Here is a 144,179-nt window from a genome sequence, read left to right as displayed (position 1 = left end):
GGCGAGCAAGTACGCCTACCTGCTGATCTACTGACCAACAAACCTGCAATCCTACCATCTGAGAAGCACAGAACGATTTTGGTAGACGATTAAAAGAATATCGCGGATCAATATGCATCCTCCGCAACATCGTGACAACAAAGCACTTTTCGTACACAAGGATCTGGCCACATCAATGCACATCTGGCTATGGGACTTCAAGGGCGGCTGCTACAAACCATGACATTTGGGGGCCACACAGACTTCAGGCTACGGACCACACTGTAGCGCCTACAGACCCTCCACCTATTGCTCCAATGATCACATGGGCCGGAAAAACTGTTCGCCACCAGTATCCCATCTGGGGCATCAAACTTCAAAAAGGTGGGCTAGTGTAGCGGCAAGTGATGTCGATCGGTGTACATAGATGACAGTGATATGTTTCAGTGTGTTTTGTCTTTCTGTATGTACGTCTTTCTGCTATTATTCTGGTGCTCGCTCTCGATATGTTTAGGTGCCAACTCGTCATGTTTGTAGTTTGTGCTTTAGCGTAAATACATTAAGATATCTTGCAAGTGTGAAACTTATTCTTTCTCACCATCAGTTCTGTTCACTTAAGGTAGATAGCTAAAGATCTTAGTCTGTAGGTGACATTTAGCAACAGCAGTTGTGACTGATGATTAGTGGTTTTGTCATTTCGTTGTTATTCTCGTAGTAATCACAGTGGAAGCTCTGTAACAAATGTGTCTGAATGCCAAACACAGAATCGCAATTTGGGCGGGGAGGTCTTCGTGCAAGGTCTTACTATAGCTATATTACAGCATGTTAAGCAATATTTCAAGGACGAATTGGAGCTGATACCCAGGCAGATTATGCAAATCAATTGATTGCTTTTGCAAAAGATTTTAAATGGGCTGCAATTAATGCTCAGCTAATGGTACCATCTGTTGGTGCACCATTCGGATTTTTCATGCAAAACATTCAAAAAACACATTTTTCTGGGAGGTTTCGGAAATGCGCCGATTTTGTTTTAAACTTGTAGGAATTAGTTCAAACTTTGCACAAAGTAGATAAATGAATGAAGTGAAAACAAATTTTTTGGTCTGTTGCCGACCTACGATGGTTTTGAAGTCGAGCTACATGAAGCACATAAAATTCTTCCTTACGTGAACTGAATGCATGAAAACGTTTTAAAATGAATCAAATAAATAAAAAATGCATTCTTACAATAAAATTGAAAACTTGCTTTCAAAAGCCTAGCTTCAATCGGATTTCTCGTGCAAAAAACACATTTTTGTGAGGTTTTTGCGTGTGCCACTTCTATGTTTCAGACTTCTGCGAATCGGTTAAAATTTTGTAAGAAAGTGGACAAATACATGTAATTAATAGTCATTCTGTTGATATGTGAAAGCTTCATTCATTGCTATGATATCAACAACATTCTTCAAAAGGCAATAAAAAAAAATTGTACAGGTTCAGTCACCATCCAAGTCAATAAAAATCTACATCAGTCGACAAGCTATGGCGATCTAATGTCAAAATTATGATGGAGTATAACTTGGGAACCAGAATGAAACAAAAGGAACTGGCTTTTCGACTTATCTGGCAGCTTCAAAGACATTTAAATCAAAACATCTTGACATATTCGCGCTTTTTTACGAGTAACCTGACTTTTCCAGTCTAGTGAACTCTTTTAGTTACAAGGTGTTGGCACACCTGCACCTTGCAGTTTATAAGCTAAAGTCACTGATCTTACGACCAAAATCCATAAGATTTTCCAGGCATAGTGAAAAATATATAACATCATATGGCTGAAGAACATACACGTAATAGATAAAAAAGTTTTTCTGGCAATGCATTTACTGGTGTGGTGATGCTAAAAAAATTTCTGATTCCTGGTTGGAGGAACTGATTTTTTTTTTCCCGAGAGTACCATAGTTTCTCCTCCAGCCCCGACGCCCTGATACATGTATGATGAATGATGTATGAACAAATAGACATATATATATATATATATATATATATATATATATATATATGCTTCGAGAGAGTGGGAGAGTGGGATGCATCTAGAATAGGAATAGGAAGTATCCAAGAGTGGGGATGCATCTACAATAGGAAGTAATGCGGAGTGGAGATTAGTTGATCCAAAATATTAATGACACATTGTGTTATACTGACGCCATGACAGATGTGATATTGGATGACATGATGGCATGTGTCATGTTATACGATATCACGTCATGTATCATGTTACTTTATTTAAGATAATGCATTATATTACATGACAATGGTTTCTAATACTAAGAAGTAAAAAGGCGCGCATATGCCAAGACATTCAGATTTAAATATCTATGAGGCTGCCAGATAAGTCGAAAATCTAGTTCTCTTCTTTTACATCGCAGTCTCTGCGTAGGACATTAGTCTTTTTTTGGTGGTTGGTTTGGTGTACAAAGGGACTGAACTACAGGGTCATCAGCCCTTTAATATTTTTTTGTTGTGATTGGAGCATTTTTCATTCTGGTAGCTACGTGCACAGTTTTGAAAGCGACATTTTATAAATGTTTTTCAATATTAAATCTAGTAGCATCACTTACATCTGTTGATAAAATTTGAGGGCTATAATTACGAATTTAACTACAGGTATTATTGTGAATGTTTTATAAGGCATTGTCTGCCATGACAACAGAATCCTCTCACGTTATTTATGTCCTTTCGAAACTCTTCCGAAATTTCGCCTCAAGAGCTATATAAAATTCCATCATTCATTAGTAGGACCAGCATTTACAGATTCGTAACCGAATACAGTCCGTTTCACTGTCAGCGATGGTTCTGCACGATAAGTTGTTACAGACGTCTAGTTACTACTTTTCAGAATGCTTTGCGAGTAGATTGATGTACAGTACGTTTATGATGAAAAGTTGTGTGCGTTTGTTCCAGATGAGGCCAGGCAGACCAAGATATTCTTCAGCGCCGCCACCTACCAAGCGACTGTTGTTGGCAGGCAAAGTGTTTTACACTGCATGCAGACTGTTCGGAGTCGCGCCTTTCACAATCGACTTCAGGACTGCCTCACTGAGAAGGAAAGCAGCTGACTGCATCATCACTGCTTGCGCTTGCACACTGCAGCTAGCTTGTGCGTCTTTCGATACCTATGTGAGTTTGCAAATTATGACAGAACATAACACAGCTAACATACTGAATTGTGCAAATATTGTACAGTGTCACATTTTATGTTTACTTTCCATGTGTTCTGGGATCTCTAACGTAAGAGGATTCAACAGAATACTACAGATCATATCTTGGTTTGACGGTACACTAATCGCCTGTTCTGGTTCAACCATAAAGGCAGCGAGTAAGGTTATCAAGGTACAGTTATTTTCAGTATTTCTCTGGAACACTGGAATGATTATAAACACTCTTGCAGAAGATATTTCATCAAGTCTCAAGCTACAAGCGTATTTATTCATGAACAGTATCACAGTCAACCTGCTGATGCTTTTCAGGTTTGTAAACCTGCAGCTAATTCTAAGAAACAAGCTTTTTTTATTTAACAACTGTCTGTTGAAAATACACATCAACACGGTGAACAACAGAAAACGAACTTTGTGTTCAAGGTTACCTAATGGACTCTCCCTTTGCACTAAGTCGTCCATAAGATCCTTAAGGCGTCTGTATGAAGGACTCTGCACGTTATCGACTCTGATTACCTCAGTTCACAGTACATTTATCTTGTTGCTGCTGACCGTTAACTCCTTAATAGTAATTCAGCACTTCTACGTGCTAATCACAAAGGATAATTTTTTCGGTCTTAAAGATGACATTGTACAAAGACAGATGTTCATGAGTCTGATGCTGCCAGTCATCTTACTGTCGCTCACGGTGCTGCCGCCACACTGGGTGGCTGCCGAGGCGACGCGCACGCCGCGGCTGGTGCAGCGGCTGCTGCTGGAAACACGCAGTGCGGGCGCCACCGACCAGAGGGAGCTGCGCCTGCTGGCGCTGGAGGCGGCGTCCGCGCAGCCCACAGCCACGCTGCACAGCGTCATCACTTTGCGCCTGCCCCTGCTCGCCGCCTGCCTGTCTGTGGCCGTCACCTACACGGCAGTGCTGCTCACTCTCAGGTATTCTGGTGCCGTCACCCTGTGCTAACGTTACACTGAATAACCATTTGACTTTATTGAAATCAAAGATGGATTGTGAGCACTCGACCTACTGTATATCTAATCGACTGCTTCGGACGGCAAGTTCTGATAGTTCAGTACCATTCTTTTCAAATGTATTTACTTCAGCACCTTTGTTTTTGTGATTCAATTTTAGTATTTGGTTTCTCCTTTCAGCAGTACCACCATTTATTGTAAAATGTATTATCCTTGAAGAATGAGGTTTACCAAGATCGCTAGTAATTCTTTTTATTACTGTTACCGGTTTCAGCATATCTAGGCTATTATCATCAGATGATAACAGTACAAATATGTCAAAAGCGGTAATAGTAATAAAAAGAATTGCTAGCGATCTTGGCAAACTCGATTTTTCAAAAATAATATAACCTTCAGGTCGGCCCAGCATTTGACGCAGTGCCAAACATACATTTATTGTAAATTAGAACTACCTCTTATTCACAGAGGCGCAACAGATTTTGTGGGGGACCTATTCAGTAAACTAATCTCCCAAAGCCCCATTTCAGGTCACTGCTCCATCTACTTTTGGAAGGGTTCTTTGAAAAGCATTCTGGATCATTCAATGAATAAACAACGTCGAAATGCATCGAAACAGGTAATTCATAGTCTCCAAAAACAAAGGTTAAAACATCTATACAAATGCGTCAACGACTTACAAAATACTGTCCCCTGGAAACTCCAAGTCCAGATGTACAATTTATAATTAATAAGCAGAATGAGAGTTTTGCTCTGCAGTGGAGTGTACACTGGTATGAAACTTACTGGCAGATTAAAACTGTGTACTGCATTGACACTCGAACTCTGAACCTTTGTCTTTTGTGGGCAAGTGCTTTACCAACTTTCTTTTTTTTTCATTTTGTTCGGTATTGTTCATTGCGATTGGTCTGGGTGGACGCCACATTACCTATTCAATTTGATGGTTGATTCCTTCAGTCAGTCTTTTTTTTTTTATTACAGAGGACCACCGGCTCTCTGAATGAACACGCTGAGCTACCGGGCTGGTGACAACTGAGCTACCCAAGCACGACTCACGACCCATCCTCACACCTCTACTTCCAACAGTTCCCGTCTCGTACCTTCCAAACTCCTTTCTTCCAGGAGAGCTAGTTCTGAAAGTTTTGCAGGAGAGCTTCTGTGAAGTTTAGAAAGTAGGAGACGAGGTACTGCTGTAAGTAGAGCTGTGAGGACGGATCGTGACTCGTGCTTACGTAGCTCAGTTGGTAGACCACTTGCTCACGAAAGGCAAAGGTCCCGAGTTCGAGTCTCAGCCTGGCACACAGTTTTAATCTGCAAGGAAGTTTTGTAATTAAAAAGCAATATATAGATTGTTAGATACACAGATAGATATTCCTGACAACAACAACCTCCTATGTAGTCCCCACCCACAGATCCAAATCGTGGGACTATTTTACCTGTCGAATACTCTGCCTGACCAAAAAAGTGAGGCATCCAGAAGATACAGTCGGATGTCAATCCAACTTCATAAATGTACAGATCACTGGGAGATATGTAAATGATTAGAGTTACAGTTCTCTATGAGAGATAGAACAGTCACCAGAGTGCATTAGGTTGTCACCAGGCTTTCTAGGTTATGTAAGTACATTAACAGCTTCAGATGTTCAGCGTTCACTGAGGATGATACGTAGATGCCATGTACTTGCATGAAACACCATTACCATCATCTGATAGACTGTGTGTCTCCATTTGGCTGGCTAATCTAATAGCACAGTACCTCAATTCATGTAGGACCCAGATGTGTCAGTGGCCCAGCGTTGGACTGCACTAAAACGTGAGGGCAGGCAAAGTGGTCATCAACAATCCAGTCCACCACAACTCACTGTCACAAGGGAGGATCGCCATATTTTGCACCAAGCACATCATAACCACTTCACATTTGCACCTCCCATACGAAAACTAGTAATGGACGCCCTGCAGCGTTCTGAGTCATCTTACGCCATTGGTCAGAGTTTGCAGCAGCCTTACTTCGGAACTATTATCCATGCCTAGGCTGCCATTAACACCACAATGCAAACAGCTGTGTTTGTAGTAGTGCTGTTACCAGGAAGCAAGGACTGCTGATGAATGGCTTCACACTGTGTTCGTGATGAATCACAGTTCTGCTGTACCCTGGATGATCATTGCCAGCGAGTATTGTGGCGACCTTGGGAGAGGTCTCATTCTTACAATGTTTTGGAGAGGTACAGCAGTGTTGCTCTAGGCATTATCGTATGAGCAGCCATCAATTATGGCTTCTAGTCACGAATGGTAATAACTCAGGGAGCTCTAATGGCACGGAGATACCTCACAGATATCATGCGTCCCCATGGGTTACCTATCATGGGAGAGTATAGTTCGGCCATTTTTCATCAGGTCATGCTTGTCCACACATGTCACATATCTCTGTGATGTTGTGGTACTTCCATGGTCAGCAAGATCCCCAGATAGGTCCCTGATAGAATACGTGAGGGACCATCTCAGACATCACCTTCTAACCAGTACTGCTATCTAGATTATGAAGGAACAATTACAATAGTTGTGGGCTTAGTTGCCTCAGTATTCGATACAACAAATTCATGACATCCCTCTCAACTATAATAACAATGTCGTGCGACAAGGATCTCCCATCGGGTAGACCGCTCGCCTGGTGCAAGTCTTTCGATTTGATGCCACGTCGGCGACTTGCGCGTCGATGGGTATGAAATGATGATGATGAGGACTACAAAACACCCAGTCCTTGAGCGGAGAAAATCTGCGACCTAGCCGGGAATTGAACCTGGGCCCTTAGGATTGACAGTCTGTCGCCCTGACCACTCAGCTACTGGGAACGGACATCCCTGTCAACTGAATCACTGCTTGGATAGAGGTCAGGCTACAATGTCATACTGATAAGTCACTCAAAGAGACAAATTCTTTGTAAATTTTACTTGGTATTGTTACCACTCAAATAACATCACTTACCCCTCATCCAATGAAGTTTCATTTCGTTTTCCCTTCCACTTTTGCGTGCTTCACTTTTTAAGGCCATTTACAACACTCAGAATTTGGATGTGACATTTTGGTCGAGAGTTTTTTTCCAGTGTGGTTTTAGCTCTTCTGTCTCCACATCAGCCCACTTAAATCAATGTAATATGAACATGATTTGTATGCAAACATTTCTTGCAATCTCTGAGGGTCCCTAAATTCTACTTTGACCCACTGATAACACTGAAGACTGGCCCTCTGTGTCACAGGAAACTGGGTGGATGATCATTTGATTAATAAAACACTTCATAATTCTGACTTTAGAATTACGCCTGAGATGAAGGTTGGCAGTTGTGGGTAGTTCTGGAGAGTTCTGAGTGGAGCCAGTTACTACTAATGACATGTGCATCACTTTCAGATGATTCCATTTGAGTATATTGTATGGTGACAAAACTGATGACAACACAATGCTGTAGTCCAATATTTTTTTTTTATTTTGCATTGAATGACAAAAGACAAGCATTATGCAAAGTATTTGTTTGTTTTACAATCAACTCAAATCACTTCAGACCTCTGCTATTGACATGTAAATCTGTATAAAAGAAATCGAGATAAGCATAACTGAAACCATGGGGATTGTGGAATTGAGAAATTTGTTGATGTGAGCCGGCTTTTTATGCCAAAACAACGAAACATGGTGTCTCACTCTGTTGCTTGTGTACCCAGTTCTGTGCACACTGATGTAATCCCTGTTTTCATTGTCGATCTTGATGACAATATTATACATCTCACATAGCCATTTTCACAAGATCCTAGTGGAAGTTAATTGCCATTTACCCCTGACCTACAGGTGATATGTCACTGTGTAACTATTCTGTGTTTGACTGTGAGGAGTGCTTGTGTATCGTAGTATTTTGTTTGTGTTGCTGTGCATATATGCACAAATGAAAGGAACAGACATGGTGGAATCTAGTGCCAAGTCACACTATTCATAGACTTCCCTAAAAATTTATTAAATATTTTAATATCTCCAATGAAAAGATGGTTGCTTGGTTGGTTTGCAGATTAAAGGGACTAAACTGTTTGATTCTCAGTCCCTTGAAAAGATGGAATTTCCAGAGTACTGATAACCACCCTCACTCTACAACATTCTGTACAAAGACGCTTAGAAACTATAAGGGTAGACATTAAGTTTCAAAAATGTTTTAAAAATCAAGTGGAGTCGATGAAACTAGCAAATGGCTTTCATTCTTTTGTATATATTCACATTTCAATATGACACATTTTATCCCAATGATGGAGGACTTGCTGGGGACATCGGTTGTACAAAGCTGCATCTTGACACAGTTCAGATAATGATCCACATCGAAAATTGCCTCATCATCATTTAAACAATCGGTTCTTCTTCTGAGGAAGGAGGAAGATGTCACTAGTTGCCACATCAGGAGGATGCTGGAGGGTGGAATCGAAATTTTATAACTATGTGAAGCAGCATTTGTGGCTGTGTTCTTTGCAGAACGACCTACAGCGTTATCATCAAGGCAAAACATCCCCTGGATAGCTTTCCACGACAGTTCGTCTTCGCACCCTCCCATAACCTCGCCAGGAGATTTCGGTAGTATGTTGCTGTGATGGTTTTCCCCATATGAGCATAATCCGTTTGCACGACACCATGCCACTTCCGAAAACCTCTTATCGCCTTGCTCGGTGATAGTTGGGTCTTTGTAGTTTTTGGCAGTGGCAAATCTACATAAACAGTACATATACATATAGCCTAGTCCACAGTTCAAGCGTCTGCAGTTAGTCGACATTGCTGAAAAATCCGTCAGGAAATTTAAAAATTCGAAATGGGACTGGTAAGAAATTAAAAATGCAAGATTGCAGCGATGGGAAATTGAAAAATAATACAAGGTAGCGATGGTAGGAAATTCTAAGATATTGAAATGGGAAATTTAAATAAAATCTAAGGCGCCAAAACCAGTACTTTTGTATTTTATAGTCCCCTCTATCTTATGTTACAATCTGAGATGTTGCCAAGTTCAAAATGTTTGTGTCAAATATTGCACCTGTCTCCTCACGCCATAATATCTAACCTTCACCTGCATTGCATTAAATGGCGCTATGTTCAAAGATACTTTAAATACTTTTAATCTTAGTGGTAGTCATAAGTTCCTATGGACCCAAACTGCTGAGGTCATCGATCCCCAGGCTTACACACTACTTAATCTAATTTAAAGTAACTTACACTAAGAATAACATAGACACCCATGCCTGAGGGAGGACTCGAACCTCCAACGGGGGAAGCCACTCAAACCATGACAAGGTACCTCAAATCATGCGGTTACCCCATGTAGCTTCAGTAAATCGAAAAATTATGGAAGCTTCACCTGAATTACATTCAAAAGCTTCATGTTCAAAAAATGATATTGCCAACACTACAGTATTTCGAAATATTGCATAAGCTTTATGAGAATTGGCGCTATTCATCACACACACACACACACACACACACACACACACACACACACACACACACCTGAATTTTATGCTACAAAATTATCTTTGTGACTTGTGTCATCTATGAACAGAGGCAGGGTTCATATAAAGTGTGTAAATTAGCGTCATGTTCAAAGGCAAAAACTAAGTATTTCCCCATTTAAATTGTTCTCTGAAAAACATGATGCTTGTCAAGTGTCACAATGTTACTTCAAATTTAGCTGTCTGCAAAAATAGAACAACACAAAAATGCAATTTTTATGTCAAGTGTCACAATTTCAAGGCCTAAATGAGGCAATATATAAAAATTAACCTGACCAAACTTATAACTACATGGACGTGTGTTGGCTACAACAATATGTTAAGCAGACAAGCACCCAAACAAATAGATATTCTGAATTACTGCCAGTTACCGGAAGAGTGCTACTAATGTCCGATATTTAAAGCATGACTGTGGACTCTAACTTAATTGTTATAACGTAAATCCCACATTTAAATTGTGCTATATCTATACACAACACATGTAACATGCTAAGCAGTAAGTTGTCATTTCATCCTTGACGACCAAAATGAAAGTACACACAAAGACAAACCTGAACAAACACCGTTTTGTGGGGAAGAGTATAACAATATATACAGTCAATGTCTATGTCAAGTGTCACAGAGTTCTATTCACATTTAAAATACTCATCAAAATATGTAAAGATTGCAACTTACAGCATTTCCTTATCTCAAATGCATGTCAGTTGTAGAAGATTTTCATTAATTCTTCACTTCACCAAGCACAAGTGCAATGGGAAAGAAGACAATGCTTCATATTCAACACTATAAAATTATAATAAATGGTACTAAATATTGCTTTTAGTGTCATTTTTACTCGAGATTACGTACAAAACAAATTATCAATCAAAGGTGCAACATTTACCAGTCGGAACTATGGTGCCAAGGCTGCCTAAAACGTCTCCAGACTGTATTTCCATAATCATCTAATAAATAAAACCAAAATCTAATCTTAATGCTCCAGAATACGAGTTGTAAAAACACACAATATAGCCAAAGACAAAATAATTGCCCAACCATCATTTTATGAGGAAAGGAAGAATTTCGACTTGATCTTTATTGCATTGTAACAAGTAAACTGCATATTTTCGTAATATGCGAGGAGACTTCCATGATGCTTGTAATAAAATGTAAACTTGGCCTAAGACAATGATAAAACAAGGTTCTGCATACAGGGATAAAACATTAATACCTCTTTGCACCACAGATCTCTGCTCAAGAACAAAATTCGATCTTTCCATCAAATATAATTATTTCTCAAAATACATAAGATTTCAAGCATAAAACTCACATGGCACCACCATCGTAAATTAACTCTTCTGTAACGTTAAAAAAATAAATGTGCCTCATTTGTTGGCACTTCCTATAAAAACTCTTCTGTAACATTAAACAAAATTAATGTGCCTCATTTGTTGGCACTTCCAATAAAACTTAATGTTTAGGGTAAACTTATGATGACTGTAATTCGGATATTGTACCACACTTTGTGAGGCGCTTGGGACCACCAAATTAAACATTTCCACATCTAAATCGGCAGTATTATTTACGAACCTACACACAGCTCATTTATTGACACAACTGAAATTAACTGCAGATTATTCGATGAGTGTTGTGCAAACTTCGTACCACATATTAAATGTATCAAATTATATAACACTTGGTTCTATAACATAACAAAACACAATGAGTACTAATGCTGATCTAACTACACTCCTGGAAATTGAAATAAGAACACCGTGAATTCATTGTCCCAGGAAGGGGAAACTTTATTGACACATTCCTGGGGTCAGATACATCACATGATCACACTGACAGAACCACAGGCACATAGACACAGGCAACAGAGCATGCACAATGTCGGCACTAGTACAGTGTATATCCACCTTTCGCAGCAATGCAGGCTGCTATTCTCCCATGGAGACGATCGTAGAGATGCTGGATGTAGTCCTGTGGAACGGCTTGCCATGCCATTTCCACCTGGCGCCTCAGTTGGACCAGCGTTCGTGCCGGACGTGCAGACCGCGTGAGACGACGCTTCATCCAGTCCCAAACATGCTCAATGGGGGACAGATCCGGAGATCTTGCTGGCCATGGTAGTTGACTTACACCTTCTAGAGCACGTTGGGTGGCACGGGATACGTGCGGACGTGCATTGTCCTGTTGGAACAGCACGTTCCCTTGCCGGTCTAGGAATGGTAGAACGATGGGTTCGATGACGGTTTGGATGTACCGTGCACTATTCAGTGTCCCCTCGACGATCACCAGTGGTGTACGGCCAGTGTAGGAGATCGCTCCCCACACCATGATGCCGGGTGTTGGCCCTGTGTGCCTCGGTCGTATGCAGTCCTGATTGTGGCGCTCACCTGCACCGCGCCAAACACGCATACGACCATCATTGGCACCAAGGCAGAAACGACTCTCATCGCTGAAGACGACACGTCTCCATTCGTCCCTCCATTCACGCCTGTCGCGACACCACTGGAGGCGGGCTGCACGATGTTGGGGCGTGAGCGGAAGACGGCCTAACGGTGTGTGGGACCGTAGCCCAGCTTCATGGAGACGGTTGCGAATGGTCCTCGCCGATACCCCTGGAGCAACAGTGTCCCTAATTTGCTGGGAAGTGGCGGTGCGGTCCCCTACGGCACTGCGTAGGATCCTACGGTCTTGGCGTGCATCCGTGCGTCGCTGCGGTCCGGTCCCAGGTCGACGGGCACGTGCACCTTCCGCCGACCACTGGCGACAACATCGATGTACTGTGGAGACCTCACGCCCCACGTGTTGAGCAATTCGGCGGTACGTCCACCCGGCCTCCCACATGCCCACTATACGCCCTTGCTCAAAGTCCGTCAACTGCACATACGGTTCACGTCCATGCTGTCGCGGCATGCTACCAGTGTTAAAGACTGCGATGGAGCTCCGTATGCCACGGCAAACTGGCTGACACTGACGGCGGCGGTGCACAAATGCTGCGCAGCTAGCGCCATTCGACGGCCAACACCGCGATTCCTGGTGTGTGCGCTGTGCCGTGCGTGTGATCATTGCTTGTACAGCCCTCTCGCAGTGTCCGGAGCAAGTATGGTGGGTCTGACACACTGGTGTCAATGTGTTCTTTTTTCCATTTCCAGGAGTGTATAATTTGTACTGTAGTTCTTATAAGTAAAGATACCAGGATTAATTGTTACCTTGTCCACTTGTGGGGCATATTACGAGAACTGTATCAGGAGGGAAATAGTTGATAAAAGATTTTTTTTAAATTGAGATATTTGGCTGTACCGAACTTCTTCCACAGCTGGTTTTGAGATTATTATTCTTACCTGCTGTGTTTGCAAGTTATATATAGCCTCCGAGTCCGCTGTTGGACAGCGATAAATTAGGTGATGTGTGACTGTGTAAAATCGCAGTATAATGCCATGACATACATCGCAAAAATACAGCAATAAATCTTTGTTCATTGTAAAAGTAAGTAAGACTCCATATACTAAAATGAGCAAAATGAAATGAAATAAATGTTGTGTGGCGAGGGCCTCAGCAGGTAGACCTGATCGCCTGGTGCAAGTCTTTTGAGGTGACGCCACTTCGTCGACTTGCTCGTTGAAGAGGATGAAATGATGACGATGGAGACGATGGAGACGACACAATCTCCCAGTCCCTGAGCGGAGAAAATCTCCAACCCAGCTGGGAATAAAACCTGGACCCCCTGGCATGACAAGCTGACTCAGCTATAGTGGCGGACATGAGCCAAATAATGATTCATTAATAGTACATGGTTGGCACGTAGTCACCACATTACTGAACTTATGCTTCACAGGAGAAAGAAAAGTCTGAAATAGAAATTACTGGCACAGAAACAATCATGGTTATTGGATGGGTAAATAGGATAACAATAAACTCAATATCTACCAAAATAATGACAATTATTAGCACTTAGCTTCAAAACAATAAGAACTATGTCTTACTTTGATGGATGCCAACTTACAGAAAAACTGAAGATGAAGAAGGCTTATTACAACAATTTCTTTAAAAAATGATGAATATAATGCACCAAAGATCACATATATCACTCTAACAAGAAACATGTAGAAGGTGTTCTGTAACCCCCCCACCCCACCCCAAGACACGTGTAAAAGTTGTTCTACAAACAGCCCCCCTTAAATAGCTAGGACAAAGATTACATCATCTGGAAGGGAGTTATTCACATGACACAGAAAAATATGACAGTATTTACATTATGATAAATACAATGGAGTATACATTATGTTGGCCAAGAAATCATTAATAATCATTGGTAATTAAGAATTCAATTCTTTGAGTAAGTGCACATGCAATGTGTTTCTGTCAATCACTTAGTTAAACAAGGTGGTCACTTTGTGTTCATTTAATGGTCTACAAATAAAGTTTCTTTTTATCACCAGACATAAAAGAGTAGGCGAATTTGGATCTATGGTTGACTTTCAAGAATATTTTACAATAATGTAATGTTGATAGCACTTAACTATACACAATTTCACAGTTGGTTTGTATTGTTTATGTTTTCACCTGTTAGGATCATGGTATGTAGGGAACAAGTGGATTTCCTTCATTGGTGGTGCACTGACTAATGTTCTATATATTGGAGTGCAACATGTCAGGATCAGACAGCTGTTGTGAAGAGTGATGACCACAAGAGAAGGAATGGCACAGGCTACATCATTTGGCTGTGTCAAGATCCGTCTTGGTAGCCAGTCTTTGAACTGAAGGTCATCGGCCGGCACAGCAGATAGGAACCATCAGTTTGGCTTGTCTGACACCTCATGGTCACCCTCGTTGACTCAGCTGTTTGGCATGCATTAAATGAGCATATGGTACCACAGCATTACCGCAATGTAAGGCAAGACCCATACATAACACAGTAAAGGTCTGATAACATTTATGTAAACAGGAGTGATTACACATTAACATATTATTATATACATGGTGAATCCGTATTTAATTGTGGGAGGTATTTAAGTGTATTATGACTTAAGAATGACTTTTTGTTTTTGTTTAACATTGTCACATAGGTTACGAAGGATCTCATCCATGTCAGATCGGAATTTTATTAACAAACTGGTATGCACAATTTAAGCGTCTTTGCTACATTTTCTTACATGGGTTGGTTCAAAATGTAAATCAATAACGAAAGTGTTCTGCATAAAGGCACCCACAGCCTGAGCTGATATCACAGTTAGTGGGGCTTTAAGCTCACCTCTCTCCCTCCCACTGTCAGAACACAGATGCCTGATGTTTGATGCTTGTGCAGACTTCTGTTGTGAATGTTCGTGAGAGTGTTTGAAATGACCTGCAGATCTCATGCAATACAGTACGCATCATTCCTACATCACACCAGTAGTAAATCACAAGTTGCTGAGCATATTACAAGGTAAGCGCTGTGCAGCCACAGTGCATACTACAATTCTTCTACCATAATGGTGTGTTCCAACACTGTACTACTGCAGCCGTATCGTCAGACTTCACATAACACATGTCCATCACAATTTCTGCAGACATTATTTTCGCTATAACATTAGCTCCTTGAAATTGCATTTTAATACAACACAGTTAATCGGTACATATTTTAGTTCATGCTCTGGCAAATTCTCCCACATGGATACCCAGATTTTCTATTCCAATATTTCTAGGCAGGCATATTCACAAATTGATTAGATACATATCTTTTAATAAGAATACTTTCTTTTGACTGATTTCTGTATTTAAAATCATTTCTTAAATCCCTCCAGTGAATCTCGCCTGCTTGTAAAATTCATCTTCAGAAAAGTGTTACATCTACTCAAGACAGAACAATAAGATCTGTGATGGGTCAAAATTCAATCTCTGCATAGAGTGTCACCGTAACACAGAATAAAATACGAAAAATGAGAGAAACGTAACAAAACAAATGATCAAAACTGAGCAGAAGCTATACTCATATGCTCATGAGAAATCAAAGCACATTACACAAAGCTTGCTGAATCTCTCATCCTAATATGCACAGAGCTTTTACATGAGTGGTGCTGATAACATTATGCACAGATACACTTCTTTCTTGACCTTAGGTTGAAGTAGTGATCACGCGTAACTATGCTACTCTTATATCTACTATACATATACATATATATAAACCAGTAAATATTTTCATAATCTACACATCTTTGTGCCTGGTAAAGAGCTTCTCCCCTAGTTTGAATTTAGAATTCTTGGTTTGGATTCAACTAAATAAAAATCTGTTGCTTTAGGCCTCCTCTTGCCTTGACTACTTAAAGATTACTTTCATCCATGTAATAGTGTCCTTCCCTGTAGAGCAAACTTTCTGTAAATGTCATGAATTAATTGTTTACAAACTACCTTCGAAGTTATATTTAGAGATAAATCCAAATAAAAAATTTAAGACTCATTAGTTATGAAACTATTTCTTTAAGACCCAGTGAGAATATAATCCCTTGAGTTTTTCACTTTAAGGTAAGCTGAAAGATAGCTCCCTGGATGTGGTATTTGTAAAATCCTGAAAGGTCTGGTATACAGAAGTTGCCACTTGCAGTTCCTCTTGTGCAGAAGTGATGGTTTGGGGTACGTTCTTAAAAGAATGTAATCTCCTCCTTGGTAAGTCTGCATTTGATGTAATTTCTTGTCATAGTGTAACTTACATAATCATGACTGTTATGTGATGGCCATTTACAGTTTCCTACCTTTTCCTTCCAGAAACATTCTCTCAGGATACTCATAGTAGCAGATCCATCTATTCATTTCATTCCCTCTATTTACTAATCAGATTAGCTGGAGAAGACCATGTGTTATACAAAAGAAAAAGTTCGTCACTTGCTGCTCAAATATCTCTTTTATTTCAATATGAATTACGCTTACTTTGACCATGGGATGAAATGGAATGTGTATTGTAGCAATTAGTCTTATGTGGGCGAAAATTCATATGATATTGCCAAGTATTTATGATACCACAATTTTTACTAGAATCGTGTACATACTTCAACGACAAATTGTGCAATTCATCACATTACGATCAGTCAGCAGTGGTAGATTCCTTTACTGTAGTCATTATTTGAGTCTCTAGATCATCAAATTGAATACTTTGGGCAAACATGTCACAGGTGGGCAAAGTTTTTATTTTAATTAACTTAACTTTTATCCCTTTTTGGCACTTACCATGGTTTACTTTTGTCTGTGCCAGATCTATTGTAGTTGTTTGACTATCAGTGTTCAAATACCATTCACCCATTGAGAAGTCTGTTGCAGAGTCCTTCTCATGTAATAACAAATTCGACAATTAGGCCACTTATGATCAAGAACAAGCATTGTATCATTCCATTCCCTAATCTTACTTGTATTTGTTCCTGGATTCTGATGTTCCACAGTTTAATCCCTGTAGCTCCCAGAATTCGATAGTTCTGAACAGTGTATATGGTACTCTTGTTACTTCTCCTATTTTCACTGGACTCACAGTTGGGAGTACAATGGTTCAAACCATTATACAGCCATCCTGATTTAAGTTTTCCCTGATTTCTCTGCATCACTTCAGACAAATGGGTTGGTTCCTTTGAAATGGTATAGCCGACTTCCTTCCCCATCTTTCCTTAATCTGATGGGACCAATGACCTTGCTGTTTGGTCCCCTCCTTCAAATCGACCAACCAGCCTATCTCCTATTTTATTATACAAACTGGTAGACATGACTGGGTAAGGTGCCCTATTTGCAAATAGCTAAGGAAGCCTAAGGATACAGGTGTTGAAAATCAGCTGAAAACTTTCAAAAATTGGCTGATATAGGTAACATAAATGGATTTTGGTTATATGTAACCGTTTATAGTTAAAGTCACCCAAATTTATTTTATAATTTGTGTCAAACAAACATGTACATTTTGCAGTGTGTACTAGAATCGTGTTTCCTAATTTTGATTAGGGTTATTCCATAAGAAAAATTCAAGAGTGGATACCTATAGGTACAATGTTTTATTACAAGAAACTAACGTTGAGCTAATTCCAATTTGATTGTAATAACGATAGACTTGCAACTATGCTGAGGCTATCATTTGCAGTTTTCACATTTGTACATCTTCTAGCTATGTATCTCTTTATTTCTAATGGCTTCCACAGCTTTCTTCATATTTTTCTCTGCCCAACGTTTTCTTTTCTTCTGGGGCATCTAATGAAAAGTAATAATAAGTGAAATCTGTAAAGGGGTTCGATTTCCATTTGGTCAAAATAAGCTACCCTAGCACCTGTACCGATAGGAAAGATGACTGGACTACTGAAACATGTAATGAATAATGTACTACCCACAGGTTCCATTAAATATGATACATCGCTAAGAAAATAGCTAAAATATCGAATATCTTACCATGCAGCTGTGATGCTTGCACTGTGCCCACAAAATACACTCCTGGAAATGGAAAAAAGAACACATTGACACCAGTGTGTCAGACCCACCATACTTGCTCCGGATACTGCGAGAGGGCTGTACAAGCAATGATCACACGCACGGCACAGCGCACACACCAGGAACCGCGGTGTTGGCCGTCGAATGGCGCTAGCTGCGCAGCATTTGTGCACCGCCGCCGTCAGTGTCAGCCAGTTTGCCGTGGCATACGGAGCTCCATCGCAGTCTTTAACACTGGTAGCATGCCGCGACAGCGTGGACGTGAACCGTATGTGCAGTTGACGGACTTTGAGCGAGGGCGTATAGTGGGCATGCGGGAGGCCGGGTGGACGTACCGCCGAATTGCTCAACACGTGGGGCGTGAGGTCTCCACAGTACATCGATGTTGTCGCCAGTGGTCGGCGGAAGGTGCACGTGCCCGTCGACCTGGGACCGGACCGCAGCGACGCACGGATGCACACCAAGACCGTAGGAACCTACGCAGTGCCGTAGGGGACCGCACCGCCACTTCCCAGCAAATTAGGGACACTGTTGCTCCTGGGGTATCGGCGAGGACCATTCGCAACCGTCTCCATGAAGCTGGGCTACGGTCCCGCACACCGTTAGGCCGTCTTCCGCTCACGCCCCAACATCGTGCAGCCCGCCTCCAGTGGTGTCGCGACAGGCGTGAATGGAGGGACGAATGGAGATGTGTCGTCTTCAGCGATGAGAGTCGTTTCTGCCTTGGTGCCAATGATGGTTGTATGCGTGTTTGGCGCCGTGCAGGTGAGCGCCACAATCAGGACTGCATACGACCGAGGCACACAGGGCCAACACCCGGCATCATGGTGTGGGGAGCGATCTCCTACACTGGCCGTACACCACTGGTGATCGTCGAGGGGACACTGAATAGTGCACGGTACATCCAAACCGTCATCGAACCCATTGTTCTACCATTCCTAGACCGGCAAGGGAACTTGCTGTTCCAACAGGACAATGCACGTCCGCATGTATCCCATGCCACCCAACGTGCTCTAGAAGGTGTAAGTCAACTACCCTGGCCAGCAAGATCTCCGGATCTGTCCCTCATTGAGCATGTTTGGGACTGGATGAAGCGTCGTCTCACGCGGTCTGCACGTCCAGCACGAACGCTGGTCCAACTGAGGCGCCAGGTGGAAATGGCATGGCAAGCCGTTCCACAGGACTACATCCAGCATCTCTACGATCGTCTCCATGGGAGAATAGCAGCCTGCATTGCTGCGAAAGGTGGATATACACTGTACTAGTGCCGACATTGTGCATGCTCTGTTGCCTGTGTCTATGTGCCTGTGGTTCTGTCAGTGTGATCATGTGATGTATCTGACCCCAGGTATGTGTCAATAAAGTTTCCCCTTCCTGGGACAATGAATTCACGGTGTTCTTATTTCATTTTCCAGGAGTGTATTACATTCAAATACAAGATATGGAGAAAAAATCAACAGTGAGCCCAGAATGCAACAGATACACTCGGGAGTTATCAGGGCACTAAACTGGTGGAAGCTGCCACGTTTGGCAGCACTGTCCAGGGGCGAATATCCAGCTATCCAGTATTAGGGCACTATCTGAAAATAGGTCACTTACCCTACTTATCACTGCACCCATATCAATCACAGTGTCAGTTTGTATATCTCCTACAAGAGCATGTACATTAGCATCTACAATTTCCTTGTTTCATTTACGATTCATGACACTTAAACTGGTTGAAGGTCAATTGTTCCCTCATATCGTTTTCATTGTAATGTAGCATCTTAACTGTTTCTTTTATATTGTTCCCAGAGTAACCGTGGTTTAGTATTTGTAGTTACTCTTAATATATTATTTATGATGTCGTGTGGCACTGCTCACTGGTCGTTTACATTGATAGTACAATTTAGTACAAAATTTCATGTAAGCTTGGATTGTTCATGTTTTGATTAGTGTTTGCATCATGACCAGAATAATGTCTCAGTAAAGCATGATATTAACTGGTTAGGTTTTGTTACTACCTCTGTTCAGTCAATTGGATTTGGTGGGCCACATTCTACATGCCTAATATGGTGTGCAGGTAGCGTCATTGGCTGTGTTGTTGAATTGACATTGTCACTACTAGCACACCATTACTGTACTGTGTTTTGCACAATGGATGGGAATGCTCCAAATCACTCTTGTTGCTGTGCATGTTAACTCTTACATTCTTCATAAACCTGAACTGTTCCTTTGTCAGACATCGAGTAATACTGACTGCATAAACAAACTTTATGTACTTGGATGGTGGACATATCTGATCTGTTTTCTGTGTGAAAGTTTCAGTGAGTAATGCAGAATATACATTTTTGTTTTCTGCATTAGTTACAGGTAGAAGCACATTCGGTACTGTCTTTCTTACTCAGATGGCTCTTGGTGTGCACTACTGATTTGTTTTGTATCACTAACATGTGGTTCCTACAAAATTTTGCTTAACACACTTCTAGACTGATTCACTTCAGGCTTAATAAGTTTATATGAAGTGTCATACTGAGCTGAAATTCCAGCATCACTTCTTAACATTTCATATTTAGTGTAAGTTTCAATATCTTCTATGGTCTTTAACTGCTTAATGTCAGAGTTTACAAACTTCCCTAAACTGCTGCCTTGTAACAATAGCTCATTTCCTGATTTCTGAACTGGGTGTGGCTGTTCAGAATCTAAATGTTCATTCACAAATTTATCCTTCCCGAAAAGCCACACTAAATAATCTTTACCAGGTTGTGTAGGTATGCATATAATTGCAATTAAAAATTAGCCTACTGTTTGGTAGTGAATTTTTCACCTTAAGGCTTACTTTATGTACAGACTCTTCAATATTTTTTATAATTTTGAGACAATCGTTTCATTTTGTAAGACAAATGTGTATTCACATTCTCCAAGGCAGCTACTTCAGTACTCATTTCATTTTGTCAGACCAACAGCTCATTTTGTTGTAGTGTCAAATTTCCTAGATCAGTTGTGAGAGTATTATCTCTCATGTTCATTTTGATATGTCTGTAGATAAATCAGCTATTTGTGTAGAAACTTCGTTACAAATCTCATCATGTTTTGCGGAAATTTCACCCAGTAACTTAGTGGACAGTTCATCAAATATGGGTGACAAATCAGCTGACAACTTACAAGAAATTTCACTACATAAAATGGACATTTCATTTTTAGTACACATTTCACTACATAAGGTAGTCATTTCAGTTGTAGTAAACTTTTCACTAAGCAAGGAAGATACTTCATTATTTAAAGTGGACATATTGCTTTTAGTATTGAATATATCATGATGTAGTTAAGATGATAAATGTCTGAAAAATCCTCTTAACTGGTAAATTGTGCAGTACTTTTCCCTTGTACTCGCCTATTTGTTCAAACAGCTACAGGAATTACTATACTAGCAACTGTAGGCTTAGCTATAGGTTTGTCAGCATTGCCTTAAGCTTGCAATTCTTTTTGCTCACTGAAATTTACATAAAATATCTTTCTTTTCTTCCTGGTCTTGATGATGGGAGCCAGTTGTATTTTACCCCATAGTCCTTATAATTTAAGATGTCAGGATTAATCGTTAGTCTGTTCACTAACAGGACACATATGATGAAATATATATCGCAATGTACAGCAATAAATCTTTGTTCATTTTAAAAGTAAAAACGACTCCAGGTTATAAAATGAGCCAAATACTGATTCATATAATAGTGCACGGATGGCAAGTGAATGCCGCACTACCGAACTTATGCTTCACACTCAAAGATAAGTCTTAAACAGAAGTCACTGGCATACAAACAATCGTGATTGTTGAATAGGTAAACAGAATAACGAAAAACTTAATATCGGCAAAAATTATGATAATTATTACCATTTGGCTTAAGTACAATAATAACTATTACTTAGACTGATGGATGACAGCGACAAAAACAGTAAAGATGAAGAAGACTTATTACACTAATTTGTTTAAGGAAATGACAAATACAGTTAATCTAAGTATCATATTTATCACTCTTAGCAGAAAAATGTAGAAGGTATTCTACATAACTCACACAGCATAAAATGCACTTGCTGATGAAAATATTTTGATCTATATACCTAAGTAGTCAAAGCTATTCCCACATCTATATTTGTCAAAAACTTGTCCTAGTTCACTAATATCAAAATAAGTGAAACATTATAACGATAGCCCATATTATGATGTCAACTTTATGTTGCACTATAAAGTGTTTGTCGTCTTCTGTTGCTAATGCTAAATCACACTGTCACACAGCGGTAACTATGTGACTCTTTGATGGAATAGCATGCTTAACAGTATTAATAAACATTTGCACTGCTAAGAAACGCTGGTTGCTATGCTTTCAAAGTCAGACAAACATTATAGTGACACCGAGGCAGAGCATCTTGCAGTACAAGCGTTTACCATCTTCTGCTGTTACAAGGTGGAGACTACATGATAGTTCACCCCTCCATACATGAGTGTGTAACGAAAAATTATAACCTGTCTCATACATCACCCTATTACAGCAAATTTTTTTATCAAAAAGCATGCTTCTTGTTACAGCAAAAATCTAAAATATTTCCCCATTCATCGACATTATAATACAATCCATTATTTAATGTCCTATACTACAAAGAATTCTAATACCATCTCATACTTAAGACAATGTTTAAACAAGTCTGTATGAGAAGGTTCATCGTTTTTCCCATAAATCGTACTTACTTGGCAAAGTTGGTCTCAGTGCCTGGGCTGTTTCCTTTGTTTCTGTGCAACCTAATGAAAAGATTTTGTCCAGTGTCCATTTAAATGACAAGTCGCTGGAACGTTATGCTGCTGTTAACCATTTTCTTTTTATGTTTCAGTGTTCTGGAAACAGATTTTATAATTACATAAACAGCACTTCAACAAATGTACATTATGCGACTTGTGTGCACCACACAAAGATCGCAGTCAGTTTAAGAGCAACTGTACCAAAGTCTAAATATGCGAAGCCCACTGTGATGCTATCGAATTTAATTCTAACACAAATCTAACGCACTTGGCGCAGGTTTTTGTGTTGCCTTAATAGGAATCTTGTTTTGTGTATTTACTTCAGTTCTTATAGGGAATTAGCAACTTTTTAGCTCAACAGATTAAAAAATAATAAAAAGGCTTTATTAAAGTTATTTGTTCACTGCCTTGTAACACATTGCACCAGTCAAAATGCAGCTTCACTGTGAATACTGTTCTCAAGCACTGGATGAGTTGGTTGACGTTCTTAAGCAGCTGGAAATCGCCATGACTACTGTCAAACGATTGGCAGTTGCTGCGAATCAGTGTGTTGGAAGAGCTTCTGAGAGTCGTGTACCTGTGATACCTGTACCGGAAATACCTCAAGTACTATTCTCTCCTGTGGATTATGCCTCCTCCGCAAAAAGTACAGGGTCTGTCATTACCCATCCACCTGACTGCAAGTGTCGTGTCATTGGTAGACCTACACGTTCTTTACAGGATAGATGTGGACCAGGAAGGACTCAGGGCGCAGTGTCAATCTCATAGACCAACATGTTTCAGGTGCTGTCTTTCACTGAAACTGAAACTGAGCCAGTGGGACTCAATTCACCTGTTTTGGGGAAACTTTTTTTGTCAGGTGTCAGGCGTAGGTAAACGCAAAAGGGCAGGTGTCTATCAATCGTCAGCAGTTCAAACATATAGTGAATGAAGGGAAATAGCAGCGATGGATAGGAAAGGAAACCGGATGCACTCAGCGTGTATGCCTGGGGCCTCATTCAATATGTTGAAGAGGCTATTCCGGCAGCCATTGAGGAAGCAGGGTGCAACCAGCTGCAGATTATGGTGCATGTTGAACAAACAGTGCCTGTCGTCTGGGGTCCTAGGTCAATCTTGGGTCATTCTACTGGCAGAGAGGGTTGAGAAGAGCACCCTTTGCATGGAGTTTCTATGAAGTTCACAATTTGCAGCATTGTCCACGGAACTAATCGTGGCCGTGTGGTTCTGAGTCGAGTGGAAGGGCTGAATCAGAAACTTATAAGATACTGTGACAAGCTAGGCTATGACTTCCTGGACTTGCGCCATAGGGTTGAGAACTGTACGATTCCCCTAAATAACGCAGGTGTGCACTACACATCAGACGCTGCTTCTTAGGTAGCTACTTATGTGTGGGGTGCTCACAAGGGCTTTTTAGAGTAGGTGACTCTCCATCCAGTCTAGACATCGACAGATGTAGGAAACCCAGAAGTATATCTACATCTACATCTACATCTACATCCATACTCCGCAAGCCACCTGACGGTGTGTGGCGGAGGGTACCTTCAGTACCTCTATCGGTTCTCCCTTCTATTCTAGTCTCGTATTGTTCGTGGAAAGAAGGATTGTCGGTATGCCTCTGTGTGGGCTCTAATCTCTCTGATTTTATACTCATGGTCTCTTCGCGAGATATACATAGGAGGGAGCAATATACTGCTTGACTCTTCGGTGAAGGTATGTTCTCGAAACTTTGACAAAAGCCCGTACCGAGCTACTGAGCGTCTCTCCTGCAGAGTCTTCCACTGGAGTTTATCTATCATCTCCGTGACGCTTTCGCGATTACTAAATGATCCTGTAACGAAGCGCGCTGCTCTCCGTTGGATCTTCTCTATGTCTTGTATCAACCCTAACTGGTACGGATCCCACACTGCTGAGCAGTATTCAAGCAGTGGGTGAACAAGCGTACTGTAACCTACTTCCTTTGTTTTCGGATTGCATTTCCTTAGGATTCTTCCAATGAATCTCAGTCTGGCATCTGCTTTACCGACAATCAACATTATATGATCATTCCATTTTAAATCACTCCTAATGCGTACTCCCAGATAATTTATGGTATTAACTGCTTCCAGTTGCTGACCTGCTATTTTGTAGCTAAATGATAAAGGATCTATCTTTCTGTGTATTCGCAGCACATTACACTTGTCTACATTGAGATTCAATTGCCATTCCCTGCACCATGCGTCAATTCGCTGCAGATCCTCCTGCATTTCAGTACAATTTTCCATTGTTACAACCTCTCGATACACCACAGCATCATCTGCAAAAAGCCTCAGTGAACTTCCAATGTCATCCACCAGGTCATTTATGTATATTGTGAATAGCAACGGTCCTATGACACTCCCCTGCGGCACACCTGAAATCACTCTTACTTCGGAAGACTTCTCTCCATTGAGAATAACATGCTGCGTCCTGTTATCTAGGAACTCTTCAATCCAATCACACAATTGGTCTGATAGTCCATATGCTCTTACTTTGTTCATTAAACGACTGTGGGGAACTGTATCGAACGCCTTGCGGAAGTCAAGAAACACGGCATCTACCTGTGAACCCGTGTCTATGGCCCTCTGAGTCTCGTGGACGAATAGCGCGAGCTGGGTTTCACATGACCGTCTTTTTCGAAACCCATGCTGATTCCTACAGAGTAGATTTCTAGTCTCCAGAAAAGTCATTATACTCGAACACAATACGTGTTCCAAAATTCTACAACTGATCGACGTTAGAGATATAGGTCTATAGTTCTGCACATCTGTTCGACGTCCCTTCTTGAAAACGGGGATGACCTGTGCCCTTTTCCAATCTTTTGGAACGCTACGCTCTTCTAGAGACCTACGGTACACCGCTGCAAGAAGGGGGGCAAGTTCCTTCACGTACTCTGTGTAAAATTGAACTGGTATCCCATCAGGTCCAGAGGCCTTTCCTCTTTTGAGCGATTTTAATTGTTTCTCTATCCCTCTGTCGTCTATTTCGATATCTACCATTTTGTCATTTGTGCGACAATCTAGAGAAGGAACTACAGTGCAATCTTCCTCTGTGAAACAACTTTGGAAAAAGACATTTAGTATTTCGGCCTTTAGTCTGTCATCCTCTGTTTCAGTACCATTTTGGTCACAGAGTGTCTGGACATTTTGTTTTGCTCCACCTACCGCTTTGACATAAGACCAAAATTTCTTAGGATTTTCTGCCAAGTCAGTACACAGAACTTTACTTTCGAATTCATTGAACGCCTCTCGCATAGCCCTCCTTCGCTTCGCGTAATTTTTGTTTGTCTGCAAGGCTTTGGCTATGTTTATGTTTGCTGTGAAGTTCCCTTTGCTTCCGCAGCAGTTTTCTAACTCGGTTGTTGTACCACGGTGGCTCTTTTCCATCTCTTACGATCTTGCTTGGCACATACTCATCTAACGCATAATGTACGACGGTTTTGAACTTTGTCCACTGATCCTCAACACTATCTGTACTTAAGACAAAACTTTTGTGTTGAGCCAACAGATACTCTGAAATCTGCTTTTTGTCACTTTTTCTAAACAGAAAAATCTTCCTCCCCTTTTTAATATTCCTATTTACGGCTGAAATCATCGATGCCGTAACCGCTTTATGATCGCTGATTCCCTGTTCTGCGTTAACTTTTTCAAATAGTTCGGGTCTGTTTGTCACCAGAAGGTCTAATATGTTATCGCCACGAGTCGGTTCTCTGTTTAACTGCTCAAGGTAGTTTTCAGATAAAGCACTTAAAAAAATTTCACTGGATTCTTTGTCCCTGCCACCCGTTATGAACGTTTGTGTCTCCCAGTCTATATCCGGCAAATTAAAATCTCCACCCAGAACTATAACATGGTGGGGAAATCTACTCGAAATATTTTCCAAATTATCCTTCAGGTGCTCAGCCACAACAGCTGCTGAGCCAGGGGGCCTATAGAGACATCCAATTACCATGTCTGAGCCTGCTTTAACCGCGACCTTCACCCAAATCATTTCACATTTCGGATCTCCGTCAATTTCCTTCGATACAAGATCGAAAGAAATGCTCCCCAAAGATGAGAGTATTAAACTCCTAATGGTAAACTGCCAAAGCATTTGTAAGAAAATGCCAGAGTTTGAAGCAGTCATGAAAAGTGGTGAAGCTCACATAATACTAGGTACAGAAAGCTGGTTGAAACTTGAAATTTATTGCAGCAAGGTTTTTGGGGAAAATTTAAGTGTTTATCTACGTGACAGGAAAATGGAAAATGGAGATGGTGTATAGTCACAGTAGAAAAAAAACTCAAATCCACTGAGATAGAAATCAATGTTGCATTTGAGACTGTTTGGGCAAGGCTCAGTATCAGCGGTGGACATAAAATGATAATTGGGTCCTTCTATCGCCCACCAGACTCACCTCCTGGCACAACCAAAAACCTTAGAGAAAACCTCAGTTCATTTGTATCATACTGTAATCATCGGTGGAGACTTTAGTCATCCAACAGTCAATTGGGAAAATTAAAGTTTCGTTAGTGGTGGCGCCAAAAGACATCCTGTGAAACTTTACTAAATGCCTTCTCTGAAAACTACCTGGAACAGATAGTTAGGAACCCCACACATGATGGAAATATATTCCATTTAAAGGCAAGAAATAGGCCTGACCTCTCTGAGGATGTCCACATCGAAATTGGTACTAGTGACCATGACATGGTTGTGGCAACAATGATTACCAAAATACATTGGACAACTAAAACCAGCAGAAAGACATATATGTTCAGTAAACTAGATAAAAAAATCGGTAGCGCCATATCTCAATGAGAAACTTATGTGAGACAGGAGAACGTAAAACAACTCTAGTTCAAGTTTAAAATAATAGTTGACCATGCACTGGATTGATATGTACGCAGTAGAACAGTTCATAATGGAGGGAACCTCCATGGTATACAGTCACTGTAAAAAAAAAACTTCTAATGAAACAGAGACTACTGCATAATAGGTGCAAAACAAAATGTAGGGCGGTAGATAGATAGATACTGAATGAAACGCATTTGGCTGTCAACAGAGTACTGCGTGATGCCTTCAATGACTACCAAAGCAGAATATTGTCAAACGACAACGTATTTGGCTGTCAACAGAGCACCACACGATGCCTTCAATGATTACCATACCAGAATATTGTTAAATGACGTTTCACAAAATCCAAAGAAATTCTGGTCATATGTGAAGACTGTTAGTGGCACCGAAGTTAGTGTCCAGTCCCTAGAAGATGAGATAGGAACTAAAACTGAGCGTAGAAAAACAAAAGCTGCAATGCTTAACTCTGTTTTGAAAAGTTTCTTCATAAAGGAAAACCGAAGAGAACTGTCCCAATTTAATCCTCAAATCATTGTAAAGATGAATGAAATGAAGATTAGTGTCAATGGCGTTGAGAAACAGCTGAATTCGTTAAAACTGAACAAAGCTCCACTCTCCAATGAAATCCCTGTGAGGTTCTATACTGAATTTGATGCTCAGTTTGCCACTCTTCTAACTATAATCTGCAGTAGATCACTCGAACAAAACACCATGCCCAGTTCTTGGAAAAAGGCACAGGGCACACCTGTCTACAAGAAGGGTAGCAGAAGTGATCCACAAAACTACTGCCTAATATCCTTGATATCGATTTGTTGTAGACACTAAGAACATATGTTAAGCTCAAACATAGTGATGTACTTTGAACAGGATGACCTCCTCAATGCCAACCAGCATGACTTTCGAAAACATGAATCATGTGAAACCCTACTCACAACTTTTCGCACATGACTTGCCAAAAGCGTTGGATCAAGGCAAGCAGGTAAATACAGTACTTCTTGATTTTCGAAAGCATTTGACTAAGTACCACACCTACACTTATTGTCAAAAGTATGATCATCTGTGGTATCAAGTGAAATTCATGACGGGATTGAGGACTTTTTGGTAGGGAGGACACAGCATAATATCTTCAGGTACACCCCAGAGAAATGTATTGGGAGCCTTGCTGTCCATATTGAACATTAATAACTTTGCAGACAATATTAATAGTAAAATCAGGTTTTTGCAAACGACGCCGTTATTTATAATGAAGTACAGTCTGAAAGAAGCTGCATAAATATTCAGCCAGTTCTTGATAAGATCTCAGTGTGGTGCAGAAATTTACAACATCCTCTAAATGTTCATAAATGTAAAATTTTACATATCACAAAACGAAAAAATGTAGTATTCTATGATTATAATTGGAGAAGAAATAAAAACTTTGAGGTTCGCCGATGACATTGTAATTCTGTCAGAGACAGCAAAGGACTTGGAAGAGCAGTTGAATGGAATGGATGGTGTCTTGAAGGGAGGATATAAGATGAACATCAACAAAAGCAAAACGAGGATAATGGAATGTAATCGAATTAAGTCGGATGATGCTGAGGGAATTAGATTAGAAAATGAGACACTTGAAGTAGTAAAGGAGTTTTGCTATTTGGGGAGCAAAATAACTGATGATGGTCGAAGTAGAGAGGATATTAAATGTAGACTGGCAATGGCAAGGAAAGCGTTTCTCAAGAAGAGAAATTTGTTAACATCGAGTATAGATTTAAGTGTCAGGAAGTCATTTCTGAAAGTATTTGTATGGAGTGTAGCCATGTATGGAAGTGAAACATGGACAGTAAATAGTTTGGACAAGAAGAGAATAGAAGCTTTTGAAATGTGGTGCTACAGAAGAATGCTGAAGATTAGATGGGTAGATCACGTAACTAATGAGGAAGTATTGAATAGGACTGGGGAGAAGAGAAGTATGTGGCACAACTTGACCAGAAGAAGGGATCGGTTGGTAGGACATGTTCTGAGGCATCAAGGGATCACCAATTTAGTATTGGAGGGCAGCGTGGAGGGTAAAAATCGTAGGGGGAGACCAAGAGATGAATACACTAAGCATATTCAGAAGGATGTAGGTTGCAGTAGGTACTGGGAGATGAAGAAGCTTGCACAGGATAGAGTAGCATGGAGAGCTGCATCAAACCAGTCGCAGGACTGAAGACCACAACAACAACAACAACAACATGATTATAATATCAACGAGTCACTGTGGAATCAGCCAACTCACTGAAGTACCTAAGTGTAACACTTTGTAGGGATATGAAATGGAATGATCACATAGGTTCAGTTGTGGGTGAAGAAAATGGTAGACTTTAGTTTATTGGCAGAATACTGTCACGGTAGTGCAATCAGTCTACAAAGGAGACTGCATACAAATCACACATGTGAATGGTTCTAGAATATTACTCAAGTGTGTGGGACCCATACCAAATAGGACTAAAAGGGTTCATTGAACGTATACAGAGAAGTGCAGCACTAATGATGATTTTTTTTTAATCTGTGGGAGAGTGTCACAGAGATACTGTAGGAACTGAACTGGAAGACTCTTGAAGATAGATGGAAACTATCCTGAGAAAGTCAATTAACGAAGTTTTAAGAACTAGCTGTAAATGATTATTTCAGGAACATACTGCAATGTCCTATGTGTTGCTCACATCGGGATCATGAGGATAGGATTAGAATAATTATTGCATGTACAGAGGCATTCAAACAATCACTCTTCCCATACTCCAAACATGAATGTAACATGAAGAAACGCTAATAATTGGTACAATGGGACATATCCTCTGCCATGCACCTCAGCATGGTTTGGAGAGCACAGATGTAGATGTATATGTCGAAGACATCATATATACGTTACAACCACAGGTTCGAGTTCCTTTTAGAACAGGAAATAGTCCAAATTACTGTTAACACTACTTTCAAAACTGAAGTGGTTTATCAGTTTTAGTTTATATATTGTTCTCTGAAAATAATGATTTGAGTAAAGATTTATAGGCCTAATTATTGATTACAAAGGTTGCAGATTTTGACAATATAAAAAATAGAAGCTTCATGTTATTTTATGAAATCGTTTTCATTATTGATAGTAACATTAGAAAAATTGTAAATGAAGACAGAAATTTTGCTTGCATAAGAATTAAAGGCTAAAACATTGTTTTGAATGTAAACTTGTTTTCAGATCATTTAAGTTAATAATTGTGACTACTAATTTTCGTGTTACTTGATTGAGACAATGAAACATGTCGACATAAATAATAAAAATATACTGACAGAAAAATAGTTTTGGACAATCAGAAACATCCAGAAATATCTACAGATGAGAAATGTATAATTTAAGTAAGAGAATTAATCCAAGTCTGGCCAAAATTTATACACAATCGAACATTTCAGTTGACATGCGAAAGTTTCATGCACACATGCCACAGAAAACTTATAGAAAATTATGTCATACATCACAGTCATACATCACAATATTTCAGCAAAATTGTAACAAATTCCCCAGACATCGATTGTTACAGCAAAACTTTTACAATTTGTACTATACAGACATGTCATACAAAACATTCATCATATTGCTCCATACGTTGATGTGTTACACCAAACCTGTAACAAATTGCTTCATACATTGCTGTATTACAGCAAAATAGTAACATAGTGCCCCATACATTCCTATGTTACTGCGAAAGTGTAACAAGTTACCCTATGTTACAATGAAAATGTAACATATTACTTCATATTGTAGGAAAATTTCAAATAAATTGCCCCATATATCACAAACATATAGTGGATACTATTGGGGCAATAATGGTCAGGTGTTAATGTGACTGCCATTACCTCAAATACTATTGGGTAGGGGAGGGGGGAGGCAATGATGGTCAGTTGTTTGGTGGCTACCATTATCCCAAACTGGAGACAATGATGGTCAGTTGATATAGTGGCTACCACTGCCACAAATGCATAGTAATAATATCCACCTGACATTGGATGCAAGTTACTGAAGCTTAAAACTGTTTGTAACACCAGAATCTGTCATTGTGTATATGCAATAGGCATCACCTAATACGTTGTCAGGTAACGTAATAACTGCCATTTTCGGGAATACTATTACTGTAACATTAGAAGCTGACAGTATATGTGCCATAAGTTGATAGTGGGGTGTTGTCTGTAGAATCTCCCTCTCTTTATATTCATTTACTGATAAGCATCAAAAGAAATTGTAACAAATTGCCTCATACATCATCATTTTACAACCAAATAGTAACCAATTTCTTTATACATCACTGATGTCATGGATATAGTACTGATCTGTACATGAATCTCACTAATCTCATTTTGCTTGTTGGAAAAAGTCTTGACTTGTGGTATTGATAAGTCTCATTTTGTTGATTAATCATGATTTCTAGCTGGAAAAAGTCACAATTCTCTGTAACAAGTCTCAGCCTGTTTAGTCAGTGATGTATGCAGCAATTTATGATTATGATGTGTGAGGCAATGTTTTTCTACAATTTTTCTGTAAAATGTCGATGTATGGAGTAACTTGATGCAATTTTTGTTGTAACATACTGAAGTACATAGCCAATTTGTTACAATTTTGTAATGCTCTTTGTGAGGCTTAATAAGTAGATATGGTTACAATTTCAGTTATTTTGGCTTAAATTGTGGAATATTTTAGTACAGTCAGGATGTAATGCATGAATTTGTATATAGACTTGGTTTCCAGTGAACATCTGACCATGTGTCTTCAGCACCTCCTTTAGTAAGCCTTTACTGTTTATCTTTTTTATTTAACATAGTTTTTCTTGCAGAGTGTGAACTTCACAATCATACAGTGACCCCCTCTCTCCCCACACCATCACCCCCTTTGACTTCATATCTTTCTTACAGTGGTGTATATGAGTAGAAATTCCCATAGTTTTCCCAGTTTGAATGATTAAAACACTATAATGCAGGATTATTCAGTTATAGAGACTCCCAGGTCTGCAATCTAGTTGTCTTGTGAGGCATTCCTACAGATTCATGGATGAAAGAACACTATTTGCTACCTTCATGTTTGTTAAGATGTCCATTTTAAGGAATGTTTTGTCTGTGAAATATTTGAATTGTTTTGTGAAGTGGCTGACATATGATGATGGTAATAAATAACCACCCTATTCATGCATAGTCTCTCGTTTTAGCTGACCTTACACACATGATGCCTAGGTTTCTGCTTCCCATAGTTCATCTTTGAAAAAAAGAATATGTAAATGTCAGAAAGCCTCTCAGGCAAGTTTCTAAAATAGATACACGACTTTAGCTGTTAAATCTTAATTCCTTGTCACATGAATCGCCACTACATGGTCGTTACAAAGCCCCTAGCATTATCCATTCTATGATTTAAGAGAAGTTAGGCTTTAATAGGAGAAATTGCAAAGGGTTTGCACACATTATGGACGACAGTAAAAAGAAATGAAATGAGCAATCCTACCCATGTTTTGAAATATGAACTTGGCCATAACAAGTCTTCACTAGGCAAACTTTCTCTTAGTAAAACACACATGTTTTATTTGGCGACTCTACTGAGGGTCCATTTTGATCGCCAGTAGTAGTATCTTTCTTGATTAAATACCCCTCTTTCATTTGGGAACTCTGCTCAGATTACATTAGATTAGATTAGATTAGTACTTGTTCCATATATCATGAATACGACATTTCGTAATGATGTGGAATGTGTCAGGTTAATAAAAGGTGTCTATTCAAGATATTACATTAGACAAAATATTACAAGACACTCGATAATTTTTTTGTGGAGGTTGGGAAATTACCCACTTACTATATCCAAAAATTCATCTAATGAGTAGAAGGAGTTGCCATTAAGAAATTCTTTTAATTGCCTTTTAAATGCTATATGGCTATCTGTCAGACTTTTGATGCTGTTAGGTAAGTGACCAAAGACTTTTGTGGCAGCACAATTTACACCCTTCTGAGCCAAAGTTAGATTTAACCTTCAGTAGTGAAGATCATCGTTTCTCCTAGTGTTGTAGCCATGTACACTGCTATTACTTTTGAATTCGTTTGGATTGTTAATAACAAATATCATAAGAAAATGTATATATTGTGAGTCTACAGTGAGGATCTCTAGCTCTGTAAATAAGTGTCTGCAGGATGATCTTGGATGAGCTCCAGCAATTATTCTGATTACACGCTTTTGTGCAATGAACACTCTTTTACTCAATGATGAGTTACCCCAGAATATGATGCCATACGAAAGCAGAGAATGAAAATAGGCATGGTAAGCTAATTTACTCAGATGTATAACGCCAAAATTTACAATGACCCTAATAGCATAAGTAGCTCAACTCAAACATTTCAGCAGATCCTCAGTGTGGTTTTTCCATTTCAACCCCTCATCAATGCATACACCTAGAAATTTTGAATATTCTACCTTAGCTACCAATTTCTGATCGAAGTCTATATTTATCAATGGGGTCATTCCATTTACTGTGTGGAACTGTATATACTGTGTTTTGTCAAAGTTTAATGAGAGCCCATTTGCAGAGAACCACTTAATGATTTTCTAAAAACATCGTTTACAATTTCACCAGTTAATTCTTGCCTGTTTAGTGTATAGCTATTCTTGTATCATCAGCAATAAGTACCAGCTTCACACCTTCGTAAATATAGAATGGCAAGTCATTAATATATATTAAGAACAGCAGAGGACCCAAGACTGAACCTTGCGGCACCCCGTTCTTGATTGTTCCCCAGTTTGAGAAATCACCAGTTTTTTACATGTTATGTGAACTGTTTATTTCAACTTTCTGCACTCTTCCAGTTAGGTATGATTTAAACCATTTGCGCTATGTCCCATTCATACCACAGTACTTGAGCTTATCTAGAAGTATTCCATGATTTACACAATCAAAAGCCTTTGATAGATCACAAAAAATCCCAACGGGTGACTTCCGGTTACTCAGAGCATTTAATATTTCATTAGTGAAAGTATATATAGCATTTTCCGTTGAAAAACCCTTCTGGAGACCAAACTGACATTTTGTTAAAACTTTATTTTTACAAAGGTGTGAAGCTACTCTACAATACATTACTTTTTCAAGAATTTTGGATAAGGTAATCAGAAGAGAGATTGGGCGGTAGTTGTTGACATCAGATGTATCCCCTTTTTTATGCAGTGGTATAACAATGGCATCTGGTAAAATACCCTGCTTCATAGAGCTATTACATATGTGGCTAAGAATCCCAAGATCTCTTTCCTATGTCTACATCAACAGGATTACTCTCCAGTTCATAATTAAGTGCCCTGGCAGAGGCTTCATCGAACCACCTTCTAGCTATTTTTCTAACATTCCCTTCTCAAAAAACTCACAAGAATTTCGAACACTTTAATCTTTCTGTGCGACCACTAATTTCTCTTATTTTATTCTGATGATCATTTCCCGCAGTGTAGGCTGGTATCAATAAAATATTTTCAAAGGCTGAGGAGAAAGTCAGCGATTGAAATTTCATTGGTTGTGAATAGTAGAGATATTGTTATGAGAATACCCCTCCTTTGTTAAGCATTTTTCTTCTAGGCTGCTGAAAGTGTAGACAGCCAACTGTGGATTGAAACTGTAGTATTGTTGTATCCTCTATTGTTTATTTCTTCTGTTTTATGAACTGCAACAATTGTTGTAGTTGTAGTTGTGTCAAGCGATTTTGATGTAACCTTAAAAGCTCGATGATTGCAGCACCTATGTTTTTGATATACGTTACAAAATGTGTCACTTTTCCTCATCGCCCCTTTTTTGCAGATTGCATGTTAAGTTTACTAATTTATAGACAAGTACTTATCAGTCTTGAAGGCAACGAACTAGAAGCTACTTCCATCATAGCGTAACCTTTAATAATGTTCTGTCTTCTTGAATATGATATCATTTCTAACCAAGGACCCACTGGCAGTGCTCTGATTAATTATTTCTCAGAGGTATTCAAATTGTGTATAATTACGATAGCCTACTGGTGCTTTCGCCTCATGAGCTATGGACCTTACCGATGTGGGGTTGCGAGAGTTCAGCAGGATGTAGTTATATGTCTTCTGGTCCTGTAGAACATCTGTCCACTTTATTCTTCAAAACACAGACATGTACTATCTTACTCAGGCCCACTTCAAGGATTAGCCAAGGACTTGAGTATAAACAGCATTTAGATACATAGACCTTTTCAGCACAAACAACTAATTTTCTCTCCTATCCAACAGACATTTCTTTTTTTATATACAACATTGCTAACAGTATTCCAAGATAGAGTCTCTCAGCTACACTTGTACTGACGTCAGAACATTTGTCGCTGTGCCCACGATACCACACAAAGTCCAACGAATATCTAATACAGAAATTACGAAAGACAAGCACAAACTTAATCTAGTAAATGTTACATAAGCGAATAGCGAAATATTGGCTCTGAGCACTATGGGACTTAACTTCTGAGGTCATCAGTCCCCTAGAACTTAGAACTAGTTAAACCTAACTAACCTAAGGACATCACACACATCCATGCCCGAGGCAGGATTCGAACCTGCGACCGTTGCGGTCGCGTGTTTCTAGACTGTAGCGCCCAGAACCGCTCGGCCACTCCAGCCAGCAGCGAAATATTATTTAATGGTTATTCATATCACTTCAGAGTTAGAATACAGGAAGTTTACTCATTCATATTTAATGCTGAGAGTACAGAAACTTTAAATCAAAGAAGGTACTCATGGGAATCTTCCCAAACTAAACCTACAAAATTTTTCACTGGGTGGCTTACGTGCCTCAACAACACAAACAGTTGTACCTTAGATATAACCACAACAAAGGATTACCTGTAGAGAGACTAGAATAATCTGTGGTTCCTAAAGAGTGCAAGCATACCCGGTGGTTCCCCACAAAATGACGCTGGAAGTAACACCACTGTGCCTTTGCAAACACTGGACGAGTGGCACTCTCCAAAGGTCGCCGCCACACTCGCCAACGATGGTTAGCAGGTGTATTGCACAACCGCGATTCGTCAAGAAAACTGTGCGACGCCATTCATAGGCTTTCGATGGTTCCCAGTGACGGCAACACTGTAACCGCAGTCGTTTTTGTTGCGATATTAATGACAGCCTATTTATGGGACAGTATGAGTAATTACTTATGCGATATCGCAGTGCCTATGTTATTCTAAATTACGATGCAAAGTACATTCATACATATCAAAAGGAACTTCGCAACGTAATTCAGAATAACATAGGCACTGTAATATCATATTACTCCGCCAACACCGTGTATGTGAGTTTCAAGTAAAATGTCCCACCTGTACGGGAATGTACATAATGGATATAGAAGTACAGGTTGAAGACACATAGTTGACGACATATGGAAGTTCGAGTTTGGCCGCGGAGCGTGCATGGATAGCCAAATGGCGCGATGAACGGGAAATCCGAGATCGAGTGCCGGTCTGACACAAATTTTCATTGTCGTCATTCCATTCTACAGCTGATGGTTGTCCATATTCGCAGTTACAAATACATTTAATGTAGTAATGACCTAGTCTGACTGCTGCTTGTCCCTGACTAATGGTGCAGGATGATACAAAATGTTGCAGGGAGTCAATTACTTGTTCTTGGTTGGCAGGCATAGATATGAAAAGGTTACGATTTGCTTCGTGCGCAGTGCAGCGATTCTCCCTTGTGATGGTCAGATGTGGTCACCCATAAAATTTAACGATGAGTATGTCTGCCCTCACGTTCCTGTGCTCTCCACCATATGACCACTGTCACTTCTGAATGCTCCAGAAATCTTGATACTGCATGATTCGATCTTCCAGCCAAATGGAGATCCGAGATCCACAATGACGTCTCTTTCAAACTGTCAGGTGCTGATGATGTTGTCTCATACGAATATGTAGCGTCGCCATATCTTTAATAGGGAGCACATCTGACACTGCTCACAACCCTTACACTGTATATCCCACCAGGCATGGAAACAACACTTACACCCGAACAACACTATTGCACTCAGGTGGCCATTCCACCTGCCACAGAGAATTGCAACTCTAAACATTTACATGCTTGTCGATCTTGTGTACACGTATGACATTAAATTATCATCTGACCATGTCTTCTAGGCACTTCACTATTTTGTAAGGCAGTGTATTCCGAAGGTAACATAGTCCTCCCATTCAGATCTCCAGATTGGAACTACTCAGGAGGATATCATCAGGAAAAACAAAACTGGCATTCTACCGGTAGGAGCTTCGAATGTTAGATCACTAAATGGGTAGTTAGGCTAGAGAATTTAGTTGAAGTCATATATCGTGGGCATTACTGAAATGTATTGACAGAAAGAACAGGACTTCTGATCAGATTATTATAAAGTCGTAAATTTAAAATCAAATAGGAATAATGCAGGATAGGCCTAATAGTGAGTAAGAAAATAGGAATATAAGTAAGCTATCATTAGTGAACATACTATTTTAGCCGAGATAGACATGAAACCAAAAGCAACAACAATGGTACTAATGTACATGCCAACTAGCTCTGTAGATGATGAAGAGACTGAATGAATGTATGATGAGATAAAAGAAATTACTCAAATAGTTAAGAGAAACTAAACGTAAATTGTTATGGGGGACTGAAATTCGATAGTATTAAAAGGAAGAGGTAGGAAAATAGTATGAGAACATAGATTGGGGGAAAGGAATGAAAGAAGCAACCACCTGGTAGAATTTTGCACAGAGTTTAACATAATCTTCCCTGACACCAAGGTTAAGAATCACATAAATAGCTCAAATACGTGGAAGCGAGCTGTTGTACTGGATGGTTTCAGATTGGCTATCTAATGATAAGACTGAGATGATGAAATCCAATTTCGAATTATAATACAATTCCAGGAGAAGATGTAGACATTGACCATAATCTGTGAGTTATGAATGGCAGACTAAAGCTGAAGAAATTACATAAAAAGTACCAAATTAAAGAAATAGGACCTGGATGCGATGAAAGAACCAGCTGTTGTTTGCAGTTTGTAAGAGAGTATTGATTGAGGATTGACTGAAATAGGGAAAAGAGGTACAGTAGAAGACGAATTGGTATGTTTGAGAGATGAAATAATGAAGGCAGCAGAGGATTAAACAAGTAAAAAAAACAAAGTCTGATAGAAATCCTTGGATAATGTAGGAGATATTGCATTTAGCTGATGACAGTAGAAATACATAACCTATGGGAAAGATTAGATACGGGCTACACGAAAATTAATGAGAAATGGAAGAGGAAGTAGACTAAGATGAGATAGGAGGTATGACACTGCGAGAAAAATTTGACAGAGCACTGAAAGACCTAAGTTGAATCAACGCTCCTGGAAGTACATGACATTCATTCTCTCAGTAATACTGATGTCGTTGGGAGAACCATCCATGACAAAATTAAATCAGCTGATGTGCAAGATGTGTGAGACAGGCGAAACACTTTCAAACTTCAAGAAGAAGATAGTAATTCAGCTTTCAAACAAGGCAGGCACTGAAAGATTTGAATATTATTGAACTGTCAGTTCAACAAATCGTGGTTGCAAAATACTGACACGAAATATTTACAGAGGAATGGAAAAACTGGTAGAAGCTGACTACAGAGATACCAGTTAATGTTTCTGCCTTTCTTAAGACATTTGAAAAACATTTAAGCCGCCTGACAAGCATATTGAAATGTTTCCAGAATGAGATTTTCACTCTGCAGCGGAGTGTGCGCAGATATGAAACTTCCTGGCAGATTAAAACTGTGTGCCCGACCGAGACTCGAACTCGGGACCTTTGCCTTTCGCGGGCAAGTGCTCTACCAACTGAGCTACCGAAGCACGACTCACGCCCGGTACTCACAGCTTTACTTCTGCCAGTACCTCGTCTCCTACCTTCCAAACTTTACAGAAGCTCTCCTGCGAAACTTGCAGAACTAGCACTCCTGAAAGAAAGGATATTGCGGAGACATGGCTTAGCCACAGCCTGGGGGATGTTTCCAGAATGAGATTTTCACTCTGCAGCGGAGTGTGCGCTGATATGAAACTTCCTGGCAGATTAAAACTGTGTGCCCGACCGAGACTCGAACTCGGGACCTTTGCCTTTCGCGGGCAAGTGCTCTACCAACTGAGCTACCGAAGCACGACTCACGCCCGGTACTCACAGCTTTACTTCTGCCAGTACCTCGTCTCCTACCTTCCAAACTTTACAGAAGCTCTCCTGCGAAACTTGCAGAACTAGCACTCCTGAAAGAAAGGATATTGCGGAGACATGGCTTAGCCACAGCCTGGGGGATGTTTCCAGAATGAGATTTTCACTCTGCAGCGGAGTGTGCGCTGATATGAAACTTCCTGGCAGATTAAAACTGTGTGCCCGACCGAGACTCGAAAGGCAAAGGTCCCGAGTTCGAGTCTCGGTCGGGCACACAGTTTTAATCTGCCAGGAAGTTTCATATCAGCGCACACTCCGCTGCAGAGTGAAAATCTCATTCTGGAAACATCCCCCAGGCTGTGGCTAAGCCATGTCTCCGCAATATCCTTTCTTTCAGGAGTGCTAGTTCTGCAAGTTTCGCAGGAGAGCTTCTGTAAAGTTTGGAAGGTAGGAGACGAGGTACTGGCAGAAGTAAAGCTGTGAGTACCGGGCGTGAGTCGTGCTTCGGTAGCTCAGTTGGTGGAGCACTTGCCCGCGAAAGGCAAAGGTCCCGAGTTCGAGTCTCGGTCGGGCACACAGTTTTAATCTGCCAGGAAGTTTCATATCAGCGCACACTCCGCTGCAGAGTGAAAATCTCATTCTGGAAACATCCCCCAGGCTGTGGCTAAGCCATGTCTCCGCAATATCCTTTCTTTCAGGAGTGCTAGTTCTGCAAGTTTCGCAGGAGAGCTTCTGTAAAGTTTGGAAGGTAGGAGACGAGGTACTGGCAGAAGTAAAGCTGTGAGTACCGGGCGTGAGTCGTGCTTCGGTAGCTCAGTTGGTAGAGCACTTGCCCGCGAAAGGCAAAGGTCCCGAGTTCGAGTCTTGGTCGGGCACACAGTTTTAATCTGCCAGGAAGTTTCATATTGAAATGTATTCAAACTGCTGGCCTCCTCCTAAATCCGAAAAATTACTTCTTCTGCACAAAGAAATAAAAAATCTTGGAGCAGTGAAGGGTGATGGAGTCCATTCTGATCCAGAGAAACTAGAACATTTACAGATTTTCTGTTTCTTCACCACATTCGTGATATGAGAAGATTTCTTGAAACGTGTTCGCACTACTGGCGATTCATGAAGGAATTCTGTACAAAGCCATGTCCTTTGCATGAAGTATCTTAGTGAGACACAAAATTTTCCTGAAACGAGGCACAAAAGAGTTTTTTCTTTGTCCTTAAGAAGGTGCTAACATGTCCTTCAGTCTCAGTATTGTGTGGCGACTATGCCAAGATATAACTTCACATCAACACTAGCAGTTATGCGATAGGAGCAGTTCTACTAAATAATCAGGGAGCTGCTGAAAGTTTGATAGTTCATGCTTTCAAAGTAGTCTCCAAGTCTGAAATGAAATACTCTACAATGGAAAAGAGTGCCTTGCAGTTGCTATGAGCCATCAACAAGTTCTGGCCATATTCATTTGGCAAACCTTCCAAGATTAAAACAGACCATCATTCTCTATGCCAGCTGACTAACTTGAAGGATCCATTGGGTCACATGGCAAGATGGGCACTGAGGTTTCAGGGGTATGACATCACAGTGCCATACAAAAACAGACAAAAATGGAATGACCCTGACTGCCTTTCAAAGAAACTTCTGGCGATTACAAGAGTGTAATCGAAATCCCATTCGTTGCTGTACTAAATGACAGTGCTGCTGAACATATGGAGATCCGAAATTGCTGAAAGCCACAGAAACGTTGAAGAATGACAAATAGACCAAAGGCAAATTCCAATTAATAAATGAACATTGTATAAAAGGAACTATGATACAGTGGGGAACAAATGGTTGCTCATTATTCCAAATCATCTACGACCAGCTGTCCTGAAATTTTTCCTCAATGGTCCAATATTTGGTCACCTGGGATTCATGAAGACTCTAGACAGAATCAGATGCAAGTACCACTGGCCAGACTTCTACTGATCTATTAAACACAGTGCAAACCATTGTAAGGAATGTCAGCAATGGTAAAATCATTCATTTCATTTTTATACTGTAATTGTCATAATCATCATCGTTTAGTGGTCCATTTTTATCCATTACACACTTTAACAGTAAGCATATCAATCTGATACATATGTTTAAGAATACAGCAAACATTTGGATAAATGTAGCAGATGGAGATGTTACTTTAATGTTCCAATCATTTGACATAAATAATGATACGAATAGTTTGATTTATCAGATTTTCTGATGTGGTCAACTTACAAAATATGTAAACACAGTCATTGTAAAAGCAGGTCTAAAGCTCCGTTATAAAGGTTTTTCAGCAATGGTACTGAATGGAAAAATATTAAAGTGATAAAATAAGGGTTTTCATGACACAGCTATTGCTGTTTTTATGTGTTTTAAGTGTAGAGTGGGTGTACATCTTAGTTTATAAGGATAGTTACAGTTTTGTAGAAGATAGTGAACGTGAGAAATATTTTTCATGGGTACGTATATAATTACAGCAAGCTGTCACTTTTTTAAGTTTTAAATTTTGGTTAAGAGAGTGGCAGGCATTGAATGTAAGTAAAGGTTCCATTCATTTCAAGAGCGACACGCTAAGCTTTGTGCCAGACTAATTACACTTTTCACAGTGTCCTGTTTTATCTACAGAACTTCAAATTTCAGTATTTTCTGACTGATAAGTTTCGAACTGGTAAGTCAGAAGTACGATTTGGTTCATACAAACATTTATGTGGAGCAAATCATCACATTGCATACAATCACATTTAGGACCTAAAATAAGACATATTGACAATCTATTTGGTTTGTACTCTCCACACTGTAGAAATAAAAGTATTTATTTCAGCCACTAATTTTAAGCGATGTTTCTGAGCTGTGCAATTTAACTGCTCTGATGTGAATGACTGTGTTTGTACGAAAATTTGAAGTTTCTTGTGTTGAACTCATAAAAATATAATTAATCTGTTTTTGTTTCTGTTTGTGTGTATGTAGTTCATAAAGATACAGTCCGTAAAGATATATAAAAGTCCAAAGGAGATCCTGTGAAATCTGCATTACCAGTTTAAGCTAAGAATATATCCTAGTCTACATTTTGACATTCTTCATAACCCGGTCTTAACTTAACGACTTTGCCATCCTCTAGTCTCAACTAGCTTGGAGTTTTAATTCTGAGAACTCTTCCACACTTTAAGAGGCATAATAGTGTAACAGTGAGATGTACAAAGATACATGCAATGCCATTTCCAACATTCTCCTGAATAAACTGATTATTTAGTGAAGAAGAGAACCAAATAAAACTAGCATAATTCACATAAAAAAGAATAAACAATGACCATATCTTGTGTAGTAAAGGAATTTTACATCGAAGTAATTTCATTATTATATAGTGCCATCAAATATTTTATAAATTAAGGCTCATGTTAATAACAAATCTCACCATGCATATGACAGCAAAAAGTTTTTAAAGTGTTTAATTAATTGAAAGGTGCATTTGCATAGCATTTTATTCCTGCATTCCTTAATTTTGTGTACATTGCTTTGGGTAATTACATTGACTTTACATACAGCTGTAATAACACTGTCAAAGCAGATGTCTAGTTATGCATTATTTGTCGAGTCAGGTACGTCACTGTTACCTTTAAGTTTAAAACAGTGTTGAATTCGATTAAAAAGAATTGTCCAATTTCTTTAGTAAATAAGCCACTTCTTTAATACATAACAACAACCTGGCATCATCTTTTGCATTATTTGAGACAGAGAACAATTGTATTTGCCACATACATATGTGTATACATCAAGTTCTGCTATAACTATATACCTGACAACAGCACCATTTTCTGCTTTCATATATCACAATTTTCAACACTTCTTAGTTACTTAAATTCAAAAAATATAAATGAAGATTTCTTATGAATACATGGTCATCATACAATCGCATTTATTGGAGAGTGAAATAGCTTTGCTTTTAATGTGCATTCTTGGAGCGTCACTGTGTGATGTTGTCTTATTGAAAGGTCCATCTTGTAAAGTTGTAAAGTAAGCTTTGTACTCTACTACAACAAGTGGACATATAACTGAATTGTTGTTGGAGTAAACGTTTCATCAATGTGTGTATCTATGGCCTAGGGTTAGTCATATGCAACAGAAAATACACATTATTGAACATAACATTATGATAGGTACAAGCAAATCATGGCCATGCAAGGTGAAAGCGTCCAGCCTGTTCTTAATGAGGTTTGTTGTTATTGGCTGAGAACTGTACTGATAACTTTCTGTTACATCAAAAGTTCATTTTAATAGTACAGCAGTATTAGACAAATTCGAAACACTGTCTTATCAAGGCACCACAAACACAAATGTGACAGCAGGATGTAGCAATCATTTCCACTTTTTTTATTTTTTAAATAAACACACCGCTATTTGACTGTGTTGTTGTTCATTTAATTATGACCAAGGTTTTGGCCTTCTATGCCACTTTCAAGTGACTGAGTTTATGTCATTAACATACATTGCAGGACATCAAGCTCAAAAATGGCCATAAATTAGGAAAAATATTCGCTCTCCACCAAATATGCTCGTCTTTTATATACCAAAATAAACCTGTTTTTATTAAATATGATGTGCTCCCACTATTATTTACTGCTCTGTTTACAATATAATAATTTTTCATCTCGCATTTCCTGGAGAGTGAATATTTTTCTTAATGTATGGCCAATTTTGAGCTCGATGTCCTGCAGTATATGTTAATGACATAAACTCAGTGACTTGAAAATGGTATAGAAAGCCGAAACATGAGTTGTAATTAAATAAGCAGCAGTACAGTCAAATGGCAGTTGTGTTCATTTAAAAGTTACTGCATGACTGTTGCTTAGCAACACCAAAAATTGTTTACTCCCACTTATGTTTGAGAAAGGCCGCTCTTCATGTGTAAAGATGTCCAGCCCATTGGTAATAGACACAACTGACTGTCAGTTGCCTTATGATGTGGCATTCATGTGAATATATATGTCAGTAACACTTTATTCATTTAAATAAACAGAATTTCTCTTCCATGTAAAAATAAACATGTAAAAGATTCTGTTTTTTCTTACAGAGATTCAAACCAGCGACAAAAATGACATTCATATGGAAGTTGAAGAGGCTATGGTTCCCTTGTTGCTAAATTAATCTTGAGGTAATGAAGCACATTGCCACACATCATTGCTTAAACTGTAATGACAGACAAGCAGGTCATACCATATAGTCAGCATCGTGCTTCAGTTGCTGGCTGACCGGATATGAGCAGGAGACCTTACAACAAACCACTTCTCTGCATCAATACTCTAACATAACATGTGGAACCCAGCCTTGCAAGTCACATTGAAATAAAATATTATAACGGTTGTATTATGACGATTTTTTGTAATCACATAATCTACACAACAGATGAGTTACACTTCTTTTGGGATATTTCAGTTATGGTATGTTTGTTAATTATTTTATGTACCATAGTCCACCATTTTATTGGTGGAAGCCAAATTTTATTGGATAAAAAAGTAAAATAAATTGGTTGTGTTTGAATAGAGCGTATTGTTTGTGTTGTGAAGAAAATTAAGTAAACCTCTATTTTAATACATGGTTTACCATTAAGAGTTCAGCAAAAAAAGAAAAATGAAAAAGTTGAATGCCTGAAAAAAAATCAGGTCAATGAGAAAACCATAATAACGAATGCAATTAAAGCTTTGTCTGAAATTTCATAGATTAACAAAGAGTGACCAATGGACTTACGGGGTATCAAACTAACCAGCATGAAGTCTAGTTTCGCAAAAAGATATACAACTGAAACTTCCTGGCAGACTAAAATTGTGTACCAACTGGGTTTGAACCCAGATCCTTTTCCTTTCATGGGCAACTGCACTAGCTAATGAGCTATACAAACACGACTCCCAATATGTCCTCACAGCTTTACTTCCACCAGTATTTTATCTCCTACCTTCCAGAATTCACAGTATTCCTATATACCTTAGTAGTATGGCAAATCAGTTTCTTGCTCACTTTTTATATCAAATTGATATGCAAATTAATTAAATTGACAGCTGATTGGTTTATGACCTTAACCTACTGTTCTGCTACATGGTTTATGACCACCTTGAGGGTTGGTTTATGACCCCCTAGGGATAATCTGTCCTTCTGAGAAACATCTCACACCATCCCCCTCCCCTCCGCCCCCACCCTCTGGGAAATGTCCAACCACTACCCTTGCCCACTAACTAATAGAAGCAAACTTTTGATATCAAATTATTTGACTAATAACTTCATCAATTAATTAACTCCTCCTGACAAATCCCCCACTGCTCCCCTCCCCACCCTCACTTCCATCTCCCATCCCCATCGGCTTGATCTGTGCTGTGCTGCTGGAGGAGGAGGACATAGAGAGTTTATTTTCTTTATTTTGGGTGCCACCCTGTTGTAAAATTAGGGGAAAAGCTCTGCCCCTAGAACAGTGAGCAGTGACTGCAGGAGTGCTAGGCCACCATCAGTAGCAGCCCACAGTTGCCTGCTACTTAATTCCCAAAAAAAGCACCAGGTGCCAGCATCCCTTCGATACCAGGTTTACTTCTGTTTTGCTCCCAAACACACACCTTCCATATCAAGTCAGTGGAAGCAGCTGCTCTATGTGCTTGCCTGCTGTGCAGTTACTTACTGAGTTAGTCTGCAATACTGCTACCATAGGGCGCTGGGAGAAGCAACCTCCCCATCTCTCCTCCCTCAAATCCCCTCCTCTTCTCCTCCTCATCCCTCCGGTTACTTGCTGCCAGAGAAAGCATCATATGATGGTAACTCTATGATTTTGACACCTGAGAAATTTCTCTATCCTGAAGCTACTCTGTGCCATGAGAGCCCCCACGTGGAGACTGATACAGCCAACACACACACACACACACACACACACACACACACACACACACACACACACACACACACAGAAGAATAGCACCAAGTGAGGTGGCGCAGAGGTTAGCACACTGGACTCGCATTTGGGAGGATGATGGCCCAAACCTGTGTCCGGCCATCCTGATTTAGATTTTCCATGATTTGCCATAATCGTTTCAGGCAAATGTCAGGATGGTTCCTGTTAAATGGCACAGCCGACGTCCTTCTCCATCCTTCCCTAACCTGATGGTACCAATAGCCTTGCTGTTTGGTCTCTTCCCCCAAATCAATCAACCAGCCAACAGAAGAATGGAGTTGCGCTAGGTGTTGGCATCTGTGCTACATTTACAAGCATTTTTAGAACACGTGGCAAGAAGTGGTGCAATGATCACATCAGCAGAAGTGACATAAAATAGGTAAAATTACGAAAGTTGCAAAAAATACGAATAAATTGAGGGAAAATATGCCAAAATGTGGGGGAAATTGTTGGAGAATGAGGGAGTACTTACACGTGTGCTTGGTGCAGGATAATTCTTGTCCATGGGAACGAGGACGTGACAGCAAGAGGAGTATGAGAAAAAGTTGACATGGAAGCGCCATGGTGATTAACGTGGATGATCACCAAATGTAGAGCAATAGATTTATGAATGTCGAATTACAAGCTCAAGTGTGATCCCAAAGTTATCGGCAACCATCTTACAGATTATTATAAAGTGCCCTTTGCTTAAGAGCATTGTATTACCTGCCTGGGGCTGCAATATACAAGTACTGAATGGAACACAAGTTGGACCCTGTGCAGCACTGTTTATGTGTTTTAAACTCTAACAAGCGGCATTTACAATGTGCTTCTCTGTACTCGCTACCAATCACAACTGTGTTGTTTCACCTAACAAATACTTTGCAGAAGAGTTTCTGCATGGTTTTTAACAACATTTTGCTATATGTCTATTGAAGTAACAGGGATAAACACTGCTGTCTTTGTTGCTTTTCTGGAAAAGACAACCACCTGCCTCTATATTGATATGGATCTATGTTAAAGGATGATACAGAGTGGATAGAGTAATCTGTATGATTTAAAGGTAGACTGGTGATGCATTCTAGGTAGAGGTAGACGTTGTGGCAGGTCATTTATCACACATTTAAACATTTTTCCTTTGTTCTCTCGGGGTGCATCAGTTGTTTGCTATAACTTGCATTGAACTCATATATAATTCCGTGTTCTGTGTGTGACTTAGAGCGCTATCTACCTGCAATCGTTAACAGCAAACCTCTCCATATTACAGTCAGCAGAGGACTGTGACGAATCATGTCCACCAAAGCGACGAAAAACCTATTTCGGCACCTTCCTCTAGATAAACGAAGGTGTATGTGAAGTACTCCATTTCCCTGCTACATCTATAACTGTAGTGATTCTAAGTTAGTGACAGGAGTTTTCAGGGTGCTGCAATCCCTGTGTATACAACTGCTTGACAGCTGTTGTGTTTGGAAGAGACTGTGTTCTGTTCACAGGGTTAGTGCAGTATGGCATGTAATTCCATATGTCAAACACTGCCGCTATGCATTTATCTATTTCCTCATAAGATGTTGTAGTTTCATGCATTTTCAGTTGCTGATGATCATTTTATACAACTGATGCAAGCATAGCATAATTTCTGAACCATAATCGGACATGAGCAATGAGCGCTATACAGCTCCAGAAAGTTATATAGTGCCATGTATTACAAAGAAGCTATGTTTTTTGTGTAGGAAATCGTAGTTTTATCATCTTATAAAGTTACTCACCACAGTGACTGGAACAGAAAACTTGCAGGGTGAATGTATATCAGGCACTGAAAACATATTTTCTGCATTGGTGTATAAACAGAGTTGCATTCCACGCATCTAATATATCAGAAACCACACTGATTTAACATTATATCATGCTTAAGTGCAGAACGGTATAGCCTTAGGAGTGTGTGTTAATGTTCTACAATCATTTCTCTCTTCCCAGTATATTCCTGGTATGGAATTCAAACACTATGACAATACTACAGAACTGTTAACACAAGTGATTTACGTAAAACTCTTCAAACTTCTTTTGTCTGGTGCTCCATCATGCATGAATCAAATGTTTCCTCTTCTTCTTAATCATCTATTATATCACCACAACAATTCTCAAATGTATCAGGCTCATATCTGCTATATACCAATAAAGGGTGCTAACCTTCTCAACATGCATGCATCTAGAGAGACTTTGTATCATTGGATGAGTAGCGTGAGTAAGATTGGTACAGAACAGTCCTCATGGGATGGTAGTTACAATGTTTGAATGAGATTGCCGGTCTATATTACAGGTGTCAGTCGGTTGTTCAAGTTTGTAATATGTGTTATGCTCTGCCTGAAGGCAAAATATCGAAGTTTATTGATTATGTGGAACTCAGCTCATTCTGATCCTTAATGGGACATTGAATGTAGCAGGTATAGTGCACTCCTACTTTCGGTCAGATCCAAATTAAATCGGAGACAATGTTGTCCAGGGGGTTGGTTAAAAAAAAGAGGAATGCATATAACATGCACAGAGAGACCATCAACAGTTTTTCTCAGGACCTACAAATGCGGTTCCCCCCATCAACCATGGACCTTGCCGTTGGTGGGGAGGCTTGCGTGTCTCAACAATACAGATAGATGTACCGTAGGTGCAACCACAATGGAGGGGTATCTGTTGAGAGACCAGACAAATGTGTGGTTACTGAAGAGGGGCAGCAGCCTTTTCAGTAGTTGCAGGGGCAACAGTCTGGATGATTGACTGATCTGGCCTTGTAACGTTAACCAAAATGGCCTTGCTGTTCTGGCACTGCGAACGGCTGAAACCAAGGGGAAACTACAGCCGTAATTTTTCCCGAGGGCATGTAGCTTTACTGTATGATTAAATGATGATGGCGTCCTCTTGGGTAAAGGAGTCCCCCATTCGGATCTCCGGGCGGGGACTATTCAAGAGGACGTTTTTATCAGGAGAAAATGTATTACAGATAAAAGAAATTATTCAGGTAGTGAAGGGAGACGAAAATTTAATAGTCATGGGTGACTGGAATTCAAGAGTAGGAAAAGGGAGAGAAGTAAACATAGTAGGTGAATATGGATTGTGGCTAAGAAATGAAAGAGGAAGCGGCCTGGTAGAATTTTGCACAGAGCATAACTTAATCATAGCTAACACTTGGTGTAAGAATCATGAAAGAAGGCTGTACACATGGAAGAACCCTGGAGATACTAAAAGGTATCAGATAGATTATATAATGGTAAGACAGAGATTTAGGAACCAGATTTTAAATTGCAAGACATTTCCAGGGGCAGATGTGGCCTCTGAACACAATCTATTGGTTATGAACTGTAGACTAAAACTGAAGAAACTGCAAAAGGTGGGAATTTAAGGAGATGGGACCTGGATAAACTGAAAGAACCAGAGGTTGCACAGAGTTTCAGGGAGAGCATAAGGGAACAATTGACAGGAATGGGGGAAAGAAATACAGTAGAAGAAGAATGGGTAGCTTTGAGGGATGAAGTAGTGAAGGCAGCAGAGGATCAAATAGGTAAAAAGACGAGGACTAATAGAAATCCGTGGGTAATAGAAGAGATATAGAATTTAATTGATGAAAGGAGAAAATATAAAAATGCAGTAAATGAAGAAGGCAGAAAGGAACACAAACATCTCAAAAATGAGATCGACAGGAAGTGCAAAATGGCTAAGCAGGGATGGCTAGAGGACAAATGTAAGGACGTAGAGGCTTATGTCACTAGGGGTAAGATAGATACTGCCTACAGGAAAATTAAAGAGACCTTTGGAGAAAGGAGAACCACTTGCATGAATATCAAGAGCTCAGATGGAAACCCAGTTCTAAGTAAAGAAGGGAAAGCAGAAAGGTGGAAGGAGTATATAGAGGGTCTATACAAGGACGATGGACTTGAGGACAATATTATGGAAATGGAAGAGGATGTAGATGAAGATGAAATGGGAGATATGATATTGCGTGAAGAGTTTGACAGAGCACTGAAAGACCTGTGTCCGAACAAGGCACCGGGAGTAGACAACATTCCATTAGAACTACTGACGACCTTGGGACAGCCAGTCCTGACAAAACTCTACCATCTGGTGAGCAAGATGTATGAGACAGGCGAAATACCCTCAGACTTCAAGAAGAATATAATAATTCCAATCCCAAAGAAATCAGATGTTGACAGATGTGAAAATTACCGAACTATCAGTTTAATAAGTCACACCTGCAAAATACGAGCGCGAATTCTTTACAGACGAATGGAAAAACTGGTAGAAGCCGACCTCGGGGAAGATCAGTTTGGATTCTGTAAAAATGTTGGAACACGTGAGGCAATACTGACCCTACGACTTATCTTAGAAGAAAGCTTAAGAAAAGGCAAACCTACGTTCTAGCATTTTTAGACTTAGAGAAAGCTTTTGACAATGTTGATTGGAATACTCTCATTCAAATTCTGAAGGTGGCAGGGGTAAAATACAGAGAGCGAAAGCTATTTACAATTTATACAGAAACCAGATGGCAGTTATAAGAGTCGAGGGGCATGAAAGAGAAACAGTGGTTGGGAAGAGAGTGAGACAGGGTTGTAGCCTATCTCTCACGTTATTCAATCTGTATATTGAGCAAGCAGTAAAGGAAACAAAAGAAAAGTTTGGAGTAGGTATTAAAATCCATGGAGAAGAAATAAAAACTTTGAGGTTCGCCGATGACATTGTAATTCTGTCAGAGACAGCAAAGGACTTGGAAGAGCAGTTGAACGGAATGGATAGTGTCTTGGAGGGAGTATATAAGATGAAAATCAACAAAAGCAAAACGAGGATAATGGAATGTAGTCGAATTAAGTCGGGTGATGGTGAGGGAATTAGATTAGGAAATGAGACACTTAAACTAGTAAAGGAGTTTTGCTATTTGGGGAGCAAAATAACTGATTATGGTCGAAGTAGAGAGGATATAAAATGTAGACTGGCAATGGCAAGGAAAGCGTTTCTGAAGAAGAAAAATTTGTTAACATCGAGTATAGATTTAAATGTCAGGAAGTCGTCTCTGAAAGTATTTGTATGGAGTATAGCCATGTATGGAAGTGAAACATGGACGATAAATAGCTTAGACAAGAGGAGAATAGAAGCTTTCGAAATGTGGTGCTACAGAAGAATGCTGAAGATTAGATGGGTAGATCACATAACTAATGAGGAGGTATTGAATAGAATTGGGGAGAAGAGGAGCTTGTGGCACAACTTGACTAGAAGAAGGGATCGGTTAGTAGGACATGTTCTGAGACATCGAGGGATCACCAATTTAGTATTGGAGGGCAGTGTGGAGTGTAAAAATCGTAGAGGGAGACCAAGAGATGAATACACTAAGCAGATTCAGAAGGATGTAGGCTGCAGTAGGTAGTGGGAGATGAAGAAGCTTGCACAGGATAGAGTAGCATGGAGAGCTGCATCAAACCAGTCTCAGGACTGAAGACCACAACAACAATAACAACAACAAATGAGAAAATGCTTTGTGATTCCCATCCACATGGGTGGAGATGGAAAATCTTAGTTAAATCTTACCGAATTTATAATGTGTTGCGGCTTAGGAACATAGTTTTTGCACCTCCTCTCTGCTGATGGCTACTCCTGCACCAATAAACAGTATTTGTGTCATGTGATATAGGCTGTGTAACAGGGTCCAAATATGTCCACTTGTATATGACCTTCGCTAAGTAATTGGGGGGGGGGAGGGGGGTGATTTAGCAATCATATTGATCAAATTGAGAATGATACTGCAATGTCATTGGCTGATAGCATCACCAGATCGACGGGATGAGACTTTTGTTGACACCACAACTCTTCGAGAGTGCTGGTTTGGACCTCTAGTAATTGAGTAAAATGCGATAAAATTACGTAAAACCTGAAAAATTACGAAGATTGATGGAAAATACGTAAAATTGATGAAAATATCACAAGAAATGTGGAGGGATGAGGGTACTTACATGCTCGCCTGGGTGTATGAAAATCGTTCCATTCCTCCACCAGTGTGATTGACACTTTATGGTGCTTTCTATCAGTGCTCTATGGATTTAAGTCCTGCAGATACTCCCGTTGTTCCACATGCATCCAAGCAATGTCAGTCATATAAATGAAAGATGCAGTGTCCAAAGATTTGGAGGTCAAGATGACAACCATCTAGGACACCGAAACAGCGATAATACATCTGGGTGCAATATGCACCACCATCATGAGGAATCAATGCTCTGAGTCTCTTCGAAAAACAGAACACCAAGAGATCTGCTATCCCATCACTGTGGAAGATGAGATTAAATGTAGAGGTCATCACCTTCGGGCAGCTGTTTGGAAATGCTCCACAATGCTGCAAACTCTTCCAGTTTCCATGTGTGGTGATGTCTTCCACATTTTTGTCAATAAGAAACACCGCCTCTGTCTTTTATTTCAGCCATACTGTGTGCTGTGGGAGCAACATGGTTTACACCATGCAATGTCCAACCTTCTATGAGAGCCAATGGAACGAAACGTGTTAATGTCGGTTTAGTACCTGACACAGACGTCGACGTCATGGTAGAACAACAAAATGTATGGCAGTGCACACAGCTGTAGTCATACACTGCTTCCATGTGTTACAGCAAAAAAAAAACAATGTATCAAACCGCTTATGAAACAACAAGCCCTCTCCTTATACAGGTAGTTTGTGGGATATGGTCTTCCTCCAGTACAGGCGACAATGGAAGCGACTTCGATCACTGGCCACCTGTTCCAGTGGACCAATACATGCATATTTAATGTGATCATCACATATGGTCGATGCCAAAATGCAGACGGTATTTGTTTTCGATAAATCGGAAGAGAGAGGCGTAGTAAAATCTTACTGAGTTCTGTACCACATGATGTTAGCAAAGTTCTTACAGTTCATAGTTTTACTTCATCGGATGTTACAAAAATAACGAGGAGAGAGAGAAAAGGGGAGGGGTTTGAGGCAGACAGACACTGTGCTGTCAACATAACTCTGAACCACTACACTGTCATATTTTTAGCCTGGTAATAATAGGAATACGATGAAGAAGATAAAGTCATGTACAGGGAGATATTTATAGAGTATTATTTGGTATCAATGATTGTAAGTGTTATGCTTCTGAATTTCTTTATGCAGTCTGCGTGCACTCTGCATGGTTATGAAGTTCCTCCTATAAGTTTGTGCTCTACTTTTCTTGTTCTGATAGCTCTCTACCTGTCAGCCTACAATGAAACAGTACTTGCGGAACGCAATGGGATTTCGAGAGCAATAACAGAGGTCAGTGACTTGGCTTGGGGTTCAGTTCTTCCTGCTCTGGCAAACGCTGTCTATCGTGCAAGAATGTACCTAACATAAATAAAAGACGCGAAGGCTTTTTAATTGTAATTACGCCCTTTATTCCTCGACGAATATGTGATAACGACGATGTAGCGGGAGGATTTTGCTACTCCAAAGCTATGGCAGGCTGTGTGAAATGACAACCAGCTGATGTGAGTGTGGTCATACCATATTTTTTTCGGACGCTATACACCTATAAAACACAGTCAGAAATGTTACGCTGTTGAAATGTAAAGTTACTGTGGCTTATGTTCCGACATATCACTAGACATTTGTGGGAAGTGACCATGCAAAAAATTACGTATGTCTAATTGTAAGGGGAGGATAGATTTGACGAAGGAATTTCTGATTTCAACACATTGACGTGCATATACGATCGTAAGGAGTATAGATTCATTTCGTAAACACTTGCACAATATGCCAGTGCAGTGGTTCAATTGGATCTGCTGTAGTATACAAAGAGGGCTGGTAATATTTTTGTAACACAACGGATAAGCAGAACGTCCTCTCATCGGTTCCTCTTAGCGGATCCTCACACGTTCTTTGTTGCACTACCAACTGCGATGTTTATTAAGTGCACCAACGGTTATAGGTGATGTCTTTCCAACCCTTTCGTCCGCAGGAGCGCTGTTGGTTATCACGTAGTGCTGGACCCCAGTGCTTTAGAACACTTGTTTGGGGGAGTCTTAGCGGGATGCAACACCTTCTGAAAGTGGTGATTGAAAATACCTGCAGTCTATTCCTGAATCTGATTGGCTGAAAGACCTAAATATTATATAACATCTAGTTTATGTGTGTGCAGATATACGATAACATTTTCGGACACTATTCGCATGTGAACAATAATTGGAAATGTGTAGTATTGGAATGTAAAGTCACTGTTGTCAGCTTCTGACATGCGCAAAGAAAATGACTATGCCTTGTCCTAAGGGCAGCACTGATGTAAAAAGTTGCAATTTCGGCGCACAAGAAGGGTGAAAGATTTTATGTGGAAAATTATGTCCAGTCACAAGGAGGATACAGATCTACCTGAGCAGCTGATGTTTCCAAAGACACAGTCCTCAGAAGATACTTCCGATACTTTGCTCATTGTCAGATGTTATCAGATTGGAGTTGCAATCTAATATTTAATTGTAATTACACTGATAAATTTGTGGCTGATTTCCTACGACGACCCTGCCTGCCATCCAGTTGTGTGGCGGAGGTAGCCCGTGACTGGAATGAATAGACATTTCCAGCTTAAGGCGTGAGCTGCTGCTGAGTCTCACGAACTGGCCAGGTGGAGTACAACCGTGTGGCCCTCTGGGCAGGTGAATAGCGAACTAACACTCAGTATGTGTTGGGAAGCCTTCGTGATCGTCTGTTGCTAATATTCTCCGATTTTTATGTGGATATGTGAGAAGATTCAATATCGACTACTGACAAGTGTTGGCACTGGATGGATTGGTAACATCCAGAGTCCTACAACTCCGGTCATCCCAGACAGCCTCCACAGGTGTGTGGTCCTCTCCGGCGGGCCGAGTCCAGCTGCAGACATCGGGCGATTGCTGAGGCGCGCGTTTATGGCGGCAACTAGCGCTGCGCGTCGTCGGACCTGGGGGCCACTGCTTCTGAACATCGGGACATGAGTGCACGGGATGTGTGAGTGTTTCAGCGATTTCCGACTTCTAATAGTAACAACAAATTCTATAAAATTCTGGCTTCAGTAGAAATTACGTCATCATACTGAATCCAGCTGATGTTCAAAAATCCATTGTTTCACTGAAATTCTGTTTTCCATATAGAAGTTAACACCTGTTTCCCAGACTGTGCTGTAATTTTAACTGTGGAAGGAATGGCATTCTTGTTTTTCTCTTTTGCTATGTGATTATGTAGTAAAATAGCACGTTAAGTACATGTACAAGTCACGAACTAGTCACAGTAGTAATATTCTATAAATTTCTGTCAGAATCATACTGAAATGTATAAAGCAAAAAACAAGATGAAACCTTCAGGTATATTTCAACTGCGTGCTCAAGATGGACTTGAACCCAGAGACTTGCCTTCTATGAGCAGGTCTCTTGCTGACTGAACTGGTCTTTAGATCACTTTTAAATAGTATCAAGGTCTGACTGAATATTTATACAGCTTCATTCAGATTGTACTTTGTTGTAGATAACTGCATCATTCCCGAAAAGTGGTCCTATCGCTTCTGGAAGAAAGAATATCATAGAGACGTTGCTTAGCGACAACCACAGGGGATTCTGCTGTGGAACCTTGACTTTTACAGGTGACTGAGACTGCCGGTCACGACTCATGGACCAGTAATCGAAGCCTCAGTTCCGTAAGTACTCTTCTCGTAATGTCCAAACCACACTGGAACTACCGAGCATACCAGTAGATAAGAGCATTTCCCACAAAAGTCAACCTTCTGGGTTCGAGTTCCTGTTTCACACAATTACTTAATATGCCACAAAGTTTTGAAAACAGAGCATACTCCGCTACCGAGTAAAATATTTATTCTAGAAACAAAACGATGAACACATAAAGGATTTTTCAAACATTCCAGACCTGGTAGAACATAAAATCATTTGATCTGTGATCTTATATAACAGTGACATCACAATGGGAATCAGCTGACTAAATAAAATAGAAAAATTTCCAATTTTTACAATACTACTGATGCAAAACAAAAGCTACAAGGTAGAGATTAACTGTTAGAGAATGGGAGAACGGAACATTGTTAAACTAAATACATTTCAAAGCAGTTAATTCGTCCTCTGTTCTATGAAAATTTCTCTAAGACCTGAAACAAAACGTTGGAGAGGAGTTCTATATAAATTCAAGAATATATTCAAGGTTGAGTGTCCTTTAATTTAAGGACATACACTGCTCAAAAAACGTTTTGCCCCACTTATATACCTTTGAACGTGTGCATACACTTGGACTGAATGGCAGCAAGGAATAAAAGAATCGGCCTTGAGAAACAAAAAACTAACTTAACTGTGAAAAAAATCAAACTATGCAGGTGTTCGAAATCACTGATATTTGCACACGTGGGAAAGCAAAATCTGCTGGTGGGTAACATTCAATACTTTGTTTCTATTTGTTTGTAATACCCTTATATCCTCCTTAACGTAATGTAAGAAAGACGTTGGAGATGGTGCTCTTCAATGGCGTCCATCCTGAGGTCATCCTGTGTGGTAGAAGAGTCTCTGAGACAATGTACTGCAAGGCTCAGTGGCGCCCAAGAATGCTTAACCCAGTCGAATCAAATAATGAGCTGTATTTGCTGGAAGCAACTGTGGCACTTAAAATGTTGATCGTTGCACGCAAAGTGTTAAATTTTCCGCTGCCAGGCCACATCATAGTATCACTTGTGAGACTCCCCTGCACCCGATGGTGGCCTCATGCCAGGTGAGCAGTCAGTATGACAAGCTCAACTCAGGAATGCATGCTTCACTATATGAATGCACAGGGTTTAATTTCCAACTAATAGATGGCTCTTAAATCTATTCTAAAACACAGCACAAGTAATGTGTGTTATGTGGAAAGGTAAAAAAACCTCTTACAGTGACTAGAGGGACAAATGTTGCACAGCATCTGGGAGAGAATGCACACTTACCTGAGAACTCTGCTCACGAGCAACCATCATTGAGTACTACCCCTATGAGACTTCAGGCAAAAATATGGACTCATATCTCAGTACACATATCCCCAACAGAGAAGGAAACCAATTCACAAGAGCATATGTTATGTGCTAGTCAAGAGGTAAGAGAAGCAAAAGTGCACAGAAGTGTAAAATGTGTGGCGTTGGTCTACATTTAGGTAACTATTTTGAGGCCTACCAAACCCAACAATCATATCAGCTGATATGTAAAACGGTCATACAGAGGACAGACAAAAAAACACCAAAAAGACAACACATTCGCATGCCTAATACGGCATAGAAAAACCGTTGGCATTCAAAACAGCTTCCAGTCGTCTGAGAATCGATAAATGCGTAAGTCCTGTATGGTTTTAGAGGGAATCTTATACCATTTTTGCTGTAAAATAGTGGCAAGATCAGATAACGATACTGAAGGTGAATAGCGATCACACATCCTTTTCTCCAAAGTAGACCACAAAGGCTCAATAATATCGAGATCTGGTGACAATGGTGGCCAGGGGAGATGCGATATTTTATCCCCGTGCTCACAAAAGAAGCCTTGGACGATGTGAGGTGTGTGAACTCTGTCGTCACAGTGATCAGAAAGCACGATCTGGTAAGAGGTTTGTGTCGATTCAGAGGTGTAACCTGCGCCAGAGCGCTGACGAGGTACTGTGGCCCAGCCATGTCTCAGCGATGGCTAGGTGGAGTTGTCGTTCAGGTGAACGCGACAGGCGCTGTAGTATAATAGTCTTCGCTGTCTCATATCTGTCAGTGCTTGGTGTGTGCAACAGGAGGTCGCTGGTAAGATCGGTGTTGGTGTGGAGGTAGCTCAAAAGCACCAAAAACTTGTCGTGGTCGTCTGTGATCCGGCTGACAGCATCATGCACTGTTGGTGTAGCACAGTTAATTAAGAAAGTGGCATGCTTTGTCTCACCACCATCACTGATAACATAGTACTTGATTCACGATTTAGTGTGTTTATCCATTTGGGGAGAGGTAACGATGCCCTGGTTCGGCGGTTGTTGGAACAATGGGAACATTGTTCGTTCGAGAACCACAGCTGCACTGGTTATATCGTCTGGGAATCGGCGAGAACGCCAAATAGATGCACAAATAAATCGTCTGTAGTGATACCAGGCGATGAAGCACCACCGTGGGGCATATTCTTCGCGGCATGAAGTTTGTATCCCACGATGATCGGCGACGTGCCACCGTGAGTATAGCTCGGTATTTCGCAGCGCGGTTGAAAAGAAAATAACAGGGTAACCACTGTAGGCAGTGACGAGTGGGCGTGGTAATTACGACTATGAATACTTTTATTTTCGCAGCATTTACACAATGCGTTAGCACAGAGCGTGTACTGTAGAGAACTGATCTGGCAAAGATACAGTTGTTCTTGCTGCGGTAGGGCAGTAATATTATTGGGGAGGGGGGAGGGGGAAGGGGAAGGGAGATAGATCCCCACAAGTGCTTCAGAATTTTTTTACCCTCATATATCTTTTTCTTCACCATATGTTGATCTTTTGGATCCCGTAAGCATTTATGATGTTTATATTCTTACATCACCAGCATTACATTCACTTCTGATCATTCCATAGTTCATGGAACTCATATTGACAAAAGAGTAGTTCACACACAGAGAAAAACAGGTGAATACCCTCTGTACTAATAGTGCTGAAGCAGATTTTTGGATTGTTTTGGGGGGAGGAGACCAGACAGCGAGGTCATCGGTGTCATCGGATTAAGGAAGGACAGGGAAGGAAGTCGGCCGTGCCCTTTCAAAGGAACCATCCCGTCATTTGCCTGGAGCGATTTAGGGAAATCACGGAAAACCTAAATCAGGATGGCCGGATGCGGGATTGAACCGTCGTCCTCCCGAATGCGAGTCCAGGCTGAAGTAGAGAGGATACCGATTTTTTTATCGTTTGCTGAAAAACCGACAACCAGCAGGACATGGGTAAGCACCAGAGAAAGTGAACTGTACATGACAAAATGCTGTTCACCCTCCCTCACCCACCATTCTTGTTCTATGATGTTCTTTTGTCTGTGTTTGCGCTGGTGTAAACCAGGCTTTAGAAGAATGAGAAGATAATCAGGTATCAGGCATGTAGTCTCCTAGGTTGACAAGGCAGACAGGTTAGTCACGCCTTCGACTGAATGTCGATGTGTACAAAAATCGGACACCTATTGGTATTGAGGATAATTTGAGGGCTATGTAATATTAGGACACGTTGCCCAACCTATCATGCAGCCCTGCAGTCAACATTTCGACGATAGTTTCATATCTGAGACAATTATGCAAACTGCATCCATGTCTTCAACACCTTACTTAAATCTTTGGAAATAAGCTAATGGAATGACTTGTAGTATCTGCTCATTTGAACTTGATTAACACAATGAGATTTTATTTGAATACTCTAATGGTTGCCGTGATATCCGATTTAATCAGTATAAACTAGTACGTGGGTTGAATAGAAACATGGAAACAATGTGAGAAACGCTTGCTTGAACAGAAGTGCAAATGCTAGCCAAGCCTGCAGTTTGCGCTGTTGTATTTGACCACGGACAGGATCTGTACAATGCCTCAGTACATTTCAAGTGTCAGTTATGGTCAGAACAGTGTTCTGTGCAGTTGTGAGTGCATTATGTTGGGGCAAATGTTAATTCGAGGATGGGCAAATGGTTGGTGCTCATAATGTAGTTGTGTCTATAACCAAGGTAGCCGACCTGTTTGGTGTTTCAAGAGGCACCATACAGAAGAAAGGGAAAGGGGAAACACATCATCCTTTAAGTCACAATGTGGGTGGAAGTGTATACTGAGTGACTATGACAGGGGGACAACAGCTGCAAAAGTCACTGTAGAACTGGATGTCGCACTCATGTACCTCATCAGCAGGAAGACAATACAAAGGGAGCTCCAGAATTAGGGAATTGCAGTGTGAGTTTGAATTCTAAAACCACACATCAGTGGTGCAGAAGCCCCTAACAGGAAAATGTGGTGCCGAAGCCATAAACGCATTGACTATGAAGCAAAGGAAGAATGACATTTGGCTGGTTGAGTCTTGCACTCTGTTTCCAACTTCTGGCGTAGTTTATGATCCAAGATTGAAATATGCCTGTGATTCAGTGATTATTTAGGCAGCCATATCGTGGTATTCCATGGGTATTCTGCAAAATTACTGCCAAGGATTGTGTGACCATTTTAGATGATCAGGTCCATTTCATGATACAATATTTATTCGTCATTGGTGATGTAACGAATTTGTGGCATGGTGGCACAACACCATCAAGACAGCGCTTTCATGCCACGACCAGGAGTGGACGGAGGCCCTCCCCTAGGTGCTGCTGGGTGTACGAGCTGCCTGCAAAGAAGGTATTGACTTCTCACTGTCAGAGGTGCTCTACAAGTAACTGATCACTCTCCCAGCAGAGTTCATATCACAAACCACCGACCCCATGGACATCAGCCTGCCAGACATAGTAAAACGTTTCAGGGACCTCATTCACCATGTCCACATCCCACCACGCCAAACCGACCATCTTTGTGCACAATCGTGTAAATTATCATGCTCAGACTGACGCCATCAAACCCTCCCTCCACCCTGCCTACAGTTGCCTGTACAAAGTGCTGAAATGAGGGCCAAACACGTCTGATATTTTGCAAGCTGAAAAAATGACAACAGTGCCACTGAACCGCCTGAAACCAGCGTGGACTTTACCGGACACACCCTGTGTTTACCCTCCTCCAGTCCCAGCTCCAGGCCCCTCAAGCCAATTTACAGTCATCCTAGACCTACGAGACTACTTCCCACAAGAAATTTCTGTAATGCTGCAGCACTTCCTAATTATGGTTATGGCCAAATTCGACAATAGACAGTCGGGCTACAGCACGGTCTCGAAATCATTAGAGTGCTCCAAGTCCCTTCTGCCTATGACAGACACAGCACGTCTAAAACCCTCTCTTTCTTCTGATGGCTACCTGCTCGTGTCAGCCCCAGAGCACTTCATAGCGATGACTGACAACCCTGGCACTGCCACTGGCGGACCGACACCGCACCACCAGCCACTGCCCCATTGGCACTGCCACTGACGTCAAGGGCTGGCCGATATGTACGACCGCCCAGGCACCTGGCATCCTCTAATATGTCAGCCCTTACCATCGCCAGCAGGGCAATGCATCACAACGTACACTAGTCACCATGTCGCCATGCTCTGCACATGTGGGGGGGGGGGGGGGGAGAGGAGGGGGCAGCTCTGTGGGGACATAGAACCACAGGCTCTACCCCCCAATAATATCACTACTCTAAAGCAGCAAGAACAATTGTATCTTTGCCAGATCAGTTCTCTGTAGTATGCACACATTGTGTGTACACTGCAAGAAGTATTCATAGTAAGTGAATGGACAGTGAGTGATTATTTATCGTCATAATCACCACACCTGTTCCCCACTACCTACATACTTAAAGATCCGGTTGGGACACAAGGAAGAAGAAAAATACGGTAGATGCATCCATCAGGCAAGATGGTGTGAATATACACAAACTTTCCATTTATATTTATTAAAAAGAACCAGCACAATAAATTTCCTTGAAGGTAAACAAAAATGAATATACATCTATTATGCTGATTAAAATTGAAAATATACGAAAAATTCTATGTTTCACACTCACTATATTTACATTGGGCTCCCATAACCGGATTTCACAAACCTATTTCACCATACCGTTTCCAGTTGGTAATGTAAACACTTTAAAATCGATTCTGGAAATACGTTCCTAGCTGCCAGTTTCCCACTTCCACAATCGATTTTCACTCCCAGGTAAGCTCACAACCATTTTTTAAATGTACTTGTACTATCAGGTTATGTCTTGTTTTCAAAATATTCGACTAATATGGATGGGGTGACTTACTGTGCAGTGAAGGAGAAGCAGACATATTATATCGAGCATGAAACAGTCTATCTCTGATGTTTAAGTGGAGAGATATAGCTATTGTGCTAACTAAAAAACTGGAAGAGCTTTTTTCCAGGCGCCATATTTAAATAGGCTAGCAAACGCGGTTCAAAATGTAACTACGACACCGAAAAATTGTTTCCTAAATCCGGTTTTTGTCTTTTGGAAGATGTGTTGCCTGTACATGTAGTGACTGTTAACGTTTCATGGTAGCTGTGATTGAAATATCATCGTTAATTTAGGGACTTTTGATTTAATAATCGAATAAATAAAAATTGTTTTTCGATAATAACGTTATCTGCTCTCTAACAAACTGTATAGCAGATTTTATCAGGTAGCCTTTATGACAAGTTGTATATAGGCTATGTTTCTCATTTCATTAATCTTTCTTAATGTACTTTAATAAAATCTTTCAAATGCCCATCATATGTTACTGCAGATATCAGGAACTGTCTTTGATGTAGCAGCTATTAGAATGCGAAACAATTACTAACGTAAATGCCTCCAGATGTTAACCACAGCATAAATGCAAACCTCTCATGAAGTTTTGTTGCCCATCGATAAATATGTTCTATTTTTAAATTTCCTCCTCATGTGTAATGAGAAGTCAGCAAAAAGCATCAACCGACTTATGTGCGAAGTTTCGGAATAACACTAAAGAAGACTGCAGCTGCAACATGTGATGCCATGAATAGTAACGAGATATTTTTTTTCCTTTCTTTTACTGACGTAGAATAATTTTCATTTGGTTACATAGTGTAGAATATGAAGTATGTATGACGATGTTTACTGTGCTATTTTCTACACGGTTTCCTTATGTAAAGACTTGGATTTTGTTTCTGGTGATCTTTCAAATAGTTTTATTAAATGTATTGCGTGAAACAGAGTGCAATAAGCAGAAGTGTTATAAGATCTGTGGAGCGAGAGAGGTATCGATAGTTGTCGGAACGAATAGTAAGGAGACAGTGTCAGTTGGCGCGAAAGCATGGCGGTATGGAAGAAGTATTGTGTGTAACAATGGTGTGCGTTTAGCGCGATATTAATAAGTGACTTTTTGTGTTAGACCGGTTTGGGATTTGACTTTATGATGAATATTCTAAACGGACGTTGTATTACACAATCGCTGTTTGCTTTTCAGAACAATGCCTGGTGGCAGTGACAAGAAACTCGTGAACAGACAGTATTGTCGTCAGTTTAAAATTGAGCTGAATTACACAAAATGTGAATTTAATATTTCTCATTTTCTTGTCTACGATATATGACGTGTGCTAAAATACTAACTGCCAATGCAGAAACTGTGAACTGTTTTGCTACATAAATGACTGTTTTTGCAGGAACAGTGAATAGTATAGCAAGTGGAATGTTAATTTAAACACGATGTGGACTGTGCCAAACTATCGAGCATGAAAGTTGCAGTTGAACTAACACGACCTTCAGGTGCTGCATAGGCAGTTACTTTGTTCCGGCCTATGACAAATGGATACTACACCACTTGTTACCACTGCCAGCCAAAACAGGATGTAAGGAAAGAGGATATTTTAACGCCAAGGACACGACTGGAGGAACTTACAAGATTCATGTCAGCAATTTCAAACTGCTTCTATCGCCGTCACCATATCACACGTACCCAGAACAGATAAGAATCAAAAACATTCCTCTCTTCGAGAAACACAATTGTAACCAATGTAATTGCGTCATGCTTTGTAATAGACTATCTCTTAATGTTTCTTTCTGTAAATAAAAGTAGTGTATAGTAAAGACTGTTCACCTTCAGTGGTTTGTTACTCCACCCCTAACAGTAGTTATTGCCATCATTTATTTGTTTTTGCTTTTCAGGGGTACTTGCATTAGTCACTGCATACGTTGTATGTGTCTTTTTGAAGGCCGTGCTTTAATGTGTATCTGCAGTAATTTAGACAGGAGAATTTGTGTGTTGCACTGCGAAATTTGACCAAATCTGTAAGTTGAGGCATCTGTCATTGAAGTTACTTGCACAAACCAATTACAAAGAACCAGCTTATTCGCCATTGGTCCAAGTTAGAATAGTGGAGGGAACTTTGAATCTGACAGTTGTCAAAGTACACGATCTTTGTTTACATGCCACTTAATGTCATATTCCCATTCATTTATGTTTGGATGCAAATTTATCTGAGTTTAACTGTTACTGGTAAGCAAACTTACAGTACACTGTGTCATTATTTATCAAATTAGCTTCAGGATGTTTTACTGTTTTCCACTATCAAAGGATGTTATTCTCAGTATTTTAACAGGATAGGGAAACTTCTCATATAGAGGTGTGACTTTGAAGTTTCCAGAAGTAAAATGGGTTCGTGGCACTTACACAATATTAATTTACTTCTTGCAGTTTTTCTTTAAACATTTTCTGATTACAAATTCACATCATAGTTAATCTCCAGGAACCATTTTCTTCACAAACAACTGAGTGTGTAGTGCACTAATTCCATCTACCTCCATGAACTTCATGTTTAAGTACACAGATTCAAACACTTAATTTTTTTCCTTTCCCTCGCCATTCCGTATGCTTCACCAAAAGCAGCATACTCGCCTTGCAAAATAATACTCTCTAAATACTGAAGTTCTGCATCCTGCATTGTATTGAGCAGAAGTTTTGCGATGATGCAGCATTTATAGCATTGTTCTGCTATGTCCATTCTCTCCAGTATAAATGCTCTCTCGCAAGTAAAAGCGTATCATAGTGAAGACAGGTGAATTGTTTGTGAATATTAGTTCGAGTCTGTTCGTTTTCATTCGCTCTGTAGTAAACAAGGCTTTAGACAAGCGTCAAGTGTCAGACAAATCTGCTACCAGATGCTGAAGGAAACCTGGCGTCTTTGATGTGGGTTTCATTTCAGACTTCCCCTGTCCAGCTTCTTCACAGTTCCACACACCACAATGCTGGAGTAGGAGGAGGGAGGAGTGGAGGAGGGGTGGGGTGTAATAAACAAACTAATCATGTAGAGATGTTCGCATACTGACTGGAGCGATGGATACCTCCAAAAATGCAGCACTCATCCGTTGCATTCTCTTATGCCACAATTTGAGGCGAGTTGCGTCCAAATGGACTTCAGTGCAATATTGGATCAACTATTGCTAACAGATGTCTCTAAAATTGCGAAAGTGTTTGAGGGTAAATCTTCTTTTCGTAGAAAATTTCACAACGCTGTTGTTTTGATTTTATGGAAGAACTTGAGACATCGAATCTATAAACTTCTCTTCCTGCATGCAAACTGAACTGCGCACTGTCAGACACGATCACGAGCCACGAATTAGTCAAGCTTGAAAGTATTCAACTATCAGAGAATGCAGCACATATAACTTCTATACAGACATCAGAAGAAGAATTATGTAAGATGCAAGCACATCTCACGAAACTAAAATGTGAACAGCAACGGCACCACACACCTCAGCATCAACAGCAACCTCATACAACACAACAGCTACAATCCAGCATTCTGTGCTGAGCAATTTGTAGACAGCAAGCAACAACATACATCTTTTTTTACTATATCAGTCAGTTAACAAATTATGTACAGCACATCAGGGGAGCCAAAAACGTGGTGGCTGACTATCTGTCATGAATCAATGCATTGTCCATGAGCAAAGACTGCACAAAAACGAGACCCTCAAATTCAAAAACTTTTGCACAGCGTGAAAACCAGCCTCAAGTTCGAAAGTTCGAACATCATTTTCTCCCTGGCTTGAGAAAGCACATTTGGTGCGACATTTCACAGGAAAGGGCCCACCCATTGGTTTCTCCGACTATAAAGAAATATGTCTTTGATATCTTGCACCAATTGTCTCACCTGAGGGTAGGACACACAAAGAAGTTGGTAACAGACCATTTTGTGTGACCAGAAATAAAAAACAAAAGCTGTAAACAGTGGACACAAGCGTATGCAGCATGTCAGCAGAGCAAAACAGGACGTCACCCCATACGAGCTGTAGGCCAAGTCGACATCCTTAAAGGCAGGCTGTAACACTTTCGCTTAGACTCGGTAGGGCCCCTTCCAGAGTGAAATGGTTACAAGTAAATTCTCTCAGCGACCAATCGTGTGATACCGTGAATGGAGGCAGCACCATTGACAGACATTACCAGGGAATCAACAACTAAAGCATTCATACAGTTGTAGATTCTCTAGATCTGGTTGCCCAGGTGTAATTAGCATTGAACAGGGCCATCAATCTGAGTTGGCCATGCTGAAGGAACTACGCAGGCCTTATGGCATCAGGCACTTTCGAACCACTGCCTACCAAGCCAAAAACAACAGGTTGGTAGAGTGGTAGCATCTCACTCTTAAGGCAGCTTTAATGTGCTATTTGGGACAATGGTGTGATGCACTTCCTTTGGGTGATGTTGGGCACATGCACTTCCTTCAGTGCCTTGCAGACATCGCCAGATAAGGTCTTGCACAGTGAATCTTCACATATCTATACAGAACTTGTTAAACCACTGCACATGGAGTTACTGGAACTAGTCAGAAAAGTATGAACACATATTGCACGGATCCACATAACACAACCACAACCATACAGCTTACCAAAAGTTTTCATGCATCAGGTCCACACACACTGCGACTATTAGATGTTAAGAGATGACAGTATATGACCTGCACTGCAGCCACCATATTTGGGGACACACTGAGTTATGTGGAGAGGAGACAACTTTTATCACTTTACTGCGTGACAGGCCTTCAATGGTCTCCATTAAGCATGTAAAACTAGTTTGGGTCCTTAACAACGATCCTCTCACAGACGCATTGAACACTGTGGCGAACATGATAAGGTAGCCTCAACCCTCTTCATTGCACCACATTGATCAACAAACATCACCTCCAGCTGTGTCCTCATTCGAGTGTTCAGACAATGAATGGCATTCCTGTTCCAGCTGTCCCCCCCCCCCCCGGACACTGCAGCATGTACAGCACATTTTTGACTGAATGAAGACAATGTGCTTTCCCCCTTCAATCATAGTCCATTACAAAGTACGCAAAAATATTACTAATTTACAACCTCTGACAAAGAAGCCTCTCTGACATCTGTCTAAGGCGGAGTTCACACTGACATTATTTGTTCTCAATAGTCTGATAGTGAACATTGGATTGTAAATATGTGATTTTAACTTGTGCAATGTTATTAGTAATAAAGTGCCTTTTGTCGGCCATCATTTCAGGTTCGAGTACTTCTATGAACTTTCCTATGGCGTTAACTACACGTTCAAGCAGACCTATTCTTCCAGAAAACGTTTTCCATCGAAATCCTAACTTCCTTAGTAACACTGAAACACTGGATTTTCCTAAAAAAAAAAAAACAATTCTACATCGCATAGTAGGAGAAAGGGCTTCTTGCAGGTGGAATATACTTTTCGTGTGAAACAGTAGTATATATGTCGTCAAATTGAGTTTCGTCGTTTTATTACCATGCAGCTCTGGTTTTTCCTGGAGTAGCAAGAGCAGCAATTGGTTCCTGTAGGTCTCCAGTACTCTTATACTTCGTTATTTTCTTCATGAGTCTCAGTTTTGAAAACTGCCGCTACTTGTTCGATGACTTCTGACAACAATATAAGAGGACTGCCTTCTTCCTCAAAATAGCATCATACACTACATACAAGAATATGAGATTGTTTCTTTAAGGTAGCGCTCCTGCCTACATTCCTAGATCTTAAGGAACAGACCATATCACATATGCTTTAGATCAACAGTATAACACTTTACAGTGCACTCTTAACACAAACTGAATCAGCAACTCACCATCTGCAACAAATGGTTTGCAACAACTGAGAAATTATGGCACCATGTGAGACGTTGAGTTTTAAGGGTGGCAATGCAGCACCACACTCCCTAGTCAGCTTCCAGGAATTCCAAACCTTCAACTTGGCCTCCCCACTCATTCTTCCCCCAGGTGCCTATCTAAGAACATTAACCTTTTGATACAAGAAAAGACACCTATAGACAACCTGAAAACAGATCCAGACCTGATCATACTCCCCACAGACAATGGTTCAACCACTATTGTGATGAGTTGCAGTGTCTACCTCATGGAAGGCTTCCAGAAACAATCTACCTCCTCCACCTACAAGCTCTGCCAGAATGATCCCATCCTAGAAGTCCAACATTATGTCCATTTCCTACTGAAATTTCTCACATGAGTTCATCTCTCTCTTCACCCCACGATCACTCTGCACACCCACCTTGAACATGCTCCCCAAAATCCACAAACCCAACAATCCTGGAAGCTCCATTGTAGCTGGCTACTGTCCTCTCACTGAAAGAAAGTCGACCAACACCTCCAACCAGTTACCTGAAACCTAGAATCCCACATCACTTCATTCACAAACTTTCCATCATCCCCAGCCCTATACTTGCTGGATCCCTGCCCTTCACTGTTGATACCACTTCCTTATACACTAAGATTCCTCATGCCCATGGCCTTGGCAGTATTGAACACTACATCTCCTAGTTTTCTCCAGACTCTAAACTCGCCACCTCATTCCTTATACATCTTACCAACTATATCCTGAATTACATCTATTTTTCCATTGAAGGGAAGGTTTACAAACAAATCACTACCACAGCCATGTGCACCCTCCTGGCACTCTCCTACACCAACCAGTTTAAGGACCATCTAGAGGAAACCTTCTTAGCCTCTCAAAACTCCAAACCCCTAGTCTAGTTCAGGTTCAGTGATGATATCTTCATGATGTGGACTCAAGGCCAAGACACCCCATCTACATTCCTTCACAACCTCAAAGCCTGTTTTTCCATCCACTTCGCCTTGTTCTCCTCTACACAATGTACTACTTTCCTGCATATTGACCTCCACCTCTCTTATGGCTCCATCACACATCTGTACTCATTCAACCTACTAACCACCAACAGTACCTGCATTTCGACAACTTTCATCCCTTCCACGCCATAAAATCCCTCCCATACAGTCTAGCCAGCAGTGAGTGACATAAGTTTAGTGAGAAGAACTCCCTTGCCCAGTATGCTAAAGACCACATGAAGATCTTCATAGATCCACTTCCAAGAATCATTTACAGAGCTGCTCACCTCATCACCCAATATAATGCAGGACTGGATCAGCTGAACGATATCCTTCACCAGGGTTTTGATCATCTCTCATCCTGCCCTGAAATGAGAGACATCCTACCCAAGACATTTCCCACTCCTCCTAAAATGGTGTTCCATCACCCACCCAACCTACACAACATCCTAGTCCATCCCTATGCCACTCCCATATCCAACCCCTTGCTACAGGGATCATATCTCTGCAGCAGACCAAAGTGCAAAACCTACCCAATCCATCCACACAGCACCTTCTACTCCAGTCCTGTCACAGGCTTCTCCTACCCTGACAGAGGCTGGGCCATCTGTGAAAGCAGCCATGTCATACACCAGCTCTGCTGCAAACACTGCATGGCCTTTTATGTTGGTATGACTACCAACCAGCTGTCCACCAGGATGAAGGGTTATCTCCAACCTGTTGTCAAGAACAAAGTTGAACACCCGGTGGCACAACTTGCAGCTGAGCACAACATGCTCAGTTTCAGTGGCTGCTTCACAACCCAACCTATCTAGATCCTTTCCTCTACCGTCAGCTTTTCTGAACTGTGCAGTTTCCCCTTCCTACGTTTTGTCACCCCCTCTCAGTTCATGTCCCCATGTAGAATTCAGCAGGTGCCACTTCCCACCAGCCATTACAGTTGTGCCAGCCCATAAACCACAATCATCCATTCTTAGATGGAAAACCGACCGCCTCCCTCTGAGCCACTAGCTACACACCCACAATCCCTCTCCCTGCATCCCTCCTTCCTTTCCCTCTACCCACACCACACATCACTAGCCCCACTGCAACCCTTCCACCCGCATCAAAGTAGCACTGTCACTGATAGTCTAGCTGGCACCGCGTAGGAGGATTGGCGTGCGTATGTATGTATGTATGTGTGTGTGTGTGTGTGTGTGTGTGTGTGTGTGTGTGTGTGTGTGTGTGTGTGTGTGCTTTACTCTAGCTCATCAAAGGATAACTCCTTTTGTGTGTTGCTACCGACAACTCGGCATTTCTACTTTTCGGTGAGTGGTGGCCTTTAATCCTAAAGTATTTACATTCTACAAGAACTTTCCTACAACATTCATATAGATTCATTCATAGCAATAACATAGTTAAATGTTTATGAATGAAAATAGCGTATTTATTTGTTAAAGAGTCCATAAGAATCACCTGTCTCACTTATTTTTAGCCTTTGTCAAGCCAATAAATAGCTCAATATATAAATTGGTGGATGTTCCCAACTACTAGTTTGTTGGCACAAGTTTTTGGGGTGACCATTTGGTGCCAGTTCCAAGTGAATATGGAAGTTGTATAAGACGTCGTCTGCTGAAGCAGACGATCAAAACTACCGCTGCTTTACATGATAGCTCTAACTCAGCCACCCATCTTTGAGTTTTGTAGAACATAAACTTCATAATTCATCCCATACGGAGAAATATTTCACGCAAATTTATAGATTAGTTGATTTCATAGACAATAAAGAAGTGGATTCTGAGGTTAACTGAAGCTGCCATGTTCAGTTTGTCCACAGACAACTAGTTGTTCTGAAAGTGCTGCGAATACTGGTAGTATTTGTTGTGAAACTGGCCTTTACGAATTATAGAAGTCGTGTTGTACGTAAATCAAAAGATGACGGCGTTTGTCGGAGACGAAATAAAACACGTGTTACTAACCGGACGTCCAGGTATCGGTACCTATTTTGAAATAAAAGTTAGCGTATGTTGCAAACGGTATCTTTTAAATATTTTGTGCGATCACTTGAATTAATGACCCATGATTCGATGTTAATTAAATTTTGTATGCATGCAGGAACAAATAATTTCATTCTATGCGGAGAGATCGCTGTACGTAATTGTAACAGGTAGCTTAAAATTATTATTTATGTTGGCCAACGTTACTCACTGATATGACCCACAGTACTCTTGAGATATTGGTAAAGACCGTAGGGACGAGTTCCTTGTCCATTTATGCCAAACACGTACGTACTATTGCGCGTAAAATAATGGGCACTTCAGGACTGTATGATTGAAACATTTCATTTATGTGCAGGTATATTTTATTTTATAGTGCCCCAGAACATCCTATTAAGTCACTATACCATACTAATAAAACGAAAAATTGTGCTGTAAAACGTGGGCCCAAACCACAGCAATATAGCAAGACGCAGTATGCACAAGTGAGCGGGAAAAATCGTCAGTCAACTACACAACAGAAACACGTGTGGCACACAAAAACAAACCTGTTATAGCTCAGATCCATCCAAACACTACAATGATGACATGGCGTACTAATTTAGACTTGTGGCTAATTTCGTTTGGCAGCCGTAGGGCACACAATGTAAAATAAAAGAAAAAACCACTGGGGATGCCAAAACTGTGGTGAAACATGTTTAGGTGTTAAAGCAAACAATAATTATGTAGCTTTCGCTCTCTGATATACATAGCCCTAGAAAGCTGATAATTTGTCTGGAAAAACCTGCAATTTTCAGGGAAATTGCATTTCCTTCAGAAAGTTGATTCTTGAATTTTTTAAGCAATGTCTGTAGAGGCTCTGGAAATTGTTAGAAAAACAATTGGTTGTGGAGTCATGCAGTGTGGTTCGTTGAATTGTTGTTCAGTCATAGCCACCTCCTGCACATTTACTGAATGTGAGGCTTGATTTTTATTTGTGTTTCTCGAACTGCCAGATGCTTGAGTGCAGGTGCAGCATGCGGAGTAGAATTTGCCACTTTTTGATCAGCATTTGGTTTGAATGTGATAGTGTGTCCACTCAACTTCCCCTCTCAGTTTTATTTGTGGTGACACACTGAGCTGTGCGATAGCCTGAGATCAAGGTAGGCTTTAATGTGGTGGTTTGATTTATTTGAGTTAGCAATTCTAACACATTTGAATCCAAAATAAAGATTTGCATGTAGCATAGCCTGGAGGCAGTGTTTACTTGATATTCAACACACTTTTAATTGCAAATTAATGAAACTGCAAGGTAAATTCAGAAACAGCTTTAAGAGATAAAGGGAAAACCTCTCATTGGTGTTACAATGCATATGACATATATTTGCTAGATATAAACTATGAAAAATGTTGGTGGAGGGGACAATAATTTGGTAATGGTAACTTTTTTTCTGAATTAAATATTCAGCCATTGAACTGCAACCTTATCACACTCATCCCCCCACTAGTTCCTGAACAAACTATGTTTTTTCTGAAAGAGAGGAAGGGGGAAGAAAAGGGACAGGTGGAAAATTATGGCTTTCAGTCACATAGGGAACTGTGGCGTTGCAGTGGGAAAAGTTGAGGTGCCAGGCCAGGATTTGAACCCAGATGCTGTGCTTCTCTAGAATGGTTGCCATAACCTTCTTGGCCACCTGGACATGTGCCTCAACTTATGCACGCTGCATGCCAGCATCCCTCATCCTGCACCACCTGCTCACGGATTCTCGAGTCCCATGATGATTCGAATGATATTTGTGCATCCAAACCAAAACATATGTCATAAATCTATTGTGGAAATGTCCAACAGAACAGACGACCCTCAGTTACATTAATATAATTGAGTGTGATGGCTCTATTAAATACGTTTCAATGCAGATGCACAAATATTTGCTGATAATATTTGTTCCTTATCAGGCTCATATATTAAGAGACTCAGCAAGCTTAATATAAAGTTATTTGTTTACTATTCTGTAAAATACTACACCAGGTGTAGGTTGTTTACTGGTCTATAAAATATGTCACCAGCATAACGCAGCCGCACTCTGTTTGCTATTCTTAGGCTGAGAATGAGTTGGCTGCTGTTCGTAAGCAACTGGAAATTGCTATGGTTACTGTTGAGTGATTGTAAGCTTTTGCGAATGGGTGTATTGGGAGGATACCAAGAGTTGTGTGCCAGATGTAGATACCTCAAGTACTATCCTCTCCTGTGGAAACTGCCATCCACTTGACTGTGAGTGGTGTGTCAGTGTTGAGTCTAGGCATCTCGTACAGGGTGATAAGGACCAAGGACTCAGTGTGCTATACCAATCCCTTTAACAAACAAGTTCAAAGTGCTGTCTTTCACTCAAACTGAAACCAATCCACTGGGACTCATTTCATATTTTTGAGGAAACCTGCTTTGTCCCATGTCAAGAGGAGATAAATACAAAAGGGTACTGATCTATTAATCATTGAAAGTTCAGACGTATGGTGAATAACGGTACCCCTTAGGAAAACGGCAGCAAGGAATGGGTAGAAACATCAGGTACACTTCGCTTGTAAGCCTGGAGGCTCCACTTAACATGATGAAAAGGCTCCTCTGGCAGCCATTGAGGGAGCATAGTGCAACCAGCTACAGTTGTGGTGCACATTGGAACAAATGATGCTTGTCGTCTTGGTTCCAAGATGATACTTGGATCATTCTAGTGACTGGCAGAGAGAATTGAGAATACCAGCCTTGCTAACAGAGTTTCAGCAAAGCCCACGTTTTGTAACATTGCCCCAGGACACATTCTGGTCCCTGGGTTCTTAATCAGGCAGAAGGCTTGGACCAGAGACTCGTAGACTGTGAGTCAGCTACTTGCCTTTCAGACCATGATGCACATATTTTAATGCTAAAAAGCTTTTGTACTCAAATAAATGTCACATATAATTACAAACTATGTAGGAAAGTTAATCCTAAGACCATAGTGCGTAGGCAGGTAACGCCCAGCATACAGGTTTTTATTGCTCGTCACATTGTACCTAAGTCATGTTATGAACAGCTTTCTATGTGCATATTCCTGACGTCCTTATATGAATAAAGGTAAATTAATATGTAGTTTTGTAAGGCGCTAATGGATAATGTCTGTGCCTCAGATGCTTTTACTTTGTAACTGACGTACTTTATAGTGATTGTAGTATGTACAGGAAATGCATGCGCAAACGTTGATTTTAAATTTGTCTTTAAATATGTCTGCTTGTGTCTGTATATGTGTGGATGGATATGTGTGTGTGTGCGCGAGTGTATACCCGTCCTTTTTTCCCCCTAAGGTAAGTCTTTCCGCTCCCAGGACTGGAATGACTCCTTACCCTCTCCCTTAAAACCCACATCCTTTCGTCTTTCCCTCTCCTTCCCTCTTTCCTGATGAGGCAACAGTTTGTTGCGAAAGCTTGAATTTTGTGTGTATGTTTGTATTCGTTTGTGTGTCTGTCGACCTGCCAGCACTTTCATTTGGTAAGTCACATCATCTTTGTTTTTAGGTATATAACTGCGTTTTTTCCTATTCAATGTTTCATCAATGCACACACACAAAAATTTGGAATATTCTGCCTTAGCAACAGACTTCTGCTAAAACTCTATATTTATTAATGTTGCTGTGCCATTTACTCTACAGAACTGTGTATTCTGTGTTTTTATTAAATTTTAAGGAGAGTCCATCTCTCAAGCTTATCTAGAAGTAGTCCACGATTTACACAATCAAAAGCCTTTGAAAGATCACAAAAAATCCCAATTGGTGCTTTCAGTTATTCAGAACATTTAATATTTGATCAATGAAAGCGTTATAGCATTTTCTGTTGAAAAGCCTTTCTGAAAACCAAACTGACATTTTCTTAGTACTTTATTTTTACAAACAGGTGAAGCTTCTGTTAACAACATTACTTTTCTAAGAATTATGGATAAAGCTATCAGAAGTGAGATTGGGCAATAGTTGTTGCATCAGACCTACTCCCTTTATATGCAATGGTATAACAGCAGCATACTCAGGGGATACTTGTCAGACGAGTTGTGAAAAGTTTGGTTATTGGTGACTGCACGGATGTATTTTAAAACCTGGGAGCTTAAACATGGAAAATAGGGTAATACGCAAGACAGAAATTCGGTAATCATGTATCTGTGCTTTTATTAACTCATACACAGTGTTTTGTCAGTGGTCTCTGTCTGGGGTATTACTCTATTTTCCATATATAAGCTCTCAGATTTTCAAATCTCATCCAGTGCTGTTGCCAACAATATGTCTTTCCTTCTCATCCCTTCTGGTAAGTCTCCCCTGACACGGATTTGTTGTCAACGTCTCTCCAGTTCCTAAACCTCATCAGTTCTTTTCTTTCATACCTCTTCTTTCCTCTCCAACCCATCTCCCAGAAAAAGGTGCAAATAGCTCCAAAAGCTTGCACATTTCAATACCTTTATATGTGTTTTCCCCTGCTGTCACTTGGCAAGTATATTTTTTTATCCATCCAGTTACATTATATTTTCAAAAAATTATTATTTTGTTGATGTATAAGCTAGATATTTCTGAGACAAAGGCATATAACAGGAATTATTTGTGGTGTGGACTCAAGAATGTTCTGCAGAGGCCTTTCCAAGGAACTGGTGATACCAACTACTGCTTGTTCTTTAACAAAATGTGTCATGATTAATATATTCATTAATTTCAAACCTACAGCTCAATTCATGGAATCAGCACTAGAAATAACAACTGGAATAATTTTCATAACTATCTAAACTCATTCACTTTACCACTAAAACGTGTCCATTATTCAGCAACACACATTTTCAGTAACTTACCAGCTGCCAAAAGGAAGGTTAACTACTAATAAGATCCAGTTTGAGAGAGCCTAAAGGATTTATTGCATTATAAATAACATGAATTTATGTATAATCTGACTGATGTACAGAACAGTTGCAGGAATGTGCAGTGGTGTAACGTATAAAAAAATTTAATTAGGCTTGTCAAGTCAATTCATATTATCCTATAGGGGCTCGGGAATATCCTTTGTTTTTATTTATGTATTCATTCATTCATCCACCCAGGGATCATATTAAAACTATTTAGGATTTTTCAGTGTAATACAATGAAAGTGAATAGCTCAAAAATATACATACAGAATAAAATAAGTATGCTTTTATGAGGAGAGGACAGGTGGTCGGCCACAGCCTCATAGAAGAAACTATCCCACCATTTGGCTGAAATTACATACAAAAACCATGGAAAACCTAAATCAGGATGGTCTGAGAGTACAGGTGCCATCCTCCTGGATATTAGGTCAGTTTCTTAACAACTATACTGTCTCATTTAGTTGGTCCCCTTTGTACACTCTTCTTTCATTTACACCCAATTAGCTCCAGATACTGCTCTTTATTGCTGCACAAAGACAGCCACTGGTGACTCCTTGAACATGAACATACTGCTATACCCCCTGCACTAATTCCAGTTTGTTTCAAAAACTAATAACATGCCTGTAAACATGCAACTGTGCCCCATGAATGTCTTCATGTCTACCTGAAAAACTGAGTCAACATCACTTCATGATGAGTGAGATATTGAACTCAGGAGAATGACAAGACATTACTGTCATGCAAAATAGATCTTGGAATACGATTTTCTTGTGTAAGCATTACATTATGATCATATGTAGTAATATGACTGTGCATTGTTATCCCTGTTCATTATTAACGGCAACTCTTGATTCCTCTTAGCAATGTTTAATTGCATAATGTGTATTACTTATGAAGAATGTTGAAACTGCCTTTTTCAACAAATGTGTTTTAGTAATCTTTACCACTCCTTGGGCAATTTATTATACAATTTTTATTCCCTGATATGAAATGCTGTTTCTAGTGTTTTGTTTGTTAATCATTGGCAAATGTTAGTCCAAATTGGTTCTTGCCCCATGATTATGTAATAGTAAAATATGTAATAATATTTTCCATAATTTGCACAACAGAGTGATAGATAAACTCACTTTGTGCAATACGGATTCCCAGTTTTGTAAACATAAGATTTTTTGCACATACAATGAGTGCAACTGCCACTTCTAGTTGTTATTTTTATGGCTGTTTTCTGCAGTTTAAAAACTGTGTCCATGTGTTGTGCCTTTGATCCCCTGAAAATAGTTCTCTATCTAAGAACTGAGTGTATGTAGGAATAGTATGTCACCCCAAGACATTGACTGTTACAAAATTATGATAGAACCCTAAGAGTGAAACTCACTGCTGACATTCTTTTTACCAACAGCTTTGTTTGTTCACTCCATGTTAATTAACAATCAATATTAATCTTTTAAACTTTGTGTCTGTAAATTTATCATCTGTCCATAATGTAACAGAATTGTTTATTCTTAATGCTGAAATGCCTATTGTTTTTTCATTGTGTTCAGTTTTAAACATACTTGTGGGTTTCATTTGGCTTCTCTAATAGGAATTTTGGTGTTATATCAGCAGCTATGATGGTGCTATCATCAGCAAACACAACTTTTTCTCCTTTTCTTATATGGTATTAAAAGTAATTAATATATATTAAGAACCAAACTGGACTGTGTGTTTCTTGTTGGAGAGTTGTTTTACCATTTGTACCCTGTTTTCCACGTAAGACTGAAACTATATAACTATATATTTGTTATTCCTCCTACACCAGCTGATGTAGGTGTCTAGCATGTTTACTAGTATTTTATGGTCAGCAGTGTCAAAAGCCATGGACAAGTCTAAGAACAGGTCTATAACATAGTCATCCTTGTCAAGAGCTTCAAGTACCATTCTTGTGTACTCTGTAATGGCTAGTGATAGACTCCTTCCACTTCAGACACCAAATTTTGCTTTGTTAAAAAGGCTGTATTTATTCATGCAACTCATTATTCTGTCTTTCATTATTGAGTTAGTTATTTCTGAGAATGCAGACAGTGGTGAAACTGGGCTGTAGTGTTCTATACTCTCCACATTACCTTTGTTTAGTAAGGGCACAGCTTGTGCGTGCTTTAGGTATTCTGGAAAAATGTGTTCTGGCTCTTATGCTGTCTATGCATGCCTTCAGAACAGACTGGAGTCCCACTATGCCTGCTGACATCTTATTCTTTAATTTCTGTATAGTCTTCCTGACTTGAAGCTCTGTTACAGGCAAACATCATTATGCTTGCTTTGTAAGTCATTGTAGGTGTTACATGTGTTTTAGGAACATTTTTTGGCAACTTCTCTGCAGTATCAGAGAAATAATCATTTATAAAATTTGCTGATTCGTGTGGATTTTCTATAATTTTACCCCAGTCTCTGATTTTTATGTTATAATACATCACTGTTTTAAGTTTTATGACATCCCAAACTACTTTGCCTTTATTTTCTACATTATTTATTATTTTGTAATTGGAAATTGTTTTTTGCAACAAAGAGCGCACATTGCACTTTGTTATATCTATGACAGTAATCTAGGAACTGTAGATTAGTATAGTGCTTTTGTCTGTGAGGACCAGCTGCTGCTGTAACATTTAGTTTGGAAAAGTCATCTCAAAAATTAATTCAAACATTGCACAGAAGTTGGAGAATGTAGCAGATACATTGTTTCCATATCCACTTCTTCCCACGTTTGCCAGTGCCTAGATAACGTACGCAGTTACCCCTACATCCATCATTTCGTAGGCCTGCAGTTTTGTGGGTTTTTAGCAAGCCTGTCTTTAGCTTTATTATCTGACAGTAATTATCAGAAAGGGCAAGATCTCTTATAAATATTTTACAATTTTCCCTGTCTTTATTTGTAAGTGCGTGGTCTAAGACTGATGCTGAACCTTCTGATGCCCTAATGGCTGTGTTGTTCCATGCTCCAAATGTTTAGAAAGTTATTGCTAATTTCACCCTCAGTACCAGTGTTAATATTCACGTCTCTACGTATTATTATGTTAGTTTTGGGGGCTGACACTCTTTCCAGGACTCCAGTTAAAGTTAATTTGTTGAAGAAAGTGTCAGTGGTACACACACACACACACACACACACACACACACACACACACACACACACACACACACACACACACACACAAAACAGAGGGGGGGGGGAGGATGATTAACTTCTTATTTATTTATTTATATCTAGCTTTGCTGGTCTACACTGTGATAGATCTTCCCAAGGTTTCAAATATGTGCCATCTCTAAAAATATATAAATACTTGATCCTCCACCCTTTCAGGTAGTTCTACAGTAGCAACTTGCACATTCATATGATGATAGCACTATACACTGTGTTTTGTTCTCTCTACTACAGTTTTCTATAGTGCATACTACCATTCTGTTGAAAGACTGTAATTCAACTTCAAGCTAGTGCACTTTATTTTTAATAGACCACACATTTTGTTGAAAAATAGATAATTCTGGGCAAATTTCTGTGATGTTTATGTGCTCTGATATGGTACATTCTATCTTTTGTGTACACGTTGAAGAAATTGCTTCAGAGAGGGGAGCCTGTTGTCATAAAGACCTAGTCCTTGTACCCATGGCAACAGGTAATTGATATTGTGTGGATTGACACCCACCTGCTCTACTATCACTAATTAAATAAACCGACCTCCCTTTCCCAGTCCTGTTGAGGTGCAGATAATGCCTAGTGTAGTCCCATCTCCTGCTGGTCCCCACCAGCACCAGTTGAATGTGTGTCAATGTCAGCACCAGCTTTGCATTGACATGTCATACAGCGCTACCGAGAGGAGACCAATTGTGCTACCAGAACAGCTTGATCATTCTTATCTTAGTGCAGCCATTAAGGGAAGCTATCGCACTCAGGTCACCACCTACGCTACACACCTTGTCCCTATCCGAACTGTTTCCTGTCCACTACTACCTAATCATCCTGACAGCAGTCTCTGTTGGTAACACCACTACCATGTTCTTAATTTAGTTTTTAATACTGCTCACTAAGCTCTGTGTTTCCACACTGGATCTCAGTTGGAAAGAGTGAGCCAGCAAATGCTTTATACTCAAGCAATGAAAATTCTGGGTTGGAATATCAACAATATAAGGAAAAGCATTGATTGCTACTCACCGTAAAGATATGTTGAGTTGCTAATAGGCACAATGAAAAGACTGTTACACATTTACCTTTTGGCCAAAGTATTCTTTATAAAACACACACAAATTCATTCACACAAGCAAGTCCACCTCATGCACACATGGCAGTCATCTCGGGCAGCTTGGACCAGACTGCAACTGTCACATGAATGAAAGCAGCAACCTGGAGGGGACAGGGAAGGTGAAGGGATAGCAGGGTAAGGGGGGGGGGGGGCAGAGGGGGAGGGGGAGGAGTGCTGTCTGGTGGGCAGAGTATGCAGGGACTAGATGGAGGCATGACAAAACTACTACCATGTGCAGTGTCAAGAGGCTGAGGGGCAGGGAGGTGTGGACAAGAAGGGGGGAAATGAGGAGTGAAAAAGGAGAGGAGCAGGGAAGGGGATAGATTGGTGGGCAAGTTGGCAGAGGATCGCACACATTTGAAAGTGAGGTGATGCGAATAAGGAGAAAGTGGTAGGGCAGAGAGGGTGGCAACTGTTGGGTGGAGGGTGTGGTGACAGTAGGCTACTGTAGGTTGAGGCCAGGATAATTTCAGGAGCAGAGAATGTGTTGTAAGGATAACTCCTATCTGCACAGTTCAGAAAAACTTGTGGTGGAGAGGAGGAACCAGATGGCTCCAACTGTGAAGCAACCTTTGGTATCAAGCATTTTATGTTTAGCTGCATTTTGTGCCACAGGTGGTGTACTTTGCTCTTGGCCCACAGATTGGTGGTGGTTGTTCATCCTGGTGGGCAGCTGGTTGGTAGTTAAATCAATATAAAAAGCTGTGCAATGATTGCAGCAGAGTAGATGTATGATGGCTGCTTTCATGGGTGGCCCGGCCTCTGATGGGGCCTTTGACAGGACTGGAATAGGAAGCACTGGGTGCAAGGATTGGGCAGGTCTTGCTCCTGGATCTTCACAGGGATGTGATCCCTGTGGCAACCCTTCTGCTGTGGCTGACCCATCTGAAAGTACAACACTTCCTGCAAGTGGAAAATTGGATTGGGCCTATTGCCCTCTTGGTATATGAGAGGACATATTTGCATTTCAGTACTGATTCATCACTTTAGAGTGAATGTTTTAATGTAAACACTAAAAAAAGGGCCCAATATTGGAGGTTCTGTTTTGTTATCTCCACATTTTGAGATTGGGGACCAAAATGAGTTCCAAAGAGTTCATGGTCTATGACCATGTTATATACTGCCATAAAGGTGGACAAGGGCGATGTACTTGAGGACAATATTATGGAAATGGAAGAGGATGTAGATGAAGATGAAATGGGAGATAAGATACTGCGTGAAGAGTTTGACAGAGCACTGAAAGACCTGAGTCAAAACAAGGCCCCGGGAGTAGACAACATTCCATTAGAACTACTGATGGCCTCAGGAGAGCCAGCCATGACAAAACTCTACCATCTGGTGAGCACGATGTATGAGACAGGCGAAATACCCTCAGACTTTAAGAAGAATATAATAATTCCAATCCCAAAGAAAGCAGGTGTTGACAGATGTGAAACTTACCGAACTATCAGTTTCATAAGTCACAGCTGCAAAATACTAACGCGAATTCTTTACAGACGAATGGAAAAACTGGTAGAAGCCGACCTCGGGGAAGATCGGTTTGGATTCCATAGAAATGTTGGAACACGTGAGGCAATACTGACCTTACGACTTATCTTGGAAGAAAGATTAAGAAAAGGCAAACCTACATTTCTAGCATTTGTAGACTTAGAGAAAGCTTTTGACAATGTTGACTGGAATACTCTCTTTCAAATTCTGAAGATGGCAGGGGTAAAACACAGGGAGCGAAAGGCTATTTACAATTTGTACAGAAACCAGATGGCAGTTATAAGAGTCGAGGGGCATGAAAGGGAAGCAGTGATTGGGAAAGGAGTGAGACAGGGTTGTAGCCTCTCCCCGATGTTATTCAATCTGTATATTGAGCAAGCAGTAAAGGAAACAAAAGAAAAATTCGGAGTAGGTATTAAAATTCATGGAGAAGAAGTAAAAACTTTGAGGTTCGCCGATGACATTGTAATTCTGTCAGAGACAGCAAAGGACTTGGAAGAGCAGTTGAACGGAATGGACAGTGTCTTGAAAGGAGGATATAAGATGAACATCAACAAAAGCAAAACGAGGATAATGGAATGTAGTCAATTTAAGTCGGGTGATGCTGAGGGAATTAGATTAGGAAATGAGACACTTAAAGTAGTAAAGGAGTTTTGCTATTTAGGGAGTAAAATAACCGATGATGGTCGAAGTAGAGAGGATATAAAATGTAGACTGGCAATGGCAAGGAAAGCGTTTCTCAAGAAGAGAAATTTGTTAACATCGAATATAGATTTAGGTGTCAGGAAGTCGTTTCTGAAAGTATTTGTATGGAGTGTAGCCATGTATGGATGTGAGACATGGACGATAACTAGTTTGGACAAGAAGAGAATAGAAGCTTTCGAAATGTGGTGCTACAGAAGAATGCTGAAGATAAGGTGGGTAGATCACGTAACTAATGAGGAGGTATTGAATATGATTGGGGAGAAGAGAAGTTTGTGGCACAACTTGACTAGAAGAAGGGATCGGTTGGTAGGACATGTTCTGAGGCATCGAGGGATCACAAATTTAGCATTGGAGGGCAGTGTGGAGGGTAAAAATCGTAGAGGGAGACCAAGAGATCAATACACTAAGCAGATTCAGAAGGATGTAGGTTGCAGTAGGTACTGGGAGATGAAGAAGCTTGCACAGGATAGAGTAGCATGGAGAGCTGCATCAAACCAGTCTCAGGACTGAAGACCCAACAACAACAACAAAGGTGGACATGAAATGAAGACTAAGGTCTACTACTCAATGTGAGTAAATGTATAAATGTCTACGTTTCAGAGATGAAACAAATTATTGCTTGGACCTAGCTCAGTTTTAGTGCTATTACATCTTATGTAAAGCAAGTGTTTAGAGAACTGATTATTATCTTATGTGTGATTCACTAGGCATACAGCCAACTTTAATTTATTTTCTAGAGGCTATAAGTTTTGTTCTGTTAACCAATTAACCTGATACACTCCATTTGCAGCCAGTTGAGTGGACAAGTAATGTCTGCAATGTGGGGTATAAAATTATTTAAAAATTTCAACTCATGTTGAAAATATTGGAGTTATTTCAAATCCTTTGGTTTGGGTGGTTTGAGTATGACTGCTAAATGTTGCACCAGCTTGATTCCCTCTTTACTTCACCTATATTGGAGGAATGGTTGTGCTGATTGGAAGAAGTACTCAACGCTGCCTGAGATGAGCTGCTGATTATATTGAAATGCCCTATGTATAAAATCTTGTAACTCAGTCACATTTGGTCATACAGAAAAGGTCAACACCTTGATATAAACAGTATGTGTAAACTATTGAATAAAAATCTGGCAGGAGCTAAAATATTATTATATAATACTACCCTTGGCCTAACAACCGATTTGAACTAAGAATATTTTGTTTATAGAAAACATCAATTTTCAACCTCTGTTACTAGTCCACCATGGTACACAAAACACGTCAGAACACTGTTGCAGAAGCAACGAAAAAAAGCATGCCAAGTTCAGAAGAACGCAAAATCCCCAAGATTGGCTAAGTTTCACGGAAGCTCGAAATTTAGTGTGGACGTCAATGCGAGATGCTTTTAATAGTTTCCACAATGAAACATTGTCTCAAAAATGGTAGAAAACCCAAAGAGATTCTGGTTGTATGTAAAGTACACCAGTGGCAAAAACAGCCAATACCGTCATTGCGCGATAGTGACGGAAATGTTACCGATGATGGTGCCACTAAAGTGGAGTTACTAAATACAGTTTTCCATAATTCCTTCATGAAAGAAGACTAAGTAAATATTCCAGAATTTGACATAAAAGTAGATATCTTAGATGTTGCGAAACAACTCAAATCACTGAAGAAAGGCAAGTCTTCCGGTCCAGATGGTATACCAATCAGGTTCCTTTCAGAGTATGCAGACGCAACAGTGCCTTTCTTAGCAATCATATACAACCACTCACTTGACGAAAGGTCTGTTCCTAAAGACTGGAAAGTATCACAGGTCACACCAATATAAGAAATAGGAGTAACCCATTGAATTACAGACCCATATCACTGACCTCAATTTGCAGTAGGATTTTGGAGCATATACTGTACTTGAACATTATGAATCACCTTAAAGAAAATGACTCATTGATACATAACCAACACGGATTCAGAAAATATCATTCTTGTGCAACACAGCTAGCTCTTTATTCCCATGAAGTAATGAGTGCTGTCAACAAGGGATCTCGGATCAATTCCATATTCCTAGATTTCCAGAAGGCTTTTGATACTGTACATCACAAGCGACTATTAATCAAATTGCGTGCATATGGAGTATCGTCTCAGTTGCGTGACTGGATTCGTGATTTCCTCTCAGAGAGGTCACAGTTCATAGTGATAGATGGTAAATCATCAAGTAGAATAGAAGTGATATCTGGCGTTCCGCAAGGTAGTGTCATAGGCCCTCTGCTGTTCCTGATTTACATAAATGATCTAGTTGATAACTGAGCAGTCCCCTTAGATTGTTTGCAGATGACACTGTATTTTACCATCTAGTAAAATCAGCAGATGACCAATTCCAATTACAAAATGATCTAGGGAGAATTTCTGTATGGTGCAAAAAGTTGCAATTGGCTCTAAATAAAGAAAAGTGTGAGGTCATCCACATGGGTACTAAAATAAATCTGATAAATTTTGGGTATATGATAAATCGCACAAATCTACAGGCTGTCAATTCGACTTAATACCTAGGAATTACAATTACAAGCAACTTAAATTGGAAAGACCACATAGATAATATTGTGGGGAAGGCGAAACACACACTGGGCTTTGTTGGCAGAATGCTTAGAAGATGCGACAAACCCACTAAAGAGACAGCCTACATTACACTTGTCTGTCCTCTGCTGTACTATTGCTGCGTGATGTGGGATCCTTACCAGATAGGATTGATGGAGGACATCGAAAAAGTGCAAAGAAAGGCAGCTCGTTTCGTGTTACCACACAATAGGGGTGAGAGTGTCACTGATATGATACGCGAGTTGGGGTGGCAGTCACTGAAACAAAGGTTGTTTTCATTGCAACGAGATCTATTTACGAAATTTCAGTCACCAACTTTATCTTCCGAATATGAAAATATTTTGTTGACACCCATCAACGTAGGGAGAAATGATCATCATAATAAAATAAGAGAAATCAGAGCTCAAACAGGAAGATTTAGGTGTTCCTTTTTCCCATGCGCCATTTGAGAGTGGAATGGTACAGAAGTAGTATGGAAATGGTTTGATGAACCCTCTACCAGGCACTTTAGTGTGAATTGCAGAGTAACCATGTAGATGTAGATGTAGAAAGTGTACAGATCAGCTGTTTATTATATTACTGTCACCTACATTTGGACAGCGTTCTGACCATTCAGTTCCATGAATTTTACAGGCCAGTCCAGTAATGTGACTGTTACTCCATACTCGCTCAGTGCTTGTTCTTCACACAGTGATAGTTTCTGTGATTTGTTCAGCACAGAGTTTGTCTGCAGAGAATATTTACAGCAGTGTCTGATGGACAGAAGTTTTCTAATTGTATTCATTTGTTGACTCAGGAATTGGTAAAACAACTTTAATCAAAAAGATATATGATTTGCTGAACATCAAAGGTGTTGGAGCTAAAGGCTTCTTCACAGAGGAAGTGTGTGAGAGTGGAAGGAGAATTGGATTTGACATTGTGGCTCTGGATGGAAGAAGAGGAGAGTTGGCAAGAGTACGGTAAGTCCTAGTTTGTTTTCCTTTATAAATGTAGTTTTTATTAGTAATTTCAGCTATATGTGTTAAAGGAACATACCAGACCACCTTCATTTTACTGGTGACTGCGAACTGTTTGCTTTAGTGCAGATAAACTTCAAGAACAAACATAAAAACTCAAAAGAAGTATTAAAATATGAGACTAAAATAATGTACAATACACACTTAAAAGAACCTAGTCAAATTAACTATGAAGTCATATAAGTAGTTAATGATGTTTTGTATTTTGGATAGCTGAAGAAAATGGCTGGAGAGACACTTAAAAAAATAAACTGAAATGCATTTGCATATGGGTTTTTTGCTACATTAAACAGGGCCTTCAAAATTAAATTTCAAATGTAGTTTGTAATCATTGTGTACTATCACTTTTCATTTATGGAACTGAGACAAGGGCTGTTAACTTGAAAAGCATACAAAAACTTATGGTTTCTTGCAAAGTAATGGAGAGATGTATGTTGGAAATCACTTGGAGAGGCAAGAAAATAGATGAATTGGTGAGGGACTGGAGGACATAGTTCTGACTGAAAAGAAAACAAAGTGAATGTAGAGGTGGCATTTAGTCAGGCAAATTTATGGTAGGTGGGCAAAGGATTTTCCATGCTGGATTCAAAGTAGTAGAAAAATACAAGATAATGGTGTGCTGGAATGTTGGAAGAAAGCAGGCATGAGCAGCAAAGAATGTATATAATGGAATATTTCCACTGTATGGTAAATTACATCATCTGTAAAATAATGTTTTAATAATGACCTGTTTTCTTCTGTCTATAGCACATTGTTCTTGTTGGACAGTGATGTGGTGCATCGCTGCTTCTTCCACTGTCTGTGGTGTTCTTTGATTGTTGATATGCATTTAGGAGTTTCAGTTGTTCTTTGTTGGCATTTTTTATTTGAAGGTAGTCTTCTTCTTACCCTGTCTAGAAAACATATGACTAATTTCTGATTTTGAAGATTTAAATGGGATTTAAATCAACACTGGTTTCACTTGTTCATTTCATGACAGAAGATGCTGACTGCAGTGAGTTTCTGCAATTTTCTGGTCATGAACATGTACAGTTATTTAACCAAAATTGTGACTAGTGCCATACCTCAGTAAATAACTCAAAACATTGTGCTCATGAAAGGGGCATGTAGAAGAACCATGGCTTTGCTTTAGAAGAATTGTTGACCATGCACTTGATAGATATGTACCTAATAGTACCGTTCATTGTGGGAATGACGCTCCAAGTGTACAGTCACTGTAAAGAAACCTCTAAAGAAACTGAGACTGCTGCATAATAGGTGTACAGCAAAGCCTAGGGCTAGCGATATAGAGATGCTGAATGAAATGTGTTTGGCTGTCAAGAGGGCACCGCACAAGGCTTTCGACAACTTCGTTAGCAAATATTATCGAAAGATCTCTTACAAAACCCAAAGAAATTCTGGTTATGTGTAAAGGCTGTTAGTGGTTCCACAGTAAATGACTAGACACTCATGCATGAGACAGGGCCTGAAACTGAAACTGAGGGTAGCAAAGAGGAAATAGAAACACTGTACTCAGTTTTCAAATCTTAGTGTACAAATGAAAATTCTCTCACCACTGCAAAGATGAGTGATATACACTCCTGGAAATTGAAATAAGAACACCGTGAATTCATTGTCCCAGGAAGGGGAAACTTTATTGACACATTCCTGGGGTCAGATACATCACATGATCACACTGACAGAACCACAGGCACATAGACACAGGCAACAGAGCATGCACAATGTCGGCACTAGTACAGTGTATATCCACCTTTCGCAGCAATGCAGGCTGCTATTCTCCCATGGAGACGATCGTAGAGATGCTGGATGTAGTCCTGTGGAACGCCTTGCCATGCCATTTCCACCTGGCACCTCAGTTGGACCAGCGTTCGTGCTGGACGTGCAGACCGCGTGAGACGACGCTTCATCCAGTCCCAAACATGCTCAATGGGGGACAGATCCAGAGATCTTGCTGGCCAGGGTAGTTGACTTACACCTTCTAGAGCACGTTGGGTGGCGCAGGATACATGCGGACGTGCATTGTCCTGTTGGAACAGCAAGTTCCCTTGCCGGTCTAGGAATGGTAGAACGATGGGTTCGATGACGGTTTGGATGTACCGTGCACTATTCAGTGTCCCCTTGACGATCACCAGTGGTGTACGGCCAGTGTAGGAGATCGCTCCCCACACCATGATGCCGGGTGTTGGCCCTGTGTGCCTTGGTCGTATGCAGTCCTGATTGTGGCGCTCACCTGCACGGCGCCAAACACGCATACGACCATCATTGGCACCAAGGCAGAAGCGACTCTCATCGCTGAAGACGACGCGTCTCCATTCGTCCCTCCATTCACGCCTGTCGCGACACCACTGGAGGCGGGCTGCACGATGTTGGGGCGTGAGCGGAAGACGGCCTAACGGTGTGCGGGACCGTAGCCCAGCTTCATGGAGACAGTTGCGAATGGTCCTCGCCGATACCCCAGGAGCAACAGTGTCCCTAATTTGCTGGGAAGTGGCGGTGCGGTCCCCTACGGCACTGCGTAGGATCCTACGGTCTTGGCGTGCATCCGTGCGTCGCTGCGGTCCGGTCCCAGGTCGACGGGCACGTGCACCTTCCGCCGACCACTGGTGACAACATCGATGTACTGTGGAGACCTCACGCCCCACGTGTTGAGCAATTCGGCGGTACGTCCACCCGGCCTCCCGCATGCCCACTATACGCCCTCGCTCAAAGTCCGTCAACTGCACATACGGTTCATGTCCACGCTGTCGCGGCATGCTACCAGTGTTAAAGACTGCGATGGAGCTCCGTATGCCACGGCAAACTGGCTGACACTGACGGCGGCGGTGCACAAATGCTGCGCAGCTAGCGCCATTCGACGGCCAACACCGTGGTTCCTGGTGTGTCCGCTGTGCCGTGCGTGTGATCATTGCTTGTACAGCCCTCTCGCAGTGTCCGGAGCAAGTATGGTGGGTGTGACACACCGGTGTCAATGTGTTCTTTTTTCCATTTCCAGGAGTGTAGATGTTAATAACAGTGGTGTTGAAAAACAGCTAAAGTCACTAAAATCAAATAGAGTTTCATGGGCTGATGGGATCCCTGTCAGATTATATATTGAACTTGCAGCTGAGTTAATCTGTCTTTGAATGCCCAGTAGATGGGAGGAAACAAAGGTCACACCCATATGCAAGAAGATTATGAGGAGTTATCCACAAAACTATCATCCAGTATCCTTGACATCCATTTATTCTACTCATTTATCTACATACATATTCCACAAGCCACTGTACAGTGTGTGGTGGATGCTACCCTGTACCACTATTAATCATTCCCTTTCCTGTTCCACTCACAATTAGAGCAAGGAAAAAATGGCTATCTATAGGCATCCATATGAGCTCTAATTTCTCGTATCTTATCTTTGTAGTCTTTACAATAGAAGTATGTTAGCATCAGTAGAATGGTTCTGCGGTCAGCTTCAAGTGTCAGTTCTCTAAATTTTCTCAGGGAATCCCATTTGAATTCCCAAAGCTTATCTGTAATACTTACTTGTTGTTTGAGCCTACCAGTAACAAATCTAACAGTCCATCTTTGAACTGCTTTGATGTCTTTCTTTAATCCAATCTTGTGTGGTTCCCAAACATTTGAACAGTATACAACAATGTGTCACACCAATGTTCTGTTCGCGGTCTCCTTTACAGATGAACCACACTTTCCTAAAATTCCCTCAATAAACATAAGTTGACCATTCACCTTCCGTACCACAATCCTCACGTGATCATTCTATTTCATTCATCCTCATTAATTTACATTTTTCTACATTTAGAGCTAGCTGCCATACATTACAACAACTAGAAATGTTGTCTAAGTCATCTCGTATCCTCGTAGTCATTCAACTTAAACACGTTTCCTTACACCTCAGCATCATCAGCATACAGCTATATATTGCTGCTCATCTTGTTGGCCAGATCATTTAATAGTGGTCCTATCACACCTCTGTGGGGGACTCCTTGTAATACACCTCTGATGAACAAGTTGGACATATTCTAAGGCCATCCATAATGATCTTCATTGAACAGAATGGCCTTGCCCATGCCAACCAGCATGGATTCTGAAAACACTGATCGTTAAAACCAAACTCGGACTTTTCTCACAGGACATACTGAATGTCAGGCATCAAAGCAATCAGTTATATTTCTATTTTGCCCTCTCATTTACTTTCCTTCTCCATCCTCTGATTCCTAGCTTTGATATTTTCTTCTGAGTCTTTCAGTCATTGCTTATGTGGTCTTCCTTTTAATCTACTTCCTGTTGGTTTCCATTGGAAGACCTTCTTTGTAGTTCTTGTGTCTTGCATCTGTAGGACATGTCCCAGCCAGGCTGTTCTTTTACTTTTAATTAGCTATACAATATCAGCTCCTTACATAAGATGATCAAATTCATAATTGGTCCTTGCTCTCCAGATACCATTATTATTTTGGATACCTCCATAAATTTTGCATAATACTCTTCATCCTAACTCTCTGAGTTGTTGTTCATCAGTGCTGACTAGCACCCATGCTTCATATTCATATGTAAGCACTGGCCTAATATAGTCATTTTGAGCAGTCATTTTACTATCCTAGATGTCATTAGCTTTTTAAATGTATGATAACACCCATTACCACTTAAATGTGGGCTTTTATTTCAGTGGACATGTAATTTGCTTTATTAAAATTAGTCCCCCATGTCTTCAAAATCCTGTACACGCTGAAAAGTAAAACCTGCTTTTTACAAGTTATCCAGGTTATCATCCCCTGTTCCACAGAATTTAATATATTTAGTTTTGGATTCATTAATTTCTGGTCACCTGTGTCATGCAGCTTCTTTAAGTTCCACCACTGCTCTCTCCAGTCACATCCTTCACCTACTAATAACTGCAACATCATCAGCATATGCATCCAACTGTGTTGCTCTTATACCTATGTGTCCAGGTATTTGCCATTTTTGTATAATTGCTTCTAAGGTCAAACTGAAAAGCAATGTGGAAAGAGCATCAACTTGTCTGACTTCTTTATTGGTATTTAAACTGTCAGTTAATTCCCCATCCTCTCTCAACATTGCCTTGGAGCCTGCCAAGGTTGTCTTAATAACTGAAATGTATTTGGATGGAATGGCAAGCAGTTTTGTATCTTCTAACATATGTTCCTTATTTAGACTATCAAAGGTCTATTTCAAGTCCATATAGATATTGTTAAGCTCTTTATTATATTCATTTGTTTTTTTCTGTATGTCTCAGTACAAGTATTAGGTCCACTGTTGATCTGTTTGGCCTAAAGCTAGTCTGACAATCCACCAATATATCTTCCACATGTGGGACTAATTTGTTGTATAGGATTCCAGGATAAAACCTTATATGTTACATTCAATAGAATGATCCCTCTTTACTTAGGGCAACTTGCCTTGTCACCTTTCTTATGTATGTGCTGAATTACACCTATAGTCCATTCTTCTGGAAATCTTTCTTGAATCCAGATGAAAAGGATAAGTTTATGTATCTGTTTGTGTAAAGTAATGCCTCCTATTTTTAACAACTCAGCAATTATTCCATTATTTCCTGGTTATTTGTGATGTTTTTGACAATTCAACATGTTCTGAACTTTTGCAAGAGTACGATCTTCTATTTTTTGGCAATAATGTATGGTATGTCCCTGTTCTCCATTGGTGCAATCACCCTCCAGCATGTTTTTAAATGCTGTCTCCATCTGGTCACCACTTTCCCCTTTTCTGTCAGCAGGTTTCCATTGTTATCTGTGTGGCCTATTACTTTAGGCCTATACTCTTGTGTTCCTTCTTTTAACTTCTTATAAAACTTTCTACTCTAATTCCTATTGTAATCCTCTTTCATGTTTTCTATCTTTCAGTACCTCATTTATTCTTATTATCAAAATTAGGATTGTATGAAGTACAGGGTGATTCAAAAAGAATACCACAACTTTAAAAATGTGTATTTAATGAAAGAAACATAATATAACCTTCTGTTATACATCATTACAAAGAGTATTTAAAAAGGTTTTTTTTCACTCAAAAACAAGTTCAGAGATGTTCAATATGGCCCCCTCCAGACACTCGAGCAATATCAACCCGATACTCCAACTCGTTCCACACTCTCTGTAGCATATCAGGCGTAATAGTTTGGATAGCTGCTGTTATTTCTCATTTCAAATCATCAATGGTGCCTGGGAGAGGTGGCCGAAACACCATATCCTTAACATACTCCCATAAGGAAAAATCGCAGGGGGTAAGATCAGGGCTTCTTGGAGGCCAGTGATGAAGTGCTCTGTCACGGGCTGCCTGGCGGCCGATCCATCGCCTCGGGTAGTTGACGTTCAGGTTTCATAACTAACCTTTTTCGTAGGACTCTCCATACAGTTGATTGTGGAATTTGCAGCTCTCTGCTAGCTCTGCGAGTCGATTTTCCTGGGCTGCGAACAAATGCTTGCTGGATGCGTGCTACATTTTCATCACTCGTTCTCGGCCGTCCAGAACTTTTCCCTTTGCACAAACACCCATTCTCTGTAAACTGTTTATACCAACGTTTAATACACCACCTATCAGGAGGTTTAACACCATACTTCGTTCGAAATGCACGCTGAACAACTGTCGTCGATTCACTTCTGCCGTACTCAATAACACAAAAATCTTTCTGTTGAACGGTCGCCATCTTAGCATCAACTGACGCTGACGCCTAGTCAACAGCGCCTCAAGCGAATGAATGTACAACTAAATGAAACTTTATAGCTCCCTTAATTCGCCGACAGATAGTGCTTAGCTCTGCCTTTTGTTGTTGCAGAGTTTTAAATTCCTAAAGTTGTGGTATTCTTTTTGAATCACCCTGTATAATGCAAAATTTGAGACTGAGCTGAGGATATTTTGGTAGGGAGGATGCAGCCTGTTGTCTTAGATAGAGGGTCATTGGTATATTTAAAAGCAACTTAGGGTGTGCCCCACGGAAGTGTTTTGGGACTCTTGCTGATCATGTATATTAATGACCTTGCAGACAATATTGATAGTAAACTCAGGCTTTTTGCATATGATGAAGTTACCTGTAATGAAGTGCTTTCTGAAAACAACTGTAAAAATATTCTCCCAGGTCTTGATAAGAATTCAAAGTGGTGCAAACCTTGAAACTTGCTTTAAATGTTCAAAAATATAAAATAGTGAACTCCACAAAATACAAAAAATCTAGTGTTCTATGACTACAGTGTCAATAAGTCTCTTTTGGAATTAGTCAACTAATACAAATACCTGGATGAAACACTTTGTAGGATATGAAATGGAATGATCACATAGGCTGAGTTGTAGGTAAAGCAGGTGGCAGACTTAAGTTTATTGACAGACTACTACAGAAGTGCTATCAGTCTGCATGGGGATTGCTTACAAATCATTCATGTGAACTGTCCTGGAATATTGCTGATATATCTTCTGGTAAACCTTGTGCGACCTGTACCAGATAGGGCTAATAGGGATATTGAATGTATACAGAGGAGGTCACCAGTTTGCTTGATTCATTGGAAATACTGAAAAAACTGTACTGGCAGACAGTTGAAGACAGATGCAAAGTACCCCACTAAAGATTACTTACAAAGTTCCAAGAACTGGCTCTAAATGATGGCTCTAGAAATATACTACAGTCCCCTATGTATCACTCCTGTCAGGATTGTGATTACTGAATTGGATTAATTACAGCATGCACAGATGCATTTGAACAGTCATTCTTCCCACACTCCATATGTGAATGCAATGAGAAGCAGCCCTGATAACTGGTACCGTGGGAAGTGCCCTCTGCCATGCACTTCACTGTAGGTTGTGTAGTATGGATGTAGATGGAAATGTGTGGTCATCATTCAATGCAGCACATTCTCAATATTCAGCTAGGGCATACATTCCAGTATTGAATTTGTCTGCAGATTGTCCTTCCCGTTGAAATTGTTGGTTGAGCATTAATCACTCAGTTATGTTCCTCTTTTTGGTATAAAATGATTGCCAAAAGGGTTTTCGTGTTCTCTGCACTGTTATTGTGTTAGACATATTGGAAATGCATCGTCAACTTCCAGACCCATACAATAAATTAATCAACCCATATGGTGAGTGGTGGGCTTTAAATTCCATTCTGGTGTTTCTCAAATTTGTTGAAATTGTATGAGCCAAAGATGTCATTCCTTTGTGTGACCAACATCAAATTATTTGATGTGCACTAAATTCTGACATGTTGTAATCAATCAATGATAGTGGCAGCATTCCGCTAAGTCCAGCACTCTACCAATCCTTCTGAAGGAGTTGTTTTTGGCAAATTCCTGTCCAAAATAAAAGTAAAGTCTATAAGAGACAAGATGCCACACTGAGTCTCAGTGGTGTAGTATCTTCTCATGAAATAGTTATTGTTTTAGTTCTCTAAAGACTTCCTCAATTTGGTCGGTTCATGCCCAGGTATCATTTGTTTACATTGCTGCTTTAGAAGAGGATTATCAAACAAATACCCATTCACATATTTGTGATGTAAACCAGACTCAGACATATTCTTAAATGTTAATAGTTTGTGGATGCAATAAATCTGTATGTGGCCATTAGCTTTCCAAGAACTGATTTTATTCCTTGATCACTAATGACATATCCAAGGAATTTTGTGTGTTCAACAATTCTAGTTTCAATGCTCCTTTATTCAGAGCTGCAAAAATAATGTTTATTAAATAATTATTATCTTGTCAATTTGAACTTGAAATCAAAGTATCATTCACATAGACAGTAATACCCAAAAAGCTCTACCTAATACTCTGTGGGATTTCTGTTGGGTTGTAGCCCAAGAAAAACACACTTAATGTAGCAAGACTCGATATATTTTGTACAAGCAGCCACATTACAACACATCATACTGTACAACACATCATACTGTGAACAGAATAAGCAAGATGGCGAGAGCCATTAGTTTATAGAGTCAAAGAACTTGTGATGGCGGAGATAAGTTATTTGTACTTGTAGACGCCACACAGAAACCCCCCCCCCCCCATCCACACACACACACACACACACACACACACACACACACACACACACACACACACACACACACACACACACACACACACACAGTGTGGTGTGCGAGCGCAGTGGAAGGGGGACATGTCCAGCGACAGAGGTGGTGTGGTGGGGATGTCCATCTCCAGAGGTTGTTGCAACAGGGACCACACTGGGAGGACGACGTAGAACTCCTGTAGGTGATGTGGGTGGATTAGGCGTCGGCCCCCGCATGAGGATGGAGCAGTGAGGGGAGGGACTGTGTCCCCCATGTGATAAGCTGGCAGCATTTGAACTGTAACCCTCCCTAAGGGGGTTACTGTAGCTCGACTTGTCTTGCAGCAGGATGAAGATGTGGTTGTTGTCAATGACGATGGTGACATCCTCCACACATTTGGATGGGACATTGGTTTGCAGAACCACTAGAAGGGGTAGGGGGGAGGAGGTAGAGAGAGAGGGGGAGGACAAGAACCCAAGGAACGGTGTTGATGGTGATGATGCAGGCACACGTTCAGATGAGGGCTGCAGCAGCTGCTTTGAGGGGTCATAACTTTGAGGGTGAGTCCTCAGTGCTGGGAGGCTGCATAATGTCGTCGGGCGTGACAGATGTGGGTCAAAGAGTGCAGGTCTCAGGCAGTGGAGAGAAACAGTGATTGGCAAACCTTTAACCTGGATGTCCATCATGTTAGCAGTGCAGTTTATGACCTCGTATGGGCCTGAGTATGGTGGGGTGAGTGGGGCCCAGATGGTGTCATCGTGAGGAAAAAAGAACTCAGAGGGCACGTAGGAGCATGGGAGAGTATGGCTAAATGGGGGAGTCAGGGAAATGTTCGCAAAATGCGTTCGGATCTGGCTTACGAAGTCAGGAAGGGAGGTGGTATTGTCAGGGAGAATGGGGGGAGGTAGCTTGTAACAGCTCCCCAGGGAGGACAGGGTTTTCACTACACACGAACTCACTCATGGTGCCCTCAACATCAGGTTTGTAAGATGACCATAGGCCGAGGAGTACCCATGGGAGGGCCCCAATCCAAAGACTGTCATTACACCACAGTGCTGTCTTGAAAGTGCAATGCCACCATTCTACCAGTCTGTTTGCTTGGGGATGGTAGGCAGTCGTGCGACATTTGATGATACCATACAGCTGGCAGAGTTGGGCAAAGAGTGCCGATTCAAACTGCCAGCCCTGGTCGGTGGTGTCTGTAGCGGGGCATGCGAAGAGGGAAATCCAGGAAGAAACAAAAGCCTTAGCCACAGTTTTGACGGTTATGTTGGTGAGAGGTACAACATCTACCCACCGAGATAAATGATCGATGCGTGAAAGAACATAATGGAAGCCCTCCGAGGGAGGAAGGGGGCCAATGAGGTCCAGATGCACGTGGCAAAAGTGGCCAGATGGTATGTCGAATTTGCGAAGAGGTGGAACAGTGTGAATGGTGACTTTGTTGCACTGGCAGGTGATGCAGTTCCAGGCCCAGGTCAGACAATCATGCTTCATGTCTTGCCACACAAATCATTCAGACACGTGGCATGTTGAGGACTTAATTCCGGGGTGTGCTAGAGAATGTAGTGTGTCAAACACTGAATGGCGGAAGGGAGTGGGGATGAGGGGTCGGAGGGTGCCAGTGGAGGAGTCGCACCAGACTTCCTCTCAGACGCCCGGCGAATTTTGCTTTGGTGAAAGACAGCGAAGTGGATGTGCTGTTGAGGAGTTGCTGTGTATCCTCATCCTGGTTCTGTAAGGACACGAGGTCAGAAAGGTCGATGACCATTGAGATGGTGCTAATGCGGAAAAGGAAATCTGCGATGATGTTGTCAGTGCCTTTGATATGGCAGATGTCAGTTGAGAACTGAGAGATGAAATTGAACTGCTGAAAGTGATGGGGAGGAGGGTTGCATATGGCATCTGCTACTGGTTTATGGTCGGTCAGGACGTGGAAAGGTCGGCCCTCGACGTCGGGGCAGAAGTGTAAACTGCTAAAGGTTCACGGTCGAAGGCTGAGTATTTTTGTTGGGTGTGTGGGAGCTTTTTTGAAAAGAACTGAAGTGGTGCGACCACATCGTTGTGGCGTTGTTGTACGGACCGCGCCTACTGCAGAGTCACTGGCATCTGTAGTGATGAAGAGTTCAGCATCCGAGATTGGATGAGTGAGGGTGACAGCTCATGCGAGAGAATGTTTCAGGGCCTGGAAGGTTATGTGCATTGGTTCTGTCCAATAAACAGGGCATGTCCCTGAAGTTTGCTTGCCAGTGAGGGCGTTAGTGAGGGCAGCCTTGGTGTTAGCTGCTGCAGGCAAATGACGACGGTAGCAGTTTATCATTCCCAAGAACAGACAGAGCTCTTTGTATGTTGTAGGGAGTGGCATAGATAAGATTGGTTGCTCCTTCAATTCAGGGGGGTGGATACCGGCGGCCAAGACTGTGTCCCCCAAGAATTGGACAGATTATTGGCGTAGTTGCAGTTTGTCAGTGTTAATCTCGACTCGGTTGGATGAGCGAGTGTCCTTTACTATTGTGATGTGATGTTTGTGATCTAACAAGGATTTGCTGAAGATCAGCATATCATTGAGATATACGAAACACACATCGAACTGGAGCAATAGAGAGTCAATAAAGTGTTGCCATGTCTCAGCATCATTTGTTAACCCGAATTGCATGAAATGGTACTTGTACAACCCGTGGGGGGTGATAATTGCCATTTTCGGAATATCTTCGGTTGCAACTGGGATTTGGTGATAAGTGCATTTGCAATCCAGTACACTGAAAATTGTAGCACCCACGAGAAGGTGAATGAAGTCGGAAATGTTCAGTATTGGATAATTCTAGCATTCAAGTGTCTGAAATCACCACACATACGAAAGAAGCCATCCTGTTTAGGGGTTACTATCAGAGGGCTGTAAAATTCCTGTATTTGCTGGTGAGCTGAGCAACTTGGGGTAAGGCTGTTGGGTGGGTTAAGGCTGTGAGCCTTTTGGTGAATAGGTGGGCCCTTGGCCATGATGATGCGATGAACAATTCCATTCATGATGGTGGAAACCGAATGTTCAGTGACTGCACGCAGCCGGGGCATGGTGTTGGTTGATTTATTATAGGCACATGGCTTGGAAACAGTGTAGTTCTCTGCTAGAGAGGGTAATGGCAGTAAAAAGTAACATGTTTGGTATGTTTACACCGGCATGGATGGCAGTTTGTGAGTGCTGAGCTTGTGACGGGTGTGAATGGTGCGCTTAGAGGTTGCCTATTGTCCATTGTCAACGAGAGAGGCGCCCTCGACAGTGGCGGTGCTGCTAGCACGTGTGGAGCTTTGGAGCGAGCTGTGCAAGGAGGCATGAAAGGGGTGGGTGGGGATGTTTTATCAACACACTGGGTGGGCACGCATGTGGCAGCGGGGGTTGTGGTCGGAGCCCAGATGGCTAGGTTGTCATGAGGCACATGAGCTTCAGTTTGTGAAACGGGTGAGATGCAAAACAAACTTGATGGGGGTGGGGGAGGTGGGGGTAACACTGTGTAGTTCAGACTGGAGTCACACAAGATAAATGTGGTGTTGCTAACGTGTGTGCTGTAGTTGGCGAAGCTGTCAGGTGCGGCAGATGAAGGCTCGGGTGTCGGCACTGCTGAGCACTGTGAATTGATGCGGGCGGTAATCACGGCAAGCTCATCCTTGGTGCGTACAATGCGATACTTCAAAACGGCATTCTCACAGCGGAGGGCACATGTCTTGACACTTTCCACCAAGACACGATTCACAGTTGCGCAAGTACTCCTTGTGAGAGCCGTGCACTTATGCACCAAATAGTTAATAGCATTTACACTCAGAGCAGGTAGGAGAGCATGGTCACATGGTATGTGAGAGTTAGAGGTATGGTATGTGAGAGTTAGAGGTGTGGTGAAACAGAGAACCTAGAATGACATTTGGAGACAGGTGGTGGTGAGATAAGATGTCAATTCCCAGGATCAGTTCTGCAATTTCCGCCACATGAAAGATCTAGGGGAGAGAGAGGCCATTAGAGGGGTGGAGTTGAAGCTCATTGGAGCTACAGGTCTGGAGTGTAGGTGAGTTCACGGCTCACAGGAGAGCGTATATGTATGTTAGGGGGCATGTGATCATTGATTTAGGAATGGTTGAGACATCAGCACCAGTGACCACGAAGAAGTTGCGTCTCGAAACATTGTCTTTGATGTAAAGGTGGCCATTCAATGGGACACAGGCATGGATGGAATGTAGTGTGGGTTGGCACTTATCAGACGATTGGCTTTTCGGATGCCTGCACGGGGGCAGCTCTTTTTTGCATCATCGCCGAATATGGTGTGGTACCAACAGTGAGGGTATGTCGGGAGAGGAGGTGGCCAATCATCCTTGATGTGTTCGGTTTCGTACACCGGGGCGGTCAGCACTGGGTGATGTGCAGCGGCTCGCTGGGCAGAGAGTGTGCGCTCTGGGTGCCAGGTGGAACAGCACTGTGGGGGATGGAGAGCAGCCTGCCCCTGCCTGCAGCTTGGTGAACTATCAGTGCAGGAATGCCAACCTGTTGCGTGAGCTCCTGCTGGTGGCGCTGGTGGGTGAGCATATAGACCTAGTTAGCCATCCACAGACATGAACCGATGGATTCCAGGGTATGGGGGAGGAGATGAACCTGGAGATCTGTAGGCAGTTTTGATAACCACACTGACCACAGGGTTTTGTCCAGCATCATCTGCTCGCTGACCAGGAGGCTTAGCCGGCGCCAAAGCTGGGACGGGGTGCAGTCGCCGAGATATTCCTCATACAGTGTTTTCAGAATTTGAGGGGCACTCAGTGATAGTCTGTTTTGCAAAATCTTACTTTGAAGTTAGCGGAAGCATCAGAAGTAGGTCGCAGATCAGGTCTGCGTGCCTGTGCAGATGACTCATGAGGCACAAGAATTTTGAATTCTCGTCGGTGATGTGGTACAGTTCAAACAATTTCTCCACCAGTGAAAACCACGTTGCTGGGTTGTTGCTGGGTTGTCCTCAGATAGCGAGGCCAGGGTTGGTAAATGGCCTGGTGGTGGCGACAAAGGCGCAGCTAGTTCTGTATCTGAGTTCCTCATATCAGTCGTATGACGAGGATGCTGGACCAGCACAGTCGACGCAGACGGCACTGCATAGGGTGCGAGCAAGCAGTCTGTTGCAGAAGATGAGAATGGCACCAAAGCACTAGGAAATGATGCTGTAGAACTGTCCAATACAACAATCATGGCACAGAAGTCTGATGTGGAAGGCATAGCCGGCACCATGTGAAAAGTGAGTGGGTGAATGGCTGCAGTCGAAACCCCCTGAAAGTTTACTTGTGGTGGCAGGGAGGGTGGAAGAGCAGACATGTGCGGAGGAGCACAGTAAAATGTTCCCACAAGCCAGGGCATGTTCAGAGGGGCGGAAACCACAGTTCGTATCACTACTCGATACATTGTTCACATCATGTGGGGTCCCATAAAGTGGACTGACAGGTTGAATGGTCACTGGGGGCAGAAACTGGCCTGGAAATGTTCGTGATATACACTGGGCATTGTCCACTTTGTAAACCGATGAAGCGGTAAAGCACTCGGGCATCACAGGAGCACAATTGGTACACGTGGTCTGTCCTAACAAAGGTGAGGTTGCACTCGACACTGTTGTAACAGTCGTCCGGGCAGTCAGCATCTGATACATAGTTTGTGCATGAAATGCAGAATCCACATTAGCATGATGAAATGCAGGAATTTTGCTCTCCTCGTTATCGTTTTCGAAATTTGTGTGTCAATGCACACTCGCTGGAGAGGAAAAGCCTGAGTCCATGGTCACATGTTGCACTGTCAAGTGGCGAAAGTGTTGAGGCGATGAAACGGCAGGAAATGTGTTGTAGAATCCAGGTGGTGGTGAAGTGATGGAATGTCCCATTGTAGGTGCAGGAGCTTCGATATCCTCATGCTGCATGGTAGGATACATGGCCAAGTGGAGTGAAAGAAGGCGTAAACAAAGCCGATGCAGTAGACACCAAAAAACTTGCACTACGAGGATACGGCACGCAAATTCTTACTGGGGTACCACTGTAGGATTTCTGTTGGGTTGTAACCCAAAGAAAACACACTTAATGCCGTAAGACTCAATATATTTTGTGCAAACATCCACATTACAACAAGTCATACAGCAAACTGAATAAGCCGTTAGTTTACAGAGTCAAAGAACTTGTGATGGCAGAGATATATGTTTGTTCTTGCTGATGCCTCAACTTGATCCATAAACATGATGAAAACTTTAAATGATATACTTAAACCAAATAGCACTAACATAAATTGGTAGCACTTCCTTTAGTATAGGAGCACTCTAATAGCCAAAGGTTATATACAATGTGTCCTTGAAGGAAAGGTCAATATTCAGGGATGTGACAGGAATGATCATTTGAAGCAAAAAAGTCTAGTAAACATGGACTCTAAAATACACAGACCTGCCCTAAAAACTCTTTCAATATTTTTAGAGGAGAGATAACAAAACAAGAAAAATGTCCAGTAAACATGGACTTCAAAGTGCCTACCTTAAGAGCTATGAGCACTTATTCACCTTCTCTACTGTGGAACACATCTCTTCTACTGAACAAATGCTTTTAGCTCTTCAAGTATGCATTTTAGAGCCCATGTTTACTACACTTTTTTGCTTCTGTTATTAGTGCTAGAATTTACCAGACATTTAGATAATATCAATTTATTACTTATCACAATTACAGTATAACCATGAAGGCAAGCTACAGACTGAAGAAGAAAAACACAGAGAAAAGCACATATAAAAAACAAAGAGAAAATAATTTAAAGCATAATTATTAAACTGTCTTACTTCAACAGCTTTGAATAGTTGTTCCTGTCATGTCCCTGAATATTTATCATTTCTCTTAGGACATCCTGTGTAGTGACATCAAATACATAATTGCATAGAAATTTACAACATACTCTGATGAGTATGGAAGAAGTCTGGAGATATTGGAAGGTCTCAGATAGATTATATAATCGTAAGACAGAGATTCAGGAACCAGGTTTTAAATTGTAAGACATTACCAGGGGCAGATGTGGACTCTGACCACAATTTATTGGTTATGAACTGTGGGTTAAAACTGAAGAAACTACAAAAAGGTGGGAATTTGAGAAGATGGGACCTGGATAAACTGAAAGAACCAGAGGTTGTAGAGAGCTTCAGGGAGAGCATTAGGGAATGTTTGACAAGTATGGGGGAAAGAAATATAATAGAAGAAGAATGGGTAGCTTTGATAGACAAAATAGTGAAGGTAGCAGAGGATCAAGTAGGTAAAATGACGAGGACTAATAGAAATCCGTGGGTAATAGAAGAGATATAGAATTTAATTGATGAAAGTAGAAAACATAAAAATGCAGTAAATGAAGCAGGCAAAAAGGAATACAAATGTCTCAAAAATGAGATCGACAGGGAGTGCAAAATGGCTAGGCAGGGATGGCTAGAGAACAAATGTAAGGATGTAGAGGCGCATATCACTAAAAGATAGATACTGCCTACCGGAAAATTAAAGAGAACTTTGGAGAAAAGAGAACCACTTGCATAAATATCAAGAGCTCAGACAGAAACCCAGTTCCAAGCAAAGAAGGGAAAGCAGAAAGGTGGAAGGAGTGTATGGAGGGTCTATACAAGGGTGATGTTCTTGAGGACAATATTATACACTCCTGGAAATGGAAAAAAGAACACATTGACACCGGTGTGTCAGACCCACCATACTTGCTCCGGACACTGCGAGAGGGCTGTACAAGCAATGATCACACGCACGGCACAGCAGACACACCAGGAACCGCGGTGTTGGCCGTCGAATGGCGCTAGCTGCGCAGCATTTGTGCACCGCCGCCGTCAGTGTCAGCCAGTTTGCCGTGGCATACGGAGCTCCATCGCAGTCTTTAACACTGGTAGCATGCCGCGACAGCATGGACGTGAACCGTATGTGCAGTTGACGGACTTTGAGCGAGGGCGTATAGTGGGCATGCGGGAGGCCGGGTGGACGTACCGCCGAATTGCTCAACACATGGGGCATGAGGTCTCCACAGTACATCGATGTTGTCGCCAGTGGTTGGCGGAAGGTGCACGTGCCTGTCGACCTGGGACCGGACCGCAGCGACGCACGGATGCACGCCAAGACCGTAGGATCCTACGCAGTGCCGTAGGGGACCGCACCGCCACTTCCCAGCAAATTAGGAACACTGTTGCTCCTGGGGTATCGGCGAGGACCATTCGCAACCATCTCCATGAAGCTGGGCTACGGTCCCGCACACCGTTAGGCCGTCTTCTGCTCACGCCCCAACATCGTGCAGCCCGCCTCCAGTGGTGTCGCGACAGGCGTGAATGGAGGGACGAATGGAGACGTGTCGTCTTCCGCGATGAGAGTCGCTTCTGCCTTGGTGCCAATGATGGTCGTATGCATGTTTGGCGCCGTGCAGGTGAGCGCCACAATCAGGACTGCATACGACCGAGGCACACAGGGCCAACACCCAGCATCATGGTGTGCGGAGCGATCTCCTACACTGGCCGTACACCACTGGTGATCGTCGAGGGGACACTGAATAGTGCACGGTACATCCAAACCGTCATCGAACCCATCGTTCTACCATTCCTAGACCGGCAAGGGAACTTGCTGTTCCAACAGGACAATGCACGTCCGCATGTATCCCGTGCCACCCAGCGTGCTCTAGAAGGTGTAAGTCAACTACCCTGGCCAGCAAGATCTTCGGATCTGTCCCCCATTGAGCATGTTTGGGACCTGATGAAGCGTCGTCTCACGTGGTCTGCACGTCCAGCACGAACGCTGGTCCAACTGAGGCGCCAGGTGGAAATGGCATGGCAAGCCGTTCCACAGGACTACATCCAGCATCCCTACAATCGTCTCCATGGGAGAATAGCAGCCTGCATTGCTGCGAAAGGTGGATATTCACTGTACTAGTGCCGACATTGTGCATGCTCTGTTGCCTGTGTCTATGTGCCTGTGGTTCTGTCAGTGTGATCATGTGATGTATCTGACCCGAGGAATGTGTCAATAAAGTTTCCCCTTCCTGGGACAATGAATTCACGGTGTTCTTATTCCAATTTCCAGGAGTGTAGAAATGGAAGAGGATGTAGATGAATATGAAATAGGAGATATGATACTGCGTGAAGAGTTTGGCTGAGCACTGAAAGACCTAAGTCGAAACAAGGCCCCGGGAGTAGACAACATTCCATTAGAACTACTGACAGCCTTGGGAGAGCCAGTCATGACAAAAACACCTCCATCTGGTGAGCAAGATGTATGAGATGGGCTAAATACCCTCAGACTTCAAGAAGAATATAATAATTCCAATCCCAAAGAAAGCAGGTGTTGACAGCTGTGAAAATTATCGAACTATCAGTTTAATAAGCCATGGCTGCAAAATACTAACATGAATTCTTTACAGACGAATGGAGAAACTGGTAGAATCCGACCTCGGGGAAGATCATTTTGAATTCCGTAGGAATGTTGGAACACGTGAGGCAATACTGACCCTACGACTTATCTTACAAAATAGATTAAGGATAGGCAAACCTACATTTCTAGCATTTGTAGACTTAGAGAAAGCTTTTGACAATGTTGACTGGAATATTCTCTTTCAAATTCTGAAGGTGGCAGGGGTAAAATACAGGGAGCAAAAGGCTATTTACAATTTGTACAGAAACCAGATGGCAGTGATAAGAGTCGAGGGGCATGGAAGGGAAGCAGTGGTTGGGAAAGGAGTGAGACAGGGTTGTAGCCTATCCCCGATGTTATTCAATCTGTACATTGAGCAAGCAGTAAAGGAAACAAAAGAAAAATTTGGAGTAAGAATTAAAATCCATGGAAAAGAAATAAAAACTTTGAGGTTTGCCAATGACATTGTAAATCTGTCAGAGACAGCAAAGGACCTGGAAGAGCAGCTGAACAGAATGGACAGTGTCTTGAAAGGAGAATATAAGGTGGACATCAACAGAAGCAAAACGAGGATAATGGAATGTAGTTGAATTAAATCAGGCGATGCCGAGAGTATTAGATCAGGAAATGAGACACTTAGAGTAGTAAAGGAGTTTTGTTATTTGGAGAGCAAATAACCTAGGATGGTCAGAGCAGAGAAGATACAAAACATAGACGCTATGGTAGGGAAAGCGTTTCTGATGAAGAGAAATTTGTGAACATTGAGTATATATTTACATCAGGAAGTCTTCTCTGAAAGTATTTGTATGGAATTTAGCCTTGTATGGAAATGAAACATGGACGATAAACTGTTTAGACAAGAAGAGAATAGAAGCTTTTGAAATGTGGTGCTACAGAAGAATGCTCAAGATTAGATGGGTATATCACATAACTAAAGCGGAGGTAGTGGATAGAATTGGGGAGAAGAAGAATTTGTGGCACAACTTGACAAGAAAAGGGATCAGTAGGTAGGACACATTCTGAGGCATCAAGAAGGGATCACCAATTTAGTACTGGAGGGGAGTGTGGAGGGTAAAAATCATAGAGGGAGACCAAGAGATGAATACACTAAGCAGATTCAGAAGGATGTAAGTTGCAGTAGTTATTCAGAGATGAAGAGGCTTGCACAGGATAGAGTAGCCTGTCTTCTAAGATAAGTCATAGGGTCAATATTGCATTGCGTGTTTCAACATTTCTATGGAATCCAAACTGATCTTCCCTGAGGTCAGCTTTTACCAGTTTTCCCATTCGTCTGTAAAGAATTCATGTTAGTATTTTGCAGCCGTGGCTTATTAAACTAATATTTAGGTAATTTTCACAGCTGTCAACACCTGCTTTCTTTGGGATTGGAATTATTATATTCTTCTTGAAGTCTGAGGGTATTTTGCCTGTCTCATACATCTTGCTCACCAGATGGAAGAGGTTTTGTCATGACTGGCTCTCCCAAGGATATCAGTAGTTATAATGGAATGTTGTCTACTCCCGGGGCTTTGTTTTGACTTAGGTCTTTAAGTGCTCTGTCAAATTCTTCATGCAGTATCATATCTACCATTTCATCTTCATCTACATCCTCTTCCATTTCCATAATATTGCCCTCAGTTACATCGCACTTGTATAGACCCTCTATATACTCCTTCCACCTTTCTGCTTTCCCTTCTTTGCTTAGGACAGGTTTTTCATCTGAGCTCTTGATGTTCATACAGGTGGTTCTCTTTTCTCCAAAGGTCTATCCAATTTTCCTGTAGGCAGTGATACATTATGTTTATTATTATTATTATTATTTTCAGGTAACTTTTGCCCACAGTGTTAAATAACATACTTCAATGTTTCCCATGTCTTATTCTGCATCAGTGGTGGTTGTTACTGTGTGGTGCTAGCCCAGTTTATTACAATAATTCACACTATAAATTGAGCTGCAACAGTAAATAATTTCGTGCTTGCCAGTGCAAGTCCAGGAATGTGTGCTATAGACCATAAGCACAAGGTGTAGTGCCTTCAATCATTTGAGTGAGTGTCGCCTGGCATCAGGCTGCCAGTAGTCAGTGGCAACTGTATGAAGAGGGAACTCTCAAGCAGAGATCATAATAGAAAACTACAAGTTCTTCGATGTAACTATTTTTGGAAAGTTGTGCTATTACTGATAAGTTAGAAAGTGAAGTAAATTATCTTTGAACTTCCTTCAGACAAATACTTTTAGTAGACATATTAAATGCAGTTTAAAAAGAAAAATAAAAGAAGAAATGGGCTTGGACTCTCCATTTTGCATTTATACAGTGTTGTTTAAACCCTAGACCATGAGTAACGGTAGCACCTGAACAGCTAAAACAAAAGGCACACTTTCTCTAGAAATTACTGCATCCTAAAGATGTGCCAGTTCTTGCTGATGGCCCACTGTAGGATTCTGAGAAGTGGACAGTTTTATTGTTGCTTCAAGTGAATAACTTGGACTTTGTTTCTGCAGTGATGACCAGCTGGCAGGTAGCTAGGTTTTATCTCAAAGACTGTAGGTATCCATGTAGTGCTTGATCAACTAGCCTTCTAAAACTGAGCCACAGGGCCTCTAAATGCTACTGCCCTCAACCTGAATTAAATGTTTTGAATTCCTTCATGAGATATGACACTACTGCCTCTTTTCCTGGTTTACTGAATATGTAAATCTTCCTACTTGTGTTAGTTACCTTTTGGTAATTATTGCTACAACTATCTTGTGGTCGCTGATGTCATGTGGTCACTGATAAAAGTTTTGATGTGGACATCCTCAAAGAGATTAGGTGTTTTTGTTACTAGTAGATCTAATATACTTACATCATGAGTGGAATTTGGGCTGTCTCTTCAAAATTGTTTCCAGAAAAAGCATTTAATGTTGTTTCACTGGATGCCTTATCACGCACTCTACTGACAAAACCATTGCTATTGCACTGGATTGTTTGATGATTTAAGACTCCTCAGATAGTTACATTATGATTATGAACATATGTACTTATGTGCCGAGGTTTTCTCTGTTTATGATCGCCCTTGATACTGAGTCGTCCCCGAGCAATCTCACTTAGAGCTTCCATTACTATCTCTGTAGATTTGAGTTTCTTGTTTACTGTGACACATACACCATCTCCATTTACCATTAGCATAGCCTTTCAATCTACATTTACATTTATCTCAAAAATGTGGCTGCTATCAATTTTGGGTTGTATCCAGATTTTTGAAGGTGTTCTTCAGACTGGGTCACAAATGGTTCGACATTTGACCACTACGGACTCACCTTCAAATCAAATAATGAATATCATGATCATGATACAAGAGGTAAATATGCAAGTATTACCGAAAAGTTTGAGGAACTCAATTGGGAATGATAATTAAATCAACACCCTACGCTGCCGACAGGCTTTGATATACATCAATGGGGACAGTTGAAAATATGTGCCCCAACTGGGACTCGAACCCGGGATCTCCTGCTTACATGGCAGATGCTCTAACCATCTGAGCCACTGAGGGCACAGAGTATAGTGCGACTGCAGGGACTTATCCCTTGCACACTCTGTGTGAGACCCACATTCCCAACTCAATGTCCACACACTACATTCCTAGTGCCACTGCCCATTACACTCATTACTCACCACAGACAATCTTACCGAGTCCCGTAAGAGTGGACATTAAGTGGTAATGTGGGTCTCATGGGGAGCGTGCAAGGGATAAGTCCTGCAGTCGCACTATAATCTGTGCCCTCAGTGGTTCAGATGGATAGAGCGTCTGCTATGTAAGCAGGAGATCCCAGGTTCGAGTCCTGGTCAGGGCACACATTTTCAACTGTCACCATTGATGTATATCAAAGCCGGTCAACAACGTAAGGTCTTGATTTAATCATCATTTCATTCTAAAGCACTGCATGGTCACCGATGGTATCTGTTCTTTCAGACATGTCCGAAAGAACAGATACCATCTTCGTATCAATTGGGAATCACCGGAGGGAGTGTAAGTCTCTTTTTGAGGAGTTCTATTGAGCAAATGTAGAGAACTGGCATTTGAGGCTGATTGCTAAATGATTCTACAGCCACCAACATACATTTTATGTAATGACCTCGAAGATAAGATTGGAGAGATTAGGGCTTGTATGGGGGCATTTAAACAGTTATTTTTCCCTTCCTCTGTTTGTTAGTGAAACAGAAGGGTAAAAGACTAGTAGCAGAACAGAGTGCCCTCAGCCACACGCTGCACAGTGGCTTGCAGAGTATGTATGTATATGTATATAGAAGTAGATTTAGATGTAGACATGACTGGCAGGTGAAAGTTTGTTATTGTTTAGTTGGATAACACTCTTTCAGCACCCTTATTTTAATACAAATATAAAATAATTGAATAGCTTGATAATTAACATAGTCCGTATCAAGGCAACTTGTAAATCCCTGTTTATGTAACACAAATGTGAGTGTTCCTCCATTTCTATTCATTTGGTTATACATTTGCCAGGATAAGGCAGATTATATATGCATCTGCTTTTTTTATTTATTTGAAGAGAACTGAAAATGAGACAGCTGCAGGGATGAATTTTCTTGAGTTAGCACCTAATTGATAGTGAAAGATACCAGATGAGAAACTTAAGATAAAAATGCTACACAAAATTAAACATAAAGGGTTATGTTGTTGGGGTTGGGGTGGGTGATATATTACAAGTTTCAGTAAGAGAGACTGCCTCAAACCTGTTAGCTGTGTGGTTGTATGTAGTACCCTGTGTTCTACCTGGTCTCTGCCTCTCTTTTACTTTGCCACTTGACCTGCCACCGGCATACTAGTCATTTATTTGGGTGAATAGTGGCAGATCTTGTACTTCAAATAGAGATGGTATCAGTGGAAGAATAGAGATGGTATCAATGGAAGAGTATAGTTCATAAGGTATCTTTGGTGTTTCTGGTATGTACACTCCTGGAAATTGAAATAAGAACACCATGAATTCATTGTCCCAGGAAGGGGAAACTTTATTGACACATTCCTGGGGTCAGATACATCACATGATCACACTGACAGAACCACAGGCACATAGACACAGGCAACAGAGCATGCACAATGTCGGCACTAGTACAGTGTATATCCACCTTTCGCAGCAATGCAGGCTGCTATTCTCCCATGGAGACGATCGTAGAGATGCTGGATGTAGTCCTGTGGAACGGCTTGCCATGCCATTTCCACCTGGCACCTCAGTTGGACCAGCGTTCGTGCTGGACGTGCAGACCGCGTGAGACGACGCTTCATCCAGTCCCAAACATGCTCAATGGGGGACAGATCCGGAGATCTTGCTGGCCAGGGTAGTTGACTTACACCTTCTAGAGCACGTTGGGTGGCACGGGATACATGCAGACGTGCATTGTCCTGTTGGAACAGCAAGTTCCCTTGCCGGTCTAGGAATGGTAGAACGATGGGTTCGATGACGGTTTGGATGTACCGTGCACTATTCAGTGTCCCCTCGACGATCACCAGTGGTGTACGGCCAGTGTAGGAGATCGCTCCCCACACCATGATGCCGGGTGTTGGCCCTGTGTGCCTCGGTCGTATGCAGTCCTGATTGTGGCGCTCACCTGCACGGCGCCAAACACGCATACGACCATCATTGGCACCAAGGCAGAAGCGACTCTCATCGCTGAAGACGACACATCTCCATTCGTCCCTCCATTCACGCCTGTCGCGACACCACTGGAGGCGGGCTGCACGATGTTGGGGCGTGAGCGGAAGACGGCCTAACGGTGTGCGGGACCGTAGCCCAGCTTCATGGAGACGGTTGCGAATGGTCCTCGCCGATACCCCAGGAGCAACAGTGTCCCTAATTTGCTGGGAAGTGGCGGTGCGGTCCCCTACGGCACTGCGTAGGATCCTACGGTCTTGGCATGCATCCGTGCATCGCTGCGGTCCGGTCCCAGGTCGACGGGCACGTGCACCTTCCGCCAACCACTGGCGACTACATCGATGTACTGTGGAGACCTCACGCCCCATGTGTTGAGCAATTCGGTGGTACGTCCACCCGGCCTCCCGCATGCCCACTATACGCCCTCGCTCAAAGTCCGTCAACTGCACATACGGTTCACGTCCACGCTGTCGCGGCATGCTACCAGTGTTAAAGACTGCGATGGAGCTCCGTATGCCACGGCAAACTGGCTGACACTGACGGTGGCAGTGCACAAATGCTGCGCAGCTAGCGCCATTCGACGGCCAACACCGCGGTTCCTGGTGTGTCCGCTGTGCCGTGCGTGTGATCATTGCTTGTACAGCCCTCTCGCAGTGTCCGGAGCAAGTATGGAGGGTCTGACACACCGGTGTCAATGTGTTCTTTTTTCCATTTCCAGGAGTGTATTTCTCGGTAGCCCTCCCAACATACCCATTCACACTAGCTTCCACTCACTTGACAGCAGCCAATGTGTTAGTTGCTTATTTAGTTTCAGTTTCTCATATAAACTTCATGTGGGTTGCTTATGGATTCATTGCAGGGGTACAGACAGACAGTCTTGCAAATATCTTTTGAACTCATTTTCTGAAAACTGTCTTGGACATCTAGTTCCACAGACCACATGCAATGGAAATATTTTAGGCCTTGTAGCTACAGACAGGCCTGACCTAATTGATGGCATAAGTATAGAGACAAGGATTAGTTAGCACGATGTCATCATAACAACTTTGGTTACCAAAGTTAGTATTACAGCAACTAACACAATAGTAAAAAATAACATTAAACCGAGAATACCAATTTTCTTTTGATTTCTGGATCTGTTATACCTCAAGGCTCACAAGTTTTTTTTATAGATTATTTAAGCACAAGAAAGTGATTTTATGTTACAACAAGAGAAATGCTTGAGCTCAAATTTGTTTATTCCCTGAAGCTGCTAAGATATTCCACTTTTATCCATTTGGTACAAAAAAAACTGAATGTTTTCATTCACATTTTGTCATTTTTTCCAGCTTTTCTTTTTATCCCCTTATCATTTGTAATTTCTGTAACATTCTCTTCCTAGTCATCATCCACTATTTAAATAATGCGTTTTTTTTACAGAGGCAAGCAGATTGAGAGAAGCCATCCTGAATACTGTGTTGGCCAGTATATTGTTAATGTGAAGTCTTTTGAAGCCGTTGCATTGCCCGTATTTTGTGACGTGGTAAGCTAATGTAACAGTTGATCTGCAGTAATTAACATTCAAGATCAGTAGCCTGAAATGCAAACAATTTTCTTTACAGTAAAACAAAGCATAAAGTATGGATAAATAGCAGATTTATTGATCCCCTTCTCTTGCTCTCTGCTCTCCCTCCCCTCTCCCCCTCCCCTTCCTCCTCCCACCTCTCTCCTCCCCCCACCTTCACCTCTCCCCCTTTCTCCCTTTGCCACTGAGAGTTAATATCTTCTTTTTTTGTTATATCTAAAATTAAAACTTCTCAAAAAACCTTTGCTTTCAAGCATTTTACCACTTGTTCAGGTTTCTTCCTGTTTGTCGTACATAGACTTTGTGAAGAATGACTGGCTGCACTAAAGCCTGTGTGTACACTGTAATTAGCCTAATAATGTCTTTACTGTGCCTATGAGAGTAAACTGTAGGTGGCTGAAGTATATTCAGGGTGGTCCATTGAAAGTGACTGGGCCAAATATCTCACGAAATAAGCATCAAATGAAAAAACTACAATGAAGGAAACTCATTGAGGTTGAAGGAGGAAACCAGATGGCGCTATGGTTGGCCCGCTAGATGGCACTGCCATAGGTCAAATGGATATCAACTGCGTTTTTTTTTTAAATAGGAACCCCCATTTTTTATTACATATTCATGTAGTAAGTAAAGAAATGTGAATGTTTCAGTTGGATCACTTTTTTTGCTTTGTGATAGATGGCGCTGTAATAGTCAGAAACATATGGCTCACAATTTTAGATGAACAGCTGGTAACAGGTAGATTTTTTAAATTAAAATACAGAACGTAGGTATGTTTGAACATTTTATTTCGGTTGTTCCAATGTGATACATGTACCTTTCTGAATTTATCATTTCTGAGAACGCATGCTGTTACAGCATGATTACCTGTAAATACCACACTAATGCAATAAATGCTCAAAATGATGTCTGTCAACCTCAGTGCATTTGGCAATACGTGCAACAACATTCCTCTCAACAGCGAATAGTTCACCTTCTGTAATGTTCGCACTTGCATTGACAGTGTGCTGATGCATGTTGTTGGGCTTTGTCAGTGGATCACGATAGCAAATATCCTTCAACTTCCCCCACAGAAAGAAATCCGGGGATGTCAGACCTGGTGAACATGCAGGCCATAGTATGGTGCTTCGACGACCAATCCACCTGTCATGAAATATGCTATTCAATACCACTTCAACCGCATGGGAGCTATGTGCCAAACATCCATCATGTTGGAAGCACATCGCCATTCTTTCATGCAGTGAAACATCTTGTAGTAACATTGGTAGAACATTATGTGGGAAATCGGCATATATTGCACCGTTTAGATTGCCATCAATAAAATGGGGGCCAATTATCCTTCCCCTCATAACCGCCAAGGTCACTGATATTCCACTTGTCGCAGCCATCGTGGATTTTCGGTTGCCCAATAGTGCATACTATGCCGGTTTACGTTACCGCTGTTGGTGAATGACGCTTCGTCGCTAAATAGAATGTGTGCAAAAAATCTGTCTTCATCCTGTAATTTCTGGGCAGAACTGTACACGACACTCAAAGTCGTCACCATGCAATTCCTGGTGCATAGAAATATGGTACGGGTGCAATCGATGTTGATGTAGTATTCTCAACACCAACGTTTTTGAGATTCCCGATTCTCACACAATTTGCCTGCTACTGATGTTCGGATTAGCCACAACAGCAGCTAAAACACTTACCTGGGCATCATCATGTGTTGCAGGTCATGGTTGACATTTCACATGTGGCTAAACACTTCCTGTATCCTTAAATAACGTAACTATCTCGCAAATGGTACATACACTTGGATGATGTCATCCAGGATACCAAGCAGCATACATAGCACACACCCGTTGGGCATTTTGATCACAATAGCCATACATTAACTCGATATCGACCTTTTCCGCAATTGGTAAACGGTCCATTTTAACATGGGTAATGTATCACGAAGCAAATACCATCCGCAGTGGCAGAATGTTACATGATACCACGCACTTATAAGTTTGGGACTATTACAGCGCCATCTATCACAAAGTGAAAAAAGTGGTCCAACTAAAACATTCATATTTCTTTATGTACTACACGAATATGTAATAAAAAATGGGGGTTCATATTTTTAAAAATGCAGTTGATATCCGTTTGACCTATGGCAGCGCCATCTAGCGGGCCAACCATAGCGCCATCTGGTTTCCCCCCTTCAAGCTCTACAAGGTTCGTTCTATGTAGTTTTCTCATTTGATGCTTATTTCATGAGATACTTGTCCCAGTCACTATCAATGGACCACCCTGTATATGTGATAATGGATAACTCACAGGCATTGAATCTAACTAATGAAACAAGAAAGTTTAAAAATACAACCTATGAAGTGGGCTAAAGGGAATACAGACATTTAGAAAAGGTGATTGACAAGAAGTGCAAAATTGCAACCCAGGAGTGTTGGGATGAGAAATGTAAGGTTTCAGACACATGTATGACTAAGGGAAAGATAATGTAGCCTGTAGGAAAATTGGAAAGACCCTTGTAGCACCAAGGAGCACTTGTATGAATATCAAGGGCTCAGATGGCATGACTGCTGAGCAAAGAAGGGAAGGCTGAAATGTAGAGAGAATATATAAGTCCCACTCATGTAGAAATCTTTAGTGCTTTGTGTACCCAAGGTACATGCCGAGAAGAATTTCAATGACCTTGAGATTTCCATATTCATGTCAGTTTTATTTCTTGTACTGTGAAAGTGTGAGAAGCATTTTAAAAGTCTTCACATATCTCCTTCAGATTAACTTTGTAAGCAAAGGGATAAAAAGGAAATTTTTTTCCCATTGTGCAGAAAAAGAAGTGCTGTGTGACTAATTTCACTGGAATCTATCAAGAAGTGCCACTCTTTTCCACAGAGAGTCTCGATAATGGATTCAATATTGTTTCTTGGAAGCAGATTTCTGAACTGAGGACGATGTTTGACCATCCCTTTGTACACATTTTGATTATTTTTCAACAATTAAATATGTAGAATATTTAAGTTAAGCCACAGAAGAATAACTAATAAACAATGTACCATATTAAATTATTTTGATAGATAGCGGGTAGCACTTGTAAAGGGAACCCAATTAATAATGTTGGTGAGTATTAGGTGATGAATGTAGGGGCTATGACTTAAGGATATAGACAGTGTTACATATGGATATTTGGGCAGCATGCATGGATGGCTCAAGCGGTTGAGGTGACAATAAACTACCAACTACAGCTGATGTCAAAGAACTCACTCTCAGTAAATAAATTTCGAATGCTGTGTTTTGTTCAACAGAACTATGCTATGTTTTGTTCATGGAGATGATATCATTTAGCCTTTTGTGTTTAACACTCATAATTCGGAGGGGGGGGGGGGGGGGGGGGGAGAAAAATCCTCATGCCACCTGAGAACAAGTGCATTATAAAAGTTCTCAATAACTTTGTGTGTGGACTGGTGTCGTACACAATTGTTTGATCAACCTTAACAAGATTCCCCTTGAGCTTAAAGGCTGTATCTATACAATAAACATTCAAAAAGTGCTGTCAGAATTGCTGGAGCTGGTGCCCCTTGCAATCCATCAACACAGTATTAGTCCACTGCAGTGTCTCCTGTGGCTGCTAGTAAGCCAGTTCACTCAACTATTGGGAAATGGCTGGATACCTCACATAATATCATCTGTTCTTGTTGTGACTGCTTTTTGAGACATTATTTTATCTACATAAGTAAAGTAAAGGTAAAGTCCGTGGCACAAGCCTGTGACTGGGCTATTGGGTGGCTGTACGCATAGTACGGCCTTTCTTCGCCACAGCACTAGAAGGGGGATGGTGGTGGTCCAATTGTCCTAGTCTCCTTTTACCCTTGCCAGAGAGCCCCTGTACTCATCTGATAGCAGGCCAAATGGACCTGGGGCTGTCATGGAGGGACTGGAATGAGGAAAAGTTCCCACTCCTACCAGGGATTGTACCTGAGGCCTCCAGGGCTGGAGTCTAGTTCTCTGCCTAGTGGACCATCACAGTCACTTGATATATTTGCATGAAATGGTCAGGAATCTTTGTATGGTTAGTTAAGCTTATACACCCTTATGTATGTAGCAAAATTGTTACTTTTTGCTTATTTAAGAAAGTCTGGCAATTTCAGCTTTCGTTAATGGCTAGGACTCATTATATTTGTCATATTGGCTGAATATTCTGCTACTGTGTGATGTGACCTTCACCAATACATAATTATGATCACTTTATAATTAATAATTCCATTGCAATTTTGGAGAAACTAATGGCCCATTTTGGTAACTTTTATGACCTATTATACCAACCAAACTTTCAGGTATTTCTTCTGTCAGGGATGGGGTTCAAACCACCGTACAAATAATAACTAAAATTAGTAGTCAGGCTCATTGTACAAACTATTTTAAAAACTGGGTATCCTTACTGTGTTAAGAGAGTATATCTATCAATCTCTTATGTGTATCAGGGAAAACGATAGTAAGTATTTTATTAATAGTTCTATACATAATCATGGAACAAAAGCTAGTTTGAACTTATATTTTCCAAGGACAAAACAAACAAAAACTCAGAAAACAGTGATTAAAACAAAAACAAAACTGGTAAAATTGTATATTAAATTTTCCAAGGCGATGAAAAAAGAATACTAAAATGCAACTAATACAAACTTCATAAGTAACTGAATTACACAATTAAAGATCACACAGAGGACTCAAAGTAGTGGTTAATATTTAAAGTGGACAGCTACAGCACCCTTTTGCAATACATGATCACAATGTAATGCTTCTACTAGAAAATCATGTGCCAAGATATATAGTGCATGGCAGTAATATCTTGCCATTCTCCTAAGCTCATCATCTCATTAATCATGGGGAGATGGTGACTCAGTTTTCCAGATAGACTGAGGGGAGGACATTACAGCTGTACTAGGGCTCAGTAACAATAACAACTAATTAATTGCCAGTCAACATCAGTTTGTCACTACCTAAATAGCAGAGTGCAAGTTAGATTTGAATATGGCCCATCTGATCAAAAGGTGTTTCTTCTTGCACTGTTGCTCTGACCCCTTATAGAAGCATGGATCATTCATGAGGCACCTTAATTTAGGGATGACAAAACAGTGAAATAATTAAACAAAGTAATATATGGGTTGTGATTATTAAAGGAGGGAAAGCATTAATAATAACATTCCGTAGAGTAATAATGTGGTCTACAACGAAAGCATTAAAGTTTGATTATTTGTTTATTCGAATCTCTCACAAATTTATTGTGATTGGCAGCCACACATAGGTTGTTACTAAACTTACGAAACTAGAAACCAAAATGATTAATTCTGCAGTGCAAGCAGAGCATTCATAGACGGTAACAAATGGCACAGAACACTGCATCAAGTCACTTTTTTTTTTTTTTTTCAATTTAATCATGTCAGAAGCATCGTAAGTAAAATCAGAATAATTAACACATACATATCAAGAATATAACATATACAAAAAGAGTATAAAAGTATACAAATATATAAGCAGGGTCAAGTAGTTTTTTGGGCAGAAGTAAAGCTGTGAGCACCGGGCGTGAGTCGTGCTTCGGTAGCTCAGATGGCAGAGCACTTGCCCGCGAAAGGCAAAGGTCCCGAGTTCGAGCCTCCCCCGGGCACACAGTTTTAATCTGCCAGGAAGTTTCAAGTAGTTTTTTATTTTATGAAGTCTTGGACCAGAACCTGGCCACGTCCAACGCTTCCAGGGTGGCAGTCATCAAATCCTTCATGGTGCAGGTGCTTGGGCACAGCACACACTGCGTGACGTGGGTGGTGGTTTGAGTGTGTCCACAGTCACACAGCACCGGTTCATTTGAGAGGCCCCATTTGTGCATATTCTCTTTGGATCGTGTGACACCAGAGCGCAGCCTATTAAGAGATTTCCATGTCGTCCATCCTTCCATAGCCGGGAGGGAGTTCTTCGTTTGGGACTAACCATTCCCCAAGGTGCGAGTTTTCTTCTCGCCACATTACCAGCCTCACTTGCTGTGGTGTCCTGACGATGTTTTCTGTTGTGTGCAGGAAGCTTTTTCTAGATTTTAGTCAATGGCAGGCTGGCTGGTGTTTGTACAGCGGGTGGCCTGGTGAGGTCAACGCCTTTGTCTTTTCCTTCCTGGCCGCTACTTTCCTTCTAATATCTGGTGGGGCCACGCCTGCCAGGCAGTACTGTTTATCAGTGGGGGTTAGTCTCAGACAGCCTGTGATGATGTGGCAGGATTCATTAAGCGGCATGTCCTCTTGCTTGGCGTGGCTAGAATTGTACCACACTGGGCATGCGTACTCCGCTGTTGAATAGCACAAAACAAGAGCTGTGGTTCTCACTATTCCAGGCTGTGCCCCCCATGTAGTGCCCATTACTTTGCGCACAATGTTGTTTCTCGCGGCTACTTTGTGTTTAGTGTTCATGCAGTGCTTTTTATAGGTGAGTGCTCTATCCAAGGTGAGGCCTAAGTATTTTGGTGTTTCGCAATGTTCCAGGGGTACTCCTTCCCAGTTAAGTTGTAGTCTTCTTGCAGATTGTCTGTTCTTTAGGTGGAAGATGCAGGTTTGGGTTTTCCCTGGGTTGGGTTTGAGATGGTTCCCCTTATAGTAGGTGGCAAGCTGTTCGAGGGCTTCTGACAGATTCTGTTCAACAGTTTCAAAGTTGTCTGCTTGAGTGGTAATGGCGCAGTCGTCTGCATATATGAAGCTTTCAGTGCCTTGGGGGAGGGGCTGGTCATTAGTATATAAATCAAAAAGTGTTGGGGCCAGTACACTTCCTTGGGGGAGGCCATTTTTCTGTATCCTCCACCGGCTTCTCTGTCCCTGAAAATCCACAAAGAATCTTCGATTCTGGAGTAGGTTTCCAATCAGTAAGGTTAATGTGTAGTCCCTACTCATTGTGTATATTTTCCCCAGGAGCAGTCAGTGGTTGACTGTGTCGTAGGCTGCTGATAGGTCTAGGAAGACAGCCCCGGTGATCTTCCTGTTCTCAAACCCATCCTCTATGTGTCACTGAAAGTGCAACAAAACCTTAAAGTGCAGCTGGTATGTACAAGTCTTTATACAGTAACAAATTCACTGTGGTTGAAATATTCAATCACTTTTAGTCCAGCTATGAGTCAATGTCCGTAAGCATACAGAGTTTCAAAATATTTCCAGATCCTGAACTAGTGCACATAGAAATATTTCTAAGCTCCAAATAATACTTAAGCCTAAGTGGCTCTGGCCACTGAGATGTGACATATCAATTTCGATAAAAGGGATACATCACATCTGTCGAGTTTTTATAATGATGAAAGATGCTCTTGAAATTTGAAGAAAGTTTATTTCATTATTAGCTAAGTTTTGGATGTCACACTTTGTTCATGGTTTGTGATATGTGCAGATTTGATGAAAGATGAGGGCGCATCACATATACAAGGAGGGACAGTAAGTTAGCATTACAGAAGTACAGATCGTGCAGACTAGGTCATCCAGCACCTTCGTGCTTTTCTCTCTTTGCACCCTTCTTTCTTGCAATGATACAACACCCAAAACCTAGCACAGTAGCCATTCCCTTGTTGGATAAGGGGGGTCAACAAGTACATTGCACAGTTATAGCCACCTGACCACTCAGAGATCGCACCATTGATACCTGAGCTGGAAACTCCCATTGCAAGCAAGGAGCATGTGCCCATCATGGCTGTGGCATGGGGACTTAGTACAGCAGTTTACTGGCCAGGTGACCATTGCTGTGGCTAGGTGACACCCAAGGAGACAGCTCCCATTTGGAGTGGGAATTCCTTTTTGAATACAAAACCTTTGCTCTTCATAAAGTATATTGAGGACAGGTTTGGGAAACTAGTAGTGATTTCAAAAATGAAAAGTGGCTCCATTCTGCTTAAAGCAGCCTCCCCAACTCAGTTATGGGCACTGCTCTCCTGTGACAAACTGGGTAATATTCCTGTAACTATGATCTGCCCTAAAACTCTGACATGCTACGGGGCATCATTTTTCACTGAGATCTCCTTTTACAGACTGATGACGAGTTGCATGCTAATTTGAAGTGACGAGATGTGCATTTTGCCTGTCGTGTCTGGCAAGGACGTCTTGGCCTTTGAAGGTGACTCGTTGCCTGAGAAGGTCAGAGTGGTTGTGTACAGGTGTGACGTCAAGTCACATAGTCCTCCTCCTGTGCAGTGCTACAGATGTATGCAATTTGGACACATGTCTTTGCATTGCAGTGCCAGCCCAGTCTATAGGGATTTCGGCCATCAGTTGTTCATGAATGCTCCCTGTGCCCCCTCACCCTCCACCTGAGTCAACTGTGGGGAGCAGTATTCACCCTGTTCACCAGACTGCTCTGTTTTCAAATGAAAAAAAAAAAAAAATCCAGGAATCCCAGGCCCTTGACCACCTCATATATCAAGGGGCCAAGAAGAAATATGATTGCCTGCATCCTATGGATATGACAATGACGTACACTATTGCTATGATGATATCGTTTAGTTTAATGACTGCCATCACCCCCCATATCTTCTGTGTTTGGCCCTCAGGGCTGCCTGACTACACCCATTCCCCTAGTGGTGGGGGTCCTCCTCCCACTGCCTTCAGGACACCCTCTTTGTGTGTGTTGACACCCTCTCCAGCCTATCCACCAGGCACGTTATTTCCTACCTCCAGCTGTAGAAGCAACACCCTCCTCCAGCACCACTTACCAGAAAGGTTTCCCTCAAGACACTCTCTTCTCAGGACCTTGCTGATCTGCAACTGGACTCCAGTTAATGGTTGAAGCAGACACAGATTGCAGGTCGCAGAACTTCGAGTTCCTCTTCTGTCCCAGAAATTACAGAAATCTAAATCATCTGAGGATAAGAAGTAGTCCTTGAAAAAGAGAAAGATTCTGATGGCCCCATGTTGACAGACGCAGTGTGTTCTGCCTCTGTATCTGAGGCAGAGTTCCTGGTTACTCCTATGGCTCAAGACCTCCCCACTTAGCTTCATTTGGAACAAATGGGTACTAGTAAAGTATCTACACAACCAGTAGCAGTAGGTGTCACTGAGGCATTTGGTCCGATCATGCCCCCCACAGGATACTGATAGTGTGATCCTCCAGTGAAACTGTAGCAGTTTCATCCACCACCTGGCTGAGCTATGACATCTTTTGTGCACTTCCCTTGTTTCCTTTATCACCAGGAAACTTGTCTCCTAGCAATGTGGACCCCTACCCTCCACAGCTGTCAGGGCCATTTTAACAACTACATGTACTATGAAAGGGCATTGGCTGGTGTTTGCTTGTATGTTCTGGACTGTCTACAGCAAACACATGCCACTCAACACAACTTTCTAGGCTGTGGGTGTTCATGTGAAGATATCTCTGGAATTAACCATCTGCAATGTGTATCTCCCTCCAGATGATGAAGTGTCCCACAACATGTTGTCTGCACTGTTTTCTCAGCTCCCTTAACCCTTTGTAATACTGGGTGACTTCAATGCCTGAAACACTTTGTGGGGTGGAACTATGACCACTGGCCGCACTAAAGCTTTTGAAAACTTGCTTGCAGAGCTTGATCTTTTCCTTTTGAACTCTGGTGTTACCACACTTTCAGTTTGGCATAATACTAATACTACTAATAATAGTAATAATAATAATAATAATAATAATATAGATTTTATTGTCTTTAAGCCATTACAGCAACTGACAATGTCAAATGAAGATACAATTTACAATACAGCGTGATGAAGTATTGAATACTGAAATATTTTAGCTTATATTACAATAAATGTACAGTGGGTCATCTACTGGATTACTGCATTTTACAGTTGAAGGATTCATTGATGTCATAGAATGGGTGGGCAATTAACCATTCGTGCAGTTCTTTGAATGTATGTTCAGCAAGATTCTGTATAGCATGTGACAGCTTATTAAATAGTCTGTGCCCTCTGACTTCATGGCTATTTATTGATTTTGATAATCTGTGGTAAAGCTTGTATATGTGTTTGCTTATTGTATTGTAACAATGTAAATTTTCTCTGTGTTTCACATCTTGTAGGTTCTTCTTCATATATATTAAGACATTGTATATATATAGAGGTTTATTCCTGTCATAATTTTTTGTTCAGTAAATAAGGGTTTGCAATGAGTCTTATGTGATGAATTTGTAATTATCCTAATGGCTTTCTTCTGCAATAATAGGATGTCATGTATATGGCTACAATTATCCCACAAGATGATGCCATAGGACATTATACTTGGAAAAATGCTAAATAAGATGATCTTATGTATGCTTCAGGTACACAATTTCTGAATTGTCTTAATAAATAAATTACTATAGATAGCTTACTTCTAATATAGTTTACATGTTGGCCCCAAGATAACTTTTCATCTAAATAAACTCCCAGGAATTTAACAGAACTAGGGTCATAAGATAGTGGCTTGTCTCTTAGAGTGAAGATTATCTGCTGAGTTTTATTTTCATTTAGCAAGAAACCATTTGCTCTGAACCAATATATTGAGTACGTGAGTGTATTTTCAGCACAGGTTTTAAGATCTTTCAGATTGTTACTGCTATGTAGAAAATTCGTATCGTCTGCATACAATACAGTGGTGTATCTAATAAATGAGGGGAGGTATGTTTGACATTTCCCTAACAACTCAAACTACCTGTTTACGGTTATTGAGATAAGCTTTTAATAGTCTGAGACTGTTTCCTTTGATGCCGTAGAATTCTAGTTTCTCTAGTAGCGGTGTGTGCTCAAAACAGTCGAAGGCCTTGCTTAGGTCACAGAATGAGACGTGAGCAAAGCCTTTGTCCTCAAAAACTTTGGGGATGTAACTGACTATCGTGTCGATTGCATCAATGGTCGACAGATTCTTCCTAAACCCATATTGTGTAACATTAATTATTCCTAGGTTCTCAGAGTGAGATGATAATTGTTGGTACATGATGCATTCTATTACCTTGGAGAATGTGGTTACTATTGAAACATGCCTGTAACTAGATGGAGAATCTTTATCTCCCTTTTTGTATACTGGGATGATCCTAGACAGTTTTAATTCATCAGGAAAATATCCCTCAAGTAAGCACTTGTTTATGCAATGGGTTAAAGGGTACAGAATGCAGTCACACATTTTTTAGCACATTGCATGATATGTCATATAATCTAAGCTATCAGATGATTTCAGTTGTTTTATGACCCCTTGTACAAATCTAGGCAATACTTCGGATAAGGTTAGCGTGCTTGTGTTTAGTGATTGTCTACCCCAATTTTGAGAGAGTAACCCTGATGGACTAATGTCTGGTTTGATAACTGTATCTCCTATTTCTTCCACTGAATTAATAAAAAATCATTGAGTGTTTGAGGTGGGATATTAATTTTGTCTTTTTTAATATCTGTGGCAGCACTTTTAGTTATTTTCCAAGCAGTTTTGCATTTATTGGTGGAATTATGTATGCTGTTGGCATTGCAGGTTTCTTTGGCTTGCAGGATGGCTTTTTTGTATTCATTCCTGCATTCCACATAGGCTGATTTGGCATAGTCAGACTTCATACTATTGTATATGTTGTACAGTAACAAAAGTTTTTTTAGATCTGTCAGCTGTTTAGTGTACCACATATTTTGTCTGATTTGAGATCTGAATTTGTGGCTGCTGTCCATTATTTTTATTTTCTTTATGGGAATACTATGGTTAAATAGGGTCAAGAATGCATTAAAAAATCTATAAAATATTTTTTGGCTGTCAGTTCATTACTTGATGTGTAATGTCCATCGACACTATAATGGCCAGCAAGGGAATTACGAAATGTATTAATCTTATCCTGTTACAGATCTGGTAATCATAACTGTTGGGACAGGTCTGTTTGTATTGCTCCTATTGAGGGGAATTTTACTTGTATAATTTAGAGATACAGAATCATGGTCTGAGAATGGGAACACTTCAACTTCACATGTGTTCTCAGTGGTCTTGAAGTTTACACAGATGTTATCTAAACATGCTTTGTTTCTTGTGGGCCTGTTATTGACATGATGTATATTGTATTGTCTTAGTAAGTTTTCCAGTTCTGCAACACTACACTTACATTTAGTAACATCAAAATCAGCATTCAAATCAGCACCTATTGCAAGATCATAGTGTAGCCATTTAATATTACTCAATTCACTCAGTAGCATGTCCATTTTTCTGAAAATATGTTAATGCTTCCCTTTGGTGATCTGTACATGAATACTACTAGTAGCTTATGACTATTAATGATTATACCCGTAACTTCAAAGTGCTGTTCATCACACAAGGAATTAGGGCAAGTTTGGTTATTGTGAAATTGAGTGACTGGTTGGTATAAATTGCCACACCACCTCTAATGTGCTATTTCCTACAGTAGCTATTTACTATACTAAAGTTGTTAAATTTGGTAACTGCAAGTTCATTCTCATTAGCCCAGTGTTCACTCAGACAAAAAATATCAAACTTGTTATCAAGACCAAACTCATTTATGATGATTTCTTTATCTGTCAGTCCTTGAACCTTAAGGTAACATATTTTAAGATCTACACTCTTATTGCTTACACACTGAACACTATGGTGATTGGTTTTCATACCTTTTACAAGGCTTATCTTTTGGATTTACTAAAAAATTGTTCACTTGGAGTGGTAGCACATCTACTGATGTATGCCTACTCTTCCCTCCGTGTGAGGCTGCTATTACAGGAATTGATGGAACTGCTGTTATGGTGTGTGGAGGCACTGTTGTGGCATCTGGTGACTGTGGAGATGTGGTTGTTGCTTCTTATTCTGCTGCTGTTGAGTCTTGCTGATGCAGTGTGGTAGGTACTGCTGCTGCTGTACGCACTGTTGTGGCAACTGGTGACCGTGGAGATGTGGATGTTGCTTCATCTTCTGCTGCTGTTGAATCCTGTAGATGAAGTGTGGTAGGTACTGCTGCTGCAGCATTTGTTATGTGTGTAGGTACAACTGCTGCTTCCACCTCTACTGCTGCTTTAGAAGTAACCATTTCTTCAGGCTCTGGTCCTATTCAGCCACTGACCTTTCTGTTTGCAGCCCAGGTCTTTTCCCGTCCATCCATTGGTGAGTTATGATGATGTGAGTGACAGTTATCACTTACCAATCCTTTTTACTCTCCCTTGGTGTCACTCGCCTGTGTTTCCACCCAGATGGACTCTCTCCAAAGCTCATTGGGATGCTTTCACCACTGCCATCACCCTAGGCACCCCGCCAAATGGAGGTATTGATGCAGTTGTCCAGAGCACATTGCAGCCATTCTGTCAGCATGTGGCACAGTGATCTCCTCTTCCTTCGGATCCCTCCATTGGAACACAGTATCTTGGTGGACCCCCCAAATTGCCATGGCCATTAAAGATCGCAGGTGGGCTCTCCAACACCATAAGCGACATCTGTCAATGAAGCAGCTCATTGCCCTTAAACAGCTCCTTGCCCACGTCCACCATCTCATAAAATGACAGAAACAAGAATGCTGGGAGCAGTGTGTTGCTACCATTGAACCATATATACCTCTTTCACAGGTTTCTACGGACACCAGTACCCCACTGGTGTACCTGGTATCACTGTGACTGGTGATGTCTACCCTGAGGCAGACACTGTTGATGAACATTTTCGTTTCATTATGGTCAAGCCTCTGGGTCTGAGGATTATCAGCCTGCATTTTGTGTCCTCAAACACTACTGTTTGATTTGCTTTAACATTTACTACACATCACCTGGAACATTATAATGCTCCCTTCAGTAAGTGGGAATTCTGTGGTGCCCTAGCCATTTGTGCTAACATAGCTCCAGGGCCAGAACACATCCACAGCCAAATACTCAAACACTTATGAGTGGATTACCAACATCACATCCTTGCCATTTTCAATAGTATCTGGAGTGATAGTAAGTTCCTGTCTCAGTGGCAAGAAAGCACAATCGTCCAAGTTCTGAAACCAGGTAAATTCTCCCTCGAGATGGACAGCTATTGTCCAGTTAATCTGACTCATGTTCTCTGTAAGTTGCTTGAATGTATGATCAACAACAGCTTTATGGTACCTTGAGACTTGGAATCTTTTGGCTCCATCCCGGCACAGATTCTACCAAGGCTACTCTCCTGCTGAAAATTTGGTCTGCTTGGAGTCTGCTATTTAGTCAGCATTTGCCTGGCTTCAACATCTTACTGCTGTCGTCTTTGACTTGCATAGAGCTTACAACACTGCATGGCATCACCATATTCTTGCTATTCTTCATGAGTGGGGTCTCGGGGGCTAACTTCTGATTTTTTTTTTATCCAAAACTTTTTGCCTCACTATTCTTTCCAGGTTCAAGTTGTTGCTTTTCACAGTACTCATATACAAGAAAATGGGGTCCCAAGGGTTCTGTATTCAGTGTGTCCCTGTTTCTAGTGGCTATTTAGGGTCTAGCTGCAGCTGTGGGATCTACAGTGTCACCCTCCCTGCATGCTAATGACTTTTTTATCTGTTATTGCTCCTCAAGTGTGGGTATTGCTAAACACTTTGCAACACAAAAGCTGCAGTCCTGGGCTCCCACCCGTGGCTTCCAAGACATGTGTCACACACTTATTTCACCATGGTAGTGTCCCTCCCCAACCAGAAGTCTAACGCAAGGACCAAATGCTCATTGTGGTGGAGTCTTATCATTTTTTGGTATTGGTCTTCAGTACTCAGTTGACAAGGCTTCCCCATCTTTGCCAACTTAAGCAAACATGCTGGTCACACCTTAATGCTCTTGACTGTCTCAGTAACACTGGCTTGGGTGCAGACCACTCTACACTTTTGTGGCTCTACAAAGCTATGATCCTGTCATGTCTTGATTATGGAAGCCTGATGTATGGCTCAGCATCACCTTCCGCATTGCAGATGCTGGACTCAGTATACCATTCTAGTGTCTGACTTGCGGCAGGTCCTTTCGGAGCAGCTCTAAGAACAGTCTACTCACAGAGGATGTCATCCCTCCCCTACAGATCAGGCACCAACAGCTGCTACTCAACTACGCAATACACATTTGTTGTACCCCTGAATGTTCAAACTACTGTGTCCTTTTTCCTGGTAGAGATATGTACCTCCCACAACTTAGGCTGAGGTCTGAAGTCATGATCACAGTTCACATACAGAGTCTCTGCTCTGAACTCCGTCTTTCTCCCTGTTGCCCCTTATCAAAGAGAAATTGTGTGTGCCCCCATGGTGTGTACTCCACCCTCGGATCTGCCTCTACCTCTCCTGTGGACCAAAAGACTTAATAGCCCCTATGGCTTCTTTGCCACTTGTTCCTGGACATCCTTCACACATTTTCAGGTTCAGAGGTAGTATACACTGATGGCTCTATGGTTGACTGATGAATTGGTTTTGCCTACATACCTGCAAGATGCAGTAAACTACTCTCCATGCCAAACAGATGCAGTGTATTCACTGCAGAATTGGTGGTCATTGCTCGAGCACTCAGCCATCTTCATTCTTGCACTGTTGAGTCATTCTTAATTGAGAGTGGCTCGTTGAATAGTCTTCAGGCTTCAACCAGTGCTACCCTCAGCACTCATTGGTTGTGACTACCCATGATCTCATAATGACCTTCATGACCCTGGATGGTCAGTCATCTTTGTATGGACCCCTGGTCATGTTGGGATCCCAGGGAATAAACATGCTGACTGGTTGGCCAAACTGGCTACCAAGATGCTGACTTTGGAGAGAGGGGTATCGGAACCGGATCTTCAGTTGACTCTATTCCTACTATCGTTGGAGGCTTGGACTGCAAATTGTTGTGCCCCGTTTCCTCCAAATAAGCTGTGAACCATAAAAGAGAGTAGGACTATGTGGCACAGGAAATCTACTGTCCTCCATCAGCTTCCCAGTGGCCATACTTGGCTGACCCACAGCCATATCCTCCAATGTGAGGATCCACCCCACTGTCGGTGTGGTGCCCATCTCATGGTGACCCACATTCTACTGGACTACCCTGATTTGGCTACCTTACACTGAGACCTCAAATTTGCCGACATGCTACCTTTTGTGCCAGTGGATGAGGCCAAAGTGGCTGATTTAGTTTTAAGTTTTGCCCACGAAACTGGTTTTTACTCCTCTCTGTTACTTAGGAAACATTAGCATCATCAGCCAATTGAGGGATTGGAGGGATGCCACGTCATTGACTGCTCTGACTCGAGGGGCCCCTGGCTGCCCCTACTCAGTGATCCAGCCTGGTTCCTGCCCTTCCCACCTTTTAAGTTCTTCTTAGTCTTTCACATCTATCATTGGTCGACAGACTTGTGATCATTGTTATCTTTCCTGAGAGTTTATCTTGTCCATGTAGCTATTTTTCATGTGGTAATGGAGGGTGTGGAAGCACCAGTCGAATGCAAAGGCCGTGTCTCCGATCACATAACATGCTCTGGGGCCTCCAGCTGCTTCGTGGGTGGGGCAACTCTCCCTCCTCCTCCCTTTTACCCCTTTCTCATTTCTGCTTGCTTCTTTCTCTTAGCGTTCTTGATTCTTGGATACATTTGAATCCGATGGGATTTGTCTTTCCTCTCTGGGGACTACTCCTGGCTTGGCACATAAAGGGTTAAGGGACCAATGAGCTCACTGTTTGGTCCCTTTAACCCCATCACTCCATCCACCCACCATCAGGCACCTGATGATGGCAAATTGGTTGCTTGCCAAAACATTGTGCCCATTGGACACTGGCATTGGGCCATTTATCTGTAAACTATTTCATTATGAATTGTGCCAGGAGCAGTCAAAGAATGACATTTACCAGTCAGTAACACACATCAAAAATAACATTGATCATTACTGCACAAACAGGTATGTTCATGACCATGGAACAAGATCTAGACTGAACTCATTTGCTGAGAAAGAATAGACATAAAACTCAAAACAGAGTTTTGTATCAAGAAATAAAACTGTACAAAAATTTCCAAGCAGGTTACAGTTTACTAAAACAAATTTATTTAAAAGGCAGCTAAAAAGGTTCTGTTATGCAATATATTCTATACCGTGATAACAAATAGTATGAGTTTGGTACAAAACATTAAATAATAATAATAATAATAATAATAATATAGTGAAACATCCATCATTTCACGTAACAGTTTCACACTATGTCCCCCCTCTTTTTTCCCCTAAAAACCTTACGTCCAAAGTTATGCAATGTATATTACTACGAGGGTCACTCCAAAAGAAATGCACACTATTTTTGTAAAAATACTGTTTTCATTCTGCATGTGTGAAAGTTTTACAGTGTGTAAATACATCCTTCCCGCTTGTTTTCAAACTTAGTTCAACCTGTTCCCGTGAGTGGTGCCATCACAGCATGTCTTCAAGATGGGTGCTACACTTGAAGTTCGTCAGAAGCAACATGCTGTCATAGAATTCCTGTGCTGTGAAAACGAGACAGTGGGAAACATCCACAAGAGGTTGAAAAAGGTGTATGGAGATGCTGCTGTCGACCACAGTACAGTTAGTCGGTGGGCTAGCAGGTTACGTGATGAAAGCGGGCACGGCAATATTGAGGATTGTCCTTACAGCAGCAGGCCTCATACTGCACACTCTCCAGACAATGTGCAGAGAGTTAACGAATTGGTGACTGCTGACAGACGCATCACAGTGAACGAATTGTTACGCTACGTTGGGATAGGGGAAGAAAGTGTTTGCAGAATACTGAAAGTGTTGGCGTTAAAAAAAGTTTGTGCCAGGTGGGTTCCCAGGATGTTGATAGTGGCTCACAAAGAAACAAGAGAAACGTTATGCAGCGAACTTTTGGAACAGTACGTGGATGGTGGAGATGAATTTCTTGGAAGAATTGTGACAGGTGATGAAACATGGCTCCATCATTTTTCACCAGAAACGAAGAGGCAATCAGTGGAGTGGCATCATGCAAATCCACCCAAGGAAAAAAAATTCAAAACCACACCTTCTGCTGGAAAAGCTATGGCTACAGTGTTTTTCGATTCCGAAGGACTCTTGCTTGTGGACATCATGCCAAGTGGAACCACCATAAATTCTGATGCATATGTGATGACACTGAAGAAACTTCAAGCTCGACTGAGTCGTGTTCGACCACATTGGCGAAAGCAGGATGTTTTGCTGTTGCACGACAATGCAAGGCCACATGTCAGTCAAAAAACCATGGAAGCGATCACAAAACTCGGATGGACAACACTGAAACACCCGCCTTACAGTCCTGACCTGGCTCCATGTGACTATCATCTCTTTGGGAAACTGAAAGACTCTCTTCATGGAACAAGGTTTGAAGATGATGACTCCCTTGTGCATGCTGCCAAACAGTGGCTTGAACAGGTTGGTCCAGAATTTTACCGTGCGGGTATACGGGTGCTGGTTCCAAGATGGCGTAAGGCAGTTGAGAGGGATAATTATGTGGAGAAATGAAAATATTATTCCTAAAGGTTGTATCTACACACTGTAAAACTTTCAAACATGTAGAATAAAAGATGGATTTTAAAAAAATAGTGTGCATTTCTTTTGGAGTGACCCTCGTAACACCTTAGCCTCTTTCTGATCCCAACGTCTTACCCATTACAGAGGGATGATGACAGTTTTTCTGGCTATCAAATGGGAAGTTGCAGCACACAAAATGGAAACCAAACTTTGTTACTATGGTCCTGATGTCAGCTGATACTATGTAGCCATCTTGATTTAGGTTTTCTGTGGTTTCCCTAAATTACTTCAGGCAGGTGCCAAGATGGTCCCTACTTTAAAATCACAGATGATCACCTGTCTCATCCTTGTCAAACAAGATCTGTAAAAATGTAAATGCCTGTATACCACCACCACCACTACTACTACTTGTAACATCTTCCCCATACCTTATCATAAATACGCCGTATCTACTGTGGAGTTTATCAGGTATGCTGTAATGCCTATCCCTAATAATGATTCTTTTGACCATCAAGATGATAAAATAAAATATAATTTCATACTGATTACTGTCTTTATATTCCTTACTTGCAATTTCTGCTCTCAGGCTTCAGTTATGATACTGATCTTGCTATAACATACCTGATACCATATATCTTTTAAGTACCTTCAATAATTCACAGTAATACCATAACTGTGAATCCACAGGAGATAGAAGAAAACATTATTGCTTCCCCACATTATGCTCGCCAACTCATTTAAGCTGAATCCTCCCAGGGCACTAATTTTTCAAACATGTACCATGTTATGCTCATAATTCAGATACTGTAAAGCTTTGTCACTCTCACATTTAATCTGAAGCTTCCTAGAGCATCTATAGTCAGAAATTGCAATTAATTTCTAAAAATTGCTACTCCTTGTTTCAGCAGCACACAGTCTTACTGCTTCTGCCTTCAAAACTGCAGATATAACTGTGTAATAAATGTTTATAATTTGTCCTGATCACAAACTCCATGAAATAGAAATAACATTCAAAGGTGGTTCTTATAAGGTAACAGTCTTTTTATATATTACTGGTGTTACCTGATAAGGCCCCTCATATAATGGAAATAGTGTACTAACTTCTTTTCTTACAGGTTCTAACTAAAATCAAATTATCACTTCAAAATTAGATTCTGGTACCTGCTCCCATCTGATTTCTGTTCTCTGCTTTAGGTTTTTTTATCTATTGGTCCTAAACTGTCATAATTTAATTCTTTTCCAGTGACCTATAAAAACCATATTAGTCTCCATACAACCAAAAAGAATTATGGAAATCACTTCATATTCTCTAACAAAAATATTTATGTTGAAGTTACCGGTAGCACAGATGTGATATTTTAAAGTATTATTATCTTTACTCATATCTACTGACCATAAAAAGGTATATTACACACCGATAAACACCTATGCTTTTAGCATTTCTCATTGCTGTCTGATACACATTTATCTCATATTAGTTCCATGCCCTTTCAAAATTCCTCATTTCTAAACCACATACAAAGCTTCTAAACCAATTTTCACAGGACATCATTTTTCATTCACTTGTTCTTCTAACACTTATAGAGTGAAGTTCGTATTCGTGTCTTGTCTAAGCCCAAACACATACCTTTGAGAGCCATCCCTGTACAGCATCTTCCTGGAGATGTTCATATGCATATATAATTACTTACTGTTTATCTATGGTGTATTGCATAACATCAAATCCATTACACATTGTGGAAGACCACCAATATGTACTCCACAAAGCCACTCCCACCTCTGTCATGACTAAGACTGTACACATATTCCAGGGCAACTGCCTTACTTTCCTTACTTCAAAATCACTACTATACAGTCCATCAAGCCTCATCACAATAAGGAGGGGCCATCTTTATACCCACATTCACTACAAAAAGTCACTGAAAAGAAAGTAAATAATATGCATGCCTTTTATACATTCAGCGGCAAGAAACAAGTTTTATCATCCTTTAAAGATGATGTAGAGTGTTTATGTTCTCCCACAATAATCACTTTTTACAAAAATTTATTCACTGTAGGTGCTGCAGCTGATGACAGTGTGATGCAGAAAATCCTGCATATCAGATATCAAGTGCTTTTGCTAAACAGAGAGACAGTGACAAGTAAGCTTACAGTACTCAGTGGCATGTAACAGAATCATTATATGAAATGATTGTTCAAGTTTACTTCATGTGACAGCATCCTATCTTAAAATTACATGTTGTCTATTGTTGAGACAAATAAGTAGAATGTAAAAGTAGAGCAAACATTAGCATAATACAAAAAGAAGCTTCTAAATAGTGCACATGCAATTTTTGATGTTGTTTCCAAAATTAATCATTCATTAGACTAAAAATATTAGTACAAAAATTCTCAGGTAGTATGGCTGCAGTTGCCTGACCTAAAACCTATTGTGATTATTTATCTTCACATCCCCACTTGACTTCCTGACACTGTGTAAACTATTCCAAATATATTTAGTACCACTTTGAAACACTATGTGTCTATTTCAGATATTTACGAAGTTGTGTCATAGAGGATTTTTGATATGACCCATACACCTTATACTCCATGATCCAAAACATTATGATCACTGCTTATTCCAAGACTGAATGCTGACTGATGACATTGTATGCGCTGACAAATGAGGAAACATTTAAGTGAGATAAGGGGTAGAAATGGGAAAATCCAGTGACATGAGCAACATTGACACAGGGCAGTTTGTTATGGCCTGACACTTGGGAACGAGCATATCAGAAACAGTGGAGCCAGTCAGTTGTTCCCATGCTACAGATGTGATCAACTATGGAAAGTGGTTGAAGGATGATGACATGACAAGTAGGTGACAAGGTGTTAGGCATCCACACTTCATCACAGATCGTGGGGGCTTGCCCACTTGTAGAGTAGGAGAGGTAGCAGATCTGATGAAATAATACAGTGGTATTGCAGGCTGAAGCATTTCAGAGCACACCATTCAGTGTACATTTTTGAACATGGGGCTCCAAAGCAGATGACTCCCATGTATTCCCATGTTGACACAATGACAGTATCGGTTAAAATTACAGTGCGCACAGGATCATTGGGACTGGACCATGGACCATTGGAAATCTGTTGACTGATTGGATGAATCAAGTTTGTAATTTACCAGGTTGATGATGTTGTCCAGATACACTATCGTACAGGCAAACAGCTGCTCAAAACATGGACTGATAGTAATTGAATGCACCGCGACAGCTGTGGACTTCCCCAGAAGTGATGGCACCCTCCAGCAGAATAACTGTGTGTATCACAAAACCATAATCGTGCAACAGTTGTTGGAAGGTTTTTAACATCTTCTTATTGTAGTAGCGGAACTTATAAAAAGTAAAATTTTACCATGAGTGAGAAGTGTGGGCTTTGCCGTAGGTTCGTGAGTAGTGGATTGTGGTGTGAGACTTGTTCGAAGTATTTTCACTGGGGGCAATGCAGTGGGGAAGCCAGTGGGCATTCTAGTGAGATCCTCTCCTGGAACTGCAGGTTATGTAGCAAGAGTAAGTTGATAGAGGAGCAGGAGTGTAAGATCTGTGCCCTTCAGGTGCAGTTGAAAAACGCACAGGAGGAGCTAGATAGGATGAGGAGGGAGAAGGGGGTTGGGGAATGGGAGCTGGCTGTTGGCAAGAGATCTGCTAGGAGAAGAAGATTTTCAGATAGTTTTACTATTGGTGTTTACAATACATATGACCAACTGTCAGAGTCTAGTGGAGAGGAATCTCTAGTAGCTGTAGATGTAGGAAGTATGCAGCAGACCTCAGTAGTTACTGTGCCTAGAACAGTTGCAAAGTTGAAGAGGAAGAAGAAGGTTCTGCTGTTAGGTAGTTCTCATGGCAGAGGTGTAGGCCAGCAGTTGCAGGCAGTGCTGGGGAGTGAGTACCAGGTCACCAGCATTGTGAAGCCTAATGCAGGGTTGGCTCAGGTGACTGTTAACATAGGAGGGTTATGTAGGGATTTTACTAAAGAGGATCAGGTAGTGATTGTGGGTGGGGCTGGTAATAGTATTGATAGGGATGGGGAGTATTACATAGATGGTGACCTGGAAAAGATAGCCACTCAGACTGGCAACACGAATGTGCATTTCGTGGAACTGTTTCAGCGTCACAATCGGCCTCATCTTAACACAGCCGTCAGGCGTAATAAAATGAGACTTGGGGGTGCGCTGATGACAGAAAGCATGGGTCACATTTCAGTGGTGTCGGTGGAGTCTATCAGCAGGACGGGTTTCACTAGACATGGCCTGCACCTCAACAGGTTTGGAAAGGGGAGGTTGGCAAAGCTTATAGGTGACAGCATAGGTGGGGTTGGTGGGATCACTCATGGGAAAATTCCTGCAGTAGTGGGTGTTAGAGCTGCACCTTTTTTAGATTGAAGTCAGCTGATAGGTATTCCTGCTTAAGGGAAGTCTCTAACAAGGAACCATTTTTGACAAAGCTTAGGTATCCACGTAATGAGGGAATTAGTATATTTCATCAAAATATACAAGGTATTAGAGATAAAGTTAGTGAACTGCTTATTGATGTTGACTCTGAAATTATTGGTATTTCTGAACACTTCTTAAATAAGGAGATAATTCAGAGGCTTCCTTTACCAGGATACAGGTTGGCTGGCAGCTTTTCGAGGAGCTCTTTGCGGTGTGGGGGAGTAGCCATGTATGTGAAAAACGGCATCCCATTTGAGTCAATTGATGGTCCAAAGTACTGCACTGAAAAGGTGTTTGAATGTTGTGCGGGTGTGGTTAAATTTAGTGGAGCTGAACTTTTTACTGTTGTTATTTATAGATCCCCAGACTCCGATTTCACAACATTTTTTCTAAAGCTAGAGGAGGTTCTTGGTTCACTTTATAGGAAATACAAAGAGTTAGTTATATGTGGTGACTTCAATATTAATTGTAGAAGTGATTGTGCAAGGAAGAGGATGCTGGTAGACCTCCTTAATTCATATAATCTTATTCAAACCGTATTCTTTCCAAGGAGAGTGCAAGGGAACAGTAGAACAACCATAGACAACATTTTTGTTCATTCCCCATTACTAGAAGGGCATTCTGTTAGCAAAAAGGTGAATGGCCTTTCAGATGATGATGCAGAAATTTTAACTCGAAAAGATTTTTGTGCTGCAACACGTGTTAAATATAGTCATCAGCTGTTTAGGAAAGCTGATCCAGTTGCTGTAGAGACCTTTGTAAACCTTATCAAGGAGCAAGAGTGGCAAGATGTTTATAGTGCTGATACAGTAGACGATAAATATAATGCTTTTCTCAAGACTTTTCTCGTGCTCTTTGAAAGTTGCTTTCCGTTAGAACGTTCAAAACAGGGTACTAGCACAAACAGGCAGCCTGGGTGGCTGACTAGAGGGATAAGAATATCTTGTAAAACAAAATGGCAATTGTATCAAAACGTTAGAAACAGTCAAAATCTAAATGCGGCAGCCCATTACAAACAGTATTGTAAGTACTTAAAAATGTTATTAGGAAGGCAAAAAGTATGTGGTATGCAGATAGAATAGCTAAGTCTCAGGATAAAATTAAAACCATATGGTCAGTCGTAAAGGAAGTGGCTGGTCTGCAGAGACAGGTCGAGGATATAGATTCAGTGCGTAGTGGGAATGTCCGTGTTACTGATAAGTCGCATATATGTACAGTATTTAATAATCACTTTCTGAATACAGCAGATGAACTAAATAGAAACCTAGTCCCAACAGGGAATCATATAGCACTCTTAGAAAAAAGTGTTCCGAGACTGTTACCTGAAATGCTCCTCCATGATACTGACAAGAGGGAGATTGAGTTAATAATTAAATCAGTAAAGACCAAGAACTCTCATGGATATGACGGGGTATCTAGCAGAATACTGAAGTATTGTTCTATGTATGTTAGCCCAGTACTTAGCCATATCTGTAACTTTTCCTTTAGGAGTGGTCAGTTTCCTGACCGATTAAAGTACTCGGTAGTGAAGCCCCTTTATAAAAAGGGAGACATTGATAATGTTGACAATTTTAGACCTATTTCTATGCCATCAGTGTTTGCTAAAGTTATCGAGAAGGTTGTATATACAAGGTTACTGGAGCATTTAAATTCACATAATTTGCTGTCAAATTTCAGTTTGGTTTTAGAAATGGTTCAACAACTGAAAATGCTATATTCTCTTTTCTCTGTGAGGTTTTGGATGGATTAAATAAAAGGTTGCGAACGTTAGGTGTTTTCTTTGATTTAACGAAGGCTTTTTACTGTGTTGACCACAAAATATTACTGCAGAAGTTGGACCATTATGGAGTAAGGGGAGTAGCTTACAATTGGTTCGCCTCTTACTTTAAGAACAGAAAGCAGAAGGTAATTCTCCGCAATATTGAGAGTGGTAGTGATGTTCAGTCCCAATGGGGCACTGTTAAGTGGGGCGTTCCCCAAGGGTCGGTGCTGGGGCCACTGCTGTTTCTTATTTATATGAATGATATGCCTTCTAGTATTACAGGTGATTCAAAAATATTTCTGTTTGCTGATGACACCAGCTTGATAGTGAAGGATCTTGTGTGTAATATTGAAACAGTATCAAATAATGTAGTTCATGAAATAAGTTCGTGGCTTGTGGAAAATAATTTGATGCTAAATCACAGTAAGACTCAGTTTTTACAGTTTTTAATTCACAATTCAACAAGAACCGATATTTTGATCAGACAGAATGGGCATATTATAAGCGAGATGGAACAGTTCAAGTTCCTAGGCGTTCAGATAGATAGTAAGCTGTTGTGGAAAGCCCATGTCCAGGATCTTGTTCAGAAACTAAATGCTGCTTTATTTACTATTAGAACAGTATCTGAAATAAGTGACACTTCAACACGAAAAGTAGTCTACTTCGCATATCTCCATACGCTTATGTCGTATGGTATTATTTTTTGGGGTAATTCTTCTGATTCAAAAAGGGTATTTTTGGTTCAAAAATGGGCTGTTCGAGCTATATGTGGTGCAAGTTCGAGAACCTCTTGTCGACCCCTATTCAATAGTCTGGGAATTCTGACGTTGCCCTCACAGTATATATTTTCTTTAATGTCGTTTGTTGTTAGCAATATTAGCCTATTCCCAAGAGTTAGCAGCTTTCACTCAGTTAATACTAGGCAGAAATCCAATCTGCATGTGGAATGCACTTCCTTGACTCTTGTGCAGAAAGGAGTGCAGTATTCTGCTGCATCCATTTTCAATAAGCTACCACAAGAACTCAAAAATCTTAGCAGTAGCCCAAACTCTTTTAAGTCTAAACTGAAGAGTTTCCTCATGGCTCACTCCTTCTATTCTGTCAAGGAGCTCCTGGAAGAGCTAAAAAATTAAGCAAATTCCAGTGTTGCATTGTTGATTTTCTTTATTTAAACTTATGAATTGTCACCTGAATATGTTTTCTTTATATTTCATTTTATCTGTTTCTAATATCGTGTTATAATTTCATATATTGACTCGTTCCATGACCGTGGAGACGTCTCCTTAATTTGGTCCCACGGAACAATAAATAAATAAAAGACATTATACTGAACTTATGTCGAAGTCTTGGGCATCAAATTCATGTGATCTGAGCCTGATGGAACATATCTGAGACACTGTCAGGTAGCAGCTCCACATCCTTAAAACACTGGCCCATGATTTACAGGAACTGTGTGACCTGGTCGTGGATGTACTGTGCCAAATACCTCCAGAAACATACCAAGGTCATGGCACATCCATGTCATGCAGAATTCATGTACTAACATCGTATTTTGTTTATTGTGTACATCAATGTTATAATAATTCCACAAAATCCAAACCTAGTAAATTATGCCAACGATGCCTCCTTCATAATCCGGGGCTCTACAAAACAGTTAGCAGTGCAAAACAATACAAAGAACATTAGCCTCATCACAGAATATCTGACCAAAACAGATTGGCACTAAATAAGGACAAGACCATTCTGATGGAGTTTCTGCTAAATTATGAATCAAGACAAGTGGATACTGATCCAGAGTTATCAGTTGAAAGAACTGATAAACATAAATTAATGGGTATTATAGCAGATGAACTTCTTACATACGTAAAAAAAAAATCTCCTGTAACACCTAGTTGCTAAAACACCTTTCTAGCATAATAGTGCCACCTGTCTTAAGGCAAATCTGTTTTGGAATGATGAACTCCCACCTACAACACAGTATTGAGATTTGGGGTGGGGTACCAATGGTATACATGAATAGGGCTTTCAAAGCCCAGAAAAGAGCAATTAGGATAATAGCTAATATTAGTAAGCGTCAGTCCTGTAGAGAATACTTCATTACGTATAACATACTGACAGTGCATTCATTGTATGTTCTCAGGACTATACTGTATGTAAAAGAAAATATGGAGCATAGTATAATCAATAGTGAAATCCATAATTATAATACAAGAAAAAGGAGATGATTATCACATACAATTTAGTAATAAAAGGGCAACAGATCATAGTCCATTTTCTGCAGGGAGACATTTTTATAACAGACTGCCAAATAATATACAACTGTTAAATGGAAACATGTTTAAGACAAAATTAAAGCAACTGTTAATTGATAAATGTTTGTACTCCATCAATAATCTTTAATGTTGTTGTGCATAATTTATCTTTATTTCTAAACTCTTAGTAATGTTCATATGTTTATAAACAGACAATGTCCACAACTGTAAAAGTTATAATGGACAAATAAACCAATTACTATTATTATTATTAAGCATATGGTCATAATGTTTAAGATGTATACTACCTGATGTTTTCTGCATGGTGATAACAGCACCACTAAGTGGACGACAGCTGTCAGTATAGACGAACTGTTTTGTATCCATACATCCACACTTAACAACTGACTTGCTGCCAAAGGGAAAATAAGCATTAAGGTCTTCTCTGTGTACTTGGATGTACTAACCAGCTTAGAAACATATGACTCATAATAGCTATGATTATTAGGCAGCAAAAGATGTAAATACTGATGTAATGTTGTTCAGTACACCACCCTCAGTCACCATCAGAAATATCTGTATTTATCCCCATCACACCACGTATACATTTGGTCAGAAGTAATACAAGATTTTTAACATGAACTTTTGCCTGTTTTAGTTAGTGTCATATATGAATTTTTATGATTGATTCTAGGGACGGCCTGGTCATGTTTTGGTGGTTGACGAAATTGGGAAAATGGAGCTGTTTTCAAAAAAGTTTAAAGACTGTGTTTCTGCTGCATTTAGTTCACCAAAAACCACAATTTTGGGAACAATTCCAATTGCTAAACAGCGGCCTATACAATTTGTTGAAGAGTTGCGCACACGTCCAGATGTGAAAGTAATAACAGTAAGTAAGATGACAGCACTGTTGTTTTGTGTAGGATAACGATGCCAAGACAAAAAAGAAATACTTCTTTGATGTTCTGAAACACATTTTTATTTGCTATCAAGAACTGACAGAATTCATTTCTTGTTTCTATGACATTAATGTTTTTCCTAGGATTTAACATTAATTTCTTCTCCCAGTTATCCTTAAACATTCTTATAGTTTCATTTCAGCTGTCTAATTTTTCATTATAAGTTTATCTCCTTAAGTTTAGATGTAATGATGAAGTTATAAATAGCAAAAGTATATCTCTGTGAAGTTTTCCCAGTTGTTAAAATATTTGATATTTTCATTATAAGGGATCATAGTAGATTTTCTTTCCATAAATGGATTATGATGATAAATGATCAAGTGCTTACAAACATTGTGTCCTTTTTAAGTTATACCCGATTATGAGATGTTGGAAGCATTTACTATCATTATATATACATTTAAAGGAAACATCAAACAGCGGAAATCCAGGATGGAATGTAACAATATTATGAGAAGGAAAGTTGTTACTCACCATATAACGAAGATGCTGAGTCGCAGATAGGCACAACAAAAAGAGTTTCACACTTAAAGCTTTCGGCCAATGGCCTTTGTCAACAACACACACACACACACACACACACACACACACACACACGTGCACGCAACTCACACACACGACTGCAGTCTCAGTGTGGTTTCAATTGTGTGAGACTGCAGTCGTGTGGGTGAGTTGCATGTTGACAAAGGCCATTGACCGAAAGCTTTAAGTGTGAAACTCTTTTTGTTATGCCTATCTGTGACTTAACATCTCCACTATATGGTGAGTAGCAACTTTCCTTCTCATAATTTAGAGGAAACATATTACTCAAAGTGATATGGTACATAAGACATGTACATGGATCTGGAATTTTAACACTGTGGCACTGCTAGGAAATTAATTCTGTACTAAGTAAAATACGGACTAAAGCCTATAAAGCATTTTATGTAGCAAGGCTAATTCGACAAGAACTGGTTAAAACTGCTACTATAAAATTTCATCTTGATATGACATTTCCTGCGAAGTGATAGTCGTGGATATTACTACAAAATTAAAAAGACATGGGTGAATCCTTAATGTAACACAGTGAAAATGATTCAGAGGATGCATCTGTAAGCATCATGGTACACAGCCTCATCTGCTGTGATAATACAGGTGCATTGCTGTAGACAGTCTACATCCTAAAAGCCCTCCTTCAGAAAGGGATTTATGGAACATGATGTGTCAATGACTGAATGAGTACATGAATGCAAGACAGTGAAATAATTGAAGATCGCATCTTAGATTATTGAGAGATGATATCACAGTCAAGAAAATCTAGGTATGCCAGGCAGGTTTTCACACTGTTTGGCAGTTTTTATTCTGAGCTAGAGTACAAAGAAGGCAAAAAGTTTAACATAAAATGCAGCACGTTATGTTTGTGTTCTTAGACATGAACCATGGAAATAGATTCTGTAGGAACCTAAGCAGTATGTTCAAGCTTCTTTTTGCTGTCTTCTGTAACAGGTCTAATTTAGTTTCAGGAAGTAGGTCCCCTAAGAGGAATGTCTGTGTCAGCAACACTCTGTAGAAGTTCAATATTTTAAAAAGCAGTGGTAAGAAGAGTTAAATGAAAGGTGCAGTAAACATACATACAGAGAGAGAAATTTTTTTGTATATTCAGCATGAAAAAATGAATTGATCATATGGCATCATTGGCCAGGATGTATCATGCGGGTTCGGCTGCCAAATGCAAGTCTTATTTCAGTCAGTGCCACATTGGATGACTTGCAGTCAATGATGAGGATGAAATTATGATGATCATGATGACAGTACAACACCCAGTTCACGATTGGAGAAAATATCCGACCCGGCTGGTAATCGAACCCTGGCCCAGTGTATGGGAGGCAAGCATTTCATCACCCAGCTAAGCAGGCAGACATATTCAAAATAAATAACACATGCAACACCAGTGTTTTTGCTTAACAAGTTATTATAACCATCATGTTTCCCAAAGAAATTTTGTCTTTTATGAATGTTGGAGTCAGAGCTGGAGACAATACGCCCAGATAGCATAATGATTATGGTGGTTGCTTGTGATAAGCAAGAAATTCGGTTTCAAGTCCAAGTCACTATGCATTCTTTTCTCATTTTATTTGCTGTAGTTTCTTATTTTATATTAAATGTTTATTTAATCAACATTGTGAGCTGTCTGTGAAACAACTGACAAATTCTTGGTGAATAAAAAACATAACTATATGGAAGAAATCTGCATAGATTCAACACTTATTGACGCTGCAGGCACTGAACAGTGACAAAATCGCATTGTATATTACTGGAGAGAAGTTTTAAATAGTTAATATGAGGTGAAAGCAAATGTTCAGCAAAACTTTTGACTGCAACGCACCATTCGATATTTTTAGAAAGATGATGTCCATGATCATCTATTAAAGATAATCACCCTTATTGTTTTAGTGGAATCTATCAGTTTGGTAAGAAATTAAAACACTAATTTGGGGTTAAACATGTTTTATAAAGTGTGTGTGTCCTTTAGGTAACTTTTATTACAGATTTATTCCCTCATGTTCATATGCATTCTGCAGAGGTGTGCAAGTCTATAAACTCGTACTTTGTTCCAGTTTTTGTTTTTGTTTACTATCCATCTTTCAATATTGCCACTGTACAGTAAGTGAATATCTTTTCTGATTCTGTAGTAAATATTCCACTTAAGATTTTCCAGTAGGCTACTGTATGTTTTTAACATTTCATAGTCTCGTACTTATGACTTGTAATAGTAGAGATGTGTAATCCCAAGTCACTATCCAGTATGTATAAACAGTATATTTTTGTTAAAAACAAGATTCAGTGCCTTTACAGTTTGCTTTTGGTTTTCTCTTTCATTTGTCTGTTTTATGCAATTCACTATATTAATTTAAGAATATCTTCCATGATATGTAATCAGTTTCTCAAATGTGAAGCTTCATAAGTATCTTCTTTTACTGTTTATCCATGAATTAAATACTTTACCCAACATTCTCTACATCCCGTTTTAATGCTGTTTTCCATTTCTTTTATGTTCAGCCTAAAGGTTATATGAAATCATTGAACTGTAAGATTGTTGTTGCTTTCCCTTTTACTTTTACTGCAAATTCCATTGATGTTAAAAATTACCTGTTAAACTTGCAGGGTAGAGAGTGACATTTACCTGTTTTAGAAATTATTTTTCTAGATTTCTCGTTTTTCTGTTTTTATTTCTGCTTCTTGATTTTAATAAATACTGTGTGTTGCTTCCGTATATCAACTGAATTAAAGTCAATGGAATGAAATTAATGGAGTCAACACACAAAATAAGATCAGTGAATATGGAATGTTACGAAGTGATATCAGCGAATACCAGTCAGGAATGCTGAACTTTCAACATATGAATTCTTCATTACAAATGAAAATGGATTCCACCCTGGGATTTGAACCAATATATCCTGCTTTTCATAAGTTGTTGTTTTAACCATTAAGCTATCTGAGTCTGTCCCCTAAGCGGTCAGAACTAATTTCTATGTACCTAATTGCCACTTAGCACTTTGTTAAGATGTGTGAACTGTTTTCTTAGTATTCTTAATAGTTGAGTAGTGGTGCATAAATAGTACATTTTGCATATATTTATGTTTCAGGTTGATTACAACAATAGAAATGGTCTTGAAAATGAAGTATCTGAGATGCTGATATCTGCACTGAAAACAGTACACTGAAATATAAATGTGTATTGGATGTTTATAATAAATAATTTACATTATACAAAAATTTGTGTCTCTTATTTTAGGATTAAAGAAGTTCTTGTACAATTAACCTCTTAAATTCATTGTTTTAGTTATTATCTTTTGTTGGCAACAGTTCTTAATAATAGCTAATACAATTCAACACCTAGAATTACAGAAAACGCTGAACCACAGACATCTCTGCAGAACACTTAAGAGGGGCTACCATCAATACTCAAATGCTAGAAAGCAATGAAACACCAACTTCATAATCAGAAGTGAATGTTTCCATGGAAATGCAGGTAAACGAAGACTAAATAAATTACCACAATAAATAAAACGCTGGTACACTTTTTTTCTTATTTTTTAGTAGCAAAGTTTACTATTTCAAGGCTTAAAGAGAAAAGTGAAGATATCGGAACAGCTTCCTTTGAAATCTTTGACACTCTGATGGTTATTTGTACAGTAAATTGTCAATTATATTTTATGTGAAATAAATGTTATTTGCAGCTTATTTTAATGTAGAGTAATTTGGCTGTGCAC

General features: G+C 40.7%; 1 protein-coding gene and 1 non-coding gene across 2 annotated transcripts; one reads left to right on the top strand and one right to left on the bottom strand.

The window, feature by feature from the left end:
* The first annotated feature begins 71,135 nt into the window (after window positions 1–71,135).
* On the top strand, window positions 71,136–143,682 carry LOC126187651 (cancer-related nucleoside-triphosphatase homolog). Its single transcript, XM_049928860.1, has 5 exons — window positions 71,136–71,484; window positions 86,207–86,369; window positions 111,938–112,040; window positions 139,662–139,856; window positions 143,553–143,682. Exons 1-5 carry the CDS (start codon window positions 71,430–71,432, stop codon window positions 143,628–143,630), a joined length of 594 nt encoding a protein of 197 aa, XP_049784817.1. The 5' UTR covers window positions 71,136–71,429; the 3' UTR covers window positions 143,631–143,682.
* Trnat-ugu (transfer RNA threonine (anticodon UGU)) lies at window positions 108,326–108,400 on the bottom strand. Its single transcript has one exon. It is a non-coding gene; the product is annotated as a tRNA-Thr (tRNA).
* Window positions 143,683–144,179: the final 497 nt, after the last annotated feature.

The sequence above is a fragment of the Schistocerca cancellata genome, chromosome 5, assembly GCF_023864275.1.
Source record: "Schistocerca cancellata isolate TAMUIC-IGC-003103 chromosome 5, iqSchCanc2.1, whole genome shotgun sequence".
Taxonomy (NCBI): Eukaryota; Metazoa; Arthropoda; class Insecta; order Orthoptera; family Acrididae; genus Schistocerca; species Schistocerca cancellata.
The sequence above is the reverse complement of the archived record's forward strand: the minus strand, read 5'-3'. Positions and strand labels throughout refer to the sequence as shown.

Coding starts and splice junctions, on each gene's coding strand:
- LOC126187651 (XM_049928860.1), top strand. CDS start 71,430: ATGACGGCGTTTGTCGGAGACGAAATAAAACACGTGTTACTAACCGGA. Junction 86,370..111,937: donor GGAGAGTTGGCAAGAGTACG/GTAAGTCCTAGT, acceptor TTTTTTTTACAG/AGGCAAGCAGATTGAGAGAA. Junction 112,041..139,661: donor TGCCCGTATTTTGTGACGTG/GTAAGCTAATGT, acceptor GATTGATTCTAG/GGACGGCCTGGTCATGTTTT.